The sequence below is a fragment of the Psittacula echo genome, assembly GCF_963264785.1.
Source record: "Psittacula echo genome assembly, chromosome: 4".
Classification (NCBI taxonomy): Eukaryota; Metazoa; Chordata; class Aves; order Psittaciformes; family Psittacidae; genus Psittacula; species Psittacula echo.
In genome coordinates, this window is record NC_137738.1 from 45942263 (window position 1) to 46072400 (window position 130138).

The window sequence follows — 130138 nt, forward strand, 5'->3', positions numbered from 1 at the left end:
TATTTGTGGAGGTCACAGAAACAGCAAAGGTTTCATTTAACTTCTCATTAGAGACCACACGTTGGCCCCAAAGCACTCAAGAGCACAGAGACAGCAAGCGAAACACCATCCACCTCAGCCCAGAGCCAGGGTGTAAGACCAGAACAGGGAAGCAGGGAAATCCTCAGTCCTAAATTCACCCCCAGGAGCAGGTCTGGTCTTTGCCCTGGGTCACCTAATGCTGAAGTGATCAGTGTATGGTCTTCTTCAGCAGTGCACTGGCATCTCCTTCTAATGGTGTCAAAAAATTCAGATGAGACAAGAGGGGTAAAATGATGGTGAAGAACCTCTCTCTCCCCAGTACTACTGGCTCAGCTGGTGCAGAGGGAAGATTTTGTGGGCATATGCCCAAGCTTTTCTTCTGCACCTGCTTCAGAGAGATCAATCCATTTTTGTGGAGTAAGGGAAAGACTGACCCACAGAAAGCGAGATCTCTGTGGAGGAGGAAGAGGGAAAGGGCGGTATTCACTAGCTTCCACCACCGCTGCAAGCAAACTTTTGGTGTGAGCCTATTCACAGCATCTTCCATACATGCTGTATGTCTTACCGATGGTAACACTTCAGCAGTGAGCAGGAGAATACATTTGTCCTGTCCTGTTCTTACTATGTTAACCCATGCTAGAGTCTGGAGAAATCTGTTCTCTCTTCATGGTTCAAGTCTGCTGGCAGTACCAGACAGGATGGCTATGAGGATCTAAAGAAAATGAGCTCTGAAGTACTCTGTTTGGGGATCAGATATTAATTCTTTAAATGTTTTAATGCAGTTTAGCAGATTTCAAAAATAAGCAGGATGGTTTGTCCTTGCAGTGATGACCACAGCACACAAAATTTCCAGCCTGGCTCATGGAAAGGTCCTGAAGTATTACACTGATGTTCAAGAAGATGTTTGCACCTTACTGTGTAGCAGATCAAAGTTTGAGTTCTGTAGGTCTCAAGCATACTTAACTAGAAAAGACTTCATCCCACTTAAAGCAAAGCACAGTATTATTCTGCTGAATCTGGGCCTTCAAAAAAACTGAGTTGTGTTGTTGGTCTGGAGGTAATGACCACAGGTACGTTTTTATATCTTTAAAGTAAAAAAACAGCATATAATGAAAAGGAATATTTAAACTTTAGTTAAGAAACCCTTAGCAGAGGAAGTATTTGTTATAGGAAAATAACAGTTGTAACCCCTTACATTACCTTTATAGGCTAAACTCTGCCATAAAATATGTATGGGCAGTTTTTTGATGCATGTAAACATAAATGATTGAATAAAGCATAATTGATTTAGAATTGTAAAAAATCAGCAGTCTTGCAGAGAAAATGGGCAGCAGTAGACGGATACATTTTAGGTACTAATGACTCTGCCTTATAAGAGTAACTTTACCCAGTGTATAATGCATGAGTGGTAAAATAGGTCAAACCCTGGAAGCATCCACATCTTTGAAATCATTATGAATACAATTGTTTTACTGCATCACCAATTGCATAAGAGCTCAAAGGCAAAGGCGTATGTGGAATGCAAAGCATAATGAAAATCCTTGTTCTTGTGTCACAGATTACAGAGCTACTACAGATTTTGGAGTCTTTCCCAATTTTAATACATTACATTCCTGTGGCTGGTACTTCTACATTTTCCTTTCTCTGTGTGATAGGAGTTTGTGCTTTTTGCAGTGTCCATAAGATTTCAGCTATTTGTGATACAGGAAACTTGGCATGTTAGCAATGATAGTAATTTTTATTCAAAGAAAAGTTTGGCCATTCCATTTCTATTCTGCTATGACTTTGGGGAGGGCTTCATCCCATGATATCCCATCCCCCACAAACAGGAGAAGCTTGTTCGCTGCCTACCTAACACTACAGCTGAAGTTATGTCAGTCCTAGGTAATGAAAAGGCTTTGTTATTTAACAGGAAAATAATAGAGAGCCTTTGTGCAAGGATAATTACAGTGGTTTGGGTATTTCTGGATTAACTCTTGGGATGAACATTCATCTCAATAAATCACTAATAAATATACATTAGCATCATGTCTCTCTCCATTTTATACTCTAGTCATCTTTCTCGTACCACTCACAAGTTTATCTGGGGCTGTTTTTGTAGTACAGGCTTCAATACCCTTCGTCTATACTTGCTGTATAACTGTAACAAAATAATCAGAACTTCCTGCTTTTACTTCAACCAATCTGTTTTCTGATAAAGAAAGCAGAAACAAGGTTGCATAGCTTGCTGGCTATGGGGAGGAGTGATTGATAAATATTTGCACAGCACTTCGAAGAAACAGGGCTTGTCTCATCACAACATTAGTTCAGTTTTACATCAGTGTTAACCATGTAAACTCACGTCGCTATCTTCTTAAAAACCAGCTGCTGCAAATCAGGCCCATAAAGGGCCATGTGCCGTTGCTGCTCTTCTTGCACTATCTCATATCTGTTATTTTTGATCGTTATCAGTTGCCTGAGCCAGTTCACCGTCCAAGTCAGTGGGGGCTTTCTGGGAAGAAAGGAGTGGATGCAGGACAGTAGCAGATGTGGATGGCAGGTACCAAAGGTGCCTGGCCACAGGAGCAGGAGTCACATTTGCCCGGACCTCTTACTAGTGTGAATACACTCCCATGTCAAATACTAGTTTCTGTGGAAAGAAGAAAAGCATTGAAATTGTACAAAGAGCCCTAAATACTGACCACAAAGATTCACTGCATCTCATGCCTTCATAGTTTATGTTTGTGAAAATCAACATGAGCACAAGACTTCACTGTATTATGTTGCTCCCCTTATTTTTGCAGGATGACCCACAGATACAGGCAATGACATTTTGTCCACTATTATTGCCCTGGCCTTTAGGTCTGACTGAAGAGTTTTTGATGAAAATCAGGACACAGAAGGTCCAAATATTTACCTTATACTTACAAGTAGTATTACTTGTAGTAAATTGTGCTACCTGACAGCTCTTCTCAGTCAGAGGCCTACAAAATGGCCCTCTTTCTTTGAAACAAAAGTGAGGTACAAAAGTTTATAGAGGGAAATGAAGAGTGGGAAAGTACTGCTATTATTATGAAATAAAAGTGCTACAAAATTGCTGTGAAAATTGGAAATCCATAATTTTATTGCTAAACCTGGTTTTGCCTACAATAATAGTCATGAATAGTGGAGATGGGAAAAAAAAGACCCATTAGGTCATTTTTTCCATCTTCTTGTTAATTAAGAGTGTCTTCCTACAAGGATCTTGACTGTTTTGTTCATTTTAAAAATAGCTAAAGCAATGAGAGTTCAATTCATTCCCTTGGGAGAGCGTTCAGCAGATTAACAGATCTCACTGCTAGAAAATTTTTCCTCATTATCAGCATGGATTTTTCTTTGTTCACTTTCGTTCTGTTACTTCTAGTTATACCTGGTTGTATCATTTCTATATTACATCAAATTCCATCATTTTATCTCATGTACTTATTTCTTTCAGCCCAGATACTGGGCTAAATCTGAGCTTCAGTGAAGAAACTCAAAGTAGAGATTGGTTATAATAGGTCCTATTTTTACACATATTGAGCATACAAACAAGGAAAATTGCTATTTAAATTCTGAATGGGAAATATGAAGATCTTTTTTTCTTCAACCAGTTTTTTTTTCCCCCCAAGTATATGGCTGCTTCTCAAATCCACTTAAACAGCACTCAGAAAGCAGCTTACAGACACCAGATTCTTCCCTTCCAAGAAAACTGAACTGAGATGCTAGAGCTGCAGATCACATAGTAGTTCATGTTTAAAGGAAAGGAATGTCTTTTTGTTTACTACAGGACCAGTACCAGACATAAGTTTGCTCAGATGGTTAAGATAGCTAAGGGTGAACATGTCCTCTATGCAGAAGGTCACAGCGGGGTATGTACCACTTAAGTCTAAATTATGCTCTATTTATACTTCCCTCTGAAACTTTCTCTAATTGGGAGATTCTGGGAATTTTTGTCCATTTATCCATACTTTGGGTATTTCACTGTCTCCTGGAGAAGTCAGTTGTAAGAAGAGTCAATTAAACATTATCAATAATGGTGTGAGGTAGAACTCCTACTGTATAGCAAGAGAAAACAGTGAAAGGTGTGTAAGTAATATTGTTAACTAGTATTATGCACATTGCTTCTCTTTCTTTTCACCCATTCTCAAGTTTCTAAACAACTTTAACATTTAATCCCCTGTAAAGAAAGCAAAAGCTTTATTGATTTTTTTATCTTTTTTTCCCAAGAAAATAGGGAGGAAAACCCATGCAGAAAAGCACAACAGTCTTCCAGCCAATGTCAAACAGGGAGAAAATGGAACCAAACTGCCAGCAAACAAATGAACAAACGCATTTCAGAAGCTTAATATTAACCTTAAATGGAACTAATCAAATTATAAAGATGTTTCCTGTTGGTTCTCCAAGTTATCCTTTTATTTGAAACACATTCTCCATAAAATGACGTTGGTCTCAACATACCACCTTTTTTCAAGTTGACAACTTTTCTCAAGAGGCAAAATAAAAGGATAAAATATACTGACCTATAGCCAGACTCCTAAACCTGTGGCCAGGTACCCTAAAGAGAAACTAAAACTCACACAGAATATCTAATGCTTCTTTTTAGCAAGCCATTGCTTCTTCCATTTTGCTAATTTTCAGGGGAGAATAACTGTGTCAAAAATGCATTCATAGATGTAGATGAGGCCCTAAAGTGTCATTGTTTAGTGATGGACTTGATGATCCTAAAGGTCTTTTCCAACTTAGTTGATTCAATGATTCTAGATCTTTGCTTCCTGTTTCTGGGCAACTCCTCCCTTCTTTTCTCAGATAAGTGAAATATTTTCTGATTTGCAAACAGCAAGCTTGTTCTATCCAAGTGTCCCTTGCTCTTGTGAAAATAATTTCCATCTGCTTGGCTTTCCCTACATCACACACATTCTGGGATGAGAGATTACTCCAATGTGAAGTCTCTGAATCTAGTCAGCTGCATGGCAGTGAAAAGAATAAGTGGATTACAGGAGGTAAAAAATCAATTGAAAATAAAGAAATATTTAAAACTATGTTAAAACATGTGTGTTGTACTTCACAAGAAAGCCCAATGCATCTGCATTCTGGAGAATGCTATTCATTCAGCTGTATTGATCCATTGATAACAATGGTATCAGTGGCCCCTGTGAACTTCCTAGGCTTGTTGTGCGTATGCCAGGCCCTTGAAATTAGCTAGTGTGAAAAATGTTCTTGTGGTTTCATTTCCTCTGCAGGGTTTTGGATTAGGGTTTTGTTTTGAGGTTTTGCTTTTTGGGGGTGTTGGTTGTTAATTGAAAATGCAAGAGAAAGAAATTCACCAGTTCAAGTCTCTCAAAGAGCAGGTTTACTATCCTCCATATATGTTCTTACCTTGTGTTTGTCACCATTTCTGTTACTCCATGAAGCAATCTGCTTCATCATTCTCTCCTGAGAGCACTGTGGGCAGTCTGGGTTCTGGTTTAGAGTCTATTTAAGTGTTACATACACATTCATGTTGTATCAGTTTATATTTAAAAAGGTAACCTCAAAGAATTGATAGTGATAAAATTTACGGTAGCCTTTAGTTCTTCTGGATATACCCTCAACATTTCCAGGCTGCTGAGCAGGAAATCTCTGTCACTCATTAACTTAGTGCTGAATGTCCCAAACAACAACCTGAGCGAGAGATGCCTGCAAGGGTTGCTCTCAATGCAAGGCACTCTATTCCTCAAGGACTAAATGATTTGCAGCACTTTTTCCAGCCAAGGGACCCAGGAAAGAAAAGCCCAGATCTACATCCCAGACTGAGATGAATCTTTACCCTTCTCTTATTCTTCTGCGAATCAGGGTAGGGAACTTTAGAAGATATTCTTAGAAGCATGTTTCCCCTATTACTCAGATGTTCCGTATTTTCCTTAGGAATTTTTGGGGATCTTTACACCAAAAGATGTGTAGTGGTCAAGACTGCTGACACACCAGAAGGTGTGTGAAGGCTTCCTGGGACTATGATTCTCTCCAGCCTGCAACACAGAAAATTTAGGTGACTCTGTAGCCTTCAGGGAGACTATTTTGAAACTGCATGAAACAAATCATTCCACAAAATAATTTCCACAGTCAAAAGTTGGAGATATTAGTCCATAAATCAAACCTGTATTGCATTTAGTCCCTCTACTCTATTTCTCTCTTTGAAAACATTCAAGCAAAACAGGCTTCTTTCCTCCAAACAGTAAAGTTAATACCAACCGTTGCCTTCTAAATTAATTTAAGAAGCGTGTTTGGTTGTGGCTGTATCAGGGGGCAAGAGTAAAGTTGTTGTGATCCTTCAATTCTGAAAGTACAGTCAAGTCAAATATTTAGATGAGTTCTGATGTGTGCTATTATTGGTAAGCACTAATGTTTTTGAGAAGTCTCATAGATAGGCTTGGCAGTCTTCATTTTACTCCAGAAAGGATTTTGTATCATCAGTTACACCCTAAAACACAGAGGCTCACAGGAGCAATGGAAACTGACCTTTGCAATAACGTTGCTGACGTAAGGCAGCAGTATATATAGATTTATATAATGTCTTGACCAAATCTATACAAGTCATACTGCAGTTCCAGCTTTTCAACAGTAGATCAACTTCAAGACAGTAATAACAAAAAAATTAAGTTCATAAAACACTACAGTAAGTTCTTAGCGCGATTCTAACAAAATCTGGTGAAATACCAAAGTGATCAGTCTTACTTTATCTTCAGACAAACTAGCAGGTTAGGTGCTTGAATTTACTATAAGAAAGGCTTGGTTTATTAACTGTATCTGAGCAGCCCTTTCTCCCAGCGTTGCAAACTGTGGGCCGGCTGCAGCAAAAGTACCTGTAGTTGCCAGTGCAGACTAGTAGAGATAAGTTCACAGGAGGTTCCTGGACACTGTTTTGTCTAAAACTACTCGGCAATTCTGTGCAGCAAAGCAGATACTACCTTAGACCCCCTGATTTTGCTGTGACCAGAGGGGCTGCATTGCTGTTAGCAATGGGGAGGGATAGGGACAATTTTTTGCCAGGGAAGGTAGAGGAGAAGGAAAATCCTAATGAAGGCAAGGGCATGGAAGTGACAATTCCAACCGAGCAGCTCCAAAGCACTATTACTACTTTCAGAATCCTTTAAACATGTGAAGAAAAGCATGAATTCAAATTAATCAATTGTCTTTTAAAGTAGCTGAGATAGCACTCTGACTATTACCTGTGCTTTTAGAGTGCATCTCAAATGTGTCATTCAGGCTTCTGAAGACAAGAAAGATACAAATTAATCACCTTGTTACAAATTAATCACCCTGAGATTAGGGGTAAAATTTTCAAAAGCACCTTAAAATGACTTAGAAATCTAATTCCCGTTTTCAGAATTAACTTAGGCAGTTACATCCTGACTCTAGTCAGAAGTCAATGGGATGATGGCTCCTAAATCACTCTAATGCATCCAAAAATGTTACCCACTTCTGTATGTAACACAACACCAAGTCCCTCTGTAGTCCCATTTGCCCTTCAGTGAGCATCCCAGACTTCTGCTTTTTCGTCCCCAATTTCAGTCCGCATTTACCATATGTTGTGCTTTCATTTTCATTAAACATTTTGAAAGATGGTTTCAAACAATGAGCTACTCCTTCATTCATCTTTCCACGCAGAAACCTAGCATCACTAAACCACCAATTTCAGACTATTATTTTTAACTAATCAGAAAGGAAATGTTTTTCCTGACAATGACAGCAAAATCTGTCCACCCATTTTTCTACTTTACAAGATCGTACAGCGTGTAGCACTGTTGTCACGTCTCAGATTGTGTGTTTTGGTCTTCTTTCATTTACATGCCTTTTTCATAAGTTAATGAGCAACTACAGGATAGTCAAAGTATTTTTTGAGTCCTAAGCGGGTAGAGCAATAGTTGAGCTATCTGGATGTTACTACTCTTCCATTGCCCAGATTATGATAATACCCCTTTTCCTCCTTGGGGCATTGGAAAAATCTTTTTATTTCTCCATCTCTCTTCCCATCTACCCTGTGTCTGGCATGTCCATTGTATCTGCAACATTATGTTGGTAGCACTTCTATCATAAATGTCGGATTCCACTGTGACACAAGGTATGAAAAATAAAGTAAGGAATACGTATGTCTAGATTACACCTATTCACAAGCATATACGAATGTAATATCTTGCTCTCTGATACAAAAAAGATGAACTTCCTAGTGCTAGTGAAAGACCAGTTAGAAAAGGGAATTAGGATAGGGCAGGGAGGCAGTGAACAAAAGCAAAAATCACATTCAGATCTAAAGGAAAATTATATTCACAGTAAGCCGGCAGTCATCCAGGCTTTCAGCTCTTTTTATGATTTCTCCTTCCCCCTTTTTATTGCTTACTTTTTAGTTCTTTTGCCCAAGACTCTGTATTTTTCACTCTTTTGTCACCTCCCCTAGACAAAAGCACAGGACTTGGGGAAAAGGATCAGGGAAGGGGAAATTCCTACCCTGACATTTATTTCTTCAGTGACCTTGACAAAGTCACTTAATTTATTGTTTCCCTTGCTGTAACAAAATGGACAGGAATGAAAATAAAGTCTTTTTCTAACATTCACAACTGCTTTGTGATCCAATCCTATCTGCTAAGTTGGCTCTGAAACCCCAGACTAAGTTAGTGCAGATTTGAGCTGTAATTGTTATCAGTAATGCCTCGCCTCTCTTCAAGACACACTTTCTGCAGCGGTCAATACCTGTTCAGCAGCTGGTCATGGTGGGAGAATAGCAATTGCCAGAATAAATGCCATGCCCTTTCTCCCAAGCCTGTTGCATCTCAATAAACTCTGCAGTGTCTCTGGCAAAGGGGGAATTCAAAAGGGTGGTCCCAAATCAGGACTCTGAAGGGCTCTGCATTCAGAATAAGACACTATGGGAGTATCATGATGACAGCTGCACTTACATCACTGAAAATAATTATTCTGATCCATGAACACAAGCTAAGCCATAAGAATGGTCTTGTAAGCAAGGTCTGTTTTAATAGAAACATAAGTATTATGCATTACAGTCTATTATAAATTGGTTGTAATTTTCTCCTGACACTCTGTGAATTAAACTAGTTAGGATACAAAAAAAAAATAACAAATGCCACAAAGCAGAAAGCAAGCTCAGTGTCTGAAGGTTAATGATTGCTCATGAAAGCTACAGAAATAAATTATCTGCCTAGGGACACTGTCACATGATCGGCACAAAAGCTGCAACAGCCGAAAATGTTTATGTAGAGAAAAAAACACTGTCAGCATCACAGGGCCCTTCCCCCACCGCAGAACCGGAGTCCCGAGCCAAACAGCTGCTCCTGACTGCTTACATTAAACTAATTTGTGCTGCAACATTGCAGCTGCTTAATTTTTAGACTGAACTTTATCACCAATAAGTGTTACAATAACAAGTGATCCAGCCCTATCTCTGAAGAAATAGCAAGTTTCTCAACAACAAAGGCAGCTTAAGGTGCCAAAATTCAAGAAAGAAGTAAGAAGACAATGCCCAAACCAGTATTTTAAATCATAATGACCTACTCTTGCTTTTACAGGGAAAGGCTTAACAGATGGGTTTGGTCCTATATTAACTGGGGTCAGGCTGTGCCCTAAGTGGATGAGGGTTCTCCCACCCTGATACTGGGGACCATTGGCCAAGAACCACAGCAGAGGCTTATGGAGCAGCAAGGTGGAAGCAAGATGAGATGCTGGGGCTTCACATCCTTCCCAGCTGGTCCCCCTTGCATTGGGCAGAGCCCCATCACTTGCCCTTTTTCCCACAGTCTCACCCCTTTGCTTTTCTGGGTTCCCACTGATTTGGGGTTCAGTGTCCTATAGCACTGCTTGCACATCCTTCTGGCCACAGATTCACTGGTGTCTCCTTAAAACATTTATTGCAGCCAACATTTAAAAATAAGAAGAAAATAAAAGGGGGGGGGGGAGAAGCGGGAGGAAGAGTACAAGATAGCTCATTCATATCCTAACAGCTTTTAAGCCCTGACCTCCTCCTCACCCCTCCCTCTGCCTCCCCCCTTTAAAAATGTGTTCAAAGGCAGTTGCATAGGAGGAAGTGTTTACAGAGCGGGAGCAGAGTGGTGCTCCTTGGGTAACAGAAGTACTGCAATTACAAAATGTCACATGTTGTTCCTCCCGTTTTCCTCTGTTAACATGCAGGGCTTCGTCTTTTGCTGAAACAGACACTGACCTGAACTGGTGGTGGTTCCTGCCAAATATGCAGGCACTGTTTTGCTACATTTTGGAATTCAGCGAAGTCCATGTGTCAGGCATTTGCTTGTGCTCAGGAAACGAGTGCTGAAACCAAAGCCCTCCCCGCCCCCTCCTAACCCCAGTGCTTGGAATGCACAGAAACTTTTCAGTTTTTAATTAGTTTTAATATGATTAATGTTTGTAGCTGAGTATCTTGTTACACCCAGTGTGCTTGTTAAAAATTAAAAAACAAAAAATATGAAAAGACCAAAGAAAAGGGCCATTTAGATGTACTGATCTTAGTTACTAGGAAAACAAATTGAGACAGGGGGAGAAATAAACCCACCAAGAGAGCAATTATACAGTTAAATAAAAAGCCGTATTTGCTCACGGTGTGACAGGGTTGCAGATAGACTGTTGCTTGCCTGTGTGTGCTTAGGGTGGAAGACAAGCATGGGGAATTGGCAACGTAAATAAAGGGGTTCTCCGGTACACCCCACCTTTCCCAGTCTTCCAAAGGCCAGTTAGGAGGAGGAGATGCTAAATGAAATGATGGATTCTTTCTATTCAATTTAAAAGCATAAAATAAATACAGAATCCCTTGGGGGGGGGTGGCACTTTTTTTTTTTTTTTTTTTTTTTTTTTTTTTTTTTTTTTTTTTTTTAGCAAAATAACATTAGTCAGGCTTTTGCCCAGCAGCAGGAGCTGATGGTATCTGGAGTCCGTTTTATTCCACCCAAAATGTGTAAGAATAGGGGTGACTGGCTAAACAGGCCCCAGGGGCTGCTGGCTGCTGTTCATGGAGCAAAGCTGCAAACAGAAAAAACATTTCAAGAAGAAAAAATGGGGTAAAGCAGAGAATAGCAAAATCTCTTGCACCCTTATGAGATCTTCCTCTCAAGTTTGGTCTTTAAACCTTTAAAACTTTATGGATGTTTTAAAAGAGCACCTCTGGAAGAATAATTCAAGGGCTAAGACTCAGCTACAAAACTGGAACTCTCATCTCTACAACATAGGAGGGCAGTGTGAGGAGATAGATAATTGCAAGTAAGGTGAGAGAAAAAAGAAGGAAAGGCTGACTTTAGGAGTTATTTGAATCAGAAGTTTTAGGGAAAACAGGGATATTGGAAAAGGAGGGTGCCTCAGGTCCAGAGGCTTTATGGCAGAAGCCAAAAGTATGAGAAGAAAACAAAAGGAGAAATCAAAAGGAAGAAGCAGCACACTCAGAGAATGTTAGTAGACACTTATTTCCTAAATAATACCCTCTTAAGTGAAGGACCTTAAATATAGGACCAAAAGCAAACATGGGGATTCAAGGATACCCACCCGGGCAGGTGGCTCTGCACATTCTCACTTACGTCACACTGGGTGCCTCAGTGAGTGCATTATTCCAGGGGAAAGGTTGGTATTTTCCTGCCATCCAAATTCTCTCCTAATACCTGAAAACATTCCCAGCCAAATACAGGTGAAACTAAATATGTCTATAAAAAGATTCAGTTTCACTGAATCAACATTTTCCAATAATCCTCAGAAAATCACAGTCCAGCATAATATTCATGAGAACAATGAGCACTCAGTTAGGTCTGCACAGCCTAAGCACACATATACGTTTGTGATTCACTTACGACTATACTACTGACCTGTAATTCATTCCTTTACCCTTTTTCCTTCAGATGCATTTGCACACTGACAAACCATTTTCTTTTTAAATCAATCGGCCAGGAAAAATGTTTCCTCCATCTGCAGAAATTCCTGTGCTTGCCATCCAATAAATTTACCCAGCTGTCATTGTGGAGTGACATGTGAGAAATTAACTGTATAAAAAATAACTTTATCAAGCATCTTTGACCTCTGCATTTTAATCCTGCTCTCTGGGACTTAGTTTAATATTTCAGGGTCATAAGAAGTTCCAGAAATCTTTGCTTTTCTTCCTCCCCAGATTATTCCTAAGGACAAAGGAAGACAAAATCTATCCCAGAAAGATTTTTGCATTAATAAAAATCATAACTTAAAGCCTGAAATATTTGCAGCGTTGTAAATCAGAAAAGGTAACTAAAAGGAAAAACCACTCCTTTCCCAAGAGGTCCTTGTTCTTACATCTAGCTCTTAGAACTTCTTGAAATATCAAATTTCAAACTCTCTATATTTTAAAGTTATTTTCAGGATTATTTTTATGGCTGCCTCTGAGGCCTTGGTTAAATATACAGGTGGAAACTAACAGAGTTTACAAGCAGTATTTTTTTTTTTTCACTTTTTATAATGTAACTACTTTGAAAATATTTTTTCTATTGGCACAATACATGCATCATTTTTCATTAACAAAGTGCTGTGGTATAATAGTACTATTCATACCAGCATGAGATGACCCACTGTATTTTAACCGTTAATAGTGTGGCTGACCCCAATTGACACTGAAAAAGCCTCCTATCATAATGTATTCTTTCTATGTGTATATATAAATATAAAATAAATATATAACACTACTCTTCACCATTTAAAACCAATAATTTATTTCCATTTAGATCCTGAACAAAATGTACCGTATTTATTTTTACTTTTAGCAAGAATATATGTGTTACTTCTAATCATCACATAAGCTGAAGCAGTTAATAAGGTATGCAATAATTTTAATTCAGAGATTAATCCCCAAAGTTACAATGCTCATGTGTTATTTTTCACAAAGACCAAATAAGAACAAACATACATGAAGAGCTAATACTGTAAACTTCTTGTTTTATACAAAGCTGAATTTCAGCCATAAGTTTTGTGTTCAAGCTACTTCAGAATGTCTAGGAGGAAAGAGGTACTAGGGTTTTGACCAGTTCTTGGCTTTTATTCTTACTTTCTTGAAAGAATAATCTATTAAGGAATAAAATTCTCCACAGCTAACTCTTTGGAGTTTAGATTAAGCCTTTCAGCCACAGCTAAGCCTCTCTAGCAGAAGCAGGTTTGCTAAACAGTCATAAATATTTCCTGGTTCATTTAAGCAATATACAACTTTGGGGGAACGATGGCTCACTTTGATGCTCAATCACTACCTCCCTACCCTACACCAGCTAGATTCCCTGAGGCAGCCCATATGGGACAATTGGAGGTTGAGCCACATCATTCACATTGCAGTGAAGATGCTTAGGTCCAGGTTCTTCCTTCTACAGGTCTGTAATTCATTTAAGCTTATTTTCTCAAGCTGCAAAATTACGCAGCTGTTGTATCTGTCTTGTATAGTCAGTGGAGAAAGACAAATTGCTTCAATGTCCAACCCAGCCTACATAGAATCATAGAACAGTTAGGGTTGGAAAGGACCTTAAGATCATCTAGTTCCAACCCCCCTGCCACGGGCAGGGACACCCCACACTACACCATGCCACCCAAGGCCTCATCCAACCTGGCCTCGAACACCGCCAAGGATGGAGCATTCACAACCTCCCTGGGCAACCCATGCCAGTGCCTCACCACCCTCTCAGTAAAGAATTTCTTCCTTATATCCAATCTAAACTTCCCCTGTTTAAGTTTGAACCCGTTACCCCTTGTCCTGTCACTACAGTCCCTGATAAATACAGTCCCTGATGAATAGCCCATCCCCAGCATCCTTGTGAGCCCCCTTCAGATACTGGAAGGCTGCTATGAGGTCTCCACGCAGCCTTCTCTTCTCCAGGCTGAACAGCCCCAACTTTCTCAGCCTGTCTCCATACGGGAGGTGCTCCAGTCCCCTGATCATCCTCGTGGCCCTCCTCTGGACTTGTTCCAACAGTTCCATGTCCTTTTTATGTTGAGGACACCAGAACTGTACACAATACTCCAAGGGAGGTCTCACAACAGCAGAGTAGAGGGGCAGGATCACCTCCTTCGACCTGCTGGTCACGCTTCTCTTGATGCAGCCCAGGATACGGTTGGCTTTCTGGGCTGTGAGCACACACTGCCGGCCCATGTTCATTTTTTCATCGACCAACACCCCCAAGTCCTTCTCCGCAGGGCTGCTCTGAATCTCTTCTCTGCCCAACCTGTAGCCGTGCCTGGGATTGCTCTGACCCAGGAGTAGGACCTTGCACTTGGCATGGTTAAACTTCATAAGGTTGGCATCAGCCCACCTCACAAGCGTGTCGAGGTCCCTCTGGATGGCATCCCTTCCCTCCGGCGTATCAACCGAACCACACAGCTTGGTGTCATCAGCAAACTTGGTGAGGACGCACTCAATCCCACTGTCCATGTCACCGACAAAGATGTTGAACAAGACCGGTCCCAACACCGATCCCTGAGGGACACCACTCGTTACCGGTCTCCAGCCAGACATTGAGCCATTGACCACAACTCTTTGCGTGCGACCATCCAGCCAGTTCTTTATCCACCAAGTGGTCCACCCATCAAATTGATGTCTCTCCAATTTAGAGACAAGGATGTCATGTGGGACAGTGTCAAACGCTTTGCACAAGTCCAGGTAGATGACGTCAACTGCTCTGCCCCTGTCCATCAGTTTCGTTGCCCCATCATAGAAGGCCACCAAATTGGTCAGGCAGGATTTCCCCTTAGTGAAGCCATGCTGGCTGTCACCAACCACCTTGTTGTTTTTCATGTACCTTAGCATGTCTTCCAGGAGAATCTGCTCCAAGATTTTGCCAGGCACAGAGGTGAGACTGACTGGTCTGTAATTCCCCGGGTCATCCATTTTCCCCTTCTTGAAAATGGGGGTTATATTTCCCTTTTTCCAGTCATTGGGAACTTCACCTGACTGCCATGATTTTTCAAATATGATGGCCAGTGGCTCAGCAACTTCATTCGCCAGCTCCTTCAGGACCCGCGGATGGATGTTGTCAGGTCCCATGGACTTGTGTACGTTTAGGTTTTTAAGATGGTCTCAAACCAGATCCTCTCCTACAGTGGGCCTAGGGTCCTCATTCTCACAGTCCCTGCATTCGCCTTCCAAGACTTGGGTGGTGCAGTCAGAGCTTTTGCCAGTGAAGACCAAGGCAAAGAAGTCATTAAGAACCTCAGCCTTCTCCAAATCCTGGGTAGCCAGTTCTCCCGATATCTTCCGAAGGGGGCCTACGTTGTCCCTAGTCTGTCTTTTACTCGCTACGTACCTGTAGAATCCCTTCCTGTTATCCTTAACATCCCTAGCCAAGTTCAATTCTAACTGGGCCTTAGCCTTCCTCACCTGGTCCCTAGCTTCCCGGACAACATCCCTGTATTCTTCCCAGGCCGCCTGTCCCTGCTTCCACCTTCTATAAGCCTCTTTTTTCCTTTGAATTTTCCTGAGCAGCTCCTTATCCATCCAAGGAGGTCTCCTGGCCCTCCTGCTGCACTTCCTTCTAGTTGGGATGCAACACTCCTGAGCTTGGAGCAGGTGATCCTTGAATAACAACCAACAGTCTTGGGCCCCCCTGCCGTCTAGGGCTGTGTCCCATGGAACCTTACTAAGCAGGCTTCTGAAGAGGCCAAAGTCTGCTCTCTTGAAGTCCAGGGCAGTGAGCTTGCTGCACGCTCTTCTCACTGTCCCAAGGATCTCAAACTCAACCATCTCGTGATCGCTGCATCCAAGGCTGCCCTGGAGCGTCACATTTCCAACCAGCCCTTCCCTGTTGGTGAGCACGAGGTCAAGCATGGCACCTCTCCTTGTCAGCTCCTCTATTACTTGCAGAATAGAAAATAATCTCTGCCTCTAAGGAAATTTCAGTGGAAAGAAAGCTTTGATGAAAAATGGAAATTAACTTTTATGAGAATTTTATTGTGATCTTGTTCCTTTTATCCAGATCAGCTCTAATTAAAACCAGTAACTTCACCTTTAGTCAGCAGCTTTGAGCTGTCAGCATAAGGATATCACAGGACTTCCTTAAGAACCCAGTTAAATAAATTCAAGCAACATTTCTAAGCTCAGTTTTGAGATCTCAAGATACTGCTTCATAGAGGAATATTTCCATGGACCACGCAGAAGGTAAAAAGGACACACAGCGTTTTGCAAGGTGGGTATCTGAAATACATAGGCGTATTTGTTTTATCAGCAGGAAAAACAGAAATGTGGGAACATGTGCCACACCAGCTTTCTGACTAGCCAGAAGCTAGGTAACAAGCACCTTCCACCGAGACCTATAACTTCTCCCTAAATCCAGCGTCTTATTTTATGCATATGTTGGAGTTGAGGGATTTCTAAATAAATTATTAAACTACCCCTATAGAAAGAATACTGAAGTATAGCACCTAAGAGTGCACTTTGGGACCATCCAAGAAGGAAAGAAAAGCATCTCAGGGCAACCATTTTCACATCTGCTATACACTAAAATGGTTCAGCTGAGTGAACAAGGTGAAGTTATGCCTGAAAGAATCACTGTTGAACAGGCCATTTACCCATACCCTATCAATAACCTCTAGCTGCAAAACTGAAAATGGGACAGCTGGCAAGGTTGTCAGAGTTGTGCCATCGATTCTGGAGCAACATGAGCTCCACATTATTGCTTCTTTGCGTAACAAAATACCTCTTCCTAGTAGTTCTTCATAAAGCATTATTAACTGCCTAAGCAATACAATGAGTCAGCAATGGCCTTCACTAGTCAGAAAAGACAATGGTCCAAACTCATGGTGCCCCCAAATGGCTCCAATAAGCCCAGAAACCTCAGTGACAGCTAATGACCAAAACCTAAAGTGATGACACTGAATGTGACTTCTGAGCTAGTTGTATATTAATGCTCCTTGCCATTCTGTATGTAGTAATTTAAAATCACTAATTGCAGAGTGAACTGTCAGATGTTTTCAAAGGGTTTTTTCATCACAGAAGACCATGGTTTCTACAGAAAGATAGCTTTAGACATATGAAAATTTCTTTGCTGAAGCGGACCTCTGATTCAAAAGGGAGGGGAAGATTCAAAACAGCAATGGGGGGGAGTTAAGAAAGCCAAAGAATGTTTCTCATATATTTGAAATTGCAATCCCCTAAAAGATCAATTTGGAATAATTTCAAGACAGAAAACTTGTTTTCAAAAGCCATATTTTACACATCTCACAAGTGGCTACAGTTAGGGGGGACATCATAACATCACAAAGCATAAACAACAAAATGAATAAAGAATCCAGCAATTTACAATAAATCTTTAAAACAAAGAGTACAAAAAAGAGAAAATGAGCTTCAGAACAGTCTCACATTGAACCTAATCACTGTTCCACCTAACTAGTAAGAAGAAAGTGATCATGAAACGTGTTTTTTGCACATTTCTTGTACTAGCATTTTTGAACAAAAGCTGAAACTAATGCTCAAAGTATTTCTCAGAACAATCTGAAAAAAAAACCCAAACCACCAAATGCTAAATCTTGAGATGATCCTTTTTTATCCATTATTATTTAAATTAGAAGGCGTGTATATGTCCTAGGATTCAGAGAAGACAAATCATATATTTAATTATATAAGTGTGTGAAAATTGGAGTGGGTTAGGGGCTTCCTGGCAAAAGGTCATTTTTCTGGAAATGTTGACTGATCAAAACAGAAGTTAAGCAACTTTGGTTTAATTACAAAAAAACTTGGAAATGTTGGCAACTCTCCCAACTCAAAGAAGCCATAGAAAAAAATATGTTTGAAGATCTATTTCCATATTTTTTAATTGGAAAATATATTTTATTATTAAGATAACTTTTTATTAGAGTTTTTAATTCACAGATAGTAAACAAAGTCCTGGAAATTGAAACTGTGCCAGCAGAACTTCCCCGCTATCAGTTTTGGCACAAGCTCATTTACGTTAAGGTCTGTCTCATCCAAGCTAGTGCAAACATGATTTAAAAAAAGAATTTAAAAAAGAGGTCTGTGCCTTCAGAACGCATTGTTTGCAAAAACAAAGCATAATGAACAGATCTGACCACAGACAGTGTGAGACCCTGCTGGATTTAGAGAGAAGAAAGTGCTTTTCAACCTAGAAAAATTCACCTGAATCTGAAGTCCCATTTTCCAGCTCCGTCCAGTCCCTCACTTTCAACTTCATCCTTCACCTGTCTTGCTGCTCACACCTCCCCAAAAACATGCGTCATGAGGAATGAGTCTGCACCCAAGTTTTTACTGCTGAGCAACTGGTATCTAGGAACAGGGCATGGGGTTCTATAGGGACTGCAGTCTATGGAGACATGGAGTCTACATGTACCTTACATCACCCTTGATTATAAAACCACATCAAACTCCCTCACATCATGAGTGCTGGCTATGAAAATGCATTTTAATACATCAAGCTAGACGCTGAGAAAAGCAGAAGTTAAAAAAAAAGCTAAACTTCCATGAAGTATGCTTTGAAAAATCATCACTTCATTCATTTCCTACGATTTCACAACTTTTTAAACAAAGTATGAAGTATATTCCAAATAAAGTGTTTTCTCTTTGGGTCAGAATTGTTTATAAGCATCACCTTCATCTCCTCTAAGAGTAGAGTGCTGAAGCAGTAACACTACTTAGAAGAAAATATCCTGCTTTGAAAGGGCAGTAGAAACTGGCCCTTGCCATGAATTGCCACTGTCACTAATGAAAGTGGCTAGCTGGAAGGCTAACGAGACCTCTCATCAGGGAATGTTAATGGAAAGGAATCAACCTTATACGCAATAAGTGAACAATCAGGTAATGGAGTCAAGGAACCATATAGGCAAGGTGGAAAATAAATGCCAGGGACTTGAGAAATCTAATCAATGCCTGATTAAGCTAATTGAAGCCTGGCCACTGAAAATTAATGATTCGGAAAATTGCTCCCAGAACAGAAAAAAGCAAAGATTGCTGGATCTCACATGAGGGACAGAAGGTTCAAATGTGAAAGCAGTTATCAGAAGATTAATACATGGTACATAGGGTACACAAAAGTTTGCTATCTCACCTTTTGCCACATTAAGTATATTGCTTCCTTGCTGCTTCTCCAGGCCCATGCACCCACCAAGTCTCTGAAGTCCATTAATTTGATTTTTTTATATATTTTTTAACTGCAAGAATAAAGGGAACACTAATGCTGAAAAGAGCAGTAATGTTCTACTTCAGAATGTCTTCCCTTTCAACTTCAGTGAAAACAAAGGGCCTGCATTTAAATCCGAAAACATAAAGTAGGGATGCTGAAAATAGGTACAGCATGAAATGCAAAATATACTTTAGCATGTGCTTAGGTACAATTGTTCTAATCTTAATCATCAGAGTTTTCAACTAAAGGCTCCTTTAAAAACCCTTATTGAACTGGAGGGCTTTTTTTTTGGTACCTATCATTGAAGGATTCCTGGATCTGTATGGACTACTCCTGGGATCCACAAGTGGTCATTTAAAAAGAAAAAAAAGGAAAGAAAGCCTAATATCAGAACACTTGCACTTATTACTCAGAGCCTGTAACTCTACAAGGAATTTCTCAAGGTACTACAAATCAGAAAAGGTTGAACACCATTAGGCAGGCAGACCTTCGGCACAGAGAACTGCTGAAGCCTGTGGGTAGGCAGACAGGCAGCCTGAGTTCAGCTCCAAGCACTAGTAACTGAGCACTTCACTGAGCAAAGAGCAGTGATACTCAGGTTTTAAAAACCATTAAGAAGTAAAAATAGTTAAAATTGTGCCCTTCAATATGTAGTGCTTTTCTTAGGCCAAGAGATCCCAAACCAAATTCTTGTGGTTTCCATGGAGTTCTGCTAAGCCGTGAAAAGTAGGTTGTGGACAGCGCACAGGAGCATATCAAATAGTACTATAATTCATCCATTAAAAGTCTGATGAGAAGAAAGTGCATGCTTTTACTAGTGGTCATTTCATTCATAAATTTATTCTGAATTCTTCTGATTATATCATCTGCACACTCATTTGAGATGTTCTCTCATTGCACACCCATTTTTAAAAGCCATTGAAGGTGTGACAGTAGTCTTTTGGCATTTAAGGATCGCCACCTTAAAGCAACTCTGATTTTATCCCACCATTGTGGCAACATTACAGCCAGCTTTGTTAGTTCCTCCTGAAGTTTGTCCACGTTTCTTTGACCTTAATTAAATTATTTGGGAGCATATGTAGAACTTAATCCTCATTGATCTTCCATTTTCCAAATTATTAATAAATAGACCAAATTCTACCCATATATGGAACCCTGAGGTACTTCGAAGGTTATTTTTTCCCCTGGGAAAAATGAACTATTTTTTTTTTTCTGCTTTGTACTCTTTTATCCACACAGAATGTTACTTTCTCAGAGTACTACTTTTCTCAGAACATCAAAAATGCTAACACGTTACTATGCCTGACTCCGACATACCTTGATGCTTAATGGCACACTTGCATGCAATTAATATGCAGCTAAAGAGATTCCCAAAGCTGGCTGAATGTGACAACGCTAAGCAAGTCGGCAGTGAAACGGAGGAAATGGGTGGGGTTTAGGCATCAATTCATCTGAGACAGGCATTCTGCCAGAGATTATAAATCCTATCAGAACAAAGGGAACAAAAATTTCACTTCTTGGGATCTCAGAAATTCACCGATTTGAACAGCTATTTTGAATACAGAGAATGTAAGATCAAACCTGTCTTCTGCACTGATTCAGAAGGAAGACATGAATTTCAGTCTTCTACCTCCTCTTGCCACCTTTTTAGGGAAATCTACGTGGTTTTGTTTCCTAAGCTGTCACTTTCAGATGTATCAGTGATTCCATACACAAATGTACTTTATCAACTGTCTTTCATTCATCTAATGTACCATTTTTACATTCAAAGAATTAGTGAGGTGCAATATTCCTTTACAAAATTTGTGCAATTTTTCCCTACCATATCATCAAACTGTGTTTCTGGAATTTTCTTATAACTGTATTTTTGATCATCCTATCAGTAAAGTACTGGTCTGTAATTCTCCAGGTTATTATTGAGGCTTTTTATAAGTAGAAGTACAATATTTGCTATTTTCCAATACAGTTGCTGACTTAAATAAGAGAATGTGTACTTTATTATTTTATTTAGCACCATTTTACTCTTAAGTTCATTAACACGCCTATTCATGCTCGAACCATCTTGTTGCTCCCCTTAGCTCACTACCTTGCTGCCTTTGGACTCTCCAGCAATTTAGATTGTCACCTTCCCAATGAAATTCCTTGACCTGCCAGCTGTCAAAATGCCACCTCTTCCTTAAAAGGAGATCTTTCCTTCAGGATCTGCCTTGACTTAATCTTTAAACAATTACTGCTCTCTTGTTTGGGGTGATGTTTGTCATGGAAATAGAAAACATACATAGAAATCGTGTTGGTAATCCTTCTCACTTATGGCAACTTCTGCCATGTGCCTAACATTCTTTGAGCAGAGACCTCTGCCGTGACTTTACAATGAAAATAAAGCAGAAGAGAAAACTAAATCAGCCCTCCCTCCACAGTGGGCAAAGTACTGTACTATGCAGGAGCAGAGCTCAAAGGTTATTGCAGTAGCCTAGGAAAGGCTCTCCCCTCTATTTGTATCTGTCTGTTTGCATTCTTCATTTCCGATAAGTTACTGCCGTGAATTAAAATACCTTCTTAATTACCAGTGCATTGAAATTATCTTATTTATGTCTGACCTTTACTGTTGATTTAGGAGAACACCAGGTCAAAAGCCAACTAAATGTACTGTTCCAAAATAACTAAGAAAAACATTTTATGCTGAGCTGCTATAAACTCATTTCCCTAGACTGCAATCCTCTTTTCTATTCTGCCAAGTGCTATTGCACAAGAAACCCTTCCCTGAAAATACTGGTAATTTCAAGTAGATTTACAATAGATCTACATCACTTTGTAATTTTCCTTTGGAAAACTATCAGCTTTACTTCCTAAGTATGGTAGCCTTCCCCAACTGGTGTAACACTGAATTTGAGCAAGAAAGGCCCTATTCCAAATCAAGTTCAACATCCACCAGCTCTTTATAAAGACGGGCATTATTCCCCAATGCCATCACAAGCCTTATTACAAAAGGCCAAAAGGCCTTTTAACACTTAACATGTGTTAGTACTATATTAAACAATTGTTTTCATAAAGTCTTCAGCCCTCAATATTCCTAGAATATTCTCAGCATCAAGTTCTTAAGTGTTCACAAACAGAAAGTATAAAAAGGCACAGACATGATTGAATTAAAATTACCTCTTGAATTCCTTAAGGTGCACAAGTCCATGCAACCAAATAGGATGCATCTGCAAGTCCTGAGGGAACTGGCAGATGAAGTGGCTAAGCCACATGTTTGAAAAGTCATGGGAGTCTGGTGAAGTTCCACTGGCTGGAAAACGTAAAACATAACCCAATTTTTAAAAGGGAAAAAAGGGAGACCCAGGGAACAAGCCAATAAGTCTCAGCTTATTGCCCAGCAAGATCATGGAGCAGATCCTCCTGGAAAAGTATGTAGAAAATAAGGAGGTGATTGGTGATGACCAACATGGCTTCACTTAGTGGAAATCATGCCTGACAAATTTGGTAGCTTTCTGCCATAGGGTTACAGCATTGGTGGGTAAGGGAAAAACAACTGACATCATCTCCTGGACTCATGCAAAGCATTTGACACTGTTCTGCATGGCAACCTTGTTTCTAAATCGGAGTGGCATCAATTTAATGGATGGACCACTTGGTGGACAAGGAATTGTCTGGATGGTTGCATTCAGAGAGCTACAGTCAACAGCTCCAAGTGGAGACCAGTGACGACTGGTATTCCTCAGGGATCAGCATTAAGACCAGCACTGTTCAACATCTTTGTCAGTGACATGGACAGTGGGATCAAGTGCGCCCTCAGCAAGTCTGCCGATGACACCAAGCTGTGTGGTTCGGTTGATACGCTGGAGGGAAGGGATGCCATCCAGAGGGACCTTGACAAGCTTGAGAGGTGGGTCAATACCAATCTCATGAAGTTCAACCAAGCGAAGTACAAGGTCCTACACCTGGGTCGGGGCAATCCCAGGCACAGCTACAAGCTAGGTAGAGAAGAGATTCAGAGCAGCCCTGAGGAGAATGACTTGGGGTGTCAGTTGACAAAGAAGCTCAACGCAAGCTGGCAGTGTGAGCTTGCAACCCAGAAAGCCAACCGTATCCTGGGCTGCATCAAAAGGAGTGTGACCAGCAGGTCGAGGAAGGTGATCCTGCCCCTCTACTCTGCCCTCATGAGACCCCATCTGGAGTACTGTGTTCAGTTCTAGGGCCCCCAATGTAAGGAGAACACGGACCTATTGAAGCAAGTCCAGAGGAAGCCCATAAAGGTGATCAGAGGACTGAAGTACCTCTCCTATGAAGACAGGCTGAGAGAGTTTGGGTTATTCACTCCGTAGAAGAGAAGGCTGTGAAGACCTTATAGCAGCCTTGCAGTATCTAAAGGGGACCCACAAGAAATCTGTGGAGGGACTTTTTACAAGGGCATGTAGTGAGAGGACAAGGAGCAATGGCTTTGAACTAAAAAAGGGTATATTTAGATGAGGTATTAGGAAAAAATTCTTTACTGTGAGGTTGGTGAGACACTGCCACAGGTTGCCCAGAGAAGCTGTGGCTGCTGCATCCCTGGCAGTGTTCAAGACCAGATTGGACGGGGCCTTTAGTAACCTGGTCTAGTGGAAGCTGTCCCCGGCTGTGGCAGGGGCTAGAACTGGGTGATCTTTCAGGTTCCTTCCAACCCAAACCATTCTGTGATTCTCTGAATTCAAATAAGTGCATGCAATTTTTATTTTTTTTTCACAATTCAGTTAATTCCAATCAGATTTAACAACGATTTAGCAATCTACAGAAGTGTGTATATTGTGCAGATACTGTGGGTGCAGTACAATAAGATGTTTACATGGAATTTTAAAAGAAAACTGTAAAAACTGAAAAGCATATACCATATTAAAGCTGAACTATTTCTGTTGACCACAATCAAAAATCAAACACTGTATTAGAATTAGATAGTATATGTACACATAAATGCTACGCCATGTAATAAAAGGATGCTTTTGTTAGATTACAGTGAATTTCATATAGTCTTTACACAAAACTACACTGAGTGAAGAAGACAAGTGTAAGTTGCAGCTCAAGACCAGGAGTTCTAGAAGGAACTCTCTGAAAAACATAAATTTATTATATATACCTTATTATTTATATTAATGTACTTTTATTCCATGCAACAATCACAAAATGCCACTCATTAAATGCCATCTCTGTGCTGACTAATAAGATCATTTCCCTATCTCTTTTTTAGCTCATGTCATTCCTCTTTACCATACCAGTCACAAGAAAATAGGCCAAGAAGGAGTGGGGATAAGTAACATAAGTAAAATAAATCTACTAAAAAAAAGGCAAGTGCGTGCATATATTTGTTAGAAGATAATACCTCTAACTACAATTTTTGTCTATCTTTCCCAGACACACAACGAACAATATTCATGTTTATCTGTAAACAAGTGAATAGTTAAAATCAGCCAGCTCTGGATATGTAAGCGTCCTTATCTAGGTCCAGTGAGTTCAGCTTTTAGGGAAGGTCATATTTTCATGTGCTGGTACACGATGGAGACTTGATGCTTCAGATAAGAGTTTCAGGGATCTACTGGAGCCCACACAGGAACTGAAATATAAATATTAAATAATTACTAAGCCTATGTTACACCTGAATGAGTAAAAGATAAGTTTCCAGTCTGAATTCATCCTTTCCCAACAAAGAACAGACTCTCTGATTCTTTTAACAATTTCATGGTGTATCCCAATGTTACCACAAGCCTTGAGAGATAAGGGTTTCCTCTGTTAAGAAAATCAAGTTATTAAATTGGTCAAAGATGACTCTACCAGAAATGTATTCAAATCTTCTTTATTAATTACCATAGGAATTTAGTTTGAGAGTCACATATAAAATTTTGCTCAGTTTTCACAGATAAAATGTATTATGTACAAAAATTCCTAGGATTTTAATTTAGTAAAACCCCAATAGTACTTAACTGAGCAAGTTATTCTCTGTACAGAGAAGAGCTCTGCAGGACTGATTCATTCTTTTACAGTGCATTAGTTTAATCACCTAGGAGATTTCTAACAGATGATGAAATATAAGCAGGAGCAGAAACTTCAGTTATCTTTGGATGAATATATTTAGTTTCACATTCTATCCTAGCACCAAGCAAAATAAAACAGTCTAAATACACTTCGGTTTCATCCACACAATATATTTTAGTTTTGCTGTATTTAAAAACGTAGAACCAGATATAGTTTATTAATGCTGCAGTTAAGTTCTGGTTCTCCTATTAATAACTCTCTTGAAATAGAAGCCTATATGTTTTGGGGTGGTTTTTTTTTTCCTTTTATCTTTTCTTGACTTAACAGTAATTGCAATAATATTTGTTTAGAATAGACAATGTGAGTCAAAGTAACAATTACAACAAATTATAGAGCAACCTTCTGTTATACCCTATGCCTTTTTTTTATAATTTGTTGTATTTTATAGACTCCCAATTATCAGGGAATAATCCAGGGAGACTCTAAAGATACAGTGACAGATTGTTAACAGCTCAAACAAAAGTGAACTCTAATGAGCAGACAAAATCAACAAACAAAAGGACAAAAACCTGTTTTCCCTATTCAAAGAATATTCTTTCCTGGTAAGAAGATACTGGATCAGGCACAAACAGTATAAAAATAAATCCAGACCTGATAATAAAAAAGATATGATAACGAAGTTAATAAAGGAAAAGTGCATAAAAGCGAATGAATGTTCAGTGCTACCTTGTCTATTCCCACTTTCTCAATGTCTCTAGAAGAAGTAACTGTATTTTGCTCTATAAAACCCCATATTTTAATAAATCATGCCAATGTTTTCATTAAAAATGACCTTCCAAAGTTACTGTTTTTCAATCCCTTATTTTTGTCATCCTTTGTGTTTCTGCTTTGTAATTGTAGAATTATTCATAACCAAAGATCTCAGTGGTTAAAATTATATACCATGTATTAAGATCTGTGGGTAAAGATACATATCTGGGTGCTAACATGCAGACGTATACCCAGGGGAGATAACATACAAACAAATTTGACTTGCAAAAAAGTTTTGTGGTATAAAGCTCAGGAAGTTCTTGACCCATGCTGGAAGATGTAGCAGCAAATCTGTACCTCCTACACTTTCCTTGCCATTCCACATGATGCTGTTGGTGTCAGAAGTGACCCAGACAAGGGTCCTCCCACCAATGTATCAGCTGGCTGTGCCATGAAGTTATCATGGTTTTCACTGGAGTGAGGGTCTTCCCTGAACACATGCTGGGAGGTGAGAAAAATTCTTTCCTATCTGGCTGCATGAAGTGACTTGCAAAGGAGGTCTGAATCCAGAGACAGTAGGAATTACATCAACATGTGGAAGACAGACATATATTTTGTTGCCTTAATTCCCAGGATCAGTATATTATAGTTTATCATTCTCCACAACTTTGTTAATTTGAATCCAATATTGCTTTTCATTGCTGACAAGGAAAGCTTTGACATCAGCTCATTATGCAAATCAACCTGTAACTATTAGTTACAAGGTTAGATCAGGTCCTTCCCCTCATAAAATCAAATGGTCTATGCATGCAAAATACAGGCAGATCTGACCTATTCGATCCTGTTGATCTCTGTACATTTAAACAACAGCTGTGCATGGAAAAGTCTGAATTAAGGACACAACAGTAGCAACTAATACAATAAAGAATCAATTCAAATATTTATTAAGGTGGTCTGTGAGAAAAACAGGAAACTCATGACCCTGTTTCAGTGTATACATTTCTTTGAAATGTCTTCCAAGGTGACTAAAAAATAAAATGTTTGGTACTAAGTATGTTCAGAATGTAACCTGCACATAGGAATAAGAACACCCTGTTAAAAGGAAAGGAAGAGCATATACTGCCACACATAATGTAGCAGACACACTTCTAGTAAATAAACCTCCATTTGGAGCTCCAGGTTTAGGAACCGGATACTGAACTTTGGGAGAATAAATCACATTTACTTTTAAATATTTTCACAGACAATTTTCACACTGATATAAGAATTAGGCAAACATCTGCTAAAATAAATCACTGGTATTTAGATTGCAAGCTGTCTGGAGTAGACACTGACTTTAACTTTATGGTTGCAGAGCACCCTGTGCCATGCACCCTGTCACATAGCACATCTTGTTATCTGTTTCACTGCAGCACTAAGTGGAAGTGGGGATCCCAGTGCATAGGTCTTTAAAATGCTTGCGTACATTTTAAGAAATTAAACCTGCCAGAAGACCTTGCACACTAATTAAACATTGCAGAGTGCAAGGAGAAATTAAGATACCCATTCTACAGTCATAGAACTAATGCTCCAGAGGCTAGTTATATAATTAAGTCAAGGGTTCCTTGACCCATGTCACAAAACCATTTATACAACCAGAAATCCAAATAAGCTTTTGTTATTGTTATTTTCAGTACAAATTGTGATGGGGAACAAAAGATACATGACTTCAGTGCATCTGCATACAGTTTATCTTAGTTGAAAAAAGTAATATTCAATGCTTACCACAAGGAAATGAATGCTGGGGCTGGCCAGAGTTAGGTGCCCAAGGTGCTTATGTACCTCTTTAGGTTTCTGAGCCTAAGATTTAAGGTGCCATTTGAACATTCAGTGCTTAAAACATCTTCCACTGCTAAAGTCAACAAGGTGCTGTTGAGTGGATGAACAACCATCTAAATTGTGACCAACCAGTCCTAAAAAAAATTCACAAAGGCGCTGTACTTCAGTCTCCCTCTCAGGGGCCACATCAGTAAACAGCAACACGTAAAGAACAATTCTGGATGCTCCCCTCATTAACAGCTATGGAAGCTCTGCTTCAGAGGTTTAACTGTTATATGACCATCATGATTTCCAAACACAAAGATCACATCAAATCTCCAACCTTTTTGTTGGGGCTTTTCCATTTTGTAAAAGATATGTAAATATTTCTGAGTACAAACTGGAATGCCACATGTCCCATCTCCACAGGTGAAGAAAATCTGTTATTGAGCTCCCAGTGTTTGGGCTCTCACTTCAAAGCACACCACAGAGGATGAACAAAACAGGACAGTCACAGAAGGATGCATTTTAACAGCTCCATCCACATCTAAGTGCCACATTTAGAAAATTGGTCATCTGACAGCCTCTAAGGAATGACTTAGAATGAAATGAGGCTCAAGGCAGAAAGGTGCCTACAGAAAACTGATAGGAAATATAAAGCACAGGAATTTCAGTGGACTTCACGCTATCTAAATGTGACCCATATCGTCTGTCTTTCTGTAACATCCACCTACTTAGAAGGTGTGCCTGTATCATATAATGAACCCAAACTAGCTAGTACTTACACAGAGAGCTGTACTGCATGACATGAATACATCAGATCAGATCCCAAGACAGCACAATCAAATTAGTATAGAATAGGGATCTAGTTAGTAAGTCCTGCCCTTCAGCAGGCAAATATAATACCATATTAGCAATGTTACACTTTGGGTGTAAGACGTTAATAGGGTTATACTATCTGGGCATCTCCACATCACATCCCATTCTGAAATATAATGTGCTAAGTCCTATCTTGCATCTTTTTTTTACCCTTTTTTTGTTTGTTTTAATACCTCTGGCTCTCCAGAAAGCACTCCCGTCCCAGTGTCTGCAGAACATTTGAAGAGCAAACACACTGTATTTTAAAACCTTGGGGCCCAACTTTAGGAAATTGTCTCAATCTAAATACACTTTGCTGAGTGCAAATTCAAAGCCTAGAGCAAGACCCACTGGCTAATGAACCTCAGGGGCTATTAATCCACAACCTACAATTTCTGAATGTGCAGGATACTGACTCAGTAGAAAAAATAATTTTAAACATCTGTGGTATTCTTTCAATTCCAGATTAATTACACCACTTAGATTGTAACGTTAGCCAGAAATTTGAAGTCTCTCCACTGTTATGTTGAGAATGCTGTATTTTCCTTTGTGTTTATCACTGCTCTGTTACAGTAGGAGGCTTCCTGCCTAACACAAGCTTATATTCAGGTCTGTGTCCTACATTTATTCCACAGCTCACCTTGCCTGCCTTTTCTTTCTCTCTTTGTCTGAAGTCCTTCTGAAAGTCTTTGTTACAGAGCATTAATTATTATTATTACTTTTAAGACAAAGGGTGTGTACATACCCCCACATCACTCCATCAAAATGGTGATATAAATGAAAATCTAAACAGGCTGTTTAATCCTTTTGAGAAGCTAATAATTATTTTCAATCAGCAAAGACTATTCTGCCATTTCAAAGAATGATTAATGAGAGCAAATGTGTTTGTAATTTATTAGCAGCAGCATGGGGAGGGGGGAACAAGTTAGGAATGGAAGACATAGCATCAACATCTGATGATGTGAAGGCACTTCTGCTCCATATTATAAAGTCAAACATAAGGCTGCCTCTTTGTTGATTTATACTCTGCATAGTGATACTGAGTGCCTGGGTTTTATTCATGAATGGCTTTGCAGGAATTTTTTGTAGAAGTGTCACAGAAGAAAGAAATCCACCAGTACGTACCTCTTCCACAACACTCACTCACACGTCAATATTCATCAATGTATGCTTCTCTAAGAACAGAAGTATATCACAATAAAACAGGAGGGAAAAGGCAAACAAGCAGAAGGAAAGCAGAAGATTGACTGAACTGAGATAGGAGGAGCATTAAACCCCTCTATCATAACACCTGGTAAAATAACTTTATGGCCCATGCTCAACATAGTGTCTGAGAACTCTGCAGACTTAATACGCGATTTCATCTCCAATAACACCCTTGCAAAAAGACAATACGTTCATATCACAAACAGGTAACCAAGGCATGGCAGGGCTGAAAATTTCTTAAGTAGTGTTATGTTCTTATCTGTTCACTTAGTTGCCTAAATACCTCTAAAATTTGACAATACTTCTAAAATTTTACTCTTAAGGTTAGATTCCCTCCTCAGAGGACTCTGACAATTAAATGGGACTTTATGTGCCTAGGCAACCCACCTGAGAGCAGCCAGATTCAACTGTCATTTTGTCTTGAAAGTGCCTTGCTTCTCCATCACAAAGCTTTCCCCCAGTCTAAGCTGCAATGAAACTTAGAAACTAGAAAAGCAATTCCTATCTAAATCATGTAAGCATTGCATTTCCCAAACAAATTAATGCATGCAGCATTTCCAAAAGCACAAAAATCCAGCCTAAGATATTGCACACACATTCTACTTGTTATAGGGCCAGCAGTGTCTGCAGTATGGACAAATACAGAAAAGCCTCAAAACCCAAAACAGTAACATTCTTGCATGCAAGAAGACATCTGTGGGAATATTGAACTTGATGCTCAGTCATCCCTGAATGGATGGTGTGTCACTCCCAAACAACTAACAGGACCAAACTGGAACTGGCTGAAGCCTCTAACCCTCACCACCATCCCAAAAGGGTGTTTTGTTAGCTGGGATCAGTAGCAGCACCACTGGCCCCTTTTTTTGAAGTTGGGTTGCTATGCAGAAAGAAAAGCAAAACTGAAAGAACCAGAAGGAAAAATTAAGCACAGCATTATAGCGTTATAGCTTGTCTTTCTCCCTTTTTGTAGTCCTAGAATCTTGTTTTCTTTGTTTTCAATTTTGTATTAATGTAGAGGAATGAGGGGGAAAGCAATCATGAGCCATTTTATAAATAAGCGATTATTCTCAGCAATTTAGCACTTGAGAGACCCCACCTGGAGCACTGTGTGTAGTCTGGGGCTCCCCAGGACAAAACAGACATTTATAAACTGAGAAGTCCAATAAAGTTAGTGGAGCACATGACATATAACAAGGAGTTGTGGAAGCTGGATTCATTCAACCCAGAGAAAAGGCTAAAGGAGAGTCTAGTTTCTGTTTTTAACTTCCTAAAGGAGGGAGAAGAGCCAGAGAGAAGATTGCTGAGCATCTTCTCAGCATTGCATAGCAGAAGAACAAGAGGCAATCCTCAAAACTTACAGCATGAGAGACTCCAATTATCATAGAATCACAGAATAGTTTGGGTTGAAAGGGACCTTAAAGATCATCTAGTTCCAATCCCTCTACCATGGGCAGGGACACTTTCCACTAGACCAGGCTGCTCAAATCCTCATCCCCAGTTATACATCAAGGGAAAAAGAAATCGTAAGAAGTGTGGTCAGGAAAAGGAACAGGCAACAGGCTCACAAAGGGATCATGAAACTTCCATTCTTAGTAATATTCAAAGTTTTTCTGGGCAAAGCCCTGGGCAACTTGACCAAATGTTAGCACTGCTTTGACTAGATGACCTCCAAAGATCCCCTCTAACCTAGCCCATCCTATGATTCTTCTTAGACCTTCTTGTAACATGATAATTAGGAAGAAGCAAGTTTGAACTGATGCAAGAGTAAAAAGGATATGACACACAGGTTAACCTCCAGTGCCTAACTTTATATTCACATTTTGAGGAAGTAATGCTTTAGCTGGTGAGCTGTGTTTTCCAGCTTCAGCAACGGTTCCTGCACAAAAGAGAAAGAATGACATATCATAAAAGTTTTCTGAGCAATCAGAAAAAAATTAAGATTTATCATTCCAAATAAATTCACCTTGCAAACAAAAAAAAGGCAGACATGACCCATGTAGGCACTGAATTTGGCAGCATTTCAGGGATCATATTTTTCTAAGGATGAACCAGTCTTGTAGCACTTTGCCTGTATGTTAGACACAGATATGCTTCCTTCATCAACTATCAAGTAGCATGCATGGCTTCTCGTTCCGCCTCCGCCTCATTCTTACTTAACCAATCTATTTACAGTGAACAACACAAGCAAAAACCTTTGGGGGGTTTTTGTATGACACATTATGAATCACATTTTTTGGCCCTTCTTTTACATCGTAGGGTACTGACCACAGCTGGAAGCAGAACACAGTCCTCCTCAGATCAATGGTCTGCTCTGATACGACAAATTCTATGTTTTCATTCTGTTCCCTTTGATGTCTCTCTCTCCTCAAGCCTCATCTTGTTTTTATTCTATACATTGTATTTGGCTGAATTAGACTACAAAGTCTTGCAGAAGACGTTGGTTTGAACAAGACTTCAAAAAATGGCTTAGTACATCTGGATACCTCAAGTTGAGTGACACTTTAATATAGCTGGACTTTTACAAAATGATGGATACCTGCTCTTTGAAAATCAGGCTCCTCTTAAGTTGTGTGAAGATAAGCACCACAGAAGTGACGCATCTGAAACTAATAGATACTTCTGAAAAATCGTGTGACTTTACCATGATTGATAGCAAACCGTGTGCATATATAGCATCCTTTCAAGAAAGAGCCTCATGTCTGGCTCAAGGGTAACAGCATCGCTGGTTTCATTGCAACTACCTCTCATAGTGCACCAGTATACTAATATATTCTGAATAAATGAGAAGAGCACTAAATTTTTAATGAGCAGTGTTCCACCTGTCTGAAGATAATGAAAGAAGGTAAAGCTGTTCTTAGAACTTTACAGAAAGCACAAGTAATTAGGCGCTATTGGTACCTATAACCTTGGGCTGATGACACCACCACTTTATGCAGAAAGGGGAATATTTTTTTTTATGGATCTATTCTTTCTAAAAGAAAATGATTTGTTGTCGTTATATTGCTCAGGGGAGCAGCACAAGGGAAAAGGAAGATCATTCTGTACTCCCACTATTCCATAAGAATACTAGTGCCCTATGGGTAAGAGCAGAAACCTAAAGAGCCAGTACATGGGCTTATGCTCACCTTCCACCTAAGAGAATACTTCTGCCACAAAAGACAGTGCCCAGTTTCTGAACTTTCAAATAATTACGACTTAACTCCTCCATCTTATGACATGAAGATCTGGAGTATTTTCCATACTTCATTCCTATTATATTGGCAGGGGAATGACAAACAATACCGGAGTTTCATGCCCACCTCGGCAAAAGCAGACCACCCTTTAAAAAGTCTCTTGTCCTGCCTTATTGTTTGAAACAGCTTGTGTGCATTATGGATGAAATGAAATCTCTTTGCTAATAGACAAAGTACAGCAAACAGCCTGTGACAGGACACTCACATGCTTCTCCCATCAAGTCGAAATGGTATCAAATTTCTCTTGTCTGCATTTGAAATACAACTTCCTCCCACAAGAACGTATGTGTGAACGATGATCATGCAGCTCACACCAGATTGTGACACCAGGCTAGTGCAAGTTACATTTATGAGGCAGGATGAGTGTTCATCATCCTGCTGCCTAATAAAATCAAATACATGAATAAATCCAATGCTAATGAAGATTGCTGTAATCAGAGTATGGATTATAAAAAGACAGTGCTTCCAATTGACCAAGTTGTGAAAAAAGAACCACCTTGCAGGTCTGCAAGTGTTCTAGGGATGCTTAACTGATCAGGCAGAACTGCTGTGGATGATGAATTTAGGGGACCTGCTGGCAGTACCAGCTCTGTTCATGATCATGTGGCTCTCTGGCCCCTAGACAGGTCAGACAGAACTCCTCAAATGTGAAGTAAAAGCAAAGATCTTACTCTATACACTCAAAATACCTAACTGGAACTACAGTGCAGCATTTTAATAGTAAGGGAATAAAGATAAGAGGGGATATACTAAATCTGGTTCTACATATCACTCCAAGCAGGTTTATCCTGGTTTATAAGAATGCAAGAAGGAACACAAACCAGCTTACTGAAGAGATTAAAATTATGTTATCAAAAAAGAAAAATTCATTATAAAAAGTGGAAAGGTAGTGGAAGAGGCAAGAGGATGAAATGGAGACTCATCTCTGTGAGTTATGTAGGGCATGTATAAGAGGAATCACTGAGACAATGTGTAAAGGGCATGGCAGTGCAAAAAATATGATGTAGGAATACTGAAAACTGAACTAGCAGAGACCTTGACAGGGACATAAGAATGTCTGAGGATCTGTAATGGGTTTTTACAAAGGCCAGCATTAAAATAAGTAGATAATGAATATCCTAAAATATAGTTTAAGTGTGTTGGAGAATAAGAGATAAAGATAGTGGTATAACATCTGCCACCATTAGGCTTGAACAATAAAGACGTAAGTGAATCTAAATGAATAAGAGCTCAGAATACTGTTGGTCCTAAATGGTTGACACCTAGCAATATTCAGTGATGAAGAAAACAAGTTGGCACAAATAAGAAACCCATGCTATCATAAATGGGGTATCAATATAGTAAAGAAAGACTCCTATTTTTGCCTTACCTGTAAAAAAAAAAAAAAAAAAAAAAAAAAAAGAGGAAAAAAAAATGAAACTGTGAAAATGAGAAACATCAAAATAACACTGGGGAGACCAATCTTTGGCTACTGTCAATAGACATTAAGGGGGGGGGGGGAAGTTGTCTCTTTTGGGTTTTTTTTTTTTTATTACTTTACTTGTACAGTGGTTACACCTCATGTTTCAGCTGTCAGATTTTAAATATGGAAATCCAAGACAGTCCTAGAGAGAAAAATTATGCACGTTTTATCTGATTCAGAATGAAGTACTCTGCACATCAATCAACTCTTCTAATAAATGAGAAATCAGGCAAACTATATACAAGTAATTTCGATATTCAGGAAGTCTGCTTTTCTGGATACCTATTGTGAATGCTGCTCTGAGAAAAACTGAATTGAAGATATGTTTCACAGGAAACTTGATTTTGACCACATAATTCAGTATAACTTGCATTGTACAGGACAACTGTGGCAACACTACCTAAAGCAGACATACTATCTTGGTGAAAAAGCACGTATTATTAGTACAGTTAACCCTCTGAGGGTTAACTGTCTAGCTCAGTGCAGAGCTAGAAGTCCACACTGCAGGTTAAGTGCAACTGCAAATACAGCAGTTCAAAACTCATTGAGAACAGAGCCTCCTCAGTCAGTCCAAGATAAAACTGTGGAGTCTTCCACAAAAGCTGATAGACAGGTTTATAAATAAAACAAAGAAACATTGTTTTACAAAAATATATGATGCCAACTTGAAGCGGGGGGGTGTGGAATCAAACTGCTACACAAAGAGACTAGCGATGTACACTGCTGTCTTCCTAAAGCTTTTGTCAAACTATTTTTTTCTTAAGCTTCAGACAAGACACATCACCTTTAACACACACTAAATAGTCTGTCTTAAAGCCTCATGGGGACCATGGGCTCTACTGAGTTAGCATGGGTTAAAGCTGGTTGTACATGCTAACCTCACACTTTTAAGTCTTTGTCTAGACAGAACATTAGAATAGATAACTTGTTTGTAGGATGTAAGTATACAGAATTAGATAACAAAATGTTCCAGTAGGTGTAAACAAAAAGTCAATGTGCTGACAGTGGATGGCAAAAGACAGAAGTAACAAGTTTCCTTCCTTTTGGAGATGCCTGTCTAGCTCTCTGTTGTTTATTAATGACCTTGAAAGGTGCTGTGTGAATGTGATCAAAATATGTAGTAACTGGAAATACCAGGAATGCTTCATATACTTAGAGAATGTGCCATAGCATTCAAATGCCTGCACTGACAAAGGTAATACCATCATCCAGGGCATTAGAAGAACTTCTGGGAGCACATCCCCTGCACCATTAGTCTCTATTAATCTGAGCTGCTTTGCACATTCTTCTCCAGAGCTCAGTGGGAATGCACAGCCAATTTTCCTAGGCATCTGTGGGAAGAGTTAAGGGGAATCACAGAATCACAGAATTGTTAGGGTTGGAAGGAACCTCTGGGGATCACCTATGTACAAGACACTGAAAGAACAGAGGCACGCGAGTGTCGATGACCTGCAGGGAAGTTGCATTTATAGATCTGATCTTCAGCCTTTCTCACCAGACACCTGCCAATGTACCAAAAGGGATGAATTCCTGAATTAGGTTAATTAGCCTCACCTTGCAAACCCAAGCTTCCAGTCAAGGAAGCCTAGGTTTGAATGTTTTCTTTCCTGATAGCTTTAATGGGCAGAGATGTTAGGTGAAAAGTCTTTCTATGGCAATAACCATAATCTGGTAATATCAAATCAACCAGTGCCCAATTTGCATACAAAAGGCAATTTGTCCACAGAAAAATACATAGGTTTTTCAATTGTGAACTCCATTAGCTTGATACTCCAATTTCTAAATGTGTAATGTTTCAATTAAGATAGCATCTAAACTCTGTCTCAGGCACAGAATTAAACTAGCCAACAAGTCTGACATCAGGAAGATATTTTCCCTGCAAAAGGGTCCTATGCTAGTAGTGCAGCAAAAGCTAAACTGTGGTTAGTCCATTTCTTTAAATGCCATAATAACAATTTTCCTTTTACTAAAACCTGTCAGGTTTAGTATTAAACCTCCTGGATTTTTCCGTGTTTCTGTATAACTGACTGTTTGTGTCCTGAGTAGTTTGACCCCTCCAAAACACATCATAACAACATATTCCCCAGGCTTTCAAACAATGGTCAGTCACTGCTGTGTAAAGTACCAGAGTGGTGTTGCTGGAACCATGGCAGATAATTAGGCTGGTTACCTGTTAGTTCAGTGTCCTTATGTCCAGTTGAAACAACACAAGAGGAGAGATAAAAGAATAGTGGAAGTTGACAGGTTCACATCTTTTGTCCCTGAAAACAAAAATATATATACCTATCAGAGATTGATAGGTAAACACACAGGTACTTTCTCACCACATAGAAAAATGCCTGTAGAATTCCGTGTGGTTATAAGAGGGGCAGGAAGCCCCCGAAGGCTGTTAAAATACAAAGGGAGTTTCCCCATAATGATCCACGCTTGATATCTAGCTTATTAATTGCAGCATGTTTTATTTGACTGTACCTCCCTCTGCTTCTAAAAATAGGACTGTCAAAAGGCATTGCTGTATCAGCTGGTTCCTCTCTGCAAGTTAATCTATTATACAAGAAAAGGACTTTACAAATGGCTACATTAAAGACATGTAATGAAGTCAAAGCAGCTGTTTTAAAACATATTCAAACAAAATCTAGTCAATGAGATTTGGCCTCTGAATTTCATGTTGTACTATTAGGTATGTAGAAATTGAGCTTTTCAGGGGAATGAATTCTTTAAATTAAGTGAAAAGTCAGGCTATTTGAGCACCTCATTATACTCTTTATTGAAGATCTTTCTCATCCATATTATCCTATTAAGGATTGCAGTGATACCCGCAACTGTATTCACTGGTGTAATAAAAGGACACACACAGCACTCAAACCAGTGCTTTTGATACTTCTGTCCTTATTCAAGCTCAGTTCTTATTTATCACAACATAAATTTTGTTGCAAGATATGGAATTAAGCCATGGGTTTTTAGCCCAACAATATTTTACATCCTGTAAAAATATAATTTTCTGGGCCTTACAAAATATCAAAGCTTCAGATCATTATTAATTACTTATGCATGCATATTATTCCTCCTTCCTACTGACAGATCTTCTTTGAAGCAGAATGGGTGCATTTCCTTCAGGCTATTCTGCCTTAAAAGGGTCAGCTTGAAAACCACATTTTTGTTACGCTTATCAAACGTGGTATCCACAACAGTAAAAATAACACTCACGGCAACTGCAACTGAAAAGAACAACAAACAACAGAGAAATATAATCTCTATCCCTGACATTCGATTATGTGCCCATCCTATATAAGCTGGTGTAAGCATGTTTTGCATGTTCAAGCTCTCATTTCTCCCTTACTCAATGATCTCATGCCTTTCATCAGGGAATTAAAAACTTCCTCTTTTTTTTAAACAATTCAGAGAATATTAGTTAAGTGCACTTCACCAGAAAGTGCGTATTTCTAACCAGGAAGTTTCAAGGAGGGTCTATTTAAGTAGTTCAGACTAAAAATCTTTACGTCAAGTGGCCCTGGGTAAATTTTACGCTGGAGTTTTAGTGATAAAATGTGGGCATGTATATTCCGTTCCCAGCCATGAATGGAATGCTCATTGCATCTAATAGAAAATGCAATGTTTAGGAAATCATGGCTTTCATGTAAGGGCACAATCCTGCTTTAATTAAAGTCAATTTGAGATATGATGCTAGTATCAGTCGGAGTAAGTGCAAACCTTTATTTTTTCAGGAATCAGTTTAATTCTTTGTGCTTCAGCAAGCAACTCTGATTCCAATCTATTACAAGCTACAAGACCAACTATGTTAAACCCAGAAAATCAAATTAAGAATGGCTAAAACACATATTTGTTTGTGTTGCAGAAGCAATCAATAATTCCTGGAATACATATTCAAAAGTAGCATTGTCATAATGCATAGAAAATAAACAGATATATATAATGGACACTGTTTAAACTATGAAATATAATGCAAATTAATACAGGGTTATTTTTTTTTATTTATTTAGCTCTATGATCCATTTACACTACATTCTGCTTTTTTCTCTTATTTTCCTCCCATTTCCTTTTCTTCCCATCTCACCCTATTCTCTGTTATCATGACATTCCGTCTTCCATATCCCCTCTCCTCCCTGTCCTGCCTCCTGTGTGCTGAGCATCAACAGTGCCACCCCAGTGCACCAAACAGTACAACTCATCCTTCAGCCATGGCCTTCAGAGCCTTTTATTCACTGCTGATTTGTTTCCATACGCTGCAAAAAAGTGGAGGTTGAAGTTCCAATTTGGTTGTCTGCATCCTAAGTTGGAGAATGTAAACAACCTTCCATGTAACCTCTTGGTGGAGTGAGTTATTCACCGTCTTAGGGTGCCTTAGTTTCAGCAATATGGCCTAGTGGATTGAACATACAACTGGGAACCTAGAAACTGCTGAGTGTTAGTAATAGCTTTAACTAATGATTCTTTGAATGAATCCTGGCAATTTATTAATCCTCTTTGTCTCAGATTATCTTCAAAGATTGGTATAATAACACTTTGCTTACCTTCCTCACAGGATTTTGCAAGAAACAGTCTGACATCAAAATTTCATTCTCTCTGTATACATGCTTCAGTTTAATTTATTTCAATGGGAACTATGCTTTTGCATCTTAAGGCAGAACTCAGCCCTTCTACAGTCAAGATTATGTTGCTCTCTGAAGACATAAACCTTAAGTTTTATTATACTTTTATTAAGAGACATATGCAAAATCAAAAGTTGAACAGAAGGCTGTTACTCCCATTAAGAAGAGATGTGACAGGAAAAAGCAAACAAGGAAAATGAAGAATGGTGTTCCCTTTAAATTAGAACAAATTTGTGTCCGGGAATAGAAGACTGAGTGCTTTCAAGAGAAAGTATGTTAGCTGCTGAAGACATTCACTACATTGTTCAAGAACACTTCATGCTTACTTAATGACTGATTACTCAGTAATGCTCCCAAGGTCAGCTAAACCTTGGGTATCTGTCATCTGAATGCCAGTTCCATGAATTAAAGTGACCCAAATTGCAGTAACTTTCAATAGCTGACATTTTTAAAGGCTCTGTCCCTTTATGATACTGTTTATTTATTTAAGCATAGTCAAAATATCTGTATTCCATCTGTTTAAGTCCTAATGAACAACACTCAAGTCCAAACATTTAGAACTTCCTACTTCGACCTTCGAAAAAAGAAAAAAAAAATGTCTTCCAAGAAACATGTCTTTGATCCTCTCATTTGTCCTCCCCAGAGAAGGTGTAGAAGAAGGCACAGCACAACCTAAAGGTCAGCATATTCACGCTCTGAAAATAAATGGGGGAAGCAAACTCAATGGTAATAGATTCCTGACTCAGATGTGCCCTGTATCCAACCCAAAGCTAACTCTTAGCCCAAGTTTTGCAGATGTCTCCAATTCTGTATTATCATAGATGCAAAGGAGATGTTGTTTGTTAACCAAGAGAAACATATTTATGACTTTGAGATTTAAAACTCTTTATAGCACAACCCTAAGGACATCAAAAGGCAGCACAGATCAGAAAATGGGAGCATAGCATGCTCGCGTAGCGGATGCAATAGAACAGACGTTCTGCTCCTGCCAGAGCTTTAGGTGGCCTCTAAAGTGTTGCACCATGAAGAACATTTTGCCATGAGCTAATCATGAGGTTTTAAAAGCATGAATCTCCTGAAATGAAAGATTACAAATGCCAAGCCACTATTTTTCAGCTTTTCGACATCTAGAATCACATCTAGCATAAAAGGGATCTGTAATAAAAGCTGCACACGCCCTCTCAGCTGACTGTAATTTTAAACGGTTCAGTAAAATGTAACAAGGAAAAAACGTGTTCATACCAAAGAGGCTATTCCTAGAATTACATTTGAGTACCATGACATTACAATATAAATTATATCCTCACAAGAGTATTAGAAAAATGGGTAATTAAAAATGCCAATTTATACATACATGAAACATATTTCTATTGCTAAAATTAAGTGCTTATTATAGAAACCAATTATTAAGCTATACCACACTTCAGATTTTATGAACTAAACCTAGAAAAGACTTGGCTGCCCAACTCCACCTTTAGGTACCTCAGGATAACATTTCTGCATTACCACAACCCACAGATCCTTTTCAATCACTGCTTAAGTTTGAGGGCAGAGCAGGAGATCAACAGGTAGGCACATACGAGGCTGTGAAGCTGCTCACAGCCCTACCTCATGCTTAATCCCTGCTGGAAATCTCACATTCAGCAGTTAGGGGGGAGGTAAGAGGGAGCAGCAAGGTCAGAGCACACATCTGTCAGGATTAGGGCACATGCCTGTGTATTGGGAAATGTGTTCTGAAGTCTCCTCTCTGCCTGATTCATTGAATGAACTTGAACCCATTCTCTTGTTTCCCTGGGAAGTGGCCAAATGTCAAAGCCATTCAATGTTTTGAAAAAAAATCTGTCTCAATCTGTCCTGCTATAGCTACTCCACTTCGTATAAACATTTGTACATTTCTTGGAACACACATGTGAATCTGGGTCTCCCAACTGACCACTTTAACTAGCAGGTTAATCTTACAGGCTCCTATTCCCAGGGAAGTACAAGAGCTTCAGTAGGAGATACTTGCCCAAAAATATGTTATGGCCTTGGATACTGGAAACCTGTGTTCACATGAGGCTCCAAACCAGACAATAAAATAAATAAAATAAAATAAAATTTCCCTTTCCTAACCTGTGATACACTGGCTTTCAAGGGATTTTGTATTGCTTCCTGGGAAATTATATAGCGGGGTGAACTCCACTAAATATTTTGAGTAGAAAAAGCACATCATCCTAGCAGTGTGGAACTGGGGTCCTACCAACCCAACCAGGCACTGAGCCAGGGCAGCAACCTCTTGCCCTGAGCACCAAAGGACAGTGATAAGAAAATAACAAAGAAGTATTGGTTACACCCAGAGCAAGCTCAGCATAGGCAATCAACAATTAGCTCCCCACAAAATGGACCACAAAAGAAGTTAAATAGTGTAACAGCCAGTTTGGGAGCCAGCTCAGGTATGGATAAATATTCCCTAAGCACACCATCCCACCTCCAGAATAATCTTGCTTCCTACCAGCTCCAACTCAGGAAACTCCTATGATGGTAACAGGAAGAGGTTATCCTGTGGTACATTGAACCATCCCAGTCTGAAATGCTGTCCACACAAGAAATACTTGTCAGCAGCCTTGCACTAGCAATAATTTGCTTGTAAACAAGAAAACTTAAACTAATTTTGTCCTGAGGAAAACAAGCCATTTAGTGATGAAGGCTTAGGTTCTGTATGCTTATCCATTCCTAAAATAAAGGAATAAATGCATTTCTTCACACCTTTGACCAACACAGTTATACTTTCAAGTGTCTAGAAATGCATACAAAGCCTAATACTACACATACCAGGCAGCAACAGCACTAGAGCTCATTTTAGTGATCCACACTCCAGTGTTCACAGAACTGGTTATTGTTGACAATGGTATATGTGCGTGTGTACCTGGTAATGAAAAATTAAATCATTCTCAAACATCTATTTGTTCCCTACCAAAAACTTTATTAGCCACATGGAAATGACAAGCAATTAGTCATCTGTTCTGAGGTTTCTCTTGTGCAGAGCACCATTCTGTGACCACCCTCACATTAAATTTGGGCTTGTCTACACATAGAGTTGTTCCTGATTAATTGTTCTTGATTAATGTCATGTGTGGCCAGAGCATCCACATGTGGCACTAATCAGAAATAGCTTTATGTGTAGACAAGCCCTCATTCACAGTAGGAGCTTTAACAAGATCAGGAGGAATGACTGGCCTATGCCCAGCACCTCTTAGGACAGATACTTCTCACACAACACAATGTAAGACATTCCTCAGTCACAGCTCCAGCTACAGGACATCCTCAGAATATATACTTAGTCACATATAAAGCACAGTCTGAAGTACTTTTCTTAAAGCCAATGCTGTGGACAGATGCCCAATTTGGAGACAAGTGTGCAAATGTTCCCTACTAATTGCTCTCTTCTGATAGACAACCCTGCCCTCATGAAACTGCAGGGCTCATAGGAGTCAGTCCAAACTTGTTCAAGCTGTGTTGATTTTGGTCAAGCAGCAAAGAAAGGGCCTTTGAGCTTTCTCAGCTGATTCTGCCTTAAGCAGATGAGAGTGCGTTTTCCTCACTGCCAGCCCCCAAACTCCTTTCTTCCTTTGTAGCCACTGAATCTTGCAGACTTATTCCTTTCTTGCCCTCATTTTAAGCTCTTGTTCTTGCTTGAGTTCCTTTCTGTCCACATATTTCTGATGCACAGAGACACTCTTCTGTCTCAACAAGTTTGGTTTGTTTGGTTTTGTTTTTGTTTTTCCTCAAGCTGTTTCGATTATATACTGTATGACAGAGAGCCAAACTATTATTACTCAAAATGCCGCAATTCAAAAGTACTTTCTTGAACAGTTATTTACTATTTTGTTTTTGGTTTGTAGGTTTGGGCATCTACACTCAGTTCTGGCAGTGAACAGAATTTAAAGAATAATTCTCAGCAAAAGTTATTACACCAATGTCACCTGAGCACTCCAATTTTCTTATTTATATACACAAAATTAAAGTACTTAAATTTGCTAGATAAGATAGAATAGTTATTTTCATAGAGACCCTATATGGTGAACTTTATTTTCCAGGTTTTATCTTAAAATGTTTCTATTTTTATAATGGTTCAAAACTGAAAATTTATTTTTACAGCCATTAAGTGGGGGGAAAAAAGGCTAACAAAAAGGAACATATCTGTAAGGATAAACTGGTGTGCTATTACCTACATTTTCTTCTTTTTTAAAAATCTTATTTGTAAGTTTTTAATGTTTGGGGTTTCTGAGAAGGGCTGGGTGCAGATGGGGGTTTAGCTGCCTGTTTATTTCATAGGCAAAATGATACCTCTGTGTGTTAGATGTGGCTTCGGAATTCTCTTTTAACAGTATATCACTTGTTTTAGACCAGGTGTTGACTGGTCAAATTACAGGAACATGAAGTATAATTTGTACTTGTCATGCAGGCAGCCCTTTCTTAAAGGCATTAAGTACTATCTTTTTCACCTGATTCAGTGAAAAGAGATCTGAATGTGTGGTGGGCAGTTACACCCTCTCAATGCGCCTCCACCCACATCACCCTGCGGATGGTGCTTTGTTATCCGAGCACTGGAATCATGCTGGACCCAGCTGGAAAAGTGGCAAAGCAAGCAATGTGGGAGGAGCAGAGCTCTTAGAAACCATTCCTGGTTTTGTAAATAGGAAAAAGCAATTATAATTCAAGATGATGTAGTTTCCAGGTGATTAAGCCAGAGAGAAAGATGACTTATTCTTCCAGTGGAATTGGAAGAGGCATGTAGGGAGTCCCTAATGCACACAGGAGTCCAAACTGCCAGAGGGGCCAAAAATTATATTTCTAAAATCTCAGGCTAAGTTTATCATTAGCCAACAATTCGACATTATAGGCGCAGATAAGTCAGTCAAAGTTGTTAGTACTGAGGCTTCTATGTCTACAGTTCAAGCAGCCTGGGGAGCTCACTTCAGACTAGGTTTAGCCCAATGCCCTTAACTGAGTGTGTGTTCACACAGTCGATTCAAAGCTGTTGAAGGGACCCATTACAGGCTTGGACCATCACCAGCTGTCAAAGAGTTTTTGGTGTACAAGCAGAGGGAAGCTCCTCTGAAAGGAAACAGAATTTAGTTAGCACATACCAAAAAAACTTTGCAAACTAAACCAGAGCTCAGTAAGTGGAGACAATTGGGGAATTAACTTCAAAACTGCATTGCTGCTCCAGTCTGGAACACCAAGTACAGCCTCAGGCACCTGAGAAAAGAATGTGGATTTCCAAAGCAGCCAAGTGCCAACAGTACCCACTGACTGTTTTATCTTCAGAAACAAAAACACAACATTAAGCTACATTACAATGGCCAATTCATTAGGAAAAAAAAAAAAAAAAAAAAAAAAAAAGAAATATTGAAGCTTCTTCTATTCTTTCTAATGCCTCATATGACAAATTACTGAATTATAAGTCCTAAGCAGTGTTTAGCTAAGGGAATTGGAGGCCAAATACTGAGGCCAAAAGCTACTAAGGTCTAAGGCACCAAGCAGCTGTGTAGATAGTCAGCTCATGCTGAAATCACTCAAGCCCAGTGAGGTGCCTAAATAACATTGTGCCTCCTGTCTCCTTCTCCACCAAATAAAGTAAGGCAAATAGTTTTAAAATTTCTGGGGTTAGATTAATGGACTTCTGCTCAGGCAGTTATATAAGAATTTTGCACTTCAAATACCAAAACAACTGAGACACTTTCACACTGTAGATAAAGTAATAATACGTTGCACTTTTAGTTTGTTATTCAATGGATGCTACATAAAGTGGGATTTATTTTGCAGCTATTGTACTTGAGCAGCTCCTATTCAGGGCAATGGGCGCTTGTGTGGGAAGAACTGCTGTGGAAGCAGTCTCCATAATGCACTTATTGACAAGATTAATCCTCAGGTTTTCTTCAAAGTGATTACAAGCTGCATCACCATTCCAGAGTTCTCATGTTTCTGTACGTTTCCCGATATGGTGTTAGCAGGAAGTTTTTAAAACTTATATGGCAAAAGCTTGATTAAAGAAAAAAAAGATCCCTAAACTGGGCCATATGTAGGACATTCCTCTTGGTAATCTCTCTGTATTATGGAACAGCCTCCCAATTTAAACAGAAGTCAACCCAATTTACAAAATTGGATTGGACAAAACACTAGAGAGCATGTTACAGTGTGGGGAGTCATCACGCATCGCAGTGCAGATGCACTGCTGAATGACCTAACTTGCCTATTTGCATCTCTAATTTCTATGATATAATCTCCATTCCATACTGCAATTATTAGAGAAATAAATTAATTTCTTGGTTTCAAGGAAGATGAGAGAGGAATAGAGGGGTGAAAAAAGGAAATTGAATTTTGCAGAACTATGATTCCAAAAATAATTCAGAAAAGGAAAATCCTGTATGTGTAAAGAAGGGAATAAATTGTTATGGAGGAGAACTGGTGTTCAGTATGCTGTTAAAGGAAAAAGTTTGCATTGCTGGAATAGTGGCAACAAAGTCACCCCTTGTTTCTATTTTATTCAAAGTGTTTTGCTCTCTTCCACTATTCTTTGCCATTTATTTTTATATTTACTGTTCCATATGCCAATTAAGAATTCTTAGCAGGTCTACCAAGCTGTAGAAATTTAAATTAGATTGCAAAAAGAACCTCAAAAGCAGAGTAAGATTTTAAATGGATAATAGAAACCAACTGCAAAATTCCTTTATCAGAAGGGGGGAAGGGTAATGCTTTTTTAAGAGTGCCTTAAAATTAATCCAAAATGAGTATCACTTATTTTCAGCATGTCAGATTTGGCAGGTCTACTCTGAGGTTAATGTGAAAATGAATGTAAAAATATTTTAAGCTTTTTCTCTGCCAAACTGGAGTACCATTAACTGAAAGCTTTCAGAAAGCAAGGTGGTATCAACAGTACCAGCCACACAGTATGCATAGTGCCCTAAAGTATATCGTATTGAGGGAATAGTCAGCACAGAAGCTGCTCAGGGTACAGGCTGTTGTTGATTCTGCTGCTTGGAATAATGAAAACGGCATCTAGCTGCACATCATTTAAGGGGATCTACAGTCCTGATATGCAGTAGCTCTGCACTGTGTAAAGCAGCAAAATAGGCAGTCCAACCTTCCCCTCAAGCAACCAAACTCCCATCTTTGCCTCCTGCCCTGTGCTGACATGATGGTTGTGTCTCGTCCAGAATCACAGCTGGTCTTGCACATTTAAATGGGTTGGGGGTTTTTTCCAGCAAAAGCCTACAAGTAATAAACAAGGCAACCTTCAAAAACTGCAGTGTCTGCACTGGGGCCCAGTGGCCTTGTCTGCACCAGTGTTTTTGCTGGAGTGTGTCAGGACTGACAAGGCCAGCCTAACCCCAGCAGTACCAGCGATGCTCAGTGCACAGATGCAGATGGAGCTCCCCACCGCTGCCTATGCCAGTGACTGCTTTATCCCCACTAAGCACTTCCAAAGTTTTAACAGGAGCTGTGCCTCACCCATTACTAGTGCTTAACAGCTAGGGATGGAGAGGAAGTAAAAAAACACCTCAAAATCCCATTACAGAAGAAAGTGTGTCCCCTCTGGTGGAAGGCCCCAGTTTTGGAGCAGCTTTGCTCTCCGGTCCTGGGCCACTTCCCTCCTACGTGCTGTCCCTAGTACTTAGTACTTTGGCACTGGGTGACCTGAACTCCTCCTTTCTTTTTTCTAAGTAATTTTCCATTCCTTACACCTATAAAGAAGAGTTTGAAAAAGGTGACCCATGCAAAGCCAAACCAGAAGCTGGGTGATTTCTGCACACAGTTGTGGGGGGTTCCCTGGGCCCAGCCAGGGAACTGACACTAGGGACCACAACTCTCCTTAAAGTCAGCAGGTCCCAGCTCACACAGACAAGAAGAAATTGCTGTGAAAGCAGAGCCTGCCTCAAATCCTTAAAACTAGAAGAAATCCCACCATGCCCGTGCCCTGCTCCCAGCACACAGGGGCACCCGCTGGCCCCTGGTGCTCCCAGTGTGTTGGCCCCACCGTGCCATGGCCAGTGCAGGCAACAGCATCCACCATGCTGACCCAGAGGGCCAAGGAGGGGTAGAAGATGTGACGTGCAGCTTGAGGAGAAGTGCTAGGGATGAGGGGAGCCAGGGCAAGGGGTCTGTGGGGTGGCAGGGAGGAAGGAGCTTCAAGGGGATGGGAAGTGCTGGCTCGCTCAGCCTGGTGTCAGAAAGGAGCACCTCCTGCGGGCAAAACAAAAACTCCTGAGGGAGGTGATAGCTGCTGACCAGCCTGTATCAAATCTAGTCACACAAGCACCGAACCCCAAAGTTAAAAGTGAAATCTCCGTCAGCCCCAGACTGGGATGTGGGTACTTGGATGTGTCCTTGCTGAGAGAGCGTGATTTCTCAATGTTATTTTAGTTTTGAAGCTCTCAAGTGGTTGGGAGAACTGCTTCTGTAGAGAGAGTGGCTTGTACAACAGTCATCAGCCCGCTGGATGGATTTAGTTTATAGACTAGCTCCCTGTCACAGCAAAACAGGCCTGAAACTCACGTGCATGTACGGAACAGCGAGATAACACTCATAGCAACAAAAACTTCCGAGTCAACAGACAAAATTTTGTGAAAAGAAAGAAAGCTTTGATGCCAGATCTTCAGATTTTGAGCTATTTTGTGAAGCAATAGCAAAATGCAGGGTAATGGGGAACCAGAGGAAGTTATTTAAGCAGTTAAAAGGCTTTGAATAAAGACCATTCACAAAGGGCTACTAAGGAAAGTCAGTAGCCAGGAGGAGAAGAGCAGGTAACACCGTGCCAGTTGTGGATGCAAATCCTGTTAGGGAATAGCATGCAGGGGCAGAGCAGGAACAATTGCCCAGCTTTTTTCGCAGCATTTAGGTAGTGGGGTGCCTCAAGGATCAAGACAAACAGCAGCACTGTTTATTGAACTTTCTGAGGACTTACTATAAAGGCTGTATATGTCAGAGCAACACACAAGACAAGGCCAGCAGATCGTGAGGCACCTCAGTAAGCCTCAACAACACTAAGTAACTGAGTAATGCGTCAGCAGAGGGAATGTGGTGCAGATAAGTGCAGAGCAATGCGCCTTGGAAGGCATGATTTAAACTACTCGTATACACAGATGGGTTCTGAATTAATTGTAACCTTTCAACAGAAAGATTGAGGCATCAGTGTGGACAGCTTAATGAAGACGTCTGCTCAGTGTGCTGCAGTGGTCAAACTCAGAAAAGAAGCTGTAATAAAAAAGTGGATGACAGAAAATATTGTAATATGATTATATTAAGTATTGATAGAAAGTTTCAGTTAGCCAGCCTTAGAGGGATATGGAAGAGAAATCTGCCTACAGAATAAACTGAATGACCTTGTCCTGCTAAGTGCCAGGGTCATCTCTCCTGTCACTGACTACAGTGCATCCTAGGCTCTCAGCACCTTAACTGGGCAGAATGATGGCTTTTAAAGAAAGAGTACAGGACTGTTTGTACAATGAAGGATAACCTTGACATGGTACATGGCATGGTTGTGTACCTTGTTCAATAATAATGAAACACTCAAAAGGACAAAGCTTATCAATGCAGTGTATAGCTAACTAATCTGTAGAAAGCTGGTCATAAACTGTTCCTGTCATAAATAGTTTTGTTTACCACCAAAATAAGGAAACTTAAATATACATTAAAATACAGTCACTCCATTAACTGCTGTAATCAGTAGAACTGATTATATAAACCAAGGAGATACCATTTCATCAGTTGTACAGAAAATAAAAGTGACAAGAGCCTCCAACTTCAGATGTTGAAGACCCAGCAGGGTTAAGATAGAAATCTCTCAGATTTATGTCTCCATCAGTGATGATATAACTGGTGAATTGCTTTATATTAGAGGTTTGTCTTCTCAGTTGTATGACCACAAGGGAATCTTTCCCCAGGTATAGTGTTGTTGAATGCCTGATGCATTATGAGTTCTTTAGAAGACGTTAGTGTTGGCACTGCTAGTAGGCAGACACTGAACTCAGTGTACCAGCAGCTTTTTCTATGCTATGAATACCTATCTTCAGGCAAAATACGTGTGACTGAATTTCAGATACCCTTTTAGCTATTTGTTCTTTCTGAAATCAAGTTCCCTTGTGCTGTGCTAACAAAAATAGAACCAGGGATAGCCAGCCATAATGCATGAGCAGCAATGAACCTTATATTACAGTTGAAAATAGCATTAATCAGAACTATACAATGAATTTGAGCCAGTATTAGTCAAAGAGCTGTTCGTTTTATTCCACAAGCAATGTAAATATTCTTGAGCAATCAACTAGCCTTGAAAATTTATACACAATATATAGACAATGAATGAAATGTTCATAAAATGTTCCAAACTGACAGGACTTTTGCCCTTAAATGTGAAGACTTTTAGAAAATCTGTAAATAAAAATACAGAGCAGTGGATATTTCTCAAACTGCTGGAGGAGTAAAAGCTATACGTACATGTTTATTAGTACTAATAACCACCTTCCTAACCTAACACGGGACTGGTGGGAGAGCAACCTCAGGAGATAGAATGGTAAGCTAGCCTCTCACTTGAAGGACATATTTTACTAAAGATCCTGTAGACATCTTCAGATGCATGTAAAATCCCTAACACATTCTTCCTGTTGCTGAACACCTTCCATACCAGAGCAAACTACAGGGTATTGGTTTTATTGAGCATGGGCATTACAGTGAGGGAAATTATTAGACTTAACACTTTCTACATGAATGGAAAGTGGTTATTGGGGTGTCAGAGTCTGAAGGGAAGAGAGAAGCTGTGGATGTGGTTATGCAAAGAAGTTGTTGTTGAAGACCATAACTTCTGTGATGGACAATACATTTCTGGACTGCTGCCATTCCCAGTGTGAATGATTTGGTGGGCGGTGTTGCATGTAGCTGCAGGAAATGGGCTATTTGGAAGGAAAAATGCAGTGATCTTCCTGGACAAGAGCTATGAGGATTGAAAGTTTGCAGGGATAATTCATCCTGGAGCAGAAAGGAAGCAAGAGCCTCCAAAGATTCTTGCAGAGGTAATTGGCAGGAGACACTGGGAGTGGAATATTTAGGACACAGACAAGGCAGAGAAGAGAGGGGAGCATTTTGTCCTGTGGCTTGGATGGGAGCGAGTGCTGCGAGGAGATGCTGCCAAGAGGTTGTTGGAAGGGTTATCTTTTGTGTGAGATTAAAAGTACCAGGGTGGACTTTGCCTCCACTGAAGTCAGTGATGATAATGACTGACATTAAGGTGGCCAGGGTCCCACTCATACTCTGAAATAAAAGCAGAAAACTGAGATAGCTTTAAAATCTTTTTGACATCAAATATCTATGGCCACAGTAGTGACACTTAGGCATTCACCCAAAAAGATCTCTTAGGCACTTTCTAGGAGTTTTTCCATTTTATAGAAAGAGAAACTGAGGTCTGTGTGAGACTTTAACAAAGGGAAAGGAATTTGGGTGCTCAAGTCTGACTTTCATTGCATTGCTGGAATTGGGAGACGGGGGAGAACAAATACCCTGGCTCCAGGCCTGTTGATGAGACCACTACACAGGCTGTTAAAGGACTTGTTTTCCTTTCTGATTACATATCACTATTTAAATCCATCAGCTTCTACTTTAAAAGGAGAAGAGTGCATGCTCAATTCTAGAGTAATTTGGCAATGTTGGTATTATGCTCTGAAGCTGTAAAGTGCTAATTTATGTAAAAGGCAAGTAGTAGTATTATTAGTGCTCAAGTATGATATCATCAGAATGACACATAAGAACAGCAAAGTGTGAAAAATCACATATATCTGCTTTGCCTTCCTAAAACAAACTTAAAGTGAAATTAATCAATTAAAAAAATCAATGTATCAAATTTTGCAGCTCTCACAAAGAAATGTCTGAGAAGAAAACTGAGTTTGTCTTTATGTTGCCAAATAAGAGGCCACAAAACTTTATGTTTAACTAGTTTTAGAAAATATAAACTATTTTGAACTTTTTACATTTATTTTCTTTGCATTATTTTTCCGGGGTCCGACCGACTTAGTGTACATATTTCAGAGCAAAACTTGAAATGTACTGAAATCAAGTCCATTGCTTCTGAATCCTATGGTTCACAAAACAGCTACTTACAAAAGTGGAAACAACACTTCCTGGTGCCAACCAAAACGAAAGGCTGAGGGAAAACAGGAAGTAATCCACACAGAAAGTGTGTAAGTAATCTTGTGAGGGATAGGAGCAAGCCTCCTCTGCAGCAAGCTTCAGGAAGGGAGAAGCACAGATAGGCATCTTCTACACTGAGAATGGCCTGTCTGAGCGAGATTAACCCTTGCCACAGAAAGGTAAGATAACATATCGGTGTTCCAGAGAAAAACAATGTGAAGTACTAGATTGAGAGGAGACCCAACTTGAAATGTAAAGCCTCAAAAGAGAGGCTTGCAGTAAAAAGAGTTACAGGCTATCAACTAGAGAAATGAAGTGAAAATTCACTGAAAAGATGGGTCAGACTGGAATGATTCCCAGATCCTTCATACTTGCAAAAGGAAACCACACTGCAGAAGGTGTATGCGAAATAAGTTGCCTAAAATGCTGAATGAAATGAAAAGGTTTATTGCTTACAAATTCTCCTGAACCCACAGCATATTCGTCAAGGCCTGGAATGAATGATGCTACCATTACCACACAGTACACACATTATTTAATTTAGGAAAAAAGCATAATCAAATCAAAGGAGAAAATGTAACTGAAACTGCAACTGTCTGCTGACAATGTGTGACACGTGACCAACACCACAGCTGCTTGTGTCTTCATCAAGAGGATTAAACTACTTCCCTATTTATTTAAATAAAATTCAAAGTAGCGAGGATGCTGGAGAAGCATTCATGACCATGGTGATATATATGTACTGAAGAACTATTTTCCTCCATGCTACAGCACTGTTTTGACACACACTCGTTTGCTGTACACTGAACCCTGGTAGAATGCCACGTAAGTCAGTATTTCTCATGTAATTTACAAAGATTCTGCTGCATATGATACTGTCAGGTCCAATAATCATGTCCAAAATATGTGCTTATCCAAATCTACATTAACATTCAATACAGCAACAGAACATTTCTCTTATGTAACCATTACGTTAATTTTACTAACATTTTCTTCATGACAGAAATATTGGAACTGCAAAGGCAAAATGTAGACTTAATCAATGGAATAATATAATTACATTTTAGACTGGGTATTATTAAACTCCAGGCCAGACACTCACACAGATCAGTGTCTCAAGCGGACTGTTGGGCTGTAAAGATGCAACCACCTGGAAATCCAGTCCCAAGTACAGACCGCTGTTGGATTTAAATTGACAATTTGATTGGTTGGTGGTTTGAGAAGTTAAATTTTGTCAGCGTTACTCATACTGAGAAGTACCTTACTTCCTGCACAGCCCCACTGATTTAAAATAGTGTATTTGTATGCAGACACGAGAGAGTAGGGTACTGCGTGAAATTATTTGCTTAAAATATGTGACTGTTAATAGTGTGTATAAACATATCCTGGATTAAGTCCTATATTTGTAATCATAACTCTTTCAGGGTTTGGAACATTCCAATTCATTCTAATAATAAACTTCAATTATTTGGTGGACTTCAAATAAATTACTTGTCAACTACCAGCTCAATTAATTACAGAATGTATGCAATGAACACTTCAGGTGTAATCATCCAGGTCTAATACGTACTTAGGACTATGTACTCTGCTTTCTAATAATTTTTAATTAAATAAAACATTTTGTTCTACCTGAAATTTTTAAAAGTCCTTGTTGACCCAAAACAGTAGCATTATTACATGGCTCAGTCTTCAAACAGAACAAAATTCAGTTCCTACTGCCTAGCTGGTGACTGCTTTCCATCTCTGTGCTCTAATTGAACCTGGTGTCATTTGGTTTACTACAGAAACTGCTATCAAAGTCACCTGAACGTTTTCCTTTTGTTATTTCTGGTTCCCACTGATACTCAACAGGAAAGAGTAGCAAAATTGTCCATGCTGGGGTTCTGCATGACAGGATACAAACAGAATGATACTTGATTAATGATTTACTTACATGTCTGTTTATTTTGCATATTTACAACCTCTTGAGCCTCTTTAAGAAATAATGTTCTTAATAAGTTTTCCCATTTTTACCAAGTTACTTTTTCAAAGAAATTACCTTGCAGTGAAATTACATTTAAGGAAGAACATTGGTTGCAATCACACAGGCTTGAAGGAGCACGCAGAGAGGGCTGTAACAGTAAAACAATGGAGCTTGTCACCCTTCCCAAGATATTCTCACAGACTAAGACAATGCAGATGAAGGGTGCAAAGCCACATTCATTATTACCAAAATAAAATATACCAACACGTTACTATCTTGAGCCATCTAAACAAACAGGAAAAGGTGGGTGGGCAGAAAGGAGCACAATTTGCATTGCTGTGCTCCTTCATTTAGAACAGCACTTTGATGTGTACATCTTTGGTTTCTGGCACACCAACAAGCAATGCAAGCATACAAAGCAGTCTAACATACCTCCAAATGCTTCAGGAAGTTCCTTGCTCTGGATAACTCTTTGCTTTTCATAAAGATTGGTTGCCAACAAATACACTAGTAACCCCCGTTCTCAGCAGTGATCACTTCCAATCAGGGCAGTGATGGATTGCCTTGTGAAACCTGGCAAAGGAAAAGCAAGTCCTGTGCTGACTAATAGAGATAGCGCATGCTCCGTCCCTCTCTGTGTTTCCACCAACTTTCCCACACTAGCCAGCTGTGAGGAACAGAGTACAGATTTGCTTTGACATCACTCCAGTAACTCCTTGTAATGTACACCACCACTGGAAGAAATCCCCAGTGTATCGTCTCTTCCACGCTTGGGCTGCCTACCCATGCATCGGGGCAGTACCTCACTGAAGAGCAGCACTTCACTGAAGAGAAGCCTTCCCCAGGAGAGTAGGTGGTTGGAATGGAAGGGCAGGTGTTCAGTCCTGCCGTGGCTGGTGTCTGAACTAGCAGAGGGGAGCTGCACTGGCTTTAGGAAGCTTGTGCTGGTATTGAGCTAAGTGAAGTGAGTTAATGCAATGTTCTGCCATTGTCTGGACTTTCCTGCTGTTCAAACAGCCAAATTTGCCAAGGTAATTCCTTCCCACCTGGATTCTTGAGGATCTCACGCCCAGACCCATGGGTAATCTTGTGTCCACTCTTATCCCCTAGTCATAGAAGACTAATACGTCTCTCAGTGAAGCATGTCAGACAATGGAACTTTTTCCAATCAAAACCCCTGTTTTTTCACCCCACAGGCAAAAAAAAATGCACTGTTCTTCTCACAAAGGGAATTCCAGGGGGAAAAAAGGCATGTTGAGAGACCAAAACAGATTTCTCTGCTTCCTGGGTGCCCATCTGGAACAAACTTGACATGTTTATTGTTTTTCCTTGAGGTGGGCAGTGAAACCAGTGGCAGCCATCCAGCTCAGAACTAGTAAAGCAAAGAGCTGGGGAGCTCCTGCGCCACAATTCCCTTCCAAGCGCCAGGTGCCCCAGGGAAGGGTGGTATTAAAGGAAGCTCTGAGGAGGTCAAAAGCAAGAGCAGCCAGAAAATCATGGCTTGTCTTCTCAATAGCAGAGCTTAATCATTTCTACAGAAAGGGCATTTATTCCAGGATATCATTCTAATATAAAATTTCCTACCAGATAACCCTAGCAGATGTCCTGAACTGGGTTTTCCTGACTGACTGCTTTGTGTCAGCATTGGAGGGAACACATAGAAATTCACCTCCATGGAGATCTGGGACAGAAAAGTCTCAGAGTTAGGGACTGTATTTTCAGAACTGCAAAAACGGACTTAGATGTCCAAGTCCCCCTCAAATCCCTTGCCCTGTGTTTTTTGCTCCAGTGATATATCCCTGGAACTACAAGCATTAATCTGGCTCAAACACTTCCAGTAAATACCTGGAAAAACACCATCTGGGACTCTCCTTTTTGATTTTCCTTTCCTTCCTTTCACCACACTCTGCAGGCATTCCAGTCTGGAAAGAGTGAGCAAGGCTGCATCTGCAACCCAGCCTCAGTGCCTGCCTGAACTTCTGATCCCAAATATTAACACTCAACTGAACATCCATCTTTTCTCTTCTTTTCTATGGTCGTGTTTGCTCTCTCTCAGTGATTCCTCTTAGACGGGCACAGCAGTCACAATCTGCTTTCAGCTCCACTCGGATTCAGCACTGAAAACCCTGCTGCTTTCATTCTCACCCCCGGCCATCTCCAGCATTCTCCCGATTCTCAGTGCCCTGCTTTCTTGCTGTTTGACAGAAGAAGCAGTTCAGGTATGTTGAAGACTTCGAAGAATATGTGTGAAAAGATTTCTTTAAATAGCCGTAGATTATTTAGATCAGAAGAGGCAAACGAATGAGATTCAGGGCTTCCTGCTTGCTCAGCGGTGATGGGCTCATCCTTTGTCCTGCATTCCCCTAGCTGCCTGTCACCAGTCTTCCAGCCATTTCCTGGAAAGCAACCAACTGATTGTGTTCCCACTTCGCTATGGCCATATACGACAAACTTGGCTCATCTGGCACCACTTCGCAGAGCATTATCTGGACCTCTTTGCAACCACTGATGAAGGAAGCTCCATCCTGCCTAGTTCTTTGTGTTTGTGCTGTAAATACCTGAAGACAAGCTTTGTATGAGTGAGGTCGCATGGAGGCTGTGACTTCCCTACTGTTGTTTCTGACAGTCTCATACCAACTGTCCATCATTCACTTTGGCAAGCTGGCAGCTTCCAGCATCTGAAAGCCGAAAATAGGAAAGGGCATTTGCAGGGTGGTGATATGATGTGTGCTTGGCTTCAAAAAGGATCACAAACTTAAGGCAGTGGAGAGCAAAAAGGCATACCAGTATCACCATGGATATGTGACATTAAACAAACCACTTGTCATGATACACAGCTGACTGCTTGCCAAATGGAACAGGATCTTATTATTCATTGTTTTGCCCTGTAAAACCTGCACAGTCACAAGAAGGAAAAATCTCCAGAAACGTACTGTTGCTTTCCTCACCATCCCGGCCCATACTGGGGCTTCTGATTCAACAGCAACTCCCAGATGTCCACCTGCTTGCACACATTTGAAGACTAAAAGGTGAAATCCTGGTGGGCACCTTACTTAATCACTGCTGGAAAGCGAGCTGCAGGATGAGATCACTTCCTCGAGGTAACTCTGACATTTGTAACGCTTCCTCTCCTCCCAGGACTTTGATTCCATCCCTCCTGTCCCTCATAGCTGAGGTGTCAGCTGGGTATTTTTCTGGTGTCTTGTATGTGCCTGCCCACTGCTGCCTGCCTGCATGGCTTTGATGAGGACTACACCAGCCACAGAGGGAATTACCCTTGTCTAATCCATCACGCCACACCTGTGCCCAGGAGCCTAACTCTGCTTCCACTAGGGGGATGATGGAAGCTCCAGCTGAGCTGCGGCTAACCCTCCCTTCATAGCACACTGCAGGCAGGTGAGTTCCTAGCCCACCCAAAAGGGGCCAAGAGGGCTGCCACCTGGACATCATCTTGAAGCATCCCACTTGCCCCCTCCTCTGCCTCCCCGGGGACCTCCTGCATCCTTGTGGAGTGTGTGTAGGAGCAGAAACCCCATGTCAGCCTACATGATGGCTGTGTTGACCTCAAAAAAGGCGCACACAATTCCTTGTGTCTGGGGAGGTCGTCCTGCATCTCAACCTATATGATGGCAGCTTTGACCTCAAAAGCAAACCGATACAGTTCCTTCTGTCCAGGAACTGTGCCTTGCCTACCGCTGCCCCCTTTGGTGTGCCCGTGGGCAGCTGAAAAGAGGGAATTGGAGAGAGGGAGCAAAAAGCCAGGCAAAGGCACTGCTGAAAATGGGCTTCCATCCAGAACTTCCCTGCTGCAGGCCAGGCCTCCCAGGCTCTCTGCACTTCCCCGCTGCTTCAACCTAGCCATCTGTCCACAGGGTGCTGGTGGATGTGGAGTAAGAGGCAGGAGCACTAGTCTCAGGGTGATGCTGGTGATGGTGGGTTCACACACGCGTGGTCCTGCCCGGTCGGTGCTGCAGGGCCGGGCAGAGGGCACTGATAGGGGATGTGCTCAGCCAGGCTGACAATCTTTGCAAAGCGTGTACCCACCATGCTCCGTGTGTTCAGGTTTCCTTTGCCATTCCCCGAAAAACAATCATAAATAACTAATAAATCCACTAACCCAGCCAAGGGCAAGGGCGGGTGGGCACTCACCCTGCACACCCCGTGGGGCAAATACCAGAGATGGAAAGAAGGGGGGGGGGGGCGGCACCCCCAACTTCCCCTCCTGCATGCAGCGCCCGTGTCTGCGGAAAAAGGTGGATCTCGGATCTCGCCTCCGGGAGACGGTCAGGGCCCCAAGGGGCACCCACGCGTGTCCGGGGGCTCCCGCCGGCGGGGCCGGGCACCTGCACGGCAGCGAAGCCAGGCTACGGGGAGACGGGACAGACCTCGCCCTGCCCAGGCAGCGTCCCGGAGCGCCCAGCCCCACGCGTGTCCATAGCGCCACGAGCGGCCGGGGCGTGAGGAAGCCCGGCGGTGCCTGAAAGAGAACGGACCAGAGGCGGGTGAGGGGCGGTGGGGGTGCTGCCCGCTGCGGAGCCCCGCTTTGTTCTCGGGGGAGCAACCTATGGACACGTGTGGCCCAGCCGAGAGGAGCGGGGTGCTGGCTGCCTCCCTGAGCCGCCGTGCCCCTTCTCGCGTGTCACTTTGCACGCGTGTGCCCCTGCCTGTGTCTGTGTATGCGTGTGTGTGTGCGCGCTGGGTGCTGGGCTTGGGGCTGGTTTTGGTGGGGGTTTTTTTCTTTCCTTTTTTTTTTCCCCTCGCTTGCTCCAGGTTTTACTTCTGGTTGCCTGTAAGGGTTTTGCTCCTCCCTTCTGAAATCCTATATTAGCCGTGGCCAAAGCCGTGTAAGAAACACAGCTCATTGTTGGCAAGTGCCGATGAGCCTCGCAGAGGAGTGAAGCGCAGCGCAGCGCCGGGGCTGCGGCAGCGACCACCGCGCCGGGGAGGGAGCCGGGGCCGCCCTCTCTATGCTGGGTGACTTCTGCTAACCGATTTCACCGCCACCTTCGAAGCAAGAGGAGGAAGAAGCCGGGAGGTGAGTGCGGCGTTCTCGTAGCTGGTGCCGGGTGTCCCTTTTGTGTGCAACAGGAAAAATGTGACTGATTAAACACGCGAGGAAAGGTGTTTCCCGGCTGCCCGGCTCTGCCTCCTTATCTGTGCGTAACCGTGTTTTTATCAAAAAAATTCGGACTCCATTCCAAAAGTTGCCGGCAGCGGCTAGGTGGGACTTGCCAATTCTTCGCTTGTTCCCCGCAAGTTGGCGAGCGTGCCGCGGAAACCCACCGCCTTCCCCGCCGGAGAGGGGTCTCGGCCGGCTCCTGCCCTCGCGGGGCGGCGGTGGTGGCGGCCCGTGGTACGGTACGATACGGTATAGCAGGGTACGGAACGGCACCGCTCCCCGCCGGTGGGTGCTGGACAACTTGGAGCGAGTGGGAAGGCGTGTGATGCTCGCTGGATTAGCGGAGGGGACCGGCATTTGCTCCGCGTTTATTTTTCCCTTTGTACTGCACGGAGGAGCCGCGGTAGGAAACGGTTTTTTGGTGGGTTTGGGGTTTTTTTTGTTTGGGTTTTTTTTTCCTTTTTTTATTTTTTTTTTTTTCACCTCTATCCCACCGAGAAAGAGAGGACGGCGAGACCGAAGAAGTAGCTGCTCCCAGAGCCAGGCAGATGCAGCCGGACCGGGAGAGGGCAGTTGACTGCATGGCTGAATGGCTAGATGGATGTCCGAGGGTGTATTTTCTTAATGTATTCACACGCTAACTTTCCAGGTGGGCGATGGCAGACCACATGATGGCCATGAACCACGGACGATTCCCGGACGGATCCGGCGGGCTGCACCACCACCCTGCGCACCGGATGAGCATGGGGCAGTTTCCAACCCCCCACCACCACCAGCACCAGGCGCCGCCGCCACCGCAGCAGCAGCACGCCTTCAGCGCCCTAATGGGCGAGCACCTCCACTACGGCGCTGGGAGCCTGAACGCGAGTGGCGGGGCGAGGCACGCCGTGGGGCCGGGCAGCGTGAGCGGAGGGCACCCGGCCGGCAGCCTGGCTCCCGCCGCCCGCTTCGGCGGCTCCCAGTTCCTGGCCCCCCCCGTCGCCAGCCCGGGAGGGCAGCTGAGTGCCAGCATGCAGCTCCAGAAGCTGAACAACCAGTACTTCAGCCACCACCCTTACCCCCACAGCCACTACATGCCGGACTTGCACCCCGGCAGCCACCAGCTGAACGGCAGCAGCCAGCAGCATTTCAGGGACTGCAACCCCAAGCACGGCGGCGGCGGGAGCGGTGGGAGCGGGAGCGGGCTACCGCCTACTGTCCCCCACGTCCCCGCAGCAATGCTGCCGCCCAATGTCATAGACACTGACTTCATCGACGAGGAGGTCCTCATGTCCTTAGTCATCGAAATGGGGCTGGATCGCATCAAGGAGCTTCCCGAGCTGTGGTTGGGACAGAACGAGTTTGACTTCATGACAGACTTCGTTTGCAAACAGCAGCCCAGCAGGGTGAGCTGCTGATTCATTTAAAACAAACAAAGGACTTTCTATCGGTGCGAATGAAAACATTCCCCTAGACACGGTGTCTCACTTTTCGGGGCTTGAAAAGGTGAGAATCTGGAAAGCAAGAGTCAACTATGCGCTTGTACAAATTCTCTTTTTTTTTTTTTTTTTTTTTTTTAAATTGCTGCCACTTTTTTTTTGTAGCTTTGACATTCACGTCCCCTCCTGTAGCCATAATTTCTAGCGAACTCTTACATTTTTATGTTGATTGCCCCCCCCTTCCCCTCCTTGTTCTCTTCATTTCCTTGCAGTAACGTGCCCATAATTCCCACAGTGCTGAACTGTTAGACATTAATCTTGGCAAATTGCTTAATCTGGTGGATTTTGTAAGCGATGATTTCCAACGACTTGAACCGCATTCAAATTCTGAGTGAACAGGGACAAAAAAAAAACAAACCTGCATTAGTTGGTTGCATGAACTTTGAAGGGCAGATCCTACTGCACAAATGCTGCCATCTTGCTTAATTTTTAACTATGCATTGCAGTGCAGACCAATAATTTATTTTATCTTTTTTTTTTCCAATATGCTAAACTGGAAGCTTAACAGATGTGGGCCAAACCTTTCCAGATCAGGACAAGTAATACTATTACTTAAAAAGTCTGCTACCCATTCCCCCTCCCCCATATATGTACAGACAATAATATGGTGTGGATGGAATGTTGACCTAGTGGCAAACATTTCACAGATATTTTTTTTTTTTAATTATTATTATTTTGTTTCCATCTTCAGCGTTTTGACACTGTGCTAATATAGTTTATTCAGTACATGAAAAGATACTACTGTGTTGAAAGCTTTTCAGGAAATTTTGACAGTATTTTTGTACAAAACATTTTTTTGAGAAAATATTGTTAATTTATTCTATTTTAATTTGCCAATGTCAATAAAAAGTTAAGAAATGCTTTAGTTTTTCTAGAAGTCATTTACCAGTATTTTTCTTCAAAACTCTTCCCCACTCCCCCTGGTAAGTAGAACATCTATCTGTACAACCGTGTTAGTGTGCAAAAAGACATTCCAAAATAGAAGGTACACTACACCCATATATATGTCATGGTGAACTTGGTAGGTGAGTGGGATTTAAACATACTTACAGCATAAAGCCTCATACGTAACGTTGTAATATGCCTGTCAGTGTGGTTTTCTGAAAAATAAAGTTGCCGAGGCGCAACTTTTTTGTGACTTGCCAACATACTTGCTTTAAATGTAGTTGTCCAGAGTTATGATGCATAAAGTATTTATTATATTTATCTATTAAACTTGTAATTTTATAAATCTGCTTTCATTTATATAGTAGACTTTGTTCTTTTGTATATTTATTATCTCACCTGAAAGAGCTATGTAAACAGATCAAGTGCTGTACAAGTATCTGTAACTTGGGGAGGGAGGGTGGGGGGTGTTGTCCTGTCCCTCTCGCCCTGCAGGGCTAACACAGGAGATTGCTGCATCAATCCAGCTCTGCATCGCACCAGAACCAATTGTGTTTAATTTCCAGTGACTTGGGAGAAGGAGAATATATCTTAAAAGTATTCCACCGTGGGACATCTCTGACCCCTGTCTCCCAGAACTTGGGACCAACTGAAGCCACCAATACAAATCCAAACAGGTCTACTTTAAATATTTGGGAGAAAAATGTCCATTATCATAAGGCAATTGACATCTTGCTCCTTTAGTGCCAACAGTTACAGCCTTCTGCCCCCACTCGGCCTTTGCCAAAGCTCCTGCACAAGTTATTACTTAAGTGAGGACTGTGGGATCAGGACCCTAATAATACATGTAATTCCATTTAGCCATGCTTCTCAGGTTCAAAACGGGCAATAACACCGTGCTTTCTTTCTGCTTACTTTTTCAGCCACATCTTCTGAATTTATTAGTAAGAAAGCCAGCATGGTGGTTGTAGTTAAAATTTAAGCCTGAGAATGTAAATAGGGGAGGATATTGCCACACAATGGGAGTGTAAATAGCAGTGTTTTGGGTCAAGCTGGGAAATCAAACTGATAGCTATTGCTAAAATTGTCCCAGCTGGTGAGAAAAGTGATACTTGGCCTTCTTTGCCTTGCAGACACGAAGCAGCTAATATGTTTTATGGATATAAGTAAATAAATGCATGCTTGTATCAAAGTCTTAGCAAAAGTGGACAGAAGGGAGTGTTTCCACACCTGGGAAAACCTTACGACAAAATGCTCTCTTCAGGCAGGAACAGCCTGTTCTTAGACAACTCTCAGCACCCAATAAATTGTCAAAAAGTCAACCTGGTTTCAGCCAGGGATTGCTAACATTTTTGTGACAGTAAATTTAACATCGAATGTCAGTGAATCATGACTTACCAACTCACCAATAACAAAGGAGTGATTAGAAGAATACAGCTATAGCCATTGCTCAACTTGCCACTATAAAAATACTTTTCCCATTTTATGTCTGTTTGATCTGCATGCGTTGCATTGCCCTCTTCTGCTGGAGTTTGGGAGGGTGATTTTTCTGATTCTAATCAACTTCTTGTAAAACAAACTACCAAATTATGTGCATACCAAATTGCAGAGATGTTTAAAGCCTATAGGATCTCTTAAACCAAAAGGGAATGTTCTCGCTTTAATGATAAGCAATTTTGCGTCATACAGTTGGTTAAACAGATTCTTCACAATTGAGACGTCACTACTTAAGTCTGTCAACATTAAATGCGTCCATTTAAGCTTTTCCAAGAACAAGCAGTTTCACTTGCGCACTGATAGAGTCTATTTGCTTATGACTCCTCGTAGAACTCCTGAGAGCTGCTGCCTGAGAGCTGCTGCCTCTGAACAGCAGCAGCTCCTGAAGGCAGTGGCATTGGGCAAGGCATCAGCGAAGAGTTTTAAGATGTCTTAAAAGTAGACTCAGGGGAAATTTGCAGAACAATCATATTGCCTACCTTGTCCCTTTAGTTCTCATTTTAGATCCCAGTGGATAGCACAACAAATTTGCGTGTCCATAGTATCATCCCCCAAGCAATACTGGGGTCCTGACCTGCGTGTTCCCAACGTACACTTCTTGGCAGTGCTTCCACTGGCTCCCACGGCTGAAGCTGTAACAGGCCTTTACGTAGGTCCTCTCTAGCCCCCACACTGTTTATAAATATGCCAAAGTAATTTATCATTGGAACTCAGCGATTAGTGAAGCACGCAGTGACCCACTTTTCCAGCTACCGCCAGATCCTCGCAAAGGACGTTGTCTTGCGTCTTGTTAAGTTGCATTCAGGAAACTTGACCTCTGTGCTTTGGCTGGCTTTCAAGAACTTCCAACATGGTACATGAGATCTGCTCCTCTGTAAGCCATGGTCATAAATAGACATGGCGCTTTATTTGGAAGGGAGATCAGTTCTAAACTGCCTTGACGCCCTAGACATGCTCAGTGGAAAACTAGGTGCCAATTAACGCAGTCCTATGCCTTCTGCAACGAGTGGGCGCTGGGGCTGGGGGCTGTAGGTGGGCAGCTGCCTCCTCACCAACGGGGCCCCACTGCTACACCCCGGGCCTGCACCGCCGCGGGATCTCCGGCGTTATGTGAGCGGTCCGGCCCTGCTCAGTGCGGCTGCTGTCGCCACCTGCGCTGCGCGGCCGGCGGCACCACGGCGCCCCCGTGTGGTCGGCCACCCTCCCTACCGCCGCCCACCCCTTGTTGCTGTCGGGCTCCGCGCAGCCGCCGAGGGGGTGGGGGGGGACGAAGGGGCCAAAGCGGCCGGGACTCTCTCTATAACCGCAGGGTCTGGTCTCCGCCGCGGCGTGGGGCTGTGCGTTCCCCAGGCAGGACAGAGAGGAAAGGCACAGCCCTGCACCGCCAGGAGAGCCGGTGCCCGTCGAAGCGCTGCCCAGCACCCGGCCGCACTGCATGGCATGGCACGGCGGCCAGAGGGGGTGCGGGGCTCCCTTAATTTCTCGGCATGGGTTTAGAGAATAAGCAAACAAACGGTGTGAAAACATGCCTGTCTCAGGTTTTGTTTGGAAAAAGTTATGTAAACGAGGATTATCCTATGCTTATCCTGTCTTCCTAGGGGGGCTGGAGAATTCCAGCATCTGGATTTGTGGAGTTCCTTTCGTTTATGGGGTTTTTGTGGTTTGTTTGGCGTTTTGTTTGTTTGGTTGGTTGGTTGGGTTTTTATTTTTTTTTTCTTTTTACTTTATTTGTTTTGGTTGTGTTTCCTGTTTTCCCCAAGGTGATATTTCCCATACCTGTTGGTTTGGCCAAAAGCTATGGCACGTGTCTGTGAAGTTACTGATAACGCTTCTTCAGAGCATAGGTAGCTTATGCTACATGATTGAGCTTATGCGTCAATCTCTTGCTAGAGGAGTCATCCTGATCCTGTCCTGTTCCCCCTGCCTGCTGCCTCCACTCCCTCACGGCTGTGCGGCACAGCAGGCCTTAATATGCGAGCTAGTACCCAAGGGGCTGATACCCTCTCAGCAAAATCAGGGTGGTTATGCACTTCGAGGGGAGGAAAATGAAGTCAGAAAAGCAGTTCTTGTCCCTGATCCTACAGCTATTCTTTTTGAAGCACTCATATCCTCCAAAATACTTGCTGTGGGGCTACTGCAGGCAGGAATAAGAAATACAAATGTTACAGATCTGGGCTACACACACTGACCTTCACCTGGTCTATTTCTGTACCATCACTCATAGGGATAGCATTGTGATCAAGGGCTGAGTAACATTGACAGGAGCTGTTTAAATGATAAGATAAAGTATTTTTTTAAATAAGCAAATATGTTTGTCAGATAACACTGCATGTGCAATAAAGCTAAGGTGAGGAATCAAAGGAATTTGGAACCCAAGGCAGCAGCATTTTCTCAGGGTTTCATGTATTCGAAGTGCATCATTTTGTCAGCACAGAGGAGGTGTTTTACATAGTTTACGGAAATATATTTACACATTTCAATATGGTGCCACTATTACTATTGTGCTCACACACAAGATAAAGCTGAGTCTCAGTAACTGCAACAATAAAGACATACATCAAATGACTGAGCAGATGAGCCGCTGTTACAGTAGGTTCTCTGTTATTCTCTTTGACTCATTTTAGAAAGAAATCTGCAACACCATGTTTTTAATAGAGATGCATCAGGTATTGCAGTCCCTCTCCATCTGCTGTGCCCTTCCTCCTCTTAAAAAATTACAGAGGGGCCATTTGATCACAAGCCTGAAAGATATTTTGACAGACATATTTACCTTATTAAAAATAAGCAGATTTTCCACTTTATCAGGCTTCATAAAATGCTGGCCAATTTTCTCACCTTTTTCTTTCACCGGGCCATTGTGTTTTCTCTGTGTATCGGTGTGTTCATTTGACAGTATATTACCTAATTTATCAGCAATAAAGTAAAATAAAAGACACCTTCAGAATTATGAGGCTCCTTAAAACCGTGGCTGAAGTTACTGGTGTGAGTACACAGCATTTCTTAAGCTCAAAAGCTAAATATTTGGTAGCTGCTTGCTCTAGTAAGAGGCTGAAGGCAACCTACTTATGGCCAGCTCTGACCGAGAGCCCTCTAACAATCGTACCATGAGTTTTCTGCTATAACCTGATTTGCTCATGCTAGGGTACTGCGCAGGAGAAGGTGACGCTTCTGAAAGTATATAAAATGTCTTATCTGCTGCTATTCAAACAGAAGTGACACAGAGAATTTCAGGTTCCACTTTCTCTCTGTGCCAGGATAAGTATTTAAAGGCTTCTTACACAAAATATTTTGTTTTCTTCCAGCTGCATTATTTGACCTAATAATTGGTATCTCTGTCTACAAACCTTGTATAGTTATATGTCATCCATCAACTTTGTATGAAGATGTGAAGTAAAGATGTAAAATAAAGAATGGATACTTGGGATTTTCCAATCATAGGAAGTGGCGCCAAGCCTCTGCATGGGTCTGTTTGTATAGAAGCTAGCCATTCACATTTTAGGTTGTTTATAGGATTATAAGGGTTATATTTTGGGTTGCTACTGGGTTGCTTATCAGCAGGCTGCACTAAGGCTGGTGTGTAACCTGACAAGGAGATCACAGAATCATAGAATTATGAAGGGCAAAGTTCGAACACGGGTACAAAGATGAATATAAAATCTTTCTAGGTAGCAAGCATAAAAAAACCTTAGTTTATGACCATCACAGAGAAAGTTTTAGGGGATAGGTCTGAAAATCAGTCAGCCCTAACCCACAAGCTATAAACAGGTGCCTGTCTGTGGAGCAATGGGGATAGCTTGGTTTTGCTTGTCCTATCTGATGGGGCACAACATTGTACACTGGAGAAGTGTCAAATTTGAGGCAACATGAGGTGTTAGTCTGCTCCTCAGACCATTATTTACAACATAAACTTTAATTTATTCTGGTGGATGTAAGTGAGCAAAGCTGCTGTCAGATGGAACTGATGAAGCCTGCAGCCTGTGTGCTGTCTGCTCTGCTCTTGAGGATGGACCTTGCTCCTGGAAGATGAGTAGGGAGCAGTCCCATTCTCAGTCAGCCATCATGCTGGAAAAACTGTTGTAGCCAGAAGACGGACTTCAATCCTATGCTCAGTCCTCCCTGTAAAAAAAACCTTCTCTCTTTTTAAATCCCCTGTAATCCAGTATCTCAGCCTCATCTGGTGGGATTCTCTATCAGTGGTCAGGAAGCACCACAGGTCACATGCTTTCTCACGTCCTCACTTCAGTTTAGTCAGGGCACAAACACATCGTTGAAAGCATCTGGGGCAGCAGCAGTGAGCTTGCTTTGGGATGCACAGTCAGCCTGAGCAGTGGGTTATTGTGGCTGTGTCCTGGGATGGTAGGGTTGTGCGACAGTCAGCCTGTCACGTGTCACCTTGTGTGTGATTTTGACGTGTAAGGACAAGAGCAACTTCTGATGGGCATCTCACCCCATCCACGGCTTTGCAGACAGGGACCTGCTGCCGGGCACCCACTGAGCCATCACAGGGCTTCTGTCCCTCTGCCTTAGCTCTTGCCTTTTGCGACAGGGTCTTCTTGCCTGATCATTTAATCAAGTCATTTACATGAAAAAGAGAGATGCACAGATAATCACACAGATTTTTGAAAGGAGCTGTTTAAATTGTTGATACTTCATACAACGTTGATACAATTGTTGCTTACTTCAATTCACATTTTATCTATTGAAACCAAGCAGGAGTAATTTGACATGATAGATATAACCACGCTATAGGAGTGGGTGCAGAAGGGTTGCAGTACTCAGAGCTCGTCCACTAGGTGTAGCTGAAACCCTGCGTTTCTCATTGCTTAAAGTCTTTAAAAGAGCAGCCTTTTAATTTGATTTATTGTATGCGTTTTAACTGAATGAATGTAGTCAGAGTGAATAGTGATGGATGCTTATGGAATGGAGCCTTTACCTAATGCAAGAGTCACACCTCAGCAATTCTACAATCCCATCACAAAAATCAGGTTACTATGCACAAGGACTCTGGTTCCACTAGTCTAGACCTTCTAGTCCAGGACTCTTTTTGACATGGTTCATCTTATATGTAAATATCACAAGCAGTGAAGTCCTCTACTGCAGGACTGTGTGTTTTTCCCCCAGGCTTTATTACCAAGTTCTGTGTTTAAAAGAGTATGTTGGCTCCACAGAAACCAGTGAAGCAGAACACTTCTGAATTCCAAAGCTGAACTCTTAGCTAGTATTTTGGCCTAAGGAAGAAAAGGAGAACATTTTGCTACCTTGCCTCTCCTTCAGATCTCTCTAGCTCTTTCTGTATGTCATGGTTTAAGCCCAGGCCGTAAATCAGAACCACGCAGTCTACTTCCCCCCACACACACTCCCCAGAGGGATGGGCAGGAGAATCGAAAGAATGTAACTCCCACGGGTTGAGATAAGAACAGTCCAGTAACTAAGGTATAACACAAATCACTACTGCTGCCACCAATAATAACAATGATAAGAGAAATAACAAGGGAAGAGAATACGATACCACCCGCCGGAAAAGAGAGCCCGACAGAAAAGAGGATGTGCCCTTCCGGGTAGCTCCCAGTTACATCCCCCGGCATGACGTGCTGTGGTATGGAATACCTCTTTGGCTAGTTTGGGTCAGGTGTCCTGCCCCTGCTTCCTCCCGGCCCCTCCTCCTCCCTGGCAGAGCATGAGACTCACAAAGTCCTTGGTCAGTCTAAACATCAGTGTTATCAGCTTTGTTCCCAGGCCAAAAGTCAAAAACACAGTGCTGCAACAGCCACTAAGAAGGAGAAAAACTGACTGCTACTGCTGAACCCAGGACACTGTACATAACAGCTTTGTCCTGAGTTCTATCTTTATGACTTTGATTGAAGATAAGGCAAAATAAGAAAAACCTGGTCCATAAGCCAGGTTCAGGAGGTTCATTCTCCTCATTCTCCCTTTTTTTTTTTTTTTCTTATGGTTAGCTTTCAGTAATTTCATTTATGAATTGTGAAGATTAACAGGAATTAAGATTATTATTTACGCATGATTTTTCTAGGTAATATTCATCAAAAAAATTGAGATAAGTGATACTCTGGGTTTAGTTCTGACCTAGGTAACTGCTTAGCCAATGCCGTCCATGTCAAAAATCACAGCCTGACTAGTGGCTTACCTAGTACAGCCATACCCTTGGGATCCCTTTTGGAGTGCAGGCAGTATGTTATGTTAAAACTACATTGCATATTCTAAGTCTAACACAGTTATTTCAGTTTCCCCTAAGTCACCCCACTAGTGTCAGTGTGCCTAAAAGTGCTCTGAGCACATTATTCGCTTTAGGAGGACAATACATTTCTTGGCCAGAGTACACCACAGAGGTCTAAATCAGTCTCAGGTCTTTTAAGTCTTTCTTGAGAGTCTGCAGTGGTGTTGCTGAAGTTCCGTTTGACCAAGTTAAAGCACTGAATGAGCAGAGCACTGTAGGTGCAGATATTAACCATCCTCTGTAACTCCAACGACTTGCGTTACGATGATAATTTCAGATTGGATTAAGTCAGGATTCACAATCACTATGATGACCAAGAGCATATCTGAGATCCTTATTAACTTAATTCAAGTATAATATCACATATTTGAGTATAACTTTAGAGTGGCGTTTGAGTCAGGAATGGATTAGAGTATTTTCTGATCCGTATTTTCCTCTGACATTAGCTTATTTATTGTTAAAATCATAATTATTTAGTGGGACCTTCTGATTACTTTTTTCCTCCTTGTAAGGTGAAATGACTTGAAAATGTCTTTTTTCTTAGTTCTGAGTTTTGGAAGGGTTTGGTCGTTTTTTGTTTTTTTTATCACCCTGGTAGCAGGTGGCCTTTAACTACTGAAAAGGAAAGGAAAGTAGATGGAAATATGACTGACTAACATTTTCCTTGGTTTTCTTTTTCCTCTCTCACAAAAATGAACAGCTTCAAACTGCTTTTGGTTTGTGGCTTTTGCCAGCCTCTTGCATTGTGAAGAAATTGCATGTTACTTTTTAAGGAAGCTTAAATAAATGCATGTTTCACTTTCATATGTGTCACATCTTAGCAGTATAGACACTTTTGTTTTTCTGGTTGTTCTCAGTGAACAGTGAAGAAATAGATGTGTATAATATTTAATATCCAACCAATTCAGGTTGCCAGTAAAGTATCCACTGTTATCAGGGGTGTTTCATACTTTCCTTTAGAAAGGCAAGTTGCCAGCTATACCTGTTTGCTCCAGCAGTTACCATGTTCATGATTCCTTAGCATTTGTTGCCTGAGATGAATGATCATGCTGAAATGTCACATTTCTCTCTTCTTCCACTTTTTATGAAGGTTACCTGGAAGATTGATGACCTGTGGGCATCCTTGACACCTGACAGCCTAGGAAGAAACAGGATGACAGAACAAGACTTTGAAATGGATAAAGCCCCACAAGGACCCAGCTAGTCAAATGCTAGTTGGTGACATAAAAAGCAAGAAAAGACAGAGCAAACCAGACTTAAAGGAATTGTCTCTTCTCCTTGTTTGCTGTTGGCTGAAACATAGCAGGTTTCTGGAGGACTTATTGCCTGGTGTACCCTCCAATAGCTTTTGCTTTTTGTGACTGGCAAAGAAGTGAGGAAGAATAGAACTAAAGATATATTTTAATTTTGCCATTTTCTTGTTGGTGAAATAATCCACAATCTTACGAATAGTCACTCTCCTTCCTGCCTGCTCTGCTAGCTGATCTCCTAGTGAGAAAAGATTATGGCACAGGAGCTAACACTAAAGAACCTGAAGGTGAAACCTGAGATCAGGAGTCTGCTGTGCCAAGGGAGTACAATCATACAAACTTGGCATGCGTCAGCCATTGGCTGATGATGATTTCAGAGTATCTGAGTGAACTAGAATTGTTCTCTGTGCTTCCAAGGGGGTACAAAAGAAAGGTAGCTCTTGGGGACCCACGCACTGGCCTTCTTACAAGACAGGGAAGACAGGTGGGAGACCAGACAATGAGAAAATGAGAAGGTAAACTGAGAAAAGGTAATATTTATTAGTCATTAGAATGTCAATATGACAGTCCCTGAATTTTATTTACATTGTCCTGTGTGGGTTGTGACAGTCACAACCCATGAAATGGCTCACAGATCTCACAGATATCTTACTAATTAAATGAAAATTAAATTTGAATTTACCAAGGTCATGTGAAGTACATGTGAAGTTCCTTTGTATAGGGAGAATTACTTTCTATTGGCTAACATTTAGGCCCTCCTGTCCTATAATTTACCTAACTTAGCCCTCCTTTGTGCAAAGCAGCGCAGTTTTTAGACCATCCTTGTTCAAGCTGACTAGAAAGGTCCTATGAACTTCACAACAAATGAAAACCCTTTGCAGAAAGTGAAGGCACATAAAGACACTGCACATTTTTGTGAGGTGGCCCTTCCCTTCAATCTAAACATGTAACTCTGGTCCTCATGTATCAAGCAAGCACACCACAATTAAAGTAGAAAAGAAACTGAGCACATCTTGTTCCCATCTGCATGACCTTGGGCAAGCCATTATTTATTGTGTGTTAACATGTAACACTTTATGTCTCAGTTTACCCTTTCAAATAATGACTACAAGGTGCTTTTTGCAGTTCATTGCTGCTTGATGTTGAGCTTGCTTAATAGATTATATTAGATCCTTGCATGCAAGGTACCACAAAACTGAAAATCACTGCCACAGAAGTTTCTTCCTGTGTCTTTCATTCTAAGAGTTTGATTTAAATATTTTAACCTTAGATAACCACAATTTATAGTAAAATACATTTTGGTCTCAGAAAACAGAACTAATAACCAAGGGGGGGAAAATAATAGGGAAAACAGAAACTAGTGATGTGTCTTGCAATGCTATCGGAACACAGACAGTACTGCACATTGGCTGATGATGATTTGAGAGTATCTGAGTGAACTAGAATTGTTCTCTGTGCTTCCAAGGGGGTGCTAAATAGTTGATTTCTCCCTGGTTCTGCAATTCCCCATACTCCAACAGGTTTGGGAGTCTACAAATTCCATAACGGCTCTGAGGCTATGAGAAGCACTTGAGAAGCATTTACCCATCCTCTCTTTTAGAGTGCCGTTAGAGGAAAAACACTTTTAAACTTTGCCGTAGTTGTAGTAGAGTTTTGGAGACACATCTGAAGATAGCCAAGTATTTTGCATATACATGTCTGTCCTATTTGAGTCCAGGATCTAAGTTAGAGACCAACTTGCCTTTCACAATAAATATGACTTGCATAGGCTTTTGATGTATACAAAATGAAGATTTGCTATATTCTAACAAATTGGTGGCTTTGTTGGTATCTCTCATGTTTGCCTTTCTACTTAGTAAAAATACGAAAGTCATTCTCACCTGATCTTTTCTTTATTCACCCTTTCATCTCTTGGGCTTTATTCTTCACTTATCTTGTCCCCCAAATGTTGTTATGCTTAACAAGATGATTCTACCAAGACAGCCAGAAAACCCTTATAAAAAATTACTTAATTAACACTGTTTCACAGTTTTGATCTGTGTCAACATATCACCATCACTGTCTCTGTTATTTTCCCCCTTCTTCCTACAGGTCTTTATCTTTCATCACAAATGTTCCCCTCATTTCCAGGCACTCTTTAAGTGTTATATCAATCTGTGTCATTCCCACGGTGTCAGTCTCTATTCTTCCCTTCTCTGTAGTCTCAGACAGGTTACCCATAACCTCAGTGTTGCTTAGCCCCTTCACCCCACTCAGCTTACTTAAGATTGTCAGCAGGCTTTGGACCTTGTCCTTTCCATAGGAAGACGTTTGTCTTGAATTACAAGATGCTTTACTGCCCACTGTACAGCCTGTACAGCTGAGAGAGCCAGCCTTCAATTTCTAATTTGCTTCGTTCTCTGTGCTGCTCATGAGCAGGTGCTGCTTGGAAATCAATGAATGTTCCACACATGGAGCAGCTGCAGGACCGAGCCTCTCTAATGAGTACTTTCCATTTCTAATTTTTATAAGCCAGTTCTAGCAGCAATCTAAAAAAAAAATAACTTTGCATATTGATAATTAAATTGATGCAAGTGAACATTGCTAGCAAATGGAAGGGGCCAGAAAAGGGAAGGAGAGGCAAAGAGCTACCTCATACAAAGCAAGTCCATTTACAGTATCTCACTCAAATAGATAATTTCTTCTCTACAACTCACCCTTGACCAATGTACCATTGGCATTTAAAAGACTTCCAAATTGCATCTGATATGTGATTTACAACACAATCACATCTGAATTGGGCCCAGAAGTTGCCCTTGACAGGTTTACAAAATGCCCAGGGTTGACGGTTGACTTGGCCCAACTCTGTTCCCACAGTCTGTTGGAGACAGAAGATTGCTTCTAGCTAGAAGATCATAATTTTAAAGCTGAATTAGATTAAAAATAGACTGCTTCAGGATTCAGTGTCTTTTTGAAATTTCATGCTAGATTTTATGTTAACTTATCATGGTGTAAATCAGCACTAACTTCACTGCAGTAGCAGAATAACTGGCAACAGCTAATACTGCTCCTTTACTTCCCAATGAATTACCTGTATAGATTGGAGAAGAGCTGTTTCCAAACTGCAGAGCTCACTGAGGTGTGACTGCATGCCTCACCTGACAGATTCCTTTACTTCATGTGTGATTTTTCAGGTGAAGCTATTCTCCATTTTGCCAAATTCTTCAAATAGCACATAGCATAATGTTTCATGGAGAGTCTGTCTCTTGGGAAAGCTGAAGTGGTGGAAATTGCCTGGAGAAAATTGAAACCTTGATAATTGATTTTGCTTGCCCTTAAAGTTTCTAAAGACTTGAATCTTTCCAAGAATAAATCAAAAACTCTTCAGTAGCAAACCGTTGGGAATTCCTCCAGATTCTTAGAGTGGTTTCCTTGCTAAAATTCAGAAATTATATTCTTACTGATGTAGATTAAGAATTAAATTATTTGCTTAAAATAGTTAAGGCTTTTGCCTATTGGGATTTCTATATCAGCTAATTTGGCTGCATTATTAACTGCCATTGTTAGCCAGGATCTTTGAGCTGTAGAAGAAAAAATAGCTTGGCAAACCTTAGGTATATGATAAACCCCTCAGGCCATAAAATCTTATTAGAAGGCAAATCATAACCTTCCAACCCTTTTGAGATTGATTTGGAGCTAAGAAACCCGAAGAAAATTGACACGGTGTGGAACACCTGCTTTGTGAATGCAAATAAATGCAAATACATTATTTCCACCACCGTATTTTGGTTTTTTTCATTGACACAGGACTAAGCAAGAGAGAAATAATTCCCAAGAGGTCACCATGCAAAATGTCTGATTGGTCCAGGTGTTTATGACATTCTATAGAAGTAAATTAAGCCCAGTGGAGATTGGTCTTGACAGACTTTGCACTGGGACCTCATAGGACTCCCCTAACACCAGCGAAGTTGTAGCAGCCCACAGCAGGGACTGAGTCTGTGCCAGGTTCAGCAAGCTTCTGACTTCCAGACTGCTGCTCACACATCACCCCATGCTTCTGTGTCTCAAGACCTTTATGAAGGCTCTTTCTGAAGTCTAGTTCTATGTTTTATGTTATAGACGTTCCTAAATTCTTCATACGCATTGTATTTTCATTATATACCTTACATGCGTGATTGTTACTATATATTGACAAGTTGTAAATATTATATATAATTATGTAATAGCGTAAGTCTATTATGGTACATATTTAAACAGAATGGATCATTTTTCTTTCCAATATAATTGACTGAAATAGTGGTATTACAGGATTTGGTTCTGCCCAGGTACAATATAATTTGAAAGACTTGTGTCCTTCCAAAAATAAATGAAAAACTATTCATCAGGAGAGCTGTGAAGAACTCCTTCAGATACTCAGTGGGGTTTCTATGGTAGAATCCAAAAATTATGCTCTCAAGGAGACGGACCTGGCACAGAGGTGTCAGACCATGGCAAATGCTCTGACCACACCACTCACATCTTGGAAGGCAGATGCAGGGACTGTGAGAATGAAGACCTTAGGTCCACTGTAGGAAAGGGTCTGGTTCAAGACCATCTTAAGAACCTGAATGTGCACAAGTCCATGGGACCTGACAACATCCATCCGCGGGTCCTGAAGGAGCTGGCGAATGAAGTTGCTAAGCCACTGGCCATCATATTTGAAAAATCATGGCAGTCAGGTGAAGTTCCCAATGACTGGAAAAAGGGAAATATAACCCCCATTTTCAAGAAGGGGAAAATGGATGACCCGGGGAATTACAGACCAGTCAGTCTCACCTCTGTGCCTGGCAAAATCTTGGAGCAGATTCTCCTGGAAGGCATGCTAAGGTACATGAAAAACAACAGGGTGCTTGGTGACAGCCAGCATGGCTTCACTAAGGGGAAATCCTGCCTGACCAATTTGGTGGCCTTCTATGACGGGGCAACGAAACTGATGGACAGGGGCAGAGCAGTTGACGTCATCTACCTGGACTTGTGCAAAGCGTTTGACACTGTCCCACATGACATCCTTGTCTCTAAATTGGAGAGACATCAATTTGATGGGTGGACCACTCAGTGGATAAGGAACTGGCTGGATGGCCGCACACAAAGAGTTGTGGTCAATGGCTCAATGTCCGGCTGGAGACCAGTAATGAGTGGTGTCCCTCAGGGATCAGTGTTGGGACCGCTCTTGTTCAACATCTTTGTCGGTGACATGGACAGTGGGATTGAGTGCGCCCTCAGCAAGTTTGCCAATGACACCAAGCTGTGTGGTTCAGTTGATAAGCTGCAGGGAAGGGATGGCATCCAGAGGGACCTTGACACGCTTGTGAGGTGGGTTGATGCCAACCTTATGAAGTTTAACCATGCCAAGTGCAAGGTCCTACAGGTTGGGCAGAGAAGAGATTCAGAGCAGCCCTGAGGAGAAGGACTTGGGGTTGTTGGTCAATGAGAAAATGAACATGAGCCGGCTTCAGTGTGCACTCACAGCCCAGAAAGCCAACCGTATCTTGGGCTGCATCAAAAGGAATGTGATCAGCAGGTTGAAGGAGGTGATCCTGCCCCTCTACTCTGCTCTCATGAGACCTCACTTGGAGTATTGTGTGCAGTTCTGGTGTCCTCAACATAAGAAGGACATGGAACTGTTCGAACAAGTCCAGAGGAGGGCCACGAGGATGATCAGGGGACTGGAGCACCTCCCATATGAAGACAGGCTGAGAAAGTTGGGGCTGTTCAGCCTGGAGAAGAGAAGGCTGCGTGGAGACCTCAGAGCAGCCTTCCAGTATCTGAAGGGGGCCTACAAGGATGCTGGGGAGGGACTCTTCATTAGGGACTGCAGTGATAGGACAAGGGGATAGGGGTTAAAACTTAAACAGGGGAAGTTTAGATTGGACATAAGGAAGAAGTTCTTTACTGTAAGGATGGTGAGGCACTGGAATGGGTTGCCCAAGGAAGTTGTGAGTGCTCCATTCCTGGCGGTCTTCTGGCTGGGCTGGACAGAGCCTTGGGTGGCATGGTTTAGTGTGGGGTGTCCCTGCCCGTGGCAGGGGGGTTGGAACTAGATAATCTTAAGGTCATTTCCAACCCTAACTATTCTATGAATTCTATGATTTCACTGAAGTCTGCATCTCCCTGTATGACAGAACCAGGAATGCTTGTCTCCAGATTTTCTTGTGCTGGTTGCAAGCAGGGTCTCATGGAGCACAGCAGCTACAATTTGCAGCAGGTGCAGATGGCTGTTTTCTGGCAAGTGCAAAAGGCAGGAGACCATCCCCAGCCTCTTCTTCTTCTGTTAGGAGACTGGCCTGAAGGCCAAATCAGTCAGCAGGGTTTCTGCAGAAACTAATCTGGTTTTTAGATGGAAGAAGAATTAAGGCTTGCCATTGCTGGTGGTGAAAAAGAAACCCTCAAAACTCTTAAAAGTGGTTTTAACCGACACAGTACTGCCTCCTGACAAAGTCTGCAATTTTAAAGCCTTTCAGCATCTGCAAGAGAGACTCTGAACTCACTCACCTAAACCTTCCCATGGCATGCAGAAAGAATACACAACCCCCAAAAAAGTATTTGTTTAAATGCCAATGACATTAGTACTGGAAAGAGGGAAAAAACATCAGCAGGTGAGAGCTGAATGTTGCAGTTCAGGAAAATGGCCTGGGGAAAGGAAGGAAAAACAGGGCAGAAAAAGATAGGAAGAAAACTCGAATGCTTCAATGGCATTGACTTAGTGATCAACTTGTCCATCTGTTTGATAAGGCTAAATGCATTGAATATCATATAGAGCAAATTGTAAATATAGGTAGAAAATCACTTACTAGCTTTTTCTCCCGGATAGCCTTTATCTTCAGTATATTATGCTGATGATGATTATGTTTAATCCAGAAACAGGCAATTTCTGTGTAACACTGCGAGCAACCTCAGTGGAAATGCCACAGCACAATAAAGAAAGTGTAGGGTTATAGATATGCAGTCCAGATCATAACTCAACACAACTGAAAAATAAATTCAGCTTTATTACAGCAAATTCTCGAGGAGTGGTCTAGCTTTCATATGAGGAAGGTACATTTCTCCTCTTTCTCATGGACTAGAGAAAGCTTTTATTTCTCTTCCCCTCAATGGAGACATGAAATGCCCAATGCATTGCAAAAGCAGAAACCTCAGAAGCAGTGTAGGTTTCAGACAGCATTTTCAGCCAGCTCTTTCCTCAGCTCGCCAGATGCAACCATACAAGCGTACAGAGTGTAGATGCCAGTCAGCTGGTTGTAGTCAGAATGTAAATTGCCTCCATGGCAATTTCAACGCACTCCTTTAAATTTCTCAGCCTGAGTTTCGTTTTCCATTATTAAGGTTGTTGCTTCAACTCATGGGACAAAATTCAGCAGATCTCTTTTAATCTTCCAGAACTACACACACATACTCCCCACATACTCAGGAACACTGTTTTTATCTGCCCTTTTCCACTCCCTGACTGTACCAGACTGTTTTCTTTACTTGCATATTTAGGAACAACTCAGAACATGTAGTTTTGTATTTCTTGCAGCTAATTTTTATGATGACCCAAACAAATTTCCTGTTATTAGTATGCTCTGATGGCTCAAGAACATGACCAAGTTCTCACTGCCCAGTGAATCCTTGCATGTCATTTGAGCTGTAATAAGGGACTGTGTACATGCTGTCAGGCTGCTGCAAAAATGAGCTTGCGTGTAATAGCTTTAACCCCAGTGAAAGAGAGCAAAGCTGAGCATGTCTTGCCTTGTGTTTGCCAAGGAGTGCGGATATGCTGGAGTAACTTTCCACAGCTCAGCTGCTGCTTAGGTCCTTCGTAGCTCAGTTGTGCATTTTGATCTCAGAAACCCTGGAGCTGATTTTATTTCAAAAGAAAAATGAACAGGGGACTGGAACAGGAGAATTCTGCAATTAAAACAGGAGGAGCACAAACACCCTTATCTTCACTGTTAGTCTGCTCGCTCACGCTGCCCTGTCACAGGCTTTATCTTCTCTCAAAACACATCCAGCTGGTTTCCAACCCCCTCCGAAAGATTCACAACAAAAGCCCCTAACCTTGCAATCTCCCTTTCATTATCCTTGGATCTGTGACTTTCTTAGGAGCACTACCAAGCCACCACCAGTGTCTGAAGAAGATACATATAACTAATTTTTCCTTGAAGCACAATGCCCACGCACCCCCAAATGATATGAGCTGTCTTTTCAAGTAGATAAGACTAATGAGAAACCACTCTAAGGATGTTGCTGCTACCCTACACACAAATATAGCAGGACATTTAGTCCTCTCCAGTGAAAGTCTGAGATGCTGCTAACATATGGACTATTTATAAGCCAGTACTTCTGGATACTGAGCTGCCCAGTACTGTTTTCTCTTATATACCCTTGTAAATCAGGTGCAAAACATTTCTGAGACCTCTAGTGCCATGCAACAATAGTTTGGTTTAAAGACTTACTCCAGATCATTGTAGCATACATGTGTTTTTCTTCCTGTTGTTGTTCTGAGCTTGATCATATTATTTTTCACTGGAGCCAAAGTCCCGGTTCTCTTCTAATAGCCCTGGCTGCCACTTCCAGTATCAGCCTATTGCTTCTCAGTTGTTTGCATATTTGTGCATTAAACTGACCTACATCTCTCCCTAGGGAGTGGGCAGCAGATGGTCCTTAGGCCATCTGGCACCTCAAGATGCTGCCTGAGTGGCTTGTAGGTCACAGAAGTAGGAGATGCTGGTTGCTGGATGGACAGCATGCAGCTGAGCTCCCTAGGGAATGTTCTGCTTGTTTGTACAAACAACTTTGGGCCAATGTGAGTTGGCACAGTAACATGCAGAAAGTAGTTCAGACAGGTTTACCTTTGTAGCAATGAGAACATTTTTTTGAGAGCTACTGGGATCAGAGGGACAGCTACACCAGCCATTCCTGTTAGCATTGATGCCCCAATGGGAGAGGCTGGTCAATTCACCAGAAGGTCACCATTGTGGCTGGGGCTGAAGCACTTGTCCCACAAAGAGAAGCTAGAGAAGTGGGACGTTCAGCCTGGAGAAGAGATAGCTTTAGAGGCCCCAGAACTGCAGCCCTATCAAGAAGACAGAAACAGGCTCTTCATAGGGGTGTAAGGTGGGAGGGCAAGAGGCAATGGGCTGAAACAAGAGAAGTTCAGGCTAGGTATAAGGAGAAACTTTTTCAATATGAGGACAGGCAGGCAGGAGAACAGGCTTCCCAGGGAGGTCACGCAGTCTCCATTCTTGGAGAACTTTAAGATCAATGTAAAGCCCTGAGAGACCTGAGAGGTCATAGCTAAGCCTCCTTCAAGCAAGAGGTTGAATTAAAGACCTCCTGTGATCCCATCCAGCCAGTGATTCTATGATTAAAAATCAGCCTGGTTTCTAACAAATCCTACACAAATCCCAGGTTCACATCATGGAAAGCCATCCCAATCTTTCTGGTACAGACAGGAAAATTAGACCAAATTTGACCAATCCATAGTCAATACAGACAAATTTCACACAGCACAATGCATCAAGACATTGAAGGATTAACACTTAATTTTGAAGAGTAGCAGCTGTGTACAAATCCTTCCTTTATTTTCTCTTTCTGAGGGCCCTAGTCTTGAATCTCTCGTGTTATCTCTGTTGGAGCAGGGAACAGCCAACATAGCTGGCTTATGCTGCCAGATAGCAGGCAGCCTCCCAGCTCGCCTATCAGAACCAGTCCCCTGCAAAGCACGCATTCAGTCTCTGCAGTGTTTGCTCCTGCTGTGTCATTCTGTCCTTCCCCTCCTCTCTTGGTCTTCCCGTCCCTCTTCCCTCGGTGGCAGAATTAAAGTACCAGTGTCCTGTTGCTGCTGTGTCCTTGTCTGAGCTTTCTGCTTGACTTTTTTTCTCTGTTCAGCTCTCCTCTTTTCTCTGGTAAGTCTGATGAACAGCTTTCTTGCTGTCACTGTTTGGTGGCATGGTGCAAGGGCTTTAATCTAAGTAAAGTACTTACTTTTGGGACTGTCAGCTCACATTTTCTAGGGATAGCCTTAAAAGCCCAGGTACCGTGTGATGTGTGAGATAAACAGGCAAGTATCTCAGGCTGTTGGTGAAAGTAAGAAATGCTTCTCTGAAGAGAAGCTGACTTTGGTAGAGCTTGCCTTTAAGTGAGACTGGGGCCATAGCTGACTTGTCACAAGAGTAAGTGATCAAGGCTCAGGTACGGCATGAGAGCTGAAGCAGGGGACTTTAGAAAGTCTTTGAGTCTGGTTCTTTCCATGCCTTTAGAAAAACCTGCTATTAAGCCTCCAGATTTTTGTTCAGTAGAAAACTGTGCATAAATCATAAAGGTTTTCAAATGTAGCACGCAGTTGATAAAGCTGATTTATCTCTGCTTTCTGAAGTAATACATAGGACAGTGCCTAGCCTATAATAAGGTACTTGCGTTTTTCTGGAGGGTTGTTGGAGCTACAGTAGTGTGGGCCATTCCAGAGCTTAATGTTTGCCGCTTTGAGGCGTTACTGTAGTAAAGTCTGGTGTTATGTAGAGGTAAAACCTCAGATTTTATCAGCATGTGCTGGCTGGTGCAAGTATATGGAATGCTTCATTTTAGAGAACTCTGTGTGTGTGTACAAGAATTTTGAGCGTAAAGTGCTAAATACCAACACCCATTTTAGAAGCGCTTAAAATAACTCCTGGCTGCAGAGCAGGTGCCATGTGTCCTTCTGCTGGATACATGGGAGGCAAGAGCTAAATATAGTCCAGTCTGTAAACCCCCTAGAACTTCAAGCTGCAAGAAGGGAAGTAGGAAGCAAATCCCAGAAAAGAAAGAAGGGGAATCACTCTGTTTAAAAGAAGATAAACAAAACTCTGCAACAGCACGCAGGACAATCTGCAAGAGAAGCTAAAGACATGTGTTCTGTGCTTTGTCCATGCCAGGACAGTGACTCGCAGCAGCGTCGGCTCCGGTCGTGTGAGGGGTGGGCTGACACAGCCCAGCACAGGCATGGTTTTCCCAGCAGCAGAGGAATGGCTGCTGCAGCGCTGCTAAATCAGGCACTGGCTCTTGCTGACTGACCTTTTACTTTGGAAGTACTGGCTGATTTCAAAGCAGAGTGAGGGCAAATTGTGCCCTAATGTGAAATGTTAAGGGATACAGTCAGAGACAAATTAACTCTGCACATTACCAGGCTGAGCTTAGCAGCACACGTCTTTCTGTTGCCTTTGAGTGCAGCTGTGGCTACGCTGTGTGCTCAGTCCAGGTTTGTGCCACTGTGGCCAAACACAGACTGCTGCTGCTGCGAGTAACAGTCTCACTGAGGGATGGCAGGCATGGCCATGAGACCTCCTACAGAAAGGCATCAGCCTGGGCCCAGTGTCACCTTCCACTTGAGACTGGAGGTCACTTGTGCCCCAAGGAGCTCCATTGCCCTCCTGGGTTACCCAAGAGGAAGGAGGAGGATGGAGAAGAGCCTCTCCCACAGTGGGGAGGCAGTAGCACCCTCTGACTCTCGGGCGTGTTTCCACTGGAGGAGAGGAGGGGCATAGTGACTATCTGCAGGCAGCAGCCGCAAGCGTCTGGGATCAAGTTTCAATCCAAGAAACTAGGGCCGTGAAAGAGACTGATCTTAGGCTATGGAACAGCTCCAGGATTTGGGACTGCGGGAGGAAAACAGCAAACAAGATGCAATGCTCAGACTTGGTCAAATAACTGGGCAGTCCCCACAACCCTTGACATAAAACAGGATAAGGCTGTGCTGTAAATTCAGGTGCCTGTAGACAACTGTAAGGGTAGTACAAGTCACAAAATTCAGGAGGTAGATAGTCTAAAATTGGGAAGGTCTAAAATTCCTTGAGGAACCAAGGAATTCCTCTTCTGGGCTCAGTCACCTAATTTTTAGGCAGTACTGTGTCTAAGATAGCATATAATGTAAACACTTTGTGTGTTGCTGAGATTGGCACCAAAAGTCTTTTATAGCCTGATAAGGAAGAATTCCTGATGTACATCAAGGTTAAACAGGCTGGAGGACGAAGACGACTGGGGCCAATAGCAGTAAAGTCTCCCAGCATTAAAGGCTGTAAGTGGGCTGCTTTCAGCAGATGAGAGCTGCCCTGTCTCCCTAAATGGAAACTCCGTGAGGCATGGAAGCTATTATGCAAAAAAAGGTACAGAAGTCTTAACAGGCATCATGTTGGTGATTGAAAGTAGTTATCAGTCATCTGCTTTAGCCTGGAGAAGAATGGAACAAAACATTAAATACTAATTTTAATGCGTGTAAATACAGTCCCCGCTATGACCCTGCAGGTTGGCACCCTTGCGTTAAAGGTTCATTGCTGGGTATTTCTGTGGTTCCTGCCCACTCACCATTCCATGTTGGTGGCCTGAACCTCAGCAAATGTGAATTGCCATAGTTTCAGAGACTGATTATAACTAATCCCTTTCTAGCCAGGAATGTATGTTAGGAAAGGTTTCCTGCAATGCCTACTTTTAAACATCTTGTGTCCTTGATTCTAAACATCCAGTTTCTCCTTCATTCACCCATGGTTTTCCCTTATTACTGAGAAACACTGTGCATAAATCATTTGCTGTTGCTGATTTAAAGCCTACTGTGTTTGCAGGCACGCTTCGTGATTCATGTAGGAGGAAACCATTAGCTGGACGGTGCTACTTCATAAGCAATGCAGTTGGCAGTTGGGAGGCAGCCAAGGGAGAGAGCCGAGGTGCAGTGAGAACCTCATCAACTTGTGCCTTCTCACAAAAGGGGGGAGATAGCTGGAAGAGAAATTAATATTTGGAAGTGGAGCATTTAGTGATCCTGTTCTCCTTCTGTGAAGAATGTATGACAAAAATAGCTAGTTTAAATTGAGGATATACTTTGTAAGACTCTTGTTCTGTTTAGACAAGAGCTGGTGATCCTGAGTTTTTTAGCTGATTGATTGCCAGTTAGCTCTAATTACCGAATACAATTGTAAACACTAGTCTGAACATGTCAGAGATAATCATATATTTTGTGGAGCTTCTAGTTTATCATTTACAATAATCTTACTGACCTTGAATTGTTTTGCAGTCAATTAACTTCAGTTAAAACAAGATCACAAACTAGTCTAACATTCGTGCTATCTAGAATTATTTACCTAAATTGCACATGTAGGGTCTAATTTTTCAACGTAAATTAAACTCAATGACATCAAATCAGGTGGATGTAATTTCACAATCACTTTGCAGTGATAAAATGACCATGCCGCAAGCAGGAAGGAAAGAATGGGATGAGTCTGTCTGGCAAGGTCTGTGAGACCAGGTCCAGATGCCTTCCCAAGCATTCCTGCTGGCAAGTTGTACCTTTGGAAGAACTGCAGGGGTATGAATTTGTAGCTAACAATTTTCAAGCACATCTTGACCCCCACTCAAAGCCTTCAGTTATTTGCTTGAGACATAATAACCACAATATTTGACTGTCTTGCCTGTATGCCCAGTCAAATAGCTAAACAATCACATCTCTAAAAACGTTGCCTTAGTGATGGCCATCACTACACTTCCGAATATCACTTTGAGTGAATAGAGTTTAATAACAATCACTGAGTCATGTATAGCAGTAAATTACATCTCTCTTATCATAGACTGCCTTTGGACAAGTCAGTTTATGATTTTGAAAGCTGTAGAAATTTACACACCATCCACAAACAGTCAGAGATGCTGTTTCTGCTGGCCTGCACCTTGCAGGAGCTGGGAGCAGGTGCCTGAGACACTCTCACTGACACCCTCATCACCATATCCTAGGTAAGCTGGAGCAGCCTCCAGAGGAACACAGACAGAATGGGGACTCTGTATTCACTTGTCTGAGTGCAGCTGCTCAAAGACACGAGAAAACAGAAGCTTCCCTTTGCGAACTGGGAACAAATAAGCTGAAATTCACCCCAGAAAATACCAGACTATCAAAACCATGTTACGCTTGGTCAGTTTTACCTTGCTGTGATTTATTCTGTATTTTGTACTTTGTCAAACAAGCTGTCAACAGCACGCATCAAGTACAAAAGAAGAGGGTGTTATAGCTGCTTATCTTGTTCTTTGCCATTATTGTGACAGTACCAAGCCAGGCCTCTTGCAAATCAAGCGCCACACTGGGCTCTCCAAGACCACAGAACAATTTTCAGGGCACAGGTTTCATTAAAATATTCCTCTTTTGTACTTCCTGATTTAAGATGTGCCAACGGGAGAGAAATGGGAATTGAAATTGATATAGCTGTGAAGCAAAGCTGCCCATATTGGTAGCCAGTGTTGCAGGTAAACAGATCAAGAAAAGTAAACATGTGGCAAACAGTATGTTTGGGGAGGGAAATGGTACAAATGACTTGGGTGTTATTTTGTGTGTTATCACTGGCAATGGGAATAAGAGGTTTTGATTTTTAAGTATTAGATTTGGGCAGGCTTTTCCTCTTGGAACGTATGTAATTTGCTTTTCTCCCTGCAGGCAAATCACCTCGGTTGTTTATTTAAGTGTGACATATTTATCAAGCCAGAGCCAACAGATGAGCTGCCATCCCAAATTCCACACAAAATCACTCAGGTGCTGGCCAGCCTCTGGGAACAGCTAGATGACTAATTCTGTGTGTTTTTAAACTAATCCTCCATTTGTTTGCTGTCAGGTGCAGCACCAACTATGGAGAATGACCAGCCTCCCACCTCAACTGGGCAGGACATCCAGGGGCAGAGCGGGGATAAACCTGCCCCTGGCTCTCAGCCCCCTGCTGCAGCACCCATGGAGCAGCCGAACGCCTGCCCTGAAGCAGCTGTGTGTGATATCTCGGAGGAGCTGAGCCGGCAGCTGGAGGACATTATTAAAACTTATGGGTCTGCTGTGAGCCTAATGGAGAAGGAAAGTGCCACTGCTGGAACTGACAGGCCCGAGAAGGGAGAGCAAGGCAGCATGGAGGATGCGGAGTATGAAGATGTAAATGAGGAGAGTGAGAAAGAAAAGCTGGCTCCTGGGGATGCTTCCAGAGCAAAGGAAGCCAGCGGTAGCAAGGAGCAAAAGCTGGAGAAGAAGATCCTGAAAGGACTAGGCAAGTACTTGCATACTTACACAGACCTTCTGTGAACAAAAGTAAAAACTCCCGTGTTCTTGATTTTCCCTGTGTTAAGCCACTGCCATGGATGATACGGACCTCTAGTTACCACTGAAAATTACAGCTGTTCTTACAGCCTTTCTCTAGCTGATAATTATCTTCAGCAGCTACCCAACAGATACACGTAGGCTGTGTCAGATACTAGTCCTTTTAAAAAGGCAAAATCTTTGGATTATCTCACATAATTCTGATGTACTATTGGGCTGCCCAAACTAGTTAGCCAAAGCTATTTGTCTGATGACACACTGTGCAAGGCTGCTTCTTAGACAAAGGAAAACCTGGCCTCTTGTTTGTGCCTCAGTAAATTTGTTTCTTCCCCTGCTTCCTCAGGTATTATTTATCACCAGTTATAATGGTGCTAATGGTGCTACTATGTGGCGTGGAAACCTGCAGAGCAAATTCACTGTTATGCCCGAGTTGCCTTTCATCTAGCAGACCTCCAGACTCATCGCAGGCTATATGAAATAAGCCAATAAGTTTATCTTCTTTAAGCACAGTGCTTAGAGAGCAGCTTGGCCATGGCAGGGCTCTGTTAGCTGAGGTAGAAAGAAGTCTCAGCAGGTTTTTGTAAAGTATGTTCTTTCCACCGGGCAGCCGCTAGAGAGCAATGTCTCTACATCCAATCTTGCAAACGCAATTCATCTCCTTTTCTACATTTAACTCAGGACGATCCTCAAGCCTCTCATTTACGTGACAACCCGAACCCAACAGCAGACTAATCCAATGGAAAAATCACTCCAGGACGTTCTTACAGACAAGGGACTAAGCATAGGACAGAGCACGGATTTTTTTCACCCAAATTCCTTGAATATCCGGGAAAAGAAAGCTAATCAGCTTCTATTGTTTTGGGTTTGGTGCAGTTATTAGTACCTTTCTATGATCAGCAAAAACACTACCAAAGCACAGTTTTCCAGCTGCAGTTGCAACAGTTTTCACTCCAGGGTTTTATTTAAGCTCTTTTCAACTTCTTTATACTGGTGTGGTAGTGAGAACTTAGTGTGAAACAGTGGATTTTCTCCACAGGCAGTATTCCTGAACTGCACTAGACTTGGAGCAGAAAAAGTCCAACCTAAGACCGCAAACAAATTTGCTCTCTCAGCTTCAGGAAAGAGGAGCATATAGGAAAGCACTTTCAAGCCCCTGTCATCACAGCCATCCTGATCTCCACAGACATCAGGGAGATTTTGTATCTGATGAACAACTAGTGTTCAAGCTTCAGCTCATATGCAGGGCTGGAATGAATACCAAGAGGTATTTAGAAGAGAAGCAATACATAAATGGCGATATAGTGATTTAGGTATGCATGCCCAGATAGTTATTAGACTGTCTCTGGTACCTGTACTCTCTTCATCAAGTCAGGGAACTGATTTACACCCCTATCATGTAGCCCACACCTGGCTGGCAGTAACTGCTTCTCTGAATGTTTCCATCAACACCATAGTCTTCGTACGTAACTTAATCTTCCTCATATCTTGTACGGGTTGAGCAGCACGGGAGCTGAGTTCACCAACTTTGATCAGGTTTTGCCTGCAAATAGATCTGGTTTCAGAGTTTCCATCCTATTTCAGTCAAATGTGCCATATATGTGACCAAGTAATGTCGCAAAAATATTAAATGAAAATCAGATTATACAGGACAAAAGCATTTCACAGCCAGTTCTTTTGCTAGAAGACAGCACATTACTGAGGTCTGAAATGGAGGAAAATTCAAGCATGTTTGTTCTTATGAGGAGAAGAAAAATCCAGAAATTCGTTGCAAAAATTATTCCTTCCTTCCAAAATACCTAATTTCTCATGGAGTTTTTACAGATCCATGCATCAAACAACCGATTTCATAACAATACATGAGCTACAAACTACCTCTACTATCACATCTCTGCTGCTTTTTTTTATTTTTAAGGGAAGGAAGCCACCTTACTGATGCAGAGCTTGAACAAGCTGAATACTCCAGAGGAGAAGCTGGACCTGTTATTTAAGAAGTATGCTGAGCTGGTTAGTACAGCACTGGTTCTTTTCTGTGCAAGCTGTCTATACAGGAAGGTGTAAAAAGCATATGCTATGTAGCATGGTCAAACCTCTTGTAGCGATAGCATCTGTGCTGGTAATTATATCCCAAAGTAATTGTCAGGGTCAAATAATCAATTATAGGTGAGAAGGAGAAAAAAAGTAAAATGTGACGAAAACAAGCTGGACTTTGGGTTAAAAAACTGATGAGGCAGAATATTTGTACTTAAAGGCAATTTTGCCAAACCAACTCACACTGCAGACTAGTGTCTCAGCTCCTGCCTTCCTCTTCTGCAAGGAGTTTTATATATCTTTGCATGCGAGCATTGCTTTAAACTGTGTATCAGTGATTTAACCAAAATGAAAATAAATCAGGGCTTAGTATAAAATGTTAGGAAGCAGAAAATCAGAAAACAGAGAACTGAGGCTGATCATGACAGAAACTACAACAGTGAGATGAAGAGTCAAAGCCCCTGCCACCATGTCACCTCTGTAAGACTGCCACTTCCCTGACTCTATTATTTCCGTACTTAAGGTGGTTAATTTTCAGATCAAGTGTTTTCTTCTAGTTAAAGGGCTGTATGGCCTTAAGTTGTGGAAATCTTACAAATGAGAAGGCTGCAGCATTTTACAGTTTGTGGACTGCTGAAAAATGTGCTAAGCAGAGCATTGATTTTGTAATTGGTTTTATGCACAGATGTGCCCATGTCTCATCATAATGTGAAATTCAGCTTTCCCTTTCTTCATGTAAAATCCTCTAATTTCATACTATGGTCTCAGGCTGTTTATGGTTTAGCTCATGCTTAAAGGGACTTCATGCTCGCAGATTAACTGAAATGAGTCTTCTTCCTCTATAATGTACTCTCCGCTGCATTCAAATATCACTGAAGCACTGTATAAAACAGGGGCCATATTGCCCTGTGGGAGAAAGGTGCTAAAAGAAAATACTGAGTATTCATTTTTGACATCCTGGGCAATGTGACTAAATTAAACCACTTGATAAATACAACTAAAAGCTTGTTGGATAAAGCCTTAAACTGCTTACTTAGCATGGCTGAAGGGTGTAGTGTGATTAACAACTTGTCAGCAGTAAGCTGTAGTAGTTACCACTCTTTGCTCCCTCTTATCCATGCCCATCACATGCTTCAGGTCACTTTTTGCTTTTGCTGTGTTGTTTTCCAGCTGGATCAGCTCCCTGGCTGGGTGAACCTTGTGGTGACACAAACACTTATTGCAGCACAGCTCAGGGGAAGGTGCAGCCGTGTGCCAGGCTGAGCTGGGTGCTGGCAATGGCTTCAGCCCTGTTAGTACTGTTGCTGCTAGCTGTGGTTTAAGATTCTTTGCTCGGGCACCCTATGCAGCACCAGCACTGCCCCACAGACTATATACTATTTAACTGTTAATACAAGCCCTGGCACAGTCTATAGCAAGGGCTACCCCAAAAGATGGAAGGCATCAGGGAAGGCAGGGCTAGTGTGAAGGAAGCCATGCCTGCAGGGACAGGAAAGCAAGTCAGTGTAGCCCTTTGGGTACCAGCTGTGCCACGCTTCTTGCCTTCAGAGAACATATTATTCACTAGTACTGGTGTAGGCAGAATGGTTGGGGCTAGTAAAGCAGGCTGTGGTTTACTTCAGGTTTTTTCTACAAACAGCTGTTGCAGAATTGCTTGTAACCAGCTTGTTTTCAGTGGTCCTGAGGGTCTCGCAAGTGCTGGGTGCAAGAACTATGCCCTAATAAATAAACGTGTTACCATTGTCTTCAGTGGGGTCGAGATGAAACTTTTTGTTCTAAGTGGAGAGTTCATCTCTCTAGGTCAGCCTTCCAAAATTAGAATTCCTTCTATTTGTAGCTAGGTTTAGCCAATATTAATTATTCTTGAAAATTTATCATTGGTGGCCCTTTTGTCATTCCTGTTTACCAGTGAATTCCCTTCTTCAGTGCAAAAGTAAGGCTGTGTCTGAGACATTCCTGAGAACTTTGGAATACAAGCTTTTAGCACAAGTCGTTTCTATGGGGAAAAAAACAAAAAAGCAAAAAATGCTTGGAAGACTTCTCATATCACAATTAAGACCTACTTTATTCTAAGCCCCCTATCTCACACAGCTTGATGAATCATCTCAAATTTGGATAAATCATTATCCACTCAGCACAGGCTGCGCATGCAAAATGTGAAACAGAAAGAAACTTTTTTGTGTGTTTTTAAAAGGGAGAGGGCCAAAATCAAGCTTATAAAGGAAAACAAATGTCAGCCTTCATTACAGAGAAGATATTTTTTCCTTACAATACTAGAAATATTATTTCAGCTAGTGCAGCTTGATTGGATGCAAAAGCCCCTATTCTGATCTATGGGGGTAAAAACACACACTTACACATGCTGAAAGTTGGGCATAAACTGTAAATATACTCCAAGCTGGTGATTGCATTGTTTCGTGGCATGCCTAGCTGTGATTTGATTGATAATACACACAGCTCTGTACTGTAAGCATATATTACAGAACATCTGCAGAAAACAAAGCCTCAGGCAGAGAAAGTGTAATATATGATGGCTGTTGACCTTCTTGTTTGAGCTGCACATCATTCCCCTGCACTCAGACTTTCCCAGTCATACTGGGGTTAATAATACTAATGGTACCATACTACTAGATGATGTAATCTTAATAGCAACTGTTATTATTAAGGTTTGCGCACTGCAGCTCATGTGCTGATGTTTTTCCACCAAAAAAAAAACATCTGGACTTCAGAAATATATCACAACGTACTGTAATACAGCAAGGAGGGCTGCTGTGTTTTGGAAAGGGAGAAAATCTTTGAAAGCTTCAGAGGTGAAATGCTTATTTGATGTGACTGTTGCAGTGTTAATCTGCAATGCAGGGAATTTTTCCAAAACAGGCAGTAATAGGCACATGCTAGAAGAAATGACCGGTCTGTATGGGAACTGGTGTTAGCAATTCTGTTGCTGCCCCTCATTTCCCTTCCAAATACACCCTCCTCCCTGATAACTGTCTAGGGAATGCAGGAGCCATGCACCCACAGGAACAGCAGGTTCCCAAGTGAATGTCAGGGATTGTCCATATTTTCTTCAGTAATTATATGGAGCCAAAGAGCCCAAAAGAGATTTGATTCACTGTAACCCACCCCCATTGTTGATGGCACCTCCAGAAACACAAGTGATGGGCGCTCCCATGTGCTCCTGTGAGGAAGAGGAGCCTGGCAAGAGGAGGTGCCCACTCATCATTTTGAGGAACACGTCCCTCCAGAGCATTCTTCTCCATCAGCAACAAAGACCCCACACAAACAGCATCCCTGGTTTCCAGCACCTCTTTGCTGAAAGCTGTTTCTTTTTCAGGAAGCTGCAAAAACAGAATGAGCAACTCCTGCACTGTCTCATGGTCTGGAGAAATCTCACCGTGTAATGCACTACCGGCTGCTCCAGTTCCTAACGTTGACACAGAGATAAAAACCTCACAGGTGTCCTTCAAAGAAGTTCAAACCGAGGAAGGAAAGGCTGAAATGGTGTGACAAGAGTGTTAAAAATTGTTCACCCACCCACACTACAGCACACTTGGGACTGTTGCAGTAGCGGGCTTGCAACTCCCTTCAGGTCACTCTCTCCTCTCCCATTAGTGCTGATAAAAACAGAACATTTCCTAAGTGGTTAAGAAAGTGTAAAGACTTTCCCAAAACCAAAAGAACTAGATTTCTTTTCTCTCCTGTCTCTCTCTATTTCATTTTAATCCTTGTTCCTTGCCCAGCTCGAAGAACATCGTGCTGAGCAGAAAAAGCTCAAGTACCTGCAGAAAAGGCAAGCCCAGATCACCAAGGAGAAGGACCAGCTACAGAGTGAGCACAGCCGAGCCATCCTCGCCCGCAGCAAGCTTGAGAGCCTGTGCCGGGAGCTCCAGAGGCACAACAAAAACCTCAAGGTGAGTGGTGGCCTTATCAAGGTACCCAGCAGTGGGGAAAAAGATGATGCTGATGCCTTCCATCTTGCTCTAGTACCAAAACAAAGAGACATTTGCATCTGCACGTGCAATATATAATTATACATATGCTGTAGATTTGAGGCCCTTTTATGCCAAGACCCTTTATTTCTTGCTTGGAAATAGCCAAGCATTTTTGGGCATTGAGTTTGCTCACATTAGCTGTAAGTGCCTGTTGCATTATCAGGGAGCCCAGCACAGAGAAAACCAGTGGTGCTAACAGACCAGGCCATGGGACTGCAGGTGTGAATGCATGTGCATAGGCAGAATAACAGCTTTGCTCCAGGGGACTTACTGAAGGCTGGGCTATGTTTTCATGTAATTTGAGCAGTTGGGCATTTTCAAGTGATGTGTGAGGGTCAGTCAATCAGGACATTTGCCTCAAGACATCAAACCTCAGGACAGGAAGAATGCCAGCACTGTTTGTAGGAGTTGTTTGGATTACAAGAATCAGTTCAAAAAGGAAATTTTCAGGAGTGTCAAAAGGCTGGGATCCATATGCCATGTCTTGCCTATTGCTTGGTGCATCACACCATTTAAATGTGAAATTTATAACATGATTATACTTCTTGAAAAACTTTAGGTTCAAGAAATATGTTGTGATCCTCCTTTTTTTCCTGAGTACATGTCAGTGATGGTGGTGGTATTATTATACAAAAATCCTCTGCTTTGATCTATTCAAAATCCTTCCTTATGGGGATATAGTTTTGTATAAAATTACACATATGAATTGTCAGCAGCAAGAATTTCACCTGATATAACCTCTATTAAGCGGAATGGATTTTCATTCATTTCCACCAGCTCAGGAGCAGGCCTTCAGGGTCTAGCTCTGACTTCCATTGTACATTGGTAAGAATATAGCTGGGAGGGGGAACAGCCACATATACACTCCAACTGTGCACCAGTAGAAGGACAAAAGCAGTTTAAGAGACAATTAGGAAAACTAGAAGCAGATCTCTGTGTGCTCAGTTATAGTAGCACAAAACTGGTACTGCCAATTAAGTTTGTGTCTGTCATTGTACCAGACCTGAGCCATACGCCTTGATATTGATCCACACTGATTTACCAGACTTCCTTTGGGCAAAATCTTTCGATGGAGATGCAAGCTAATTTTTAAGTCATTTAAGAGTACAGTGTACAGTGCTTTGTGTAGACTTAACTGAGATTTCTAAACAAACCATATCAGTGTAACAAATCAGTGGAAACTGGATTATAGAGAAACAAATTTATATTATTTATATTATATTTGGAAATTTTTTTGGAACAGGACTTGCTGAATTCCTCACGGTATTGCCCAGATACCACAGGCTTATTAATCTCACTACAGGAGTGCATGATTTTCCTCTCTCTTTGCCTATGAATATTTCACTACACATTTCATCTTTACATTTAGAGAAGTCTCTTTCCAGCATCTTTTCATTTGTTGGGCTGTTTTACTTTGGGACTATGTCTCCTAAAGAAACCTATCAATTTCAGACTCAGTTCTGGGTTTTATCCTGTACCTCTACCAGGTGAGCCAGGGAAGGTACCAGAGCTGATCAGGTAGCAGGAAGAATTGTTCAAATTTTTGCCACTTCTTTCTAAGAACTTGGAGACTTTCAAAGAAACCCAGAATATTAGCAATCCTCTGGTTCCTATGTTTTCAGTGTAAAAAACTCCACAGTTAAATAAGACAGTAAGACAAAATACACTTGCAGAATGAATGAGAATTAAATTAATAAACAAAGGCATTCAATATCTTTGTTTGGTTTTGTCTCTAAGAATTTTAACATAATTCTTGGAATATTTGCCTTTAAGATTTAGCTCCTGGAGATCTGTGCATCTCCAGAATCTCATCTTCTGTTTATTTAAATGAGTACCATTTTCTTCCACTTATGACTGTACTGAGAGGGCCCAAAACAGCTGAGTCCATTAAATATTATTTTTAAAATCTCCTGCTTAAGTAACTTTTATTTTGGTTTTGGCAGGACTGAAAGCCAATTCAGAATTTTTTTAACGCTTGGGATTAACACTTCTGATTATGCTCCAAAGTGTAAGAGATTGTATCATTTCTATAGCAAAGGAGAATCTGGCCTGTCCAGATCACAAACCTCCTCTGACTTACCATGTGGTACATTATATGCACATCACGTCATGTGAATGTCATCTTCATTCATCTGGTGTGTGGAATTCCCATTAACTGGAGATCAGTGCAGCCAAGTGGTGATGGATATGCAGTGTGGAGCTGCGCCGAAAATCCACACGACAGATCAGAGAAGAAAAATTTCTAGTTAGTACTGGATACTGGCCTCAAAATCTGACTTACTTACAGCCCAGCTATCCAGATTATTTCCTTGCAGCTACACTTCACAGCAGAAAACAGATGTTTAATTCTCCCTCCAAGAAAAGCAGAATAAATATTCGTGAAATAGCAGAATGTGTACCCACTGCAATAGAGAGTAGCTCTGGTAAGACCAACAGCAACTCCTTTTTCTGCATGGTAATCATGTTCTGTCGATTAATTGACAGTTTGGTGGCTACTTAGCATCTTGTAGTGACATGAACATCTCAGGTCCCTTGTCCTTCCTTCTATCAGGCATTAAGCAATGACTTTCATACAAATGTCACGAAAGTCAACAGCTTTGATTATAGGCTCAGCTCCAAACTGGCTCAGACCATGATGCCTGGGAACAAAGAGAATGATTAATTGAAAATGAAGGGTCTGCACTCATCTCAACTGATATGGCTTCAGCAGACCAACAGTCTTCTTGAGTTGCCCCAAGGAGGCATGAGGACCAGAGACAATCCTGCCCTTCTGTTTGCAAATTATCACACGTTCCACTGATAAATCCCAAACTGTGGAATATCCTTGTCTTAATTTTGCAAGGTTTTATTCAATGCAAGGTTTTATGTTTTTAGCAGTAGAACACAAGATTGATAGCAGTACTGCAGTAGGACACAAGAATCTTTGATACATCTTTGATAGGGTAGACATGGATCACAAAGACTAAGAAAGGGCAGAGGAAAGGCAATAATGGTTTATGGTCAGGCTTCAGTCTTCCGCAAAGACAAATTTAAAAGAATTTTCAATTACTTCTTTTTCTCACTAAAAACTGAACACTTACTTTCAAACTATTCAAAGAATAAGCACAGACTGAAGCAGCTGGCAAGGCCGATCATGGTTTGAAAGTTATGAATTTACCACAATGATGCTGAGAAGTCACTACCCCAGACACCCTCTTGCTCCCTACAACCAAGCAAGCCAGGAGCTCTGGACTCTGCACAGTTATTTCAGCTTCTACAGCAGTAGCACAAAACAGAAGACAGTCTTCAAGCCTCCAATGTGGGGGAAACTTAAGGATCTTACTTTACATGAAAGTAAATGGGAAATGGGAAATAAATTGAAATGGGAAGGACTAAGGAACCTGTTGGGAAAAGGTGCATTTTCTCAGTTTACAGAGACAAGTATAAGCAGAGATGGGGCTGCAGCTTTGTGATAATAAAACTTGGGTGCTGCCAATGATTTGGGGTTTGCCAGACTGTGCCTGTCCAGGTGAGGTAGGTAAAGGGGGGCTGGCACCACAGCCCCAGAGCAGAGCTGGCAGGGACGCAACGCTCTGCTTGTGGCATGTGGGCATCTGGCCCCCTCCCTGGCTCTAGTGTAGATGCAGCCTCAGGGGTAGGCTTTTACAGCTAGTAAAGGCTCAGGTTTAAAACAGACACCTCCAAAGAACTATCACTATTTCTAGGGTATTACCAGTAGAACCTAGAAACCTCTGATGTTGAAACTTAAGCATCAGACACCAGCCTACGACTAGCTGGGTATTGGCAGCATTGGCACGGCAGAGCAGTGGGGCGCAGAGGGTTTTATTCCTTTGCACAGAGAAGAGGCAATGCCTGCAGGTCCCTGCACAGTGCAGCAGCCACACAGCTGCCCTTCTCTTCAGACAGCTCCGCTCACCCTCACCCACCCTTAATCTGCCTGGGATCTCAGGGATTTCACAAATCACTGCTGTTTTATGAAGGACTCTGGGGAGCCCTCTGGGACACAGCCAGCCCCCCGGGCAATTATCCTCCTAAGGTATCTTTTTCTCTGAAGCAGAAGAGGTCAAGAGAAATAATGTGCCCTGCAAATAAATGCTTCCTGGCTCAGTGTCTTTAACCTTGAATATTTGTATTGTCTCTGCGCTCTGTGTAATTATTCTACCTCAGAAGAGAGAATGAATAGGAAATAAGATCCTCTGAGTAGCACACGCACAGAGGTCTGTTTGGTTTTTCTTTTTTTTTTTTTTTACATTTGCATGATTGCTACTCTAGAGAATGTCTCATTTCACCTTGTAACAGAAATGTTCAGTGTGACATGAGCACGATCCACTGATTTTTTGGTTTATATTCAGCTGGATTTATTACTCCAGCGAGCTATAAATCACAGCAGTGACGTGTTATAACACCATCTCATCCACTGGAACAATAAAATACTTTTGAGGAAGGATGTTTTGAAGCCATAGAAATAGAACTGCAGACATGCAAGTTCAATTTTTCACTCTGATTTCTTGAAGTGAAAGCACCTGGTCACTGTTCTCCCTGCTAAGGGCTGCACCTATCCAATTGAGAACTAAAAGTCTTGAGCAGTTTTTCAAACAGTGTATTAGAAGTAAAATGGAGCTCTAACTTGACTGAAACTATCTAGGAATTCAGGTTTAATTTGACAAAGTTTTGAACAAAAATAAAAAGGAACTGCTTGTAAACATCCCCTTAAAAAAAAAAAAAAATCAAATGTTTCATTTGGGAATGCTAAAGGAGTTGATTTAAAACACCTTCTGAGTAGCATTTTTAACTGTACTTTGGAACAGCATTTCTGTTTCAATACTGCACTAAGAAGACCTAACCTAAAAGTAATTACAAACAACACAGCTCTATTTCCGGTAAAGCAAAATGTTTCAGGCTAAATTAAAATCATTCTCACCAATGTAAAAAATAAATAAATATTGGAGAGCTTCTCTTTCACCTTGCTGCAAACTTCGTGTGTGTCCACTTTCATCACAGGGACTGAACCAGGACCCCCCCAAGTCATTTGCTCAGCTCTATCTGAAACTATTTCTTCCTCTTAAGAGTGAGAATCCTTCTGGGCTCACACTTTGTTTTACTCTGTGAGTACTCACATGTGTTCTCGTGTGAACTGCAGAGCACAGCAGGGCTTCATGGTGATTTCTTTGCACTACGGTATTATTAGCACTAATGGCTCCAATACTTTCCTCCCATCATCCAAGGTGTTCTCATCTCTGTCACTCCCTGGTGAGCTAAAGGACAAACATCCCCTACCTTGAACAGCAGCTGTCCAAGATCAGACGTGTGTGGTGCATGCTAAGTAGAATTAGGGTCATTTGATATTCATCTTACTTTAAGACTAGGTCCTAAATCTGCACCTTTTATGTCAAATTTATGATATAAATTATACCTCATTAGAGTCAGCTAAGGCTTTATTCAAGTACATTTATAGAAACTATCCATATGCAGTGTTATCAGAGATTTTTATGTAAATGACTATGATAGCTGAAACCTTGTTAGAGTATGTCATTTGCATGCTGCAGAGTGGATCCTCAGCGTGATCCTGGCATGATTTGTAACTACAGCAGATACTGTCCTAGCCATTGCACATCAGGATTACATTCCGCAGAAGGGTAGACTGCCCTGGAAGAAAATGAGTAGGGAATAAAAATAGTCCATATTTCTGGATCCAAAGCAATTAATCCGGATTCTTTCTGCATTGTCTTTTATATCCAAATCCAAAACAGAATTTCAGTAATTTAAAAAAAAAAATTCTCCAGGATTCTCCAGGAAAAATTCTGATTCTTTGCTTTGATTCTGTAAGATACAGCCCATAAGCTTTCCTTGATTCCATTACCTAATAAATCAGTACAAATGTTGGTGTCAGTAAAAATTTAGGGAAGAAAAATTGAGGAATTGGGACGAATTCTACAGAAAGTAATGGATTTCTCTTAAACATTAAGGTCCAAAAGGCTATAAATTTGAGATGAGGATTCCTAATTAAAAGGAGGCAATTTAAAGGGTGATTTTTTAATTCAATCAAAAAGAATTTTGATAAAAGAGCTTTTGACTACTTCCACTGAATATCTTCTTCCAAATCAAAAGCTGTGCTGCAGTATCATGAATCAAGACATGCATGTATGCCCCCTTTCCAGGCTTGCTTTGATCTGAAACTGCTCTACATCCATCTTTGTAAATGCAGATTATTAGTTCCCTAACTTTTTCAAGGCCAATGTGTAATTTGCTCTGTAAATTTAGAATCATGCCTAATGCTGGAGCAGATGAAAGCAAGAAAATCTTCAAAGTGGAATACAAACACGTATAATCCTTCAAAGGGAAGCGTTATGCTACTCTGAAACAGTATCTTTCTGGAACCTCTTATTATGTGTCTTACTTACACGACTGCATTCTCTCCCATTTAACAACAGGAGGAAACAATTCAGCGGGCACGGGAGGAAGATGAGAAGAGAAAAGAAATAACTAATCATTTCCAAGGCACGCTGAGTGAAATCCAAGCACAGATCGAGCAGCAAAGTGAGAGGAACATGAAGCTCTGCCAGGAGAACACGGAGCTTGCAGAGAAGCTGAAAAGCATCATCGACCAGTATGAGCTGCGGGAAGAGGTGAGAGCAATGCCCTGGCTGCCCGCAGGGACAGGCAGCAAACCTGGCTTCACTGTGGGAAAGCAGAAAGCATTGCCAGCCTGTCCTCCCCACTGGCTACCATGTCTCATGGAGATAACAAGGGTAGTACCCCAAACAGGTTTATGCATGTAACAAGCCAACCAGACTCTGTGTGACAAACTCTGTGGCCAAGGGTTGTGTGGACCAGCACCCTGCCTGCAGCACCCACCACAGCCTTGTTGCTCTGGGCACAGAGGCCAAGACACTCAAGCAGCAAGGTGCTCCAGCCGTCTGCTAAGCTACTCCCCCTTCCCCTCACAGCTTCCCCAAATCCCCAGGGATCTCCCCAGCACTCCTTTCCTGCTTCCCCTAAGTCACCCCCAAAACACCTCCCAGCTGCCATCTTTTTGGACAGCCTGCTTTGTTGCTGATGTGTACACTTGTGTTCCCTCCAGACACAAGTCTGATGGGCTCCGGTATAAATGCTTTGACCCTTCCCCAGAAGCAGAAAATTAAGACGACAGATAAAGGAGGCCCTTTGCATTGGAATAGATTCTTTTTTGCAGTCACAATGCTCACCATAAGTTCAGGCAGATAATAGCCAGCTGGGAAATTATTCGTTCTATACACATTAGAGTTGGTCAGAAAATTTTGACACAAAAACATCCCTTCAGTAAGATCCCAAACTACCTTTTTTTTAGTATTTTATGACAAATGCTAATAAACATCACAGTGGGTCTTTCTATTGTTTCTAAATATGTTCACTGTGAGCCTCAGTGCAATCAGACAACGTTATCATACTGAATAAAACATAAGTAATCTGTCCTTACAATATGGAATGCCCAATACAATACGTGCATTACCAGATCTATTGAATCATGTATGAAGTCTTCTGCTGAATGAAGGTAATGCACATTCCTGTCTTGTGGTTTTTATGAGAAGAAGATGAAAAACAGAGGGATGTAATCAGAATATTGGCTCCTACGAATTTTATCGGTGTGAATCAAAAGTGAAGAAGTCTATCAGCAACATTTACCTCGCAAAGGTCACCATGAAGCCAGACATTATACAGGGCAGAAGATGCCTCTGGCTTAGCTGGTTTGATCTCCTCCACACCCCCACTCATGTACTTTCACCCAGGCCCTCCAAGCCCATGTTGTGCATGTATGTATGGCCAGAGCAAAGGGTGTGTACAGGGCTTGTACTTACAGAGCTGTGTACAGCAGGTGCAATGTATCTTTACACATTTATCTACACAGCGGCTTAGATCTGCTGGCCATTTAACAGCTCAAAAAAGTGTCCCTCCTGCATATTTACTATTGATGAGCAATGATTTGATCTTCAGTTATAGTGGATTGTACGGATGACTTCGTATGTAGACTATGGAACTGGCAAAGACTCTAAAGTATTTTATTTTATTTTTATTTTATTTTATATTCATAAAATAAACCAAAATAGGTAATGTAAACAGGTTTCCTTTCCCATGCAAATTCTGGCACAATTTGTTCTTGTCAGTGCTGTAGTTTTTTAATAATTGCAGTAGGTTGGGATTCTTCCTGTTTTGCAATGTTTTTGTCTTATGAGCGTTCCAGTAGATAGCTGTACATGTGTGAGCATGAAGGTCTGTGTACATAATTAAACCTGCACATTCAGCAGAATTTATTTTCTTACAGCACCTTGATAAAATATTTAAGCACAGAGAACTTCAGCAGAAACTGGTGGATGCCAAGTTGGAACAGTCTCAGGAAATGATGAAGGAAGCCGAGGAGCGACATCAGAAAGAAAAGGAATATGTACCTATTCTTCTAATCTACCTGCCTCTTACCTAACGTTAGGTCAAAATGAGCCTTGCATGCTATTTCACTAATACATTGGTTCTTCGGGTCCGAGCTGGGTTACAGTAGCAGAGATGCTTTTATTGCTAATGTCAATGCTGAATGTAAAGGAACAGCATCTGAAAGGCTGCTTCCATTGCCATTTACAGATTTTGAAGCTAACTGCAGAGCGGTAGGTTAGAGCACAGACTGCTCTAGCTAACTCAGCGTTACTATGCAGTCGAATCATCATGATGGGTCAGGTGATGCCATTGGTTTTCAAAAGGCTCTGATATTTGATACTGCATCTCCCCACATGATAAATGAGCATATTTAAACAGCTAGAGAGGAGAACAAGAACATGGGATTAATATGAGCTGGCTGAAGGCTCCCATCCCCCCTAGGCTCAGAGCCTCCCCAGACATCCTCCTGTGGGCCTGGTGGAGGAGACGGCACTGATCTCATACTGTATGGACTTCCCAAAGGTCAATTTGACCTAGGGATTCAATTTTACTATCATCCCATAACTGCACAAGATCTCTGCACTGATCTAGTGGCTGGAATACCCACTCCTACTCAGCTTTACTCCCAGCTAAAGGCTGAGGGGGAAGAGGAGTTGAGGACTCTCCGTGCACACCTGCATGTCACTGCATGACAATTTTTGGTCCAGCTCAAGTTATTTTCTTTCCCTGTGATGCCCATGTAAAGACGAACCCCAAAATTTCTTTCACGACCATTGATTATTGGCAGGTTCAAATCCCAGGAAACATTTCCAAGAAATCCCTTGCAATGACAAAGCAAATTTGGGCTTACTTTATTGCTGTCACTGAGAGCTCTGCTACATAGTACCAGATTTCAGATACTGGGTGAAAAAAACAACCAAACTACAAAACCAAATAAACCACAAAAAAAAACCCAAGCAAACAAAAACAAAAAATCCAAACAAAAAAACACCAACAAAAACAACAGAGGAAAACTGACATATACAGTTTTGTATCAATGATCTTTCTTACTGTGCCTCACAGAACATGCATTTTGGGATTGCCTGTTGCCTGTGACTGGCCCTGTTCCTAGCCAGATCTTTGTGTAGTTTATCTAGAACTGATATGCCCAGTTTTGGTATTTTAATTTCTTCTAAAGCAGTGAACATCATCACTATCTACATTTGGGAGTGGGAGATTTCCTTTGTGGCTTTGCTATGTATGACTAGCACCTAGGAAATAGCAGGTTTGAAAAGAAGCTACAAAGCCTTTAGGCGGTGGGTGTATAATGATATGCACTATGCACAAAGAGTATTTTTTTATACTGTCCAAAGTAATGCTTAATAACCCTGCCTTTGATGTAGGCTGGTGATGTATGGCTAACATCACCTTAGAGCAAAGTAGATTTAGCTGAAGAACTGAAGTGACTGGCCAAAAGCCATGCAATAAGTCAAGGCATGATTAGCATGTCATGATTCATCACAGGTAGCCCAGCACCCAGAGAGCTGGCCTACACTTGTCTCCCACCTTAATCCTATTGCTGAGCTCTTAGTCCCACCCACCCAGCTATTGTGCTACTGTCTGTGGGAGTAATGTATATATATCTGTATGTATGAAATCAAAGTAGTTTTGATGGAGTCCTCTCATTTAGCTGAATTTCTCTCCAGCTCAGTAATGTGCAAAGCCAGACCCTTACTGCTTTTCAGTATCCTGTCATCTGAGGGAACAGCTTTCAAAATCTTTCTCTCCACACCATTTTCTTACATCCCTACACATGACTTTTGGTGCAGGATTTTGCAAATGTCTTTAAATGATTTTTTTCTCTGTTCTTTTATCTATTTGATTACTCCTTGTAGGCTCACTTTGATGTCTTCTTAGGTAGTTCTTCCATGTAGGAATCTTTGCCCCTGTACAAAACTTCTCTACCTCAGACAAGGAGAAATGTCATCTCCTGCAGCCTCTGTACATCACATCTCAATAGGCAGATTATCGCATTGCTTGCACAATCCACTCTACATGTGCAACAAAGAATGCAATTCCTATATAAGCAGCAATGGTTCATACTGGGTGGCTTTCCCAAAGGGTCACTTTGACCTAAGGATTCAATTTTACTATCATCCCATAACTGCTCAGCACTACTTGGACTTTCTCCCCATACCATACATTGTTAGCACTTGTAATGCAAACTTTGATGTGCAATTAATTGCAGTTTAAATCCTCTGTGGCTTTCAAGTATATGACTGGAAGGTATTGATCAGATTTCTACATAATTGGAACTTGCAGAGTCTTGCAGCAAAAAGGGAAGCTTAATTTTCACTAAGCCAGTCCCTAGATCCATGTTATTAAATGGGAATGTATGTTCCTGGGGACTGGTTCTTTAATTCCTGAGCATGATGTGACTGTCTGGGCCTCCAGCAGCTATCACTGCTCTAATAATATAGTGTAACATCACTACACTTCACTGAAGTGCTGCTTTGTAAACACCACATGCAATATTTATTCATTTCTTTATACTCTGGCCTCCTTGTTACCACTTCATAGCCTATTAATAAATGTATCAGTTCTCCTGACTTTTTTTCTCCCAGCTTGGTGTTTGCAGATGACCTCAGGCTGCATAACAGCACATGCTAATTTGAGCAAGCCTCTCTGTGGCTTGCTTCTATTATAGAAGAGTTTATTAACTTTTGAACTTTTACTGGCTGCAGAAGCTATGTGGGTCAGTAAGAGAGAGTACAGGCAAAAGAAGAAACTTTTCTTAGCCTTCGCTGTCCATCTCTTGTGCTGTGGCAGAAGACATGGTGCAGGAGGTGGGACCTTTTCATTATGCCAGGCACAGTGGGCATGAAGGTAATTGTAGCTGAGATTTAAACAATACAGATAAAAGCCCAGTTCTTGGAAATAATGATTGGTCTATAGACTGGGTAGCTCTGAAGCTTTCCAAAGCACTTAAAAAAAAGCCAAACTAATTCCTTCTCTGTGTGTAAAACATACTGTCTCCCAAGAAAACAAATGCATGAACTGAGGCTCCTTTAATCCAGGCCTACTCATACCATCTCTTTTTACTGGTCATGACACAACCTATTTGAAATTTTAGTCAACAAGATCTTAACTGAAGGTCTGACTCATCTCCATTAAATCAAGCATTAGATTAAATTCTCAAAATAAATATTGAGAGGTAGGTATAAACCACAATGTACTATTGCTTCATAAAATGCATACTCGAGCTGTGTACATTATTGTCTAGGTAATTGTAGATGGTAAAAATTCAGTGGGTCTAAATCAAAAGGGCAAATTGATGGAAGAAATATTTCTCTAGAGCTTATATATATATAAGTGTGTTGGCAACAAGTCTAATTCAAATAGTCTCTGTGCCACAAACAGCTGCAGGGAGGGAATTCATTTTGTTGTTCGGTCAGCATTTGTAGGGTACATTCTCAGCTCTTTTGCAAGGTGGTATTCAAGTAGTTTACATGTGTTATTTCTAGCAAAATGGTTAGAATAAAAGTTTTAACTAGGGATCAAATACATTTTCGGCATGTGTTTCTACTTACCTTTCACTTCCAATACAAGAGTAGGATCTATTGACTTACACCCTACTTTTATTATCAATATATTTTCAGAGCTCAACAGAGGTGTTATAAGCAGTACAATTTAATCCAACAGAAGAAAGTCCTGTGGTAAACTGATTTGTTTCTATCTCATTTCTCAAGCTATCATTAGCATTGTTTTTCTAAGACACATTTGGCCTAACCAATAAAACCCTTTACAAATGTTTGGTGGGCGATAGGCACATTTCTTTTAACACTTCGGTAAATGTTTCGGCTTTCAGATTAAACCAATTGCTATAACATTGCTATGCACTTTAGCAGTGCTGACTCAGAACTGCTGCCTGGAAAAGTCTCTGTACAGTTCATTGCTACAGTTCATTCAGCCTTGACCAACCCTCCCATATGTAGCCTGCACTTCATAATATCATTTTGCCAAATACCTTAAAATGGGGAATTGCATCTTCCCAGGAGCAGCCAGGGATAAAACGGCAGTGAAGCTTTTCCTAGGCTGCCTCCTTGATCTAAGTGAGGCATTTATCACCCTGAGCTGGAATACTCCACTGAGAACATGTCAATGCAAATGGAGCTCAAAGATAATAGATACCAAAAAGTATATGACATTTACTATGTCATGAAATGACATAGTAAATTTCTGAAAGCTCACAGAATTTTTGAGGCACATCTGACTGTGACCATACCTGTGTGCTAAGTTCTGATCATTAATGCAAAGGGGAGTTTGCCATTCACTGTAAAGCAGGAATTTGGCCAGAGCTGTGCTGAAATGAAAGTGCCAGAAAGTATTATAACCATTCTCTAGAAGTCTGCTAAAGATATGGTTAAATACCACACTTTCTAGAGCCCACTGTACTGCAACTTCATTCCAAGTAGGTTTTGAACTCATATTCAAATATGCCTTTGGAAACCAAATGCGCTGTTCCATGTCTCAGGATAGCACTAGATACTCTATCTTGCCTAACTCCTCTACATTCATCTAAGAGTTAGATTACTCCTTATCACAGTAGTAGTGGCAAAAGCACAGGTAGGTGGAGGATGAAGATTTCCAAAAACTAGGGACCTAACAATTTTTTCTTTGTTGCCTAAAACCTAGCTCCTGAACCAAGCTGCAGAATGGAAGCTCCAGGCCAAAATGTTAAAGGAGCAAGAGACTGTCCTGCAGGCACAGGTGACGTAGGAGAGGTGATTGCATGGTGTGCCTTTGTTTCCCCGTTTTTAACCCATGAGACTTGTTCCAGGTAAAGTATCCACACTACTTTCTATGTATTCTCTCTAGCCTCATTCTACATCCCATAGGCTATTGCAAAGGGGACAGGTTATTTCCAAGCCAACTGTAAGGTAATGCCCATACTGCAAATCATACTGTGGTATGTGGGGTTTTTAGTCTGGAGAAGAGAAGGCTCCAGGGAGATCTTATAGCAGCCTTCCAGTACCTAAAGGGGGCTTACAAGAAATGTGGAGAGGGGCTTTGTACCGGGACCTGTAGTGATAGAACAAGGGTTAATGGCTTTAAACTGAATGAGGGTAGATTTGAGTTAGATCTAGGGAAGAAAATCTTTACTGTGAGGTTGGTGAGGCACTGGCACAGGTTGCCCAGAGAAGTTGTAGATACCACTTCCATGGCAGTGTTCAGGCCAGGCTGCATGTGGCTTTAAGCAACCTGGTCTAGTGGAAGGCATCCCTGCCCGTGGCAGGGAGTTGGAACTAGATGATGTTTAAGGTCCCTTCCAACCCTAACTGTTCTATAATACTATGATTTACGGGTGTTTAAAGTACTCAACTACACAACAGTATGTGTGCCTTGGCTTGATTATTCACCATAAGTACCCCTTCAGGCAGGCTTCTAATCCAGCGAAGCACTGGAGTACATACATATCACGAAACACATTTACCAAACTGAAGCTGATGTGCTTATGGGATTTTCTGTACTGCAGTGTGAAGGCAACATTTTCATTAACTTCAGCAGGAATTCTGCCTGCTAAGGGCTTATACAAAGGATTTCAGTGTTTGGCTGGAATTTGAAACATTCAACAAAGTAAAAATGCTTGCCAAAATTATAGTAAGAGTCAGGCTGCAGTGAAAAGCAGTAAAAACAAAAAACAGGCAGTATATGCTATACTTTGGGAGCAATGCAATAATCCGCCTTTAATGCAAGTGAGAACACTCGATTACATGTTTGACTTTGGTCTTTCACATCAAAAAGAGACAGCACTAGTAGATTTTCCTAGACTTACAAAAACAGCCATGTAGATTTATCTTCTTTAACTTGTCTGCAAGAAAGGTCCTCCCCAGCAGAGCTTTGGGGAGCGGGGAGGGTGTCAGTCCTTCAGCACCTCTGCAGCTGCTCATCTCCTCACCCATCAGGAAGCCCCTTCCAAGCCCTTGTTCACAGTTAATCATACTGGTAAGTTGTTCCAGCTCTGCCCTTATAGGTGGTCTAATTCCTACCTGTTGAGCAGTCAAGAAAGGCTATCATTAAACTGATAATCTGGAAACACACTAAGAGGGGTTTGGTCCTTTACGTGTTTTTTCAAAGGCTGAGATAAGCTGGTAATACACCAAAGAACATCCCATAAACTGCTGCTGACACCAGTTTGACAGGTTCTGCAATCAAACCTCAAAGGCCTCCAGCTGAGTATGTCCCAACTGCAAACCTGCTCCCAATTTTCTCAGAGTGGTTTTAATTACACTTTTATGTTTAACCAGAAAGAGTTTGTATGGAAGTAGACCTCTGTAGCCAGTTTAATGAAACTGAAGATACTGATAAAAGCTAGAATATATGAAGCATACATTTGAAATAGTAAAATCAATTTTAGAACAATCCAGTCAAACAAGTCTGCAAAGGCATTGGTAATATATGCCCTTTGCAGACTCGGGTACATGAAAATTAAGTGATTCACTTGTTGAAATGAAATATGCATTAGTTAGAGCTCAAGTGTGAGAGCTCTATCACCTACACAGCAACCTCCATTTGGAATTACTGGGAAGAATAACATTATTATTATTATTACTATTATTATTATATTTCCAGTATAGTAGGCACTGAAGGGCCTCCCTCATGGACCAGGTGCCATTGTGTAAGTACAGAAGAGAAACAGCATAAAGAGCTCCTTGATGCAAACAGCACAAAACAACAAATAGATACTAACAGAGGAACAGTCCATGGAAACTATGAGAAGACATTGGTCAGTGAGATAAGGAGAAGCCATAATACAGCCCCATGGTCTGCTATAGTGAGTGAGATATCACTCCATTTTAGAGGAGGTGATGAATGCCCACTGCTTCCTTGAGTTGGAAGGAATCAGGGGACATCATTTTCACACCTGCCTGCCACATCAGGGGACATCATTTTCAAGCCTGACTGTCTCTGGGTGGCACAGTGCGCCCAAATCTGGCCCTCCAAATGGTGACGGAGATCTGGCACCAGCTGAGGGAATACACCCAAGCCACACTGGTGCTTCCCAGGACGCTTCACACCCTCCCCAGGCATGTTGCTTATGAAGACATTTTTAGCTTTGTGCTTTGAAACAAAGTGAGAAGATAAAAGCCAGCCAAGGCCTTTAATTTTCAGCAGCTGGCATAGTGCAATCACTGGGCTATGGCAACCAAGAAGAACTTAACAGGGCTGAAGGGGTGTCCTCACTGTAGCACCCTCACAGCATGACAATGCTGAGATGCCCTTACTTCCTAAAGCCTTGCTCTCAGTTCTCACCTGGCAGCAGCACTGCCTGTGCTCCCCCTGCCCATGTTGTCAGGGCCACTGGATGGATGGTGGGCAGCAGTGAGGGGGTCCTCATCTGCCTACCTGAGGAGCAGGAGTGCGTGCTCCTACTGAGAGACAGCTCTCACACACTGTTCCCAGCCACTGTGAAAACATTAATTTATTATTCAAATTTAAATTGCATAAGCTATTCTTGGTGCTATGATACTGCCTAGGGCCCCAGCTGAGATCAGAGTTTGCCCTGTTCAAACCTAAAAGGTTTTCAATCTAATTAAACACTAGGCAAAAGTTGGAAGGGAAAAGCAGAGACAGAGAACTGAGGTGAGGTTTTTAAGACAATGGCTTAGGGCTAGAAGCCCCAGTTTGCTTGCTGCCACTCCTGCTCCCTTAACTGGCTTTGGGATGCTCAGGCATTTCTCCTTAGAGTCATGACATCTATTTCAAATGTCTCACTTGGTATCAGTGTCTGACTTATGCTGTGGCACTCTAGCTGCTAAAATAAATCCCTTAGAGTTTCTGTTTGTGCATGGGTCACAGCTCTGGCTACAGCCTGGTATAAATACACTTTGTCAGCTACCTCTGATCTTGGCATCACGAGCTCTACACGGATTAACCTCCCATGCCTTCACCCAGCTCAGTGGGGAAGGGCTGCAGCCAGTGCCTTATTCACAGCCACCAAGACTCTAACTACCTAGTTTAAACCTATCTCGGGCACATCCGTAGTACACTGCAGTTACGGCCATGACATGAGGCATCATAACAACTAGCCAGAATGAATGTGAAACACAATATAACGTTAGGTGTTCTGATTTCAAAATCAGAATTAAACCCACCCACTATTCACCACATTGTCTAAATCTTCTTTTCCTCAGTAGCTGCAGAGTAGGCACCAGGGGAGGGTGTGTGTTGGCTGGCACCACACAAAATACAAGCTCCTAGATGGTCATTTAGTCAGCACCCCGCTGTTGTGAAGAGGGCAGTTAGCCTCCCGCCAGACACCTGAATCGTACAGGCTGTTCTTGAACCTCCCATCACTCTGCGCCCACCCTGCCTCAGCCACTGCATGTTACACCAGTCACTCTTCTTCCAATGAGAGCTGTCAGGCTGGGCAGATGAAATGTCCAGTCACCTAAACACTGCTGGGGGTGCTCTGGCACCACGTAGAAGTGGATGAGATGGAGCTGCTCTTCTTACAGGAAAACTGATCTCAGATCTTTGGAAATTTATTTTTTTTAGATATAAAAATCTGGATCACTGACAAAATACAGCCACAGATGAGCTTTCACATGGCTACCCAGTATAAACTGGTAGCAAAATATGCAGCCCTAATAGTCTTAAATGCTGGTACATTGCAACAGATCTTTCTCCTGCTCTGCTTCATGAAGTGAAGTGAAACTGGCAGAAGAGGCTGTCAGGGGATTATTTTCTTTGCCTTTTCTGGCCTTGCCTGCAGCTGCAGCCCACAGGCAGGCTACAAAACAGAGCTGACAAGGTGCCTTCTCAGCTCACTCAAACCATGGAGCAGAGATAAAGCTGGAAGGGATAGAGTGCAGGATTACAGGGATGTGAAGCCAAGGGTGGGTTTTGCTTAGTGTTTGGGCTACCCTGTATGCCAGATAACATAGGAAGGGAACAGCAATGCTCCCCTTCCAACAGTGGAGTCCAGTGAGGCACATCAAGTGCTGCCTGATGCAGCTCCTAGCCACAGCCTGAGCCACCAAGTGGGAACTGGAAAGATGGAAGAGGGGAAACTGTGGCTGTGGCGTAGATACCTCTCCCACAGTTCACTTGGACATCAGAAGCAGTTTACACAGGGTAGCACTCAGCTACCCCTCTAAAGCCTGCCAGAGCTTATGTCCACAGGTTAAAGTTTGAGTCTGGAAACATCTGCATGGTTAAGAAAGGCTTAGAGCTCAGGCACAGCCCACATGATGCTGGCTGTCACCTTGATTTAATCCCACGGCCTGGTTCTGCACAGCATCAGTGGTTGGACCAGCTCAGGTTAGTCCCTGACCATGGACATGGTCTCAGGTATCACATTATCATTTTCCATTCTGTAGGTCATCCTAGGAGTCCTTTCCTTTAGATGTCAACCACAATTCTACATAGAAGTATACAGGGCTTGTGAGGAAAGGCAGAGAATGGAAAGCTTTTCAGGCTCTGATGCTGCCCTCTATAGTCCCTATAGTTACCAAGGGAAATGTTTTCAGAAGTCTCTGCTTCTGAGCACCCAGTTTCTAGACGCCATAGCTGCAACATTCAGGAGAATAAAGCACCCATAGTTCCCAGGTCTTTTTAAAATCACTGGCCTGGGTCTTCCTATTTTTCCTCCATTTACCTTTCTGCAACAGAGAATCATAGTAGCTTGCAACCTTAAAAAGATGCAAAGAGTTTCAGTTCCGTTATATTTGTGTTTCGTGGTCTCCAAACAGAAGCTAATTTGCTTGCCCAAACACAAAACTTTACTATCTTCCACCAAGTTCACCATCCTGGAGATGCTGAAATTTTATTGTGGTTTTTTTTCTCTGTTAATGCAGATCACTCTCTACTCTGAAAGGTTTGAAGAATTTCAGAAAACATTGACCAAAAGCAATGAAGTGTTTGCCACATTCAAACAGGAGATGGAGAAAGTGAGTAGCAGCTCATACCTGAAATCTATGCTTCACACTTTCCTTTTAAATTTTGGTAGTTCTCGCTGCAAAAATTTTATCTGGAATGAGGCTATTTCTGCACATTTTGGAGAACATTCTCATCAGCATCCAAATAAGATCCGGGGCACACTCAGCCACAACCGATAGCAGTTTACACTTTAGCAATGTAAGCTGAACATTTCACTTTCCCTCTCAGATAAAACGAAAATTTCCCTGGAAGAACAATCATTTTACCTAGAAGTTAATGTGATGGTTGGGTACAGACCCCCCAGAGATACCAAATGGGGAGTCTGGAGCTGCATTTGTCAGCCCATGTCTCCAGGAGTGCCCAGGGCCTCCTGGGTGACTGACACTGGTACAGAAAGGTTGACACAGGCTACACATCTTCCTACTGGCACGGACAGGCAAAGCTGAAGTCATCAACACTTTCCCACCATTAAGCCCAAGTGGCTGTTTCGCTGCTGCTGGTATATACTTATCTCCTGTAATGAATGGGAGTCAAAAACCAAACACACCCACGTGTTGAACCCACTTTCACAATAAATGATGTTCTGCTCTGCCACTGGGGCCCATATTCCTGATGCCCCGACTCAGGCAACCACTAAGGATTTGCACAAAGAGTTCACTCTGCAGAAAACCAAATGGAAAGATGATGCTATTTAGGTAGCGGTGTGTTTTGGAGGTAGTATAGAGGTGACTAATCCAGAGGGAGCTTCCTTGGCAGTGCTGGCTCAGAAGATGAAAGCCCTTTTTTAACTTCCCAGCAATCTAACACTGGGCTCTGGTAAAGAGACAAACAGAATAATGCCACATTTTCTTTGCCTTTTGTTTTTGCGACAGTTTCTAATGTGGGATTTGGCTATACTTACAACCACATAATCAACTGGTCCTACTTTAGGACTACAGACTGAAGGCTGAAAGTTATATGGCAGCTACATAAAACAAAATCCATCCTTTACCATAAATTATTACTTAGCACAGCTGCTACAACTGCTGGTAGCAGAGTTATGAGTACAGCCAAAGACATGAATAAAAGGTCTGCCCTAATTTAATCTTCGGCATGGACTTCCTGTTGTGATTCAGCTTTTTCTCCTGCTTCTGTAGATGACAAAGAAAATGAAGAAGTTGGAAAAGGATACTGCTACATGGAAATCCAGGTTTGAGAACTGTAACAGAGCGTTACTGGACATGATTGAAGAGGTGAACAGTCTTTTTCTTCTCAGGATGCACTTCTTTCCCCACATAAAGCTTTAACTATGAGATGAGGTGACCTGAAACTGCCAGAAGTCAATGAAAACTTTGTTCTTGAATCTAAAGGTCTTTTTTCCCAGCTACCTTGGTAATTAGATATCTTCACACAAAAAGACAACCCCAGCTGCTGGGGCTTTTAGATTGTTCAGAGGCATTCATTACGTCCACGAGAATCTGAATTATGTAACTGTGAATTTTAAGTGCTCTAAAAATGTGCGATTGTTAATGCTCTCACATAGAAGCAAATTGGCATTAGTTCACTTCATGCAACTTTCTTTCTGCATAAGAGCATCCTCCCAGGGAATTAATGTGGTCTAGCTAATGAACTTCAAATTTACGCCTTTCATTAACTTCCTGTGTATGCAAACTCTAAGAGCCAAAAGCAAGTACTGTGGCTCACCATAGTTTTAAACATGCTGTCACAGGGGCATTGCAGAGGAAATTCGTAAGCATGTTGGAACTTATCCAAATAAGATAAGAGGCTGCTCAAAGTTTCACTCCAAATTTACACTGAACTTGGACCAGACCTTTCTGATTAGACTTGTAGATCTGTGCTATTGCTGTTTCTGGGTTTCTGTATCTCTTGCTTCCTCATTGATTGTAGAAACAAGAAAATGTTCCAGTTCAGGCTGCTTTCAGAGAATCTAGAAACAAAATAAGCAAAAAATATAATACAGCTTGTTTTCCCCAAAATTCACACCCACTGGATGTCCAGGTAGGCTTTTGGATGCTTATCTATAAAGGCATCCACTATATTTTTCCACCTCCACAGATCGACAGGTACGCCTGCAAATATTTTTGAGTGAAATTGATCTGGATCTATATGGAGACTGAGAATGCTTAATACAGTGCAGTAACATGGCTGAATTTCCTCCTGAAGCTTCAGTACAAAAGCCCATAGTTATTGTAGAGCAGTTGGCAAAAGCTAGCTACCTCACAGTCTTGTGAGGGCTGCCTAGATCTCAAATTATTTCCTACCTGCCAGTTCCACCAAGGAATTGCATGCACCCGAACTCAGTTCTCACCTTTGTCTGATGTCTTTGACCACAGAAAGCCATGAGGACCAAGGAATATGAATGCTTCGTGCTAAAAATCCAGAGGCTAGAGAACCTTTGCCGGGCTCTGCAGGAAGAGAGGAACGAATTGTACAAAAAAATAAAGCAAGCACAGTTCCCTGAAGAAGTGAATGGAAATGGCATCTTAGAAGAAGGTGATGATGCTGATAGAAGCCCTTCTTCTGAGCAGGCAAGCATTGAGCTGCGCACTAATGACGAGAGGATGCTGAAGGAGCTGGCTGAAGCCTTTAGGGTGTCCCACAAGGCAGAGGAGTCCGTCCCAAGCAACAGCAGCAATCCAGAGGCCAGTGATGCTCAGACATGTAATGCCATCCTGGTGCCAGAGCTCCCCTCTCCTCTAACCCCACAGTCAGAGGCTGGGAATTGCTGTGAGCAGCCCAGCATGAGCACACTAGCACCCACTGAACACATGGCAGCACCCACTGGGAGCACACCAGCACCTACTGAAAATATGACAACACCCACCAAGAACATGACGAAGCTCACCAAAAGCATGCTTGTGCTCCCAGAAGGGGTGCCAGTACCCACAGAAAGTGCTCCAATACCGCCCAAGAGTGTGCCAGTACCCACTGCGAACATGCCAAAACCCACTGAAAGCATGCCAGCAACCCCCGAAAACCTGCCAACACCCGCACAAAACATGCCCCTTCCTCTTGGGAATATGCCAGCACCCACAATAAGTCCACCAAAAGCTGCAGAATGTGTGGATGACCCAGCAGAGCAGTCTGTCCAAGGTCAGTCCTCAGAGCAAACGGGGGACACAGACATGGAAGCAGTGGATTGAAGATGCTGGTGTGTCCAGGCTTGTCCTCTAAAAACCACAACTCTACTTTGTCCTCTAAATTGATACCTTTTTTTTTTTTTAAAGAAACAAAAAGTGGGCACTAAAACACACATATCTGTAGGCAAAGTAATGCAATTCTCTTTGCTACCACTATCCAGTAATAATGGGTCTCCAAATTTTGCTGTCTTTCATCTGCTTGAAGCGTAATATTTTCTTAATGACAGGAAAATACAATGAAATTACAGGATCTTTTTTTCCCAGGCATGATGAGTCATCTAATTCAGCAAAACAATTTTAAAGTGTTGAAGTTTCATGTTTCAAAAATCGTTGCTATTCACATACATATATTTAAAGACTCATCATTAATTATATCTATTTGTTACGACGTTGCGTAAAAGATGGCCTACTTGGACACATAGTGATTTTCATAAATGAGGTGAAAGGAATCTGTAATTGCAAAGTAAAATAGTGAAACCATCGATGTGGTCAGCCATATCCAAGGAAAGGTGCAGTAACAAAAGGTGAATTTTTGTATGAGCGAACTACTACTCAGCACTGTGGCCTGAACACCCACAAGCCCTTAGCCTTACCTTGAATCGCTATTTTCTGCTTAGTGTTCTAAAAGAGGTTTTGTTTTCAACAGAACTGCAGGGAAGGGCAGAAGATCTTTTCTAGATTCCTCATAAAATGACTGAAAACAACAGCAACTTACAAATTGATCACAATTCCCAAGGTAGGGGTCTCAACCCTCTTTCTGTATCCAACAGAAACCTACTAGTTTGTCAAGCTATTTGGGATCATGAGCCAAAGAGAGAGGCTTATGACTATTTCCAGCTCACAGATGAGGTCAAAAGTTCAGAAGTTGATTGCCAGATCCCAGCTTCTAGATGAGGAACAGAGTGGAGTTACAGTAGGAGGTACCAGGACGTACTCCAGAAGATACCCCTAAGATCATGCTTCTGAATGGTGCCATCTCTCCCAGTCACAGCCACATGAACCTCTTCACAACAGCTTCTTCCCGGTGCTGCTGCCTGTGCTGATGCCACCAGGAGAAGGCTGACCACACTCATCTGTCACCCTGTTCGCTGGAGTGGAACACAAGTAAATAGCCCAGAAGCAAAAATAAAAAAGTACCAGGAAAGCAAGAATCCCTCTCACAGGCACCATCAGGAGCTGGCTATTTTCATCCCCTCTCTTGTCTAGCCAGATCTTCCTGTCTGCCTGCCAACACATCCATCATAATACAGCCACCTTGTCAGAAACTGGTTGATTCTGGCACCAAGAACAAAGATTAAAAAAATGGGACAAGAGAGGGTACCTACCCAGAGAGCTGTATGGTCTCAAGCAAGGACAGTAAGAATGCTTTTTGGAAGTTTAAAAAATCCTGTTGGCATATTTCTTGTTTCTTATCTCCTCCCTCCGGATTCAGTCTAGGCCTTTTGGAATCTGAGCTGGATAGCTTAGGAATTTGAAAAGAGCATTTAAACAAGATGTCCAGAGTCTGGAAAGGGAAATGTTGCCATCAAACAAACCCATGTTTATGGACATATACCGAGAAGCCCCAAAAGACAAAGCAACTCATTCAAGCTGGAATTGAAATACAGGTGAACCAAGAGAAAAGATACCATCTTTGGCAGCCCATGGGGGACTGCGGTCACGGAGACCTTCCAGCACACCATCCTCCAAAAGTGCAGTCTGAATCTTTGGTTACTGCCAACCTGGCCCGCACCCTGGTTAAGTATGTCTGTGTCTGTGTCTGTACTGCTCGGCCGAGCCTTTCTGAGAGCTAACTGTTGGAGTATACAGTGTGATTTGCAACAGTTTGTTTTGATATTGCCTTGCAAACAGCTATGGCTACAGTTTTCAGATGTGGATGCCTTATGTTAGATATCAAGACTGACAGGATTTATTTCATGTCTTTAATCACCTGAAAGTAGATCATTCATGTCTTAGTTACCTTAAGCTTCTTTTACAAGCAGTGGAGAAGAATAGGCATCTTTCAACGACAAGTCATCTCATGGTTAAACTGGCATCCAAAACAAGAAAATATTTTCCCTCTGAAGATGCCTTTTCTCTTTGCTGGTTCTAGATCCAGCCTAAGGCAACTAGCTTAAATTTAAAATGTCTATTTTTAGGTGTCTAAATTAGGCCATGAATGCCATCAAATGTTCGGATTCAAAGCCCGCAGTGAATGGTCATCTCTGAAAGCCAAGCCAGTTATGTGTTTATGAAAAAGTTAACCTGTAACAAATCCTTATCCTAAGACAAAAAGTTATACTCACCCGATAGACTTTTTAAAGTTTCCACTGACTTAAGACTGTAGAAATATAGTTTCCGTTACAAGTTTTGTTTGCTGTTAGGGTGACTTTTAAAACTAATATAATTTATATACCCATTAGTGTTTTTTTTTTTCTTTCTTAGTCTTGTTTGGTTCTGTTGCCATTCTATTAATTACCTGCATGAAGCCAACTTCTTTTTCTTCAAGTCAGCACTTAGAGTGCCTTTAGTTGTGTAAGTTTTCTTATACATTCAAATATTCAATTACATAATAATAATGATCGACATGGCCTTGCAACTTTAACTTGCTTCCATTTTGTGCAGTAATTATGGTTGCATCTTTAATTATATAATTGTTGCCTCATTCCTTCCAACCTCAGCAAGGAGTGAGACAAGGATCCTACAGATAAAAACTTCCTACATAGTTATGATTGATTCTTACAGTATCATCCCTCATGAATAATTACACAGCCTTCTGGGAAAATCACTCCCACTCTATTCCACCTTCCTCATTTTCGCCCTTTTAATTCTTGCATCTAAAACACTCACATACTTGCAATTCCTATTACTCTGTGAGTTTCTACCCACATACCTATTGTTTCTCTTCTTCCATACCAGGTACCAACTGCATTTTTCCTCAGCAGTTTTCTCCTTGTTCTCAGTGCATATATGCAACACTGAAAGAACAGGAAGGTGACCCTCCCTGCTTTTAGTTTCAGGATTTGGCCTCACATGTTTGCAAAAGGTGGGAGGAAGCAATTTTAGGGAGAATTCTGGCTGATCTCAGGATGGATGGAGCATTTATAGTTAAACTATAGGGAGGTTTATGTGTAATCTCATGGTCTATAAAGCTGTGGGAGGCTAAAGAGGCATAGAGGTAGAAAATCTGTAAGATTTAACCATGCACCTCTTTGTCATCATTGCATCAGACTGGCAGTTCAAACCAACATCATCATCACAGATTTCTGTGTGTTAACCTTTCTCATTCTTTTTCAATGTTAATTGCTGACCTCCTCTTGCTCTCTTCTTGTACTGATACCCAGTACAAAACTGCTTCTGTATGGTAGCAATGTCCTTGTGAAAAGCTGTTGGTATTGCAGTCTGTGCATCAGCTGTGCTGCACTTTCCTCAGGTATCTCTGCACTCAGACACAGAAATCCACCACACTTCTGTGGTCATTCAGAGGCAGTAAGTAGCAGTGAGACATGCATCTTCCCTAGTGATCATCCTTATCATTCTTCTACTGATACAGCCAGCCTCCCCAGTCCTGGTGTGTGCTGTGGTTGCTTCCTTCAGTCTTGCTTTTATTTCACACAGTTATTCCCATACCACCACGCACAGATTTCAGGGTGAGGAAAGGTGATGATGGTAGCTATATCCTCCTTACTAAAACCATCCATTGCTGCACTACTTCCAAACCAGAAACAACCTATATTTGCAAAAGTTTCAAGGAAAGGACAAAAATATTTCCCCTTTCTACATGCCTGACCTTTGTCACCTCAGAAATTTATGAGCTCCCCTGCTGAACATGTAAAACACAACATTCTTCAATAACCCACAGTTTATCCAAATGTGAAGGGATTTTCATGATGACAGCTAAAATTATATCCATGATGCTAACACGACCCTCTCACCTAATTTCTGATCCCTGTGGCAGACCACAGTAATGATAAATATTGTTGATGAGAGATTAGTGAGAAACAGCTGATCTGTTTCAATTTAACTTTTCCCACAAAACTGAAGTAGACGCAGTCATAGAATATACAATCCAGATGACAGAACTGCAGCAGTAGTGCAAATGACCCAGAACAGGGATACATGCCAAAATACAGTACAACTTTCATTCTAGGTTTCACTATTGTCATCTTTAAATTCACTTTGTCAATGGGACTGCAATCCAGCACATATGCAATCATATTTGGATTCACACCATCACTCTATCTTTACAATTAACACCGCTGCACTCATCAGTATTGAATTTAGACTTTCTTTTTATTTTATCAGGAAACAGCAGCAGCACTTGTTTCTCCCCTGGGCCCACATACTACCCCTGCATTGCCATTCATACTAATTTTCACCCATGATCTTCGTTGATCCAAGGGCAAGCATGAGGAAAGGAGAAACCCCTGCCCTCAAGCCAGCCTGCCTGCTAAAGTCAGCACATGCCAGCTGAATGAGGGAGTTGGAAGGACAGGGAAGGGCAGACATGGAGGAAGGGTGTTTGCTGCTCTAGTGGGCTTCCCTTCCCCTGAATTCTTTGTGCTCAGCCAGTGGTCAAACCCCAGGGGTACCCAGAAATGTCAACATCCATGGTCCCCACTGGCTCACAGCTTCACATAGCTGACAGCTCAGGTCACCCTGCAGCCCCGGCCGCTCATCACACTTGACCCAACACAGCAAGTCAAGTGGTAATTGCCTGTGGGCCACAGATAGCTGAAGAAAATATGGACCAGTTCCTCAGCTCAGACATGGTGGAGGTTCTTACGTTTTGATCCTGACCTTGGAAGACGGGTGGCAGAGAAAGATGCCAGGGTATTGTGAGTAATTTTCTACATCAGCAAAGTAGCTTCCACAGTCCTTATATTTGGAAATGATCTGAAAGTACAAATAAAGAGCCAAAGAGGTAGTGGTTCAGAAATGTGTATGGACAAGGGTCTAAAGGGACTGCTCTTTGCCCCTATTCAAGGAAGCCACATAGTGCAAACATGCCCAGACAGAGCAACTCAAGCCATTCATCCAGGCTAGTCCTGGATTTACTCTGAGAATGCTAGGAAGGCATGCACATACACCTATTCATGTTGCCTAATGAGGCATGTGCTCTGTGTCCCATAAGGAACTGATGTCCCATAAGGAGGCAATAACCACATCATCCTCACTCTCTGTCACAGCTGCTTGTAGTCCTGACTGGAAGACTGTGAAAGGCTTTACCTTTCCTTGTATTTGCATATTATTATTATTATTATTATTATTATTATTATCACTTCATGCATCTCTGATTTGGAGTTGCTTTCTCTGTTTATCCCATGGAAAATATTTTTACACTTAAGAAAAGGGAGAGGCTTGAGTGCAGGTCTGTCTCTGACAAAGTTAGTAGGCTTCAGCTTTGACGTGCAGATGAAATACTTGCAATCCAGCCTGAGAGGAAGGCAGCCTTAGCAAAACACTCTACACTCAGCGCTAAAAATGATTCTGAAGTTGTGCTAAAATGTTGCACCTTGCGGCCATGAGCTATAAGAAAAAGAAGAGAGGAAGAAAATACCTCACATTCACTGATCAAGCAAATAAATTCTGTATTAGTAGAATATTCCTTTTTTCAGGGGGGGAAAAAAAAGGAGGGATTCTTTTCATGAATCATTTTATACACTGATTACCAAAATACACCACAGAGAGTGCCTTCATAGGATCCCAAAATGCTTTTCAAGTACTAATGTTAAGGAATTATTTATGTCTTCATTTCAGGCTGAGGGCCACCTGCTCTAGGTTGTAACACAACAGCAATACACTGCAGAAATACAGAGAGTTAGGGCAGAAGCTTTCACTAGGTATAAAGCTTCCGAATGGAACCCAGCCACAAACTGATCTGGTAATAGACAGAAACCTATTAAATTACTAGATTATTCCCTATTTGCTTATTTTTTTTGTACTTTGCCCTGATAATTCTGGCACTGCTACCAGCAGAAAGTACAGGTCCAGCTCTTTGTGGGAGTAAACTGGAAGCCAGTCGAGCTCCACACATTGATTGTCCAATGAGAATCCATCCAAGGGGCTGAATTACCACACCACTATCAAGTCCTCTCTTCCTATGAAGTGAACATGAAGTGAATAAAATACTTCAGGGACCCTGAGAGAGGCAGAGTGGATTTACACAAATAGAATTTGGCCAACACCCTGCATTTAATGAAGCTACTTTTAGGAAAAGTACCAAAAAATCCAATCTTTACTGACCACGAGTGGCCACAGCCTCCACTTTGCAGCTCTTCCAAACCAGTGCTGCAGTGTTCTAGCTCACGTCCTCTCCTCAGAAAGGATGAAAGGCAGAGCACCATCTCTCATATCAAAAGAGTTCTTTCTGAGACGATTGGGGTCGTTCAGCCTGGAGAAGAGGAGGCTCAAGGGAGACCTTATAACAGCCTTCCAGTACCCATATAAGAGCCTACAAGAAAGCTGGAGAGGGACTTTTTACAAGAGCATGTAGTAACAAGGGGGAATGGCTGTAAGCTGAAAGAGGGTAGATTTAGATTAGATATTAGGAAGAAATTCTTCCCTGGGAGGGTGGTGAGGCACTGGCACAGGTGGCCCAGAGAAGCTGTGGCTGCCTCGTCCCTTGAAGTGTTCAGGGCCAAGTTGGATGGGGCTTGGAGCAACCTGGTCTAGTGGGAGGTGTCCCTGCCCATGGCAGGGGGCTGGAACTGGATGATCTGTAAGGTCCTTTCCCACCCAAATCATCCTATAATTCTATGATTTCTTCACCCACTTCCTGCAGCTCTTCACTCCTTCTCACACTTCTCCCACCCAATGACGGGTCTAAACCTATTCTGCTTGCTGGGTAGCTCTTGTTAAAAACAGAACAAAATATGATTAGATTCAGAATTCATTTCACACTAGATCTGGGTCAGGGCTCACAACACCTGCTGCTGCAACAGCTCCCTGTCTTCACACCGGGGGATGTCCTGCTTCTCTCACCAGCTTACAGCTCTGCAGACCCTCCTCTGCGTCAGCTTGAGTGCTGATCAGGCTCCCTGATGAAATGATCTAACTCACCAGCCCAACAGAAAAGTAATCCAGATAAGGAGAAAAGAGATTGTTTTCCAGCATCAGTGCACTGATGGATAAAGTGCCAATAGTCCTTCTGGCAGCAGCAAGATACTAGGTCAGCTAAGGTGTACAAAAATCCTGCTCACTTACTACTTAATCACAGTGCTACCTGAAGTGTGATCTTCCTATTGCCATAGCCAGAGACAGTATACAGGACCAGATGGAAGACTGTTGTGAGGAGAAGGGTATTTGTTATTTCTTTAAGAAGGAGTCTGCCTTCCCCCATTTCTGCTGGGTACCACAGCCTCCTCTCCTATTTGGGTGCTCTCACCCCTTGACCCAGATGTGGGCTGGTTTGGGGTTTAACCTGGTGTTGGGGTTTAATCCCAGTCGGGAACTCAGAACCATGCAGCTGCTCTCTCACTCCCCCACTTGTTCCTCCCCCTGCTCCCAGAGGGACGGGGAGGAGAATCGAAAGACTGTAACTCCCACGGGTTGAGATAAGAACAGTCCAGTAACTAAGGTATAACACAAATCACTGCTGCTACCACCAATAATAATAATGATAAGGGAAATAACAAGGGAAGAGAATACAACCACTCACCACCTGCCAACCAATACCCAGCCCGACCCGAGCAGTGATCTAGCCCTTCTGGGTAACTGCCCCCAGTTTATATAGTGGGCATGACATGCTATGGTATGGAATACCTCTTTGGCTAGTTTGGGTCAGGTGTCCTGCCTCTGCTTCTTCCCAGCTTCCCCTCCTCCCTGGCACAGCATGAGACTCACAAAGTCCTTGGTCAGAGTAGACATTACTTTGCAACAACTGAAAACATCGGTGTTATCAGCGCTGTTCCCAGGCTGAAAGTCAAAACCACAGCACTGCACCAGCTACTAAGAAGGAGAAAAATGACTGCTACTGCCAAACCCAGGACACCTGGCAGAAAACTAATCTTGCAAAAGAAAACAAAACCTATATTTTTGCTGGTGGGGCTACAAAAACTGGCTTACTACAGTTGGGGTTTTAGTGCTCCTCTCAGTATGGAAGCTGAGAAGAGTCAAAGGCTTTTGAGCATCCATCCAGCCTGCACATCAATAACTCCCAGGCCAGTTTGCTCCTTTGGCAGACCCCTCTTATTTCGCACTGCTGTCTCACAGGTGGCTTCATTACCCGGTGTGCAAAACACTAATATACACACAGAGCCAAGGTATTTTATTGTCAGCTGTTTTGCAAAATAGGGGGTAGGTGACTCACGGTACATCAACACCACTTTCGCTTTGCTGGGCAGTTTTCTAGGCCAAAAAATGCTACCCTGAATGGAAGGCTGTGGCAGCATCTGCCTTTGAAGCCCAGAGGGAAGAGGTGTGCTATAAGACACTGTGGACCACTTTACGTACGGGTTATGGTCTAGGCTCCGGGGGACTGGAGAGATCTCTGAGGTCCCATCACCATGTGCCAGCTCAGTGTGGTGAGCTGTGCACACAGGGCTGCGAGAGCTGGCTTGTGCAACTTGGGCACACAGACCATGCCGACTTCACCCGGATAAGGAGCTTGTCAAGGTCCCTCCTACCTTTGTCATTCCATGTTGCCAGGTGCCAACAACATTAACTTGGTCATTGTGATGCTCAGTCCCCTTTTCAATCCATCTCTTTGAAGGATATTACTAAAAACAACAACAACAAAAGCAATGGCTTTTTTTAAATCAGTATTTGTTGAGGTTCATCAGTTTTCTGGAATTTCTGTTTTCCCAGCTTAGGTCCCGGTGCCCTACAGCTCACAACAGAAAGCTTCAGCCTACAAACTGCCAGCAAGCTCAGTTTCTAACTCAGAAAAACAAAGTGCCAAGCTGAACACCTCTAGTGCCACAGCAATCATACACAGAAACAAACCTGCAGCAAGTCCCAGGTATCCCCAGTCAAGCTGTGCTAGTCCCCATGTTACTCAGCTACCCCTTCCTGGCTCATTTCACCAGTGTTCACAGAATCAGAAATAACATGCCGGCTCTAGCAGTAACATGACTGACAGCTTCTTCCCCTGTTCAAGGCATCGCTCCCACCAGCACACTGCGCCCACTGCCCTCGCCAGCGTGCTGCTGCACGGCTGCACTCGAACTGGGTCGCTCAAATGATTCAGGTTAAAAATACCCCACCACTATCACCAGAAAGAGCTAATTTTAACTCAGACACTGCAGTGATCCAGTTGGGGATTTTTTGTGACAGTATCTCATGTGGAACTATGACCTGAATTCTGGTCACAGTAACTGGTAATTGAACTTCACCCATCCTTTGCTTGTACAGGAATCCACACATTTGGGTGTTAACTCTGGAGCATATGCTGTTCTCAGAGCAGAGTCAATGATAGCCTTTCCATTGACTGTTTTAGCAGAAGTCTCCTGGACTGAAAACAGAATTTGAGAAGTTGTATTTTAAATCTCAGTCTGACTCTCTGCACAAAAGACAGGGAAGGCACAGTACCAAACACACAACAATAATGACCAGCTCGAGTGTTTGGAACTGTGCATTACATCTTCTGTTCACAAAGAGAATGAACACTCTCATGCTTCCACGTGGACACCCTGGGTTCTCACACATGAGAACAGGTCATGTGCCAGCAGCAAGGTTATTGTTCAGATTTCAAGGATCATTTTTCTGCTCTCAGTCATTCTGGTAGACCCTAACTGGCAAATTCCCTCAGCATTATCAATGTACTGTGTTTCTTTCTTTGCTGATTGTACTACAAAATGTTATTAAATCAATCTCTATAGACCACAACATCACAGAACACAAAAGACTCATCTTTCTGTTACACCAGAGGCTGAATGTAATGTGAAGAAAATGAGGCATTTGTTTCAAAGAAAGGAAAGAAGACTGTAGTCCGTGCCATTTTTATTAGAAACAGGCTTTTTCTGTGGGTTGCTAATGCAGGGTTACCTCCTGAAATTTAGGGTCGCATCTGAATTACATCACTTGGAGACAGTTTTGGTTTTACATTTGTGTTTATAGACCATTGCTAGACTGCCCGATCATAACACAAAACTACACTTTTAACTGGTCCTATTCTGTATAGTTGGAAAGTTTGTTAAGAAAATTCTTGACAACAGAAATAGCAGCTTGACATAGGGTAAGGAAGAGATGTATCTGCCAGCATGAGAGATATCTCACTCAGCAGCAGCCCTCTGTACCTGTCTCAGTCAACTCCTTTCTCTTCATATATCATTATCTGCATCATTAAATACACCCACAACATATAGATTAATGCAACTGCAATTTACAGACTTGGTACACAACAGCCTCCTATGTTCAGCCAGCTCCCCAGAAAGGAGATTGGACTTCTCCTTCTACAAAAGATCACATTTACTTTGTGTGTGTAGAACAGTGGCTGCCATTAACCCACCCAGGCTTTCTGCATCTTCAGTTTATTATGTTTGTTATTATCTATTTCTGTGTCTCTTTTACACACATACCAGTAAGGATTCTTGCTGGAACAGTGTCCTCTGCAGCTACCAGTGAATTAACATATACCATACTAATATTTTAATTATAAATGAATGCAACACGTCATATGATGTAGCATGGTCTATTATAGCTGTGAAGCACACAGACTTACAGAGCTGTAGTAAGGCATTTTGATGGTGTAAGCTATGTAACACCACAGCTGCAGGAACACCCTGCAACAAAGCTGCACTGCTTGCTGGCCTTCTCCCCCAGGAAGAGGAGCTGGGGTATTTGCTGCACCCCCGACAAATGAACGATCTTTCTGCCTCATCTTCCAGCATGTAAAATTTGGGTAGTGAACATGGTTGTGAGTTATTTTGAGTGCAAGCAACGTTTACATCTCAGTGAGATTAACAGCTTTCATCTAATTTAAAATGCCATAAAAAATTATAATCATAGAATGTTTTGTGTTGGTGGGGACCTCTAGAGGCCACCTCCCCTTTTTAAGGGAGGCAGGGCCCATTTTGAAGTTACATCATGTTGCTCAGGTCCTGTCACTTTTGAATATTTCCAAGGGTAGAGATTACGCATCTCTGGGTACTTGTTCCCATGCTCGATTACCTTCACAGTGAAATTTTTTTCATTCTATCTAATCTTCCTTCATGCAGTCAATGTCCTTGGCCTCTCACCTTGCCACTGTGTATCACTGTCTTCTCCATAGCCTCCCATCATTAAAGACATCAGTTCATTCCCCCTGCGGGGATGAACAGTTCATTCCCTCCTCTAGGCTGAATAAACCCAGCTCTTCTTCTGTTGCAATGACACTGGGACACACCTATTCCAGGACAATAGAGCCCACTACATGCTTAACTACAGCGTTGAGTTCCCTGCCAGCTTGAGCTGCTATGATCCAAGTGAAGCAGCCACCACTTTCCATTTACCCCCTAGTCTTTCCAGTACCTCACCATGAACTCCACCACAGCTTAACCCCTCACTGATTTTGCCAGTGTACCAGATCATGTACTCATTTCCTAAACCAGCCTGGTGAAAATACATCAGGAGGCTTTAGATTTAGTTGGGAAAATGCTCAAGCAAACCAGGTCATTTTGACCTGTCTTTGCTCAGAGGATGACTATGTAGGCAGCTGTGCCAGCTGAGTGGAGGAGCAACCGTTGGCAAACAGGTGGGTTCATCCAGGTCCGCTGGAAATCCTCACTCCCCTGCAGGTGCAGCTCCAAATGGATGTGTGACACAGCATCAGATACTTGGGCCTTACTACCCATAGGCTCAGGTTCCTATGCTTAATAAAGTTCTTCTCCTGGTGCTTTGGCAGATCTTTTCAAGTCTTCAGCAGAGTAGTACTTGTTGACAGTAACATTTACACAGCTGCATGAACTTTCCACATATACTGCTCCTACTTGCAGGCAAAATGCTATAAGGATCAGTAAGAAGAAAAATGCAGCACCATGAGAACTTGATTAAAGCACCCATGTGTGTTGCATTCAACCACAGAAAACAAAACAAGCAAAAGTATTTTCTAATCCTTAAAGGTTAATTAGCTTAAGCCAGTCTTGCAAAGATGTCTTGTCATACCAGCCTTTCACTGAAAAGCCAGAGTAGAATAGAATGGAATGAAATGGAACAGAACTAGACTGCTTCAGTTAAAAGGGACCTACAACAATCATCTAGTCCAACTGCTTGACCACTTCAGGGCTGACCAACAGCAACTTCTACAAGGAGGATGGAGCAAGGAGACGGCTGGTGTCCTCTCCCAGGTAACAAGTGATAGGACAGGTAACAAGTGATAGGACAAGAGAAAACAAACTGTGCCAAGGGAAGTTTAGATGGGATATAAGGAAAAAAATCATTACCAAAAGGTTGGTCAGGCATTGGAACAGACTGCCCAGGGAACTGCTGGAATCACCACCCCTGGAAGTGCTCAAAACTCATGTAGATGAGGCCCTTAGTGACACGGTTTAGTGGTGGTCTTGGCAGTCCTGGGGTAATGGTTGGACTTGGTGATCTTAAAGGTCTTTTCCAACCAAGTTGATTCTGCGATTCTATGATTCTATGAAAGTTTGAATCATGTTGTGAAGGGCATTGGACAAATGCCTCTTAAACACTGACAGTTTTGGGGCATCAACCACCTCCCTAGGAAGCCCGTTCCTGTGTTTGACCATCCTCTCAGTGAATAAATGCTTCCTAATGTCCAGTCCAAACCTCCCCTGGTGCAGCTTTGAACCTGTCTGAAATATCTTCCCCTGTGCTGGTGCAGTGTGCGCCAATGGCAGTCAGAGGGAGTGACATTACTATGGAGGAAAGTCAGGCTTATTTTGTGGTCCTCACTACCACACCACAGGTTTTCAGAAGTGCAATACAGATGGTTTTGGGTCTTGTTCATGCCCATCCATTTTCAAATTGATGCAGTTAAACCACTGCAAGTTCTTACATGCACGTTTATTTTGCGCTGACCTTCGTCAAAACAGTCAGAATTAAATGTGAGTTCGCAGGTTATACACACCCACTTCAAAATCTGGCTGCCTCTCTCTGGCTGGGCTCACAAAACTACTGATCAGCAGCTGAGCACAGGGCGGGAGAGAGAATTCAGTAATAGTATGGCCTGGGAAGTCCAGCTGCTTTAGGGTTTTTAGCTGCTCTGTGTTTGCACAGAGGTGGCAGCAAAGTGGCGAAGACAACAGAGCAGCCGTGCTCTCAGTGCAGGAGCAGAGCAGGGCTGGGCCCTCCAGTGCTCCCCTCCTGCCAGCACATTTTCATCAGAGAAGGTCAGACACAGCGCATGCCAAAATCCACACAAATAGCAAACCTCCAGCAAGGCCATGACAACACTGCCATCCCCACCAAGGAGAGAGCCAGCGCTCAGACATGGTCCTCAGCAAAAGCTCAGTGCAACCCACACTCTGCTCCCAAGGTGCTCTTGCATTCGGCTGTACCCAGTGCTACTCATATTAACTCCTAACAGCTCTGGTGACAGTCATGACAAGAGACACCAAAGGAAGCCTTTTGTACATGAAAACTTTCCCCCAAGCATATTTTGTGTTGCAGGTAAACCAAACTAGCCATGGAACACCTTGATTGAAAGTCTCCCCATCTTCACCAAAATGCTAATTCTGCCTTTACACCAGTCTGTTGTGTCAGGACATTCCTCTCTTCCACCATGCTCTGCTCTACGCTCTCTAGAGGGGAAGTGAGATCTTTATTCTCCCATCACCTCTTTCATGCCTTCAGCCAAATGTCCTTACCTTACTATGTCAGATTTCTGATTTTCTTCCCATGAAAAGGATTTAGAGGGCAATTCCTCATTAATAAGAAAATCACAATTCTTATTAAGAAGTCCTTGCTAGTGAGAGATCTGCCAAACACTAGACTAATTTATACAGTACTTGTTCTCAGTAACACCTGTACTTTGAACTTCATATGTCCAGCAATTATCTACCTGAAGCACTAGTACAAATCTTCTTAGGGCATAAACAGGCACACTACCATTTCCACGGACTTCAGGAGACAGAGGACAGCTAAAAAATCCTGGCTTGGCTTCCCTGCTCCTTTGAAGCTACTCTTTTCTCATTTATTCATGTCACAGATAGGTAGCTCCTGAAAGCTCCTTCTATTAGAATGTTCCCCAAGAGCAGAAAGATGGCTGGGTGATCCTGCTGCACCTGCTGTGTAGCTGCTCCACCTCCATAGGCATAATGCCTCACACTAAGCAATCGCATCGCAATGGTAACAGTATGTTCCCAGCATTCTTCCAGAACATGAGTAATGAAGCAAGGACCCTCATGACACATCTATGTGGTGCAGGGAACTTGAGCAAACTCATGATGCTTGATGTTCCCCTGAGCAATAGGTATGCCATTGACAGGCAGCAGCAGGGGCAATTAAGTGACATCTTTTTTCCCCTTCCTTTTCCATGCAAACCTTAAGGACAAATAGCACTCAGAAGCAGGTCACAAGCATATTATAGATGAGGGAGGCAGAACACAGAGGCAAAATAATTCAGCTCAGTCATACCCACAGTGGCCCTCTCCAGGGTTGGCTTCAGCCTCTCCACATTGCATCTCTTACCTGCAAAGCACTGAGGTGCAGAGCTAGTGTCATGGTTTAAGCCCAGTAACTCAGAACCATGCAGCTGCTCTCTCACTCCCCCACTTCTTCTTCCCTGTACTCACGGAGGGATGGGGAGGAGAATCGAAAGAATGTAACTCCCATGGGCTGAGATAAGAGCAGTCCAGTAACTAAGGTATAACAAAAAACCACTATTGCTACCACCAATAATAATAATGATAAGGGAAATGACAAGGGAAGAGAATACAACCACTCACCACCCACTGACCAATACTCAGCCCAACCTGAGCAACGATCTCGCCCTTCCAGGTAACTGTCCCCAGTTTATATACTGGGCATGACGTGCTGTGGTATGGAATACCTCTTTAGCTAGTTTGGGTCAGGTGTCCTGTCTCTGCTTCCTCCCGGCTTTTCCTCCTCCCTGGCAGAGCATGAGACTCACAAAGTCCTTGGTCAGAGTAAACATTACTTAGCAACAAGTAAAAACATCAGTGTTATCAGCATTGTTCCCAGGCTGAAAGTCAAAACCACAGCCCTGCACCAGCTCCTAAGGAGAAAAATGACTGCTACCGCTGAACTCAGGACAGCCAGCTTAGTGGGTCTGGAAGGAGCCAGGTCCATGTCCCCCTGACTGTGAGCATCCCTTCAGCCCCAGCATGGATGGCAGGGAAGAGGTGAAGAAGCGGAACAGTGACTTCCAGCCAGAGCTACAGGAAGTTAAATTCAGCAAGTTACAAGCACGCCAATTTTTAAGTGAGGACTGCGTACAAAAACACCAGGAAAAATTGCCATAAAAGTTTTGTCATGAAATGCCCCTTACTCTGCACTTAACTTGTACTCCAACCAGCCTGGCTGCCATACAGCCTTCAGCAGTGAATTACAGCTTACATAGTATTTTGCTACCAACCAGTCAGTTCCCATGTCCTCCCCGGCTGTACGCCAAGGTCTGTTGCCTGCTCCGTTTCCCCCATTGGCCCAGCCAGCCAACCTACAGCTGACTGCACTGAACGGAAACGCTGCCCAATGGCAAGGAAAGACTCCCACGCAGTTCAATATATTCTTTGGCAGAAAAATGAGATTAAAAAGCAGGCTAAATTACTATTTGTGTAACTGGAGTATCCTGGTTACAGAGCTTGTAACCGTAACAACCATTTAAACAAAGCTGTAAAGAAAATATTTCCTCATTATTAAAATGTTGATCCTCAATTCTGATTCAGTTTCTTGATTTTCCTCTTGTCTCTGATCTCAGAGCACATCTGCCTCCAAGTCTTATAGAAGACATAGGAAAGGAACAGCTGTTCTCAGAACCGCTGAGTAACCTCAACTAGTACTTGTGTCCTGTGCCAATAGAATGATGCTTCCTAAACACACGAATACAAAAACGATCAGTTTGTCATGTGGGGATTTAGAGGCCTGTGAACATTATACAAGTAATCAGCTAGCAGGGATGTTTCTTAGAACAAGTCCCAAGCAATTAAACTGAGCCTGCTATTAATCACATGCCAAACACAAGGTATTACTTAGGTTGGAGCCAAACCCATTTAAAAGCTCAGGCACTGAAGTCAGAAGTATTTGGCAATTTAGTTTATTATTTAAGTCTCCCCAATTTTATGGCTGGATTACCTTCTATCTGCAAAGAATCCCTTCCACAGTTAACAACTGTTGTGTTAGTAAGAGTCATGCAGGCATCACACAAAGGCAGCATTGATTTGTTATTCCGTAACTGGATAACCAGATTTTTATTTTGAAAAGATCCTGCTGGAGCTTTTTATTTTTTTCAACTGCTTGTTAAATGAGTGTGTAGCCAGGAAAATGGGACACAGCAGCAGTAAGATGGATGTGATCCACGCACATGTTTTTCTCACAAGAAAACAAGTGCACTGCATGTTTAACAAAAGGGAGTAGCTTCAGGGTTACATTAGATAACGGAGCCAGATGTAAACTCTTCGATATACAGCACTCCAGCAGGTGCTTTCCTAAGAGGAAACCTTTCTTTTCATAGGAGGAAGGAGCAAATTTCTCCTTGGAACATGGCTTGAGAGTTACTCCTCAATGCTGCTATGGCTGAGAGCTATACCAGCTATAGTTTCTCTGCACATCCCACTGATGTTGGTTGGCCATCACTGAATGAAAAGTGAATGTGCAGGAAACCCAGTGACTAATACACATATTTAATGCCAAAAAATACTAACGTACAAAGTCAATGACAAAGCACAGCAGCTGCAGCTGATTTGGAAAGCAGGTTTTGTTTTCTACGGCCAGGTTTTACTAGCATCAGAATGAACAGAAGCTGTTTCTCAGAATTCTGTCAGAATAGAAATCAAATATGAATATAGCTGTGTGAAACCTGGACATGTATTTTTAGGTGCACGCACCCACACACATATGGCAGCCTGAATAGCTCATTCACTTCCTCTGATACAATCAGGGATGCCTCCAGCAGGAACATGAGCCCATGCATGCTCTAACCCAATTTGCCTGTGCCACCCCTAATTTAACTACATACTGTATCATGTAACAGCTTGAAAAGCTTTTTTTCAGTAACTTTTTCTTTCCTCCACATTCCCAGAATGCTATTCAGCTTCTTCTAGCAACACAGTAATTACCACAGCAGATCAAACCTGAAGTTCTGCAGTTTAATGCTCACTACCAAAAGTGGTAATGACTGCAGTAATTAAACTAGGGGAACAGTCTCCATTAGTTCTCATTTAGTTCTCCCACATAGGCTTAAACCATGACGTAAGATCCCTTCAGCAAAATATCGGTATGGAATCACTGCATTCACTTGCAATTACTTGATGGCAGCTTACTTACATTTTCACCTCGTAAACAGATCTTTGTATTTTAAGAGGCAGCTATCCAGAGTGCTTTTCATAATTAACACAACATACAGTTTTTCAGCTTCAAGGTTATTCAAGCCAGCCACAGAATCTGCTTCCAAAATTAAACCTGAACAACTATGGCTGGCTCTCTAGTGTTTCCAGTCCCCAAATCACACTTCTTCTCTCTCAAGCTGTGGCCCTCCTTCCCCTGTGGCAGTATTTGCGTTATCTTTTCTAAGTCCAGATTGCCTTGATCATTTACGACCTTCCTGAACTTCTCTGTGGTAATATGCAAGGGCTGAAAACTCATGCTGTAAGCATATGAAGCAAGGTTTGCTAAAATTCATGATTAGATGATTAGTCAAACTGCTGAAAACCTTAAGCAGGAAGCAAGGATTTGAGGCTCCTTCCCTTGCAACAGAGTTTCAAAGATGAAGTGTTCAGTTGTAACGTAGAAAACCTTTTGCCTTGTGCTGCCCTACTGTGTTCCCCCCTAGAGGCCCTTCTGATATTTCTCAGGCACAGGAGGGCATATTTCCATTAACAGACTCAACCAGAA

At 42.0% G+C, this 130138-nt stretch overlaps 2 protein-coding genes across 2 annotated transcripts; both read left to right on the forward strand.

Annotated features, from left to right (window-relative positions):
* The first annotated feature begins 57558 nt into the window (after positions 1 to 57558).
* On the forward strand, positions 57559 to 60835 carry CITED2 (Cbp/p300 interacting transactivator with Glu/Asp rich carboxy-terminal domain 2). The gene is made up of 2 exons (XM_080616070.1): positions 57559 to 58209; positions 58943 to 60835. Exon 2 carries the CDS (start codon positions 58950 to 58952, stop codon positions 59688 to 59690), a length of 741 nt encoding a protein of 246 aa, XP_080472196.1. The 5' UTR covers positions 57559 to 58209; positions 58943 to 58949; the 3' UTR covers positions 59691 to 60835.
* An 18464-nt stretch (positions 60836 to 79299) lies between these two features.
* TXLNB (taxilin beta) lies at positions 79300 to 118472 on the forward strand (the record flags this gene model as incomplete). The annotated part of the gene is given in 14 exon segments (XM_080615429.1): positions 79300 to 79320; positions 79322 to 79348; positions 79350 to 79409; positions 79411 to 79455; positions 79459 to 79543; positions 84254 to 84670; positions 86633 to 86724; positions 90489 to 90659; positions 97172 to 97366; positions 99040 to 99159; positions 103818 to 103892; positions 108983 to 109075; positions 110201 to 110296; positions 111398 to 118472. Coding segments are annotated over 14 exon segments (2307 nt in total). The 3' UTR covers positions 112208 to 118472.
* Between the last annotated feature and the right edge of the window lie 11666 nt (positions 118473 to 130138).

Coding starts and splice junctions, on each gene's coding strand:
- CITED2 (XM_080616070.1), top strand. CDS start 58,950: ATGGCAGACCACATGATGGCCATGAACCACGGACGATTCCCGGACGGA.